Source organism: Oncorhynchus tshawytscha, linkage group LG11, assembly GCF_018296145.1.
Source record: "Oncorhynchus tshawytscha isolate Ot180627B linkage group LG11, Otsh_v2.0, whole genome shotgun sequence".
Classification (NCBI taxonomy): Eukaryota; Metazoa; Chordata; class Actinopteri; order Salmoniformes; family Salmonidae; genus Oncorhynchus; species Oncorhynchus tshawytscha.
The window spans coordinates 44,999,720-45,143,898 of NC_056439.1; the positions used below are offsets into that span (position 1 = coordinate 44,999,720).

General features: G+C 43.0%; 4 protein-coding genes and 1 pseudogene across 15 annotated transcripts; 2 read left to right on the top strand and 3 right to left on the bottom strand.

Moving 5' to 3' along the window:
• Positions 1-9,661: 9,661 nt before the first annotated feature.
• On the bottom strand, positions 9,662-21,194 carry tmem30b (transmembrane protein 30B). 3 transcript variants are annotated; one of them, XM_024437738.2, is made up of 9 exons: positions 20,563-20,721; positions 19,765-19,836; positions 13,081-13,273; positions 12,596-12,703; positions 12,380-12,487; positions 12,189-12,279; positions 11,929-12,066; positions 11,207-11,413; positions 9,662-10,544 (listed from the first exon to the last, which is right to left on the bottom strand). In XM_024437738.2, the coding sequence occupies exons 3-9, from the start codon at positions 13,267-13,269 to the stop codon at positions 10,366-10,368; spliced, it is 1,020 nt and encodes a 339-aa protein (XP_024293506.1). In that variant the 5' UTR covers positions 13,270-13,273; positions 19,765-19,836; positions 20,563-20,721; the 3' UTR covers positions 9,662-10,365. The 3 variants fall into 3 exon arrangements, with proteins under 3 accessions (XP_024293506.1, XP_024293508.1, XP_024293507.1); XM_024437740.2 differs by lacking the exons at positions 19,765-19,836; positions 20,563-20,721 and adding an exon at positions 21,171-21,194; XM_024437739.1 differs by lacking the exon at positions 19,765-19,836 and having other exon boundaries at positions 20,563-20,720.
• A 534-nt stretch (positions 21,195-21,728) lies between these two features.
• On the top strand, positions 21,729-45,933 carry LOC112262062 (lysine-specific histone demethylase 1A). Of its 5 annotated transcripts, XM_024437746.1 has the most exons (21): positions 21,729-21,816; positions 22,666-22,717; positions 23,283-23,582; positions 23,818-23,992; positions 24,108-24,241; positions 24,552-24,723; positions 27,447-27,553; positions 27,849-27,930; positions 29,159-29,253; positions 30,232-30,249; positions 30,631-30,773; positions 32,291-32,381; positions 32,515-32,649; positions 34,273-34,346; positions 35,968-36,079; positions 36,627-36,759; positions 36,842-37,029; positions 40,100-40,214; positions 42,159-42,286; positions 42,555-42,701; positions 44,830-45,933. In XM_024437746.1, the coding sequence occupies exons 2-21, from the start codon at positions 22,673-22,675 to the stop codon at positions 45,013-45,015; spliced, it is 2,580 nt and encodes an 859-aa protein (XP_024293514.1). In that variant the 5' UTR covers positions 21,729-21,816; positions 22,666-22,672; the 3' UTR covers positions 45,016-45,933. The 5 variants fall into 5 exon arrangements, with proteins under 5 accessions (XP_024293514.1, XP_024293511.1, XP_024293510.1 ...); XM_024437743.2 differs by lacking the exon at positions 22,666-22,717 and having other exon boundaries at positions 21,732-21,816; positions 23,821-23,992; XM_024437742.2 differs by lacking the exon at positions 22,666-22,717 and having other exon boundaries at positions 21,733-21,816.
• Positions 45,934-55,042: 9,109 nt separating this feature from the next.
• Positions 55,043-111,213, bottom strand: LOC112262063 (leucine zipper protein 1). 4 transcript variants are annotated; one of them, XM_024437747.2, is made up of 4 exons: positions 110,952-111,211; positions 65,216-68,430; positions 59,095-59,369; positions 55,043-55,074 (listed from the first exon to the last, which is right to left on the bottom strand). In XM_024437747.2, exons 2-3 carry the CDS (start codon positions 68,195-68,197, stop codon positions 59,136-59,138), a joined length of 3,216 nt encoding a protein of 1,071 aa, XP_024293515.2. In that variant the 5' UTR covers positions 68,198-68,430; positions 110,952-111,211; the 3' UTR covers positions 55,043-55,074; positions 59,095-59,135. The 4 variants fall into 4 exon arrangements, with proteins under 4 accessions (XP_024293515.2, XP_042186098.1, XP_042186100.1 ...); XM_042330164.1 differs by lacking the exon at positions 55,043-55,074 and adding an exon at positions 88,208-88,298 and having other exon boundaries at positions 58,822-59,369; XM_042330166.1 differs by lacking the exons at positions 55,043-55,074; positions 110,952-111,211 and adding an exon at positions 98,692-98,788 and having other exon boundaries at positions 58,822-59,369.
• A 16,924-nt stretch (positions 111,214-128,137) lies between these two features.
• Positions 128,138-137,502, top strand: LOC112262216 (annotated as a pseudogene).
• Positions 137,503-137,650: 148 nt separating this feature from the next.
• On the bottom strand, positions 137,651-141,148 carry LOC112262065. Of its 3 annotated transcripts, XM_042330167.1 has the most exons (6): positions 141,030-141,148; positions 140,397-140,668; positions 138,972-139,260; positions 138,384-138,530; positions 138,144-138,171; positions 137,651-138,020 (listed from the first exon to the last, which is right to left on the bottom strand). In XM_042330167.1, exons 1-6 carry the CDS (start codon positions 141,070-141,072, stop codon positions 137,891-137,893), a joined length of 909 nt encoding a protein of 302 aa, XP_042186101.1. In that variant the 5' UTR covers positions 141,073-141,148; the 3' UTR covers positions 137,651-137,890. The 3 variants fall into 3 exon arrangements, with proteins under 3 accessions (XP_042186101.1, XP_042186102.1, XP_024293519.1); XM_042330168.1 differs by lacking the exon at positions 138,972-139,260 and having other exon boundaries at positions 140,603-140,668; XM_024437751.2 differs by lacking the exon at positions 138,972-139,260 and having other exon boundaries at positions 140,393-140,668.
• Positions 141,149-144,179: the final 3,031 nt, after the last annotated feature.

The window sequence follows — 144,179 nt, forward strand, 5'->3', positions numbered from 1 at the left end:
GCTTAAACTGACACATCTTTAGAGGTGATTTTTATTACTATGCAAATTAGGTTTCCACAGGGCGAGGACATCAACTATAGGAGGTTTAAAAGGGAGAAAAAATTGAGGGATGTGTTGAGATTTCAAATCCAAGAACACCATGCCCTTGGTATCTTGTCTTCTCTCTCATGGTCATCAAACTGTACTGTTAGGCTTGACCCAGTTCTGTCTGGAAGATTTATGACTTCAATAACATAAGAAATATTGTCAGCTGTTGATAGTTTACATACTGTAGTTGGCCTAATAATAGCAACAGATCTATTTGTTAGTATGACGGTATGAAAAAGTCAAATCACAGATAGTATCAACATTAGGCTATCGCTTTTTCCAATACTTCCCATCTATTCAGTGGTTTTACAGGTCCACAGAATAGGTCACTGGTTTGACCAATATACTCAGTCATCCAACAACAACAAAAATCCCGCTGCTGAAAGCTTCATTAAGATATTATGATTCAGCTTTTTAAAAATTACTTTTCCCAATGACAAATGATATCCCAAGTATAAATACAGTACGCCAGGGGTGTTAAACATACGGTGGCCTCATTCAATCCAAAATATATTTAAATGGGGGGGGGGCGATCTTAATCAACATTGAAATGACTCAAACTAAATCTAAACTGTAAAGAAATTGCTCATTTGTGCTGGTGTAGAAGTAAAGGGGTGGGGGGAACGTACTCTGCGTCGCTGCGATCAAGAGTCGATGGCGCTGAGCCGACTCTATTTCTCACTCTATCAAGCTTCCACCTGACAAACAACTCAGCCTCACCCCGCTTCAATCGCTTCATTCCTGAAAAACATCTGGACCAACACAGCATCGCGTTCACTCTCCCTCTATTTTTCCCTTTCTTTCTCTATTCTGGTTCTCTGAACAGTAAACAAACTTTCTTCTGGGGCCCAGCTTGCCCGACAGCTCGCTAACGATAAAGCAGCTGTTGTTATGACAACTCCCACCACATCAATAATACTGTGATGTACAACAGTAGGGTTACCAGGTATTACTGTGTGAACTTGTCCAACATCAACACGAATCATAATTAAACCAGGAAAAATAACATGTTGCTTGATGAGAAGTCATGTGGGTACAGGCTACCACAAGATGAGCCAGTATTCATGAACGTATGGTGCAAAAGAGGAACTACTTTCACTCTAATAATGATGACCCTGCGTCTTTGTGGGGGTGTACGTTGGACAAATTGACATTACCAAATTGTTGATTGATATTTTTGCGGTGTGAGGCATACAGACTGGCCTCTGCATCATCGTCATGCTTCACCATCGATTGCTTTATTTCATTTATTTTGAAAAGATATGACATATTGCGCCCAGTGTGTGTGTGTGTGTGTGTGTGTGTGTGTGTGTGTGTGTGTGTGTGTGTGTGTGTGTGTGTGTGTGTGTGTGTGCGACACAGTGACAGTGCAATATGTCTTACAATCAGCTGTGACAGGAGACGGCTTCTGCTCCTTTACCCTTCCCTTTCAATAACGCTGCCGTTCTGCCTTCACACGGCTGGAGAAACAGGAAATGAAGGGAGCCGTATCGCAGAGTAATAACACCACACAGATGATGAGGCTCTGCACTATAGGCAGGGAAAATGGGCACACGCTGACACATAACACAATAATTCAGATAGCCACGCTAGCTTCACCCTAATGTGGGTGCTAGCAAGGTAGCAAGTAGGCTACGTAGTGCTAGGTATCAACAGCAAATCCAGTAGGGGAAGCTATAGGGAGCTTCGATTGGTCAATCGCTTCACAATATTGCTTAGTATTTGCATAAAGTTCAGCTTTCCCCAACTTTGGTGCTGCTCTGTTCATGCTCCCTCGCCCATGCTCGCGTCGCCCAATGATCCCCCCCACCCACTTCACTTCCCTCCACTGAAAATGAATTGGGCTCCATTGTTTCAAATCCCCCATTGTGTTATGTGGAAATGCACTGTAAGGCTACAGCCAATCAGTTGTGTTGTGACAAGGTAGGATTAGTTTACAGAAGATAGCCCTATTTGGGAAAAATAGGCTATTATTATGGCAAGAACAGCTCAAATAGGCAAAGACAAACGACAGTCCATCATTACTTTAAGACATGAAGGTCAGTCAATACGGAACATTTCAAGAACTTTGTAAGATTCTTCGAGTGCAGTCGCAAAAACCATCATGCGATATGATGAAACTGGCTCTATTCCTCGATATTAAAAAAGACACAAGCCGCTATTAATAACAACACAAGCTTATGGAAACATCTTGCTAGAATCATTCATTGCAGCTGCAGTGCTGGTTGTAGCGTGAGTGGAAGTAGGGAGAACTAGCATTTTATGGCTTATAAAAGTGTTGAACAAAGTGCTGAAAAACAACTTAAACATTAACTTACTTATAAAAACAGCAGCTCTTTGCTGTATTCATTGATCTCTCTAGTGATGGTTTTAAAAGTTTTGAAATCTCACATTATCAAATTTAAGCTCAGAATATCAGCTATCCAACTTTATCAGGAGTTATCCTGAGTTTATTTTCAATGATAATCAATTTGTTTACACAGCAGGAAATGCAGAAGTATTTTCTTTTTCGCTATGATCGGCTGATGGATACAAACTTGAAACCACTGATCATGACATTTTAGCCCATGGGTTAAACAGCAGTTGTACGTAGCCTGATTGTCCATTCCATATTGTTAATTTGACTTTGATCTGTCCTGTTTTTAGGATATGGTGTTCGTTAACATGTCAGCGCATTTTTTATTTGATTGGGCATCATTTAGTTAAGGCTATTTGATCTGAGAAATGTGCATGATGTTTAAAAAGGGTCCATCTCACTACAATGTCATACATTTTATCTCCAGCTTGTAAGGCTACAGAAAAGGCCATGACCTACTCTTTCTACCATAGACTGTATCTGCTACATGATTTATGTTAGATCTTTTTTTTTAACGTTGGAGTGCCGCAGCGATGTGTCTCTCCAACAGCACCCTGGAGAGGTGCGCTGGGAATGAAGAAGCAAAATATTTTGCGCCCCTGCCTTTGACAAAGTGGGCACTGTTTAGCTCAGAAAATGCCGCCCTCACTAATCTGCCACCCTAGGTGGCCGCCTAATCCTGTCTAATGAGGGGTCCGGCCCTGCTTCAAGATGATGGACTTTGATTAACGCACTCAGCATGGATTTATTATTTCCTCATCTTCTCCACACTTCTCCTTTTCGTCATGATCACATGCAGGCTGGATAGACATGACGTGAGCACAGGTAGGCCATGTGGGATTTCAGCCATTTTAATTGTTTTCCTCTCCCTCTCACCACTGGCATGTACTCATGGATACCAAGGGAAGCCCCCCCCCTCCCTCCAATATAAAAAAAAAAAAAAAATACAATTACAAAAATGTGGTATCTTTCGTCTCTGTGTTTCATAATTTTTCATTTTTTTTGCAAGAGCTTGAATTTATCTCACCGGAGAAAGATTCCGGCAAGCAAAACAGCACCCCTCTTTCTCTGTATGTGTAGCCTTTCTATCTGATGCTGTATGGTCAAAAAGAGTATGGTATTGTTGCCGCCCACAGCAATGAATGCAAGGGAAGCCAGCGAGCATTTGCACTCCCTTGATAATTAAAATAAAATAATAGCCAATCAGCGTTGAGCTCAAGTGAGCGTGCTATACTGAGCGTGCTCAACTGTAAATGGTCGTGGCGCACCAAAAAAAAAATGTCAAGGGAAACCAGTTAGGATTTGGCTTCACACCAATCACATCACATCAAAAGCAGAACGTAATTTACAGAAAAAACTTGAATTGTATCCCGTTGTGTCTTTGTCCTCTGGTGGCTAGCTAGCTAGATAAAATTGTAATTGGCTATTATTTTATTTAAAATACTTTGGGGGCTTCGCCTTAGGCCTATAGTTCATTATGCCTTGCCATATTGATATAACAGATTGTAGAGCAAATAACGCAATTATCACAACACACAGGTTGTAATTTGGCTTTTTTTCCCTGGCTTGGCTTCCCCAGTGATTTTACCCACGCATCGCTACTGCCTCTTACACTGTCATGTGAGAAAGTAAAGCAAATTCTAGTTAGGTATATAAATAGCATAATCTCATGTGGAGGAAATATGCAAATTAGCATTCAACAACATCATTTAAAGTGGTTTCCCAGATGAACAATTGACAAGCTACTCCATGGTGTGCTTGTCACTATCTCCTTCAAAGACGTTGAGTTAGGCTACACAGGCATACTGCCAGGGAATTAATTGGATAGGTTACTGGAAAATCATGGTTTATATTAAGTATGGATATCAATCCCCCTGTTGTATCAAATCAAAGGCAAGTCAACAAAATCTAGCTTATAATATACGGCATTGACATGGACCAACTGCTTTTTGACAAACTACAAGAAAAGCCTAAACTACATGCAACAAACTCAGGAGATTACAGTGCAATCTATAGAATATGGAGATGCACTGCAGTGCATCATTTCAATGTGGGGCAGATGTTTTGTTACTCACAAATTATGCAGCCACTTCCCAATTGATCCACAATAACCGTCCCTTATGAAGTCTATGCCTGCAAGTTCCTCGGCGTACACATCACCGACGTTCTGAAATGGTCCACCCACACAGAAAGTGTGGTGAAGAAGGCGCAACAGCGTCTCTTCAACCTCAGGAGGCTGAAGAAATTTGGCTCGGCCGATAAGACCCTCACAAACTTTTACAGATGCACAATTGAGAACATCCTGTCTGGCTGTATCACTGGCTGGTATGGCAACCGCACCGCCCGCCACCGCAGGGCTCTCCAGAGGGTGGTGCAGTCTGCCAAACCCATCACCGGAGGCACACTGCCTGCCCCCCAGGACACCTACAGAATCCGATGTTACAGGAAGGACAAAAAGATCATCAAGGACATCAATCACCTGATCCACGGCCTGTTCACTCCGCTACCATCCAGAAGACGAGGTCAGTACAGGTACATCAAGCTGGGACCGAGAGACTGAAAAACAGCTTCTATCTCAAGGCCATTAGACTGTTAAATAGCCATCACCAGCCGGCTACCACCCAGTTACTCAACCCTGCATCTTAGAGGCTGCTGTCCTATGTCCATAGACATGGAATCACTGGTCACTTTAATAATGGAACGCTAGTCACTTTAATAATTTTTTACATACTGCTTTACTAATTTCATATGTATATACTGTATTCTATTCTACTGTATTTTAGTCAATGCCACTGACATTGCTCGTCCTAATATTTATATATTTCTTAACTCCATTCTTTCACTTTAGATTTGTGTGTATTGTTGTGAATTGTTAGATATTACTGCACTGTTGGAGCTAGGAACATAAGCATTTCGCTACACCTGCAATAACATCTGCTAAAAATGTGTGACCAATAAAATTGGATTTGATGTTAGAGAGAAAGGTGTGCGACAGTGCCATCTACTGGACAAGTATAACAATTGCAGTCTTCAGAGCAAAATTTCAGCATAGGATGTAGCGCAGCCTACGTTCAGAAATGTATGTATGGCAGAGGCACACACGTCAAATCAAATCAAATGAAATGTATTTATATAGCCCTTCGTACATCAGCTGATATCTCAAAGTGCTGTACAGAAACCCAGCCTAAAACCCCAAACAGCAAGCAATGCAGGTGTTTTTCCAAGCACGTTGGCTAGGAAATTTAGGAAGAAACCTAGAGAGGAACCAGGCTATGAGGGGTGGCCAGTCCTCTTCTGGCTGTGCCGGGTGGAGATTATAACAGAACATGGCTAAGATGTTCAAATGTTCATAAATGACCAGCATGGTCAAATAATAGGTCTGGGACAGGTAGCACGTCCGGTGAACAGGTCAGGATTCCATAGCCGCAGGCAGAACAGTTGAAACTGGAGCAGCAGCACGGCCAGGTGGACTGGGGACAACAAGGAGTCATCATGCCAGGTAGTCCTGAGGCATGGTCCTAGGGCTCAGGTCCTCCGAGAGAGAGAAAGAAAGAGAGAATTAGAGAGAGCATACTTAAATTCACACAGGACACCGGATAGGGCAGGAGAAGTACTCCAGATATAACAAACTGACCCTAGCCCCTCGACACATAAACGACTGCAGCATAAATACTGGAGGCTGAGACAGGAGGGGTCAGGAGACACTGTGGCCCCATCCGATGATGGACAGGGCCAAACAGGAAGGATATAACCCCACCCACTTTGCCAAAGCACAGCCCCCACACCACTAGAGGGATATCTTCAACCACCAATTTACCATCCTGAGACAAGGCCGAGTATAGCCCACAAAGATCTCCGCCAAGGCCCACAAAGATCTCACCCAAGGGGTGGCGCAAACCCGGACAGGAAGATCACATCAGTGACTCAACCCACTCAAGTGACGCACCCCTCCTAGGGACGGCATGAAAGAGCCCCAGTAAGCCAGTGACTCAGCCCCTGTAATAGGGTTAGAGGCAGAGAATCCCAGTGGAAAGAGGGGAACCGGCCAGGCAGAGACAGCAAGGGCGGTTCGTTGCTCCAGAGCCTTTCCGTTCACCTTCAATGCAGTCAATGCAGTGTTTGCACGTTTAGATACAAATAACGAATTGATTGATTCGCTAATGTAAACGAGAGGCAAAAGACATGTACATTTTTTTTATTCCACTTTGAGAAAACCATGGTCAAAGATAGTAGAATGGGTGCTTCGATACAGGTGCTTTTCTTTAGTTTTTCTGACAGGTAGGCGGGCCTATGTATGGAGAATTGGTTCCCTTGCTATTACTTGACTCTTTCAAAAATGAGAATTATATTTAGAATAGTCCCAGATTACGGGAGGAAAAAAATATCTTAATCAACATGAACAGTGATGGAACAGAACCGCCATCATTTCGTGGGATCATTTTGACGTAAATAGTTTACCTGTCCTCCAATGTGGGAGCATCATTTCATCTCATCACAAATATGCCAAAGTATTCATTAAATTAAAATGTAGTCATATCTCGTATGGGAACATCACACGTATTAAATTATAATAAATTACAGCGATTGGTCAAATAAAGTACTTATTTACAATTTCCACCCGTTTTTTTCTAAATTATATGTCACTATTGATTTGGAACTCAAACTGTCAAATGCTGGATAATGTAGCCAAAGTCAAACAATTTCCAGTAATCCTCAAAATCATTAGGCCTTTTTGATGTGATTTATATATCTTGCTTTACCTAATTTCCCATTTCAATTTTTTAAATATATATATATATATATATATCAAGCATATATCCTTGGTTTACAATCATATTCTATGAACCTTAAATAAAAGGTAAACAATTCTGATGCAATTTCACACATTTTATTTTTAAATCATTTAAAAATGTTTTTAAAATGCTTATTTTACCAAATGCACTAAAACTGTCCATAAAACAGAATCCCAAAATCAGTAGACATAAAACAGTCTCCATAAACCGGGTCTTCAGGTGTGAAGCGGTTAATCAGGTATTAGTCGGAGCGGTCAGAGAAGCCCGGGACATCTCTGTACTTGTCAGCGGCCTCCTGTTTGCTATCGCCTCTGGATCTCCTCCTCCAAATGGATCTGAGGAAACCCTCCAGGGAAACCATACGCTGCTCCATGCCATCCATCTTGAGCAGGACCTGCTCCTGCAACTCAAATCCCTGGCGCAGTTTCTGCATGCTGCCTTTGCACTGGAGGAATCCTGCTTTGCCCTGACAGAAATGTTGGCAGACATACATTCAAAAAACAAAAATGTGTCCTTCAAAAAACAGTAACATAGAAATACATAGAGAGCAGTATGATTTCAGGACTTTTCACCAACCTATCCCAGCAGGCCTTTGTAAGCTATCTATGCAGCGTAGGCTAGTTATGTAGCTAAGTACACAGAGGTGCATATTTTCAATGTAGACCATATGTAAAACTAGGGCAGAGATTTTATTACCACCAAAAATGATGTAACTGGATTCACAAATTGACTAAGAGTAACTATTCACCAACCTGTCCAGGGCTCTTCTTCCTGCTGATCCACAGGTAAATCATGGAGACGACCAGAAAGGCCATGCAGAGAGCCAGGATCATGCAGCCAACATTGTGCAGGGCCATGTCCAAGAAGGAGGTGTTATACTCCTTGCTCTCCACTACCTTTCTCAGTTCATCGGGTGTGATCTCCATCCCAACCCTTGACCAGGTTGGGTGTTTGCAGTGCCCCACGCCAATACCAACACAGACCATCTTCAGATAATGAAGTAGTTCAAAAAAACAGCTCTGAGCTCTCAGCTCTTATCTTTGGAGGCCAGAGATGTGAATCCAATCGTGTCTGAGTAACAAATGAGGACCTGAGCCAGTGCACCCTCAGAATAGCTCAGCAGACCCATTATTACATCATCTGTGCCGTGATTGCATCATGACAGCCAAGTGACAACTATACCAACTTTGGAAATTAATCATTTGTGAAAATAGCACCCTGGTGTGCTCATCAAATCAAGTGTAACAAGCACAATGCATCTTAAATAATGAATTATACAATTTTCTAATTATTCTAACACTCTAATAGTTTTCTTAAAACAAACACAGTACAGAGGTGTATCAACACACAAGGCAACATTTTGTTCAGAACTTAGTTATATTTTAGGTTCAAGAACAGAACAGGCTCCAAGTCCTGTCTCGTTGTCAGTGCTCCGCGGTTCTGGTTGTCAAAGCTCCTGATTGGTTGCCCTCGTCTTCACTCTCTCCTGATGAGCAGCAACATGAGGAAGACTCCACAGCGTCACAGCGGGTTAGTTCTCGGCCCCTGTTATTTCGAGGTGCTTTCCCCCATCTCCTACGTTCCACCACCTGAAGCTTCTTCTCCAGGGCTAGCAGCCTCACCTCCACGCCCTTCAGCTGTTGGAGATGCTCTGACAGCATGGCAGATGTGTTAAGCATATCCGACTTCTGCAGGAAAAACACATTTCAGAGATGACCCCCCCCCCTCCTGGATTCTCTTTACTTTTTTTTAACCACCATTTTGATAAGTTAAATCCTTAGTATTCCTCAATGTTTTGGGGCAGAAATGTCTGTTTACCACCAGCTTTTTTGAGACTTAACCTGGACAAGCACCAATATAGAAGAAGCAGACTTACATATCTAGTGATGCTTCTCAAAAAATCTAAAATGTTGCCCTGATGTGAAAGTGGATGATGATAATGTTACTTACCAGTAATGTTTTGATCAGCTTCCTCTTGTATATTTTGTGAAGAACATTAAAGGTAAAAAATGGCAAGAAGATCACCAGCAGGTACGGGAGCACAGATTCTATTGCACTGAAAACTTGGCTAATCCCACTGGTACTGGGTCGGAAAAATGCAGCAAGTTCCTCTGGAGTTATATCTATCCCAACCGTTGCCCATGCCGGTAGGCTGGGGAAAATATAATTTTTGGGGGGTGGGGGACTGGAAAAGGGCCATATAGAAAAGACCATCTTCACCAGATTAAACCATACACAGTGAAGCTGAGACAGACATTAGACATGTATAATGTGTCAAACTGAGCATAGAATCTTCAGCAACATTCCACTCAGAGCTGTAATTGTGACAATTCCATGGAACTGTCAGAGGCTTCTTTGACAATCATTGATGATGCAACCTTAATTCCATATCAACTCAACAAAGGGATGGCAGAGCGCTATCAGGTCGTTCCTCAAGTTGTACATTTATTATTTCAGAGAAAACAAATTAAAATTCACCAAGGAATTTTCTAAATTCCATTACAAGAAACATACTGCAATAAAAACATTTTAAAAAGAGGATGTTCAGTTATGTGCAGTATATACAACCCTGAGATATATTCCCATTAGAAAAGGTTACAGCAAAACATTTCAGATACATAAATTCAGAATTTTTTATCCAATAACAAATGGCAATACAATTCTATGGCTTACATGTCCTGTCTAAAAATAACAATCACTCCATGTTTGTAAATGATCCTCTACTTTTCAGAAATCTATAACAAACAGTATGAACAGATTGGTCTTTTCTGACCCATGATAAAAGCTGCAGTTACCAATGTGACGTAACGCAACAAAAACACGTTTTTATGAATGGCTTTTTCATCCTAAGGTCTTAAACTATACAAGAAGATTCAAATGCAGCTTTCCCAGAGTATCAAATTACATAGCTTTTAAAACTTTAAAATGTCCAACTTGACCTCACTCACCTCTTAACTAAAACCCTTAATGAACTATGCAAAGAGCCCTCTATCAACTCTCCCAGTAAATCATAATTCTCTCAACGAGATTCAATATTGGACAGACATGGCAGTATAATCAAGTAATTTAAAGTTATTAAATTTACCCAGATAATGACTAACCTCTAAAAGGTCAAATGGAGCCGGAACATTAATCATCCTCAGGGAACTTGAACTTGGCATACACAATGAGCATAACCATTGACATGACAACACACAAAGATCCAACCACCAGGTAAGCGATGCCCAGGAACTGGTTCTTTCCGCCCATCCAGGACACGTTGCTGAAGACCACCTTCTTCCTCCCACCGAAGCTCAACACGGGATAGTCTGGAGGAGGAGTGTGTTAAGGTCGAACAGGACATAGAGTGCCATTTGAGAGTGACCATATAAATATTACCAACAGTGTCTAATTTGTATAGAAAGATTTACTCTTTCCCTAGCATATGCTTTCTCCAATGTCGAAAAACTACCACGTCATGTCTGCCATTCTCCTCTGTTTGAAAAGCAGAGTCCCACCCAACTGGTAAGACCAGTTGAGCTGAAATGCAGGTGTAAACCATTGAGCAACAAACTGTTGTAACACGAGACACTAGCCCCATGGGAGTGAAATACAACTCACTCCGAGCGGAGTACAAAAAAACCCCACATTATTATTATTACAGTTGCTTGCATTTAGCTGGAGTAATAGCATCAACATGCAGTTTATGTTCTCATTTCCACTCACTCTGGTGAATGAGTGAGTGGAAATGCCAATTGGATTAGAATTAAATAAGCGCTCATCAATTTACAGGAGTAGTCATTGAATTACGTAATATGACATTGTAATGCTTGAATCATCGGTCATTCCGTATGTAATTACAGAACTGCTCAGTTCTTCTGTCTTCAGGCAAAACAAATGCTTCATAAGGACTTAAGCCTGCGCCCTTTCACACATGCCCACTGACTTCTAGACATTTCCATATACCTATACATATTGTAGTGAAAGATACTGTAGGCGATTTCAAGGGAGTAGTTCCCTGCGGGTAGGCCCCTGGCGTAGTCACCCTCTGTGATTCGTCGATACAGCTTCCTGAAGTCTGGCAGGGCAGCCCTTCTCATCCACACCAGGAAGTCCTGGTTCACGAAGCCGTTATTGGATGGGTCAGAGGTGTCCAGCTCATAAGCCGGCTTGGACCAAAAGGATGGCTTCACAGTACCTACGTGAGGAAAGCAAATGAAAGTCGATGTAACGTCCAACTTCTAGGTCAGTGTAGAAAAAATGCAGGAAGGGAAGCGTTGCTAAGGTACACAATAGTAGGTTTTTGGTAGACAGAAGGTGCTAAGGTACACAATAGTAGGTTTTTGGTAGACAGAAGGTGCTAAGGTACACAATAGTAGGTTTTTGGTAGACAGAAGGTGCTAAGGTACACAATAGTAGGTTTTTGGTAGACAGAAGGTGCTAAGGTACACAATAGTACATTTTGGTAGATAGAAGGGGCTCTTTGGTTAAAGGGATAAATTGGTCATCAAAAAGAAAGGAGGACCAAGGCACTCTTTATATAATGAATTATAAATGCCTTTATTTATATAGCATGTTCAAAGGAAACAAAGTTTAAAAACTCCTAGGTCAGTGTGTTAAGACATGTGGATGTAGGGTATTATTGATTAGGCATCTCAAGTTAGGATGTCACTGTATACATTAATGTCATGGTCTCTGGATGGAGCTCATTACCATTGAATGCATTCTTTAGAGGCGTAACAGAGGGGTTCCTGTATTTGATGTTGTAGTCAGTCCACCATGCTATTCCTTTTCCATCAAAGGGAACAAGCTTCTTGGTACCGTTCACGATCTGATAGAGCTTAAAGGTGTCTTTAAAAAAACAATGCAGAAATTTAATTACTGGACAACGTTGAACAGAATATTTACTCCAAGTGCAGCGTGGTAATAAAACAGTCTACTAGAGTTCTGATTAATGAATGATGGGCTTGTACCATTGAACATGCTGTTTGCTAATGATCCACAGGGCACAATTGGATTTTGGTTGGCATCGTACTGATAGGGGGAGCATGCAGAAATAGGTGTCTGCAACACAAAGAGGGGAAAACAGTTGGTGATAGGTAATCAGTCACAACATTTGAGGCTGTTCATGGATCATTTGTCACACATTCACATCTCTTCCCACCTTAAAGTAGTCCAGATCCCCTGAGAGCTGGTATTCATCTTTTGAAGCCCCATATGAGCGTTGGCTCTGAAAGTAGTTGGACAGACCATAGTAGAAAAACACAGGACCCTGAAGAACAAAAAGTGAGTTAGAACCAGCTCTTTGCTACATGTAATGAGCAGAGCTCACATTACTGTGATAACTTAAATAAGCGAAGGGGTACGAATGTCACGTTACCTCAAACAGAGTGGAGAGGGAGAACTCCAGTTTGCACGTACAGTTCTTGTCGCTGGGGTTGGAGCACTTGTAGCAGTCTGAGGTGGTCTCTACTCCAGTGTAATCTTTCTGTGTTAACATGAAGCATTGCATTAAATATTGATCAGCACCTATCAACATAAAACCACAACTCACACCTCCATTATGTTGTGTGCCAGAAACCATCATCTTCATCCTGTGTGACCGAATGAGCTAGTAAACAAGCTTGAACAGATCGCAAGAGTAACATTCAAGGAAAAGATGCACACAAGTACCTAAAGAGTTACAGGCAATGTCTAATTTGAACTAGTAAAAATTGAGCTACTCTGATGAAGTTCATAACTAAATTGAGAACATACAACTGGACAATATGACATTTCATGCAAATGGACAATACATGGGTATCATAAATCCTGAAACTAGGAGTCACTTTTGACCAGTGATGCCCTTGTCAGTCATACTCTTACCTCCAACACTGTGATGTTCTGTGAGGTGATGAAGAGGGCAACACCTATGCCAATGAATGCCAGGCCAATGAGCACAAACCCAGGGATTACGATACCAGCCGACAGCATGGGCTGCCAAGCAGGGAGTCTCTGCTGTGTGAAGGCTGTGTTGTCTGGCCGGTTGGTCGTTTCTAGCTCTTCTTTCATCATGATTCTGTTAGTAAGAAACAATAGGGAGGGACTTAATTTTTTAAAATTCAGGGAGCTGTGGCCAGGCAGATCAGGGCTGGGGTCAATTCGAATTGAAGGCAATAAATTCAGGAAGTGATTTAAGTGTAATATTCAAAAACATTTGAAATAAATACTATAGCTTCTACTCAGTTTATTGAGAAGTAATTGAAAATAGATGCAGATCACATTTTGAATTGTTTTTGAAGTTTACTTCCTGAATTGACTTGAAACATATGTAGGCCTCAGAGTTTCTCCATGCAGGAATTCCTAAGGAAAAACTAAAATAATACTATGCAGTTGCACTGACATGATTAGGGCCCTGTGTTTCATGCAATCATGTGACAGATATTTAACTTTACTTAAAGGTTTTTTTAATCAAACTGTCCCAGCACCATTATAATCAAACTATGATAAACCTAACCTTTGGCAAAATAAGTAAAACAACTGTAAAGTTAAAAAGGTAGACTCAGCAAAATGACATTGCCAGGAGCAGCACAGCAGAGGTTGGGCACATTTGAGTGGTAAACTTAAAGTAGTCGACTGTAGACGGATGTCGAGGAGTAAAGTCAGGGGAGGCACATATTCAGTCAGCTAGTCGGTTACCTTCTGCCGTTTCTAGGAAACGCCACTATGGCAGACATTGTAGTTGCCTTTGTTATTGCCGATGAAGTGGATACAATCGGAATTCCACTTCTCCAACACGAAGCCGAACATGATCAACATGGTCCAAAGAATAAATATTCTGGTAAGGAAATTAGATACCAGCCCGAGCTCTAACATTCACAAGACTTGTTTTGTATTTTTGTGATGGTCTTCCCAAAATATAACCAGTTAGTGAGTGCATAGGCTACTAGAATGAGAACATAGGTGTTTTTTCAGCATATGCTCTGCTGTTGCCATTACGTCATGCCCTTGTACCTTATTACTTGTGAAACATGGAATTGTAACAGATTGTGATTAAACGGACTACAAAGATTCTTACTGTATGTTAACTGATTTCATGTCAGCTTCACTACAACCTCCAGTGTATTTCTTTAATTCTCAACCTTCATGTTGTTGTCAGTTTGCAGAATTTGATTCAATCACATGAAGGACAACACACTCACTGTACAGAAAAGGATCACATGTTTACCACACCGCTCATGTGCGTGCGCCATCGCAAGCACGTTGATTTTGTCCACCCACTCCAGACGTGATCAGGACACGCAGATTGAATTATCAAAATGAACTCTGAACCAATTATATTAATTTGAGGACCGGTTGAAAATCATTAAACATTTTTGGCAATTTAGCCAGCAAGCTTGCTGTTGCTAGCTAATTTGTCCTGGGATATAAACATTGGGTTGTTATTTTACTTGAAATGCACAAGGTCCTCTACTCAGACAATTAAATAGACAGATAAAAGGGTAAACTGAGTTTGTTTCTAGTAATCTCTCCTCCTTCAGGCTTTTTCTTCTTCTGTGGGTTTTATGGCGGACTACAACCCAAATAAACTGTGTACTGCTGCCACCAACTGGACGGGTTGAAAACCCAAAACAAGGTGAAAAGAAAATCCATATGTGATAGGGAAACTAACGTAGTCCACTCAAATAAGAATAGTACTTTGACAACAAAACAACTCCCACTTCTTCCTTCTTTCAAATTTCCATATTTCCCTTCTCAGACTCTAGGGCCTGAGGGTGGTATGGCTTGTGACAATATTCCATGTAACTCCTCCGCTGAGAAATCTTTCAGTCCCAGGAACCACTCCGCCGCAGCCACAATTTCTATCCTCCTGGACCTTTTCTCCACCTTGGCAGTGCCCTTTAATCCCATAGCTATGGAGGCCACCTTCTTAACCTTTAAAATGCCAGGGTCCTGCTGGTGAAAGGCAACCCCTGCAGCGAAGGCCTATCCACCACCATGGACTCTTCAGGAGCACCATTCAAAATCTTAACCCTTTTAACAGCTGCTGCATATGAAATGTTCTGGACAGCCCTGACTTTGGCCACCTCATTCTCTTTTATCCTTGTCAGGCAATCGAAAGATGTAGCTTCATGGTTCCCACCAGAATTTCAATGTCACATTTTCAACACATAATCTTTTCCACAACTTGGACATCTCGGCTTCTCCCTTCTGCAAACACTTGAAACATGACCAAAAGCTTTACAATGATCACACTGCATTGGTCTTGGGACAAATGCTCTGACTCTGTAGTTTATATACCAACTGCAACTAGGGAGACTCAAAAATAACACAGACTTCCCCTTTTCACCATACGATTCAACTGACGTGCATCAAGCACTCCAGGAATATTTTTAATCTCTTCAAAATTGACTTCCCACGAGACGCCAGATATAGCCCCCTTGAAGGGTGCCCTGTTCCAAAGACACACACACACACACACACCAAACGTATCAAAATAGTGTGAGATGCAACGCACATTCCTTCTGATCCGCAGAAGCACAAAAAAAAATTGAAACAAGCAAGCCTCTTATAATCATCACAGCCTTTGCTTTACCCAGCACTCTCTGCCCCATGTCTGGATAACTCAAATGGATTCTTCAAAATTGGTACTTTGCTCAGCTACTCCTCATTAACAAACCATAACCCTACTAGATATGAAGGGTCACTTTCATCACTGTACAATATTTTTTCTCAGTTTTCCGTTCTTTTGGACAATACTCCAATTCTCCTTGATTCTACCACCATTGGATTCAGAAACCACTTCATTGTCCGCTTCCGCAATATTTTCAGATTTGCAATCTCCCATTGCGGTCTCCTTCAGGCTTCTTCTTCAGACTTTATATGACAACAAACTTAAAAGGTGCATTACCACTACCAACTGGACTGGAGTGTGGACCTCAGTTCATCTTTCAATCACCCAAGTGGGTATATGCGACTCAAAACCAATGAGAAGATTGGAGAGGCGGGACTTGCAGCGCGTCAAGCATCACAAATAGAACAAAGTTTTATTTTAGCGCCTGGATACGCAGACACCCTTTGACGCGTGCGAGCAGTGTGGGTGCAAAGATTGAATAACATGTACGTGTAAATGTATTTTTGTGACATGGTCAGCATGTTAGACAATACATGTCAGTTCACATAAGTTAATGGGTAAACACTATGTCAAACAGTCAAATACACTTGATATTGACCCCAAGACTGGTGTTTGGGGTACTTGCTCATTAAGGTCAGCCATGGGGGGGGGGGTGCATCTTGTCCAAGAGCCATGTTTCAGATAAGGAGAGAATATTGCAGTTGAGGGTGCCGTTGGTAGCAAATCAGTGATCTCAATAGCAATGGATTGGCCAGTAGACTGGAGGGAAGAGGTGGCCCGGTATTGCCTTCGCCTTAATCTCACCAGGATCTCCACCATCCCTTGCCTCTAATGCCTGCATTTCCTCGAGTAGTCCGAAAATTGGGTCGGAATTACACAAGGAGCCCAGGGCAGATGGGTCGAGGTTAAAGATGGAATTAAGGCAAGTAACTGCTGACTTGATGTTCAAAAGGTTGTAAGAAATGGAAGAGGATACATTGTGAAAATAAAGTAAAAATAAACTACAAAATAATCACAAAAATAGTAAAGTTGGGTTGGCGCTTGCAAAACGGTGGCAATCCATGGCGCTTGCAAAACGGTGGCCATCCAGTATGGCGCCATCTCTGCTTTTTGCTTCCAAAAAACCCAGAAGTTCGTCTCCCACAATGCTTTGGCTACGACTTCGGTGAGGAGCAACTGCAGAAAACTCTAGTCGACTGCAGTTGAAAGTTCATGACCTTTGATCACATGGTTGTTGAGGTCATGCAGTTGCAAGTCGGATCCTTTTTATACCCATAATGCAAAACAAAGGTGGTGACCAACGTTGGTTAACGTCTTGACAAAAGTGCTCAGCTCGAACGCTCCCATTGAGATGAGCGAGATGCAAGACTTCGCTCTCACACAGTATCTTCGCAGGTGCATGGGTTCACCTCCCGCTGGTAGCCAGGGCACCAAAACGTTGGAGAAGTTGAGCCTTGTGCTTCAACACTGTAAATGTTCAGCTGGCACCTAGCCAAACTCCGCTAGGCGAACCCAATGAGTGAGCTCACATACTCCCTTAAAAGACCTTCGCTTGAAAAACAAGAAAAAAAAGTTGCAATAGTACTGCGTCCATCTTGAGATGTCGTAGCCACTTCATCAAAAGTCCAAATTAATCTAAGAATCAAGTTTTTGCAGAGATCTTAGTTGCATAATTTTAAATCTAACTAAGATGCTTGGTGCAGTATTTCTCAAGTGAAGATTTGCATGAAACGAGTCATCCTCGTTGAATGACAAACACTTCATTGAAGCATCCCTACTGTTGTCTAATGAAGGGGAGTAGACTTCAGCTACGAACTTCGGCTTGCCTCGAGAAAAAGTGGTGTGTGCACGAACAGCCCCCCCCAAAAACGACCAAAAAAACCTGTTCATTACTGTTTCGGATTGTGATCCAGCGGCAGCCCGCCCATTAGGGGCCGGTGCCCCACTTGTGATTGGTAAAAAAAAAAAAGTTCCATACATACACCGTTGAAGTCGAAAGTTTACATACAACTTAACCAAATACATTTTAACTCAGTTTTTCACAATTCCTGACATTTAATCCTAGTAAAAATTAACTGTCTTAGGTCAGTTAGGATCACCACTTTATTTTAAGAATGTGAAATGTCAGAATAATAGTAGAGTAAATGATTTATTTATTATTTCCTTCAACACATTCCCTGTAGGGCAGAAGTTTACATACAATCAATTAGTATTTGGTAGCATTGCTGTGAAATTGTTTAACTTCGGTCAAACATTTCAGGTAGCCTTCCACAAGCTTCCCACAATAAGTTGGGGGAATTTTGGCCCATTCCTCCTGACAGAGCTGGTGTAACTCAGGTTTGTAGGCCTCCTTGCTTGCACATGCTTTTTCAGTTCTGCACACACATATTCTATAGGGTTGAGGTCAGGGCTTTGTGACGGCCACTCCAATACCTTGACTTTGTTGTCCTTAAGTCTTGGCTGATTTATTTAGATTTTCCCATGATGTCAAGCAAAGAGGCACTGATTTTGATGGTAGGCCTTGAAATACATCCACAGGTACACATCCAATTGACTCAAATGTCAATTAGCCTATCAGAAACTTCTAAAGCCATGACATCAAAAAAAGCCAGGTAAATGTGTACATTTTCTTGTTAAAAAAAATGGTTCAAAACAAGATGTTCAGTTATCACTCTGCTCCTCAGTGACAGCCAGGCAGCGCCTCCTCAGAGGGCGCATAGGCCATGAGAACATTGCTTGCATTGCTTTGCCAGCTATTTGCTATGAAGGGGAACTGCACCAATGACATCGCAGAATTTCATAGCAGAAATTATAACAGCACAAAGTAAAATGGACCACCCTGGGGTGCTCAAATGTTCAGTCAGAACTTCTGGGTCTGCTTTTTTCTGGGTCTGTCTCTCGCACCAGACGGCTTACTTCCTCACGTGAGACTAGATCCGCTATATCAGGTACAGATGGCGTATAAAGCTAATTGTAATAAGCTTGTAAATAAATAATAAGTTATGAGAGCCTGGGACCTGATAAACTGGACAACTACACCCAAAAAGAGTCACAGGACAGAGGGATACACTACTAGCTAGAACCTTCTCGTCACAGATCTGGGGGAACAAAAAACAACATGGCCATTTGTCTCATCCTCCCATGTTTTTCATCATCAGGTTCTACTAACAGGGCGACATGTGTACACTAAACAGCATAAAACCGGGTGTATCAAAACGGGTGTATTCTTTCAGAATGAAAGTTAACTGGCTAGTGCAACATGCTTTGTGACATTATGTTAGCTTGCTATCCTCAGATCATGTGTTTTCACTTATTGCATCTGCATGCTGCTTGTTGCATTTGCCCTGGTGCACTCGTTCGTTTGTGAGCTGGCTGCTCATTCGAGTTTCTAAACCCAGAGGCCGGAACATCTCGAACTTCTGGGAATGCTTGCAAAACAGACCAGGGATTGAGAAGTCAATGAGAGAAGTGAACAATTCTTCTTTATTTAAATGTTCTCTAAAATCTAAAAAAGGCACAACCTAGATTTGAGCCAATGTCTTAAGTAGTTGAACATGTTATTACTTTAACTTCGTGAAAGTGACAAACTGACTGATTTGACAGCCTGCACATGCGCAGGTTTGGCGACCGTTAAGACCCATTGACAATGTTTCTGCTAATGAGCTTAGCTAACCAACGTTCTACTGGAGAAGCAGTTTATGCCCATCTTCCCACTGTACCATCTTTGGTATAATCTAATCTGTTCAAAACAGTTGCAGCATGTGCAGCAGTGGTGATTCGGTTTTTGACCTGCAAAAGTCAAACAGGTGTATTTATACCGGTTGTTTAAATACACAGATCACTTTATACATTTTCAAAGAAACTACAGGTAGTTAAGAAAATGTGCATCATAATTCGATCATGCTGCTTTAATGACAACTCCAACCACTTCTCACCCAGTGTATTCAGCCAATCAGTGGCCGCCACCGATGGGAAGCCTTTAGAAATTGATGGTGCTTACAAGACAACTGGGAAAAGAAGAAAAAAAAAAGAGGTCAAATCATGACGTCAGTGGATCTTCAAGTTGTTAAGTTAGAGCTTTAGAAAGAGGCCCAAGTTCTCAATATGGAATTCCGAGTTGGATGACCATAAAAATAAATCCCATTTGGAGCTCGTTTCTCACCCCCTTCTCATTCCAATTTGTCCTGAACACACTGAAGTTGGAAATGTAAGAGTTCCCAGTTGTTTTGAATGGGGCATGAACCACTATGCTGTTTACTTTCTCCATCACGTCATATCGCTGAGGCTACCTTTAAATACCAGTACATCTTCTTTGATATTGGGTTTTATATAATTCCAAGTATGATGATTTGCCTCAAACAGCTGATAAACATATCAATGCTCATTATTTCTATGTCAACTGTATTTTTGTTTTACTTCTAGTGTGGAGAAATGGTGTATGGACAACTGAATGATTGCACTTATGAATACTAGTTGTCTTTTCAAAAGGGACGATTGAGGTAAAATGAGAGCATTTCTTATTTTGTTAAATGAAATACAGGTTAGTATTCCGAGTGTGGTATCAGATTAGTGACTAGCATTTGGCCAACAAGGCATTCTCCACTGGCAGAATTTAAGAACATTTGTAATATTTCCGCGTGCCTGTCGCCTACGTTTGTTCAAGAGACAATGAACCACCCCATTCTTCACTCTGATAAGTTGGAAAGTAAATAACTGCAAACTAGCTTACTTACCCGTTTTAACGAAGAAGAAAATCTTTATCTTTATTTCCAGATTCGTTTGAGGAATATCCAAAATAGGCAGCGTAAAGTCAATAGACAATAAACAGGGCGCTGCCTACCGCTAACACCTTTACCTGACGGTTCCTTCCCTTTTCCTTTCTCTTCCTGCCTCAATGGTGTTCCTCACAGTGACGTCATTTCAAATCAAATGTTATTGGTCACATACACATGGTTAGCAGAAGTTAATGCGAGTGTAGCGAAATGCTTGTGCTTTTAGTTCCGACAGTGCAGTAATATCTAACAAGCAATCTAACAATTCCCCAACTGTCTAATAAACACAAATCGAAAGGGGTGAATGAGAATATGTACATATTCATATGGATGAGCGATGGCTGAGGTGCAATAGATGGTATAGAATACAGTATATACATGTGATATGGGTAATGTAAGATATGTAAACATTATTAAAGTGGCATTATTTAAAGTGCCCAGTGATTGGGTCTCAATGTAGGAAGCAGTCTCTGAGTTAGTGACTGCTGTTAAGCAGTCTGATGGCCTTGAGATAGAAGCTGTTTTTCAGTCTCTCGGTCCAAGCTTTGATGCACCTGTACTGACCTCACCTTCTGGATGGTAGTGGTGTGAACAGGCAGTGGCTCGGGTTGTTGTTGTCCTTGATGATCTTTTTGGTCTTGCTGTGACATCGGGTGCTGTAGGTGTCATGGAGGGCAGGTAGTTTACCCCCGGTGATACGTTGCGCAGACCGCACCGCCCTCTGGAGAGCCTTGCGGTTGAGGGCGGTGCAGTTGCCGTACCAGGCGGTGATACAGCCCGACAGGATGCCCTCGGTTACTCTAGCTTGAGTAATGATTTCATGGAATGCTTTTGCTTGAGCAGCATAGATCAAGTGATACTAAAAGGGATGCATTTGCTCCATTTTTTTTGTTGGTGACCTACCCTATGTGCACATAGTGTGGGTTTCTTTCTCTATGGAATTTACATGGACTTCAATTAATTCATTATTTTAATTAACTCTGAAAACAAATGCACTAGTAGCCTACAGAATATGGAATTCATGTTAGTTTTCGTCGTTATTGAAAAAAATCGTCTCTTCCTTGGTAATTGACAATGTCCCAAACCAATCATTGCGTTCACGAGCTTTTAGACGTTCTCCTCCTTAACCAATATGATGATAGTGAGGGGCGGGTCATATCATTCAACGGGAGAGGACGAGTTGTCTTTGTGTTGACAAATTGCGAAGATCTAGAGGTAAAATGATCATATCATGCATATAGCTAGTTCTGTTTTACTTTTCATCTCACGGCCCAGTATCGCATGAATAGTGAAATGCGATATTATTTTATAGCGTAGCTAGCGTTACTAACATGTCATTGGAGTGCAATGTTTTCACGGACACGGGTAACGTTAGCTAGTTGCTATATGAGCTAGTTGCTAACTAGCTCATACAGACCCAGTTCATCTGCTGAGACTCATTGTTAGCCTGCTAACGTTAGCTAACTAGTTAGTTATCTACATACATCGATTCGTTTGTGAATTTGATGAGGGTAGTACAACATACAACACCCGGAATATCGACCTTGTTAAGTCAGAGAAGCTAGCTAGGTAGTAATAATGTCAGACTGGGTTTTATAAGATGGCTAGCTTGCTAACCGTAGCCATACAAATGGCTTGCTAGCTCGACTGACTGGCTGCTGTACGTCGACATGTTTTTTTAGTTACGAAAAAGGCGAATGGTTAAACCAAGTCATGTTAGATAGCTAGCTGGCGTAACTACTAATACCAACGGTTGTTTTTCTCTGCATGTTTAAAATACAATTACAATACCTGAAGTAGTTAGCTACCTAAAAATAGCTAGCTAGATACATGGCTAGCTAGCTAAATTGCTAACTCCTAGCTAGCTAATACAACTGGAGATCTTAATTTATTAAGGCTAAGTTAATCGTTAGCTAGATAGAACCTTCTAAGGATGAACTTAGCCTTAAGATGCATTTGGGGAACCGGGCCCAGGACTGATTGGCTGGCTGGGTGGATTTAGCTAACTATTTCTCAGTTTCTGTTGTTCATGACCATATTTCTGATTCTGTCTTTATTTCTTAGTGTTTGAATGGATATTACCAGGTGCCCGGAGAAATGGGTAAAACAAGACAAGGTTATTGTGGCGTCCTCTTACATTTGTCATCATGCACATCTGTCAACGCATCTAGCTAGTAGTGCAGTTCTTAGGCACGCTAACGTTACAATTCCCGTGACTAGCAGGTGCATTTAAAGCCCCAACAATACAAATTATATAAATGTATTTAGCTAGCTGTTATGGAGTTGTTCAGAACACTTTTCCATATTTTTTTCATCATGATATGGATATTATCCATGTAGAAAGTGAGAATGTGAATGCATTTAATCAGACAAAGAAAGTTATGAAACCTGGAATAAAAATGTAACATTCAGTTAGACTGGGAAATGTTAGTTGAGCTGGTAAACTACAAAATTATCTAATTAAAACATTTGTGAACAGCAAGTCATACTCATTTTCATTTGCGAAATGCAGCTAATATGCAACTTCATAGCCGTTTATTATTTTTGATCACACCACAATGGATCAACGTTGTAAAAAAAAACTAAAACACTGGCCATCCTAGAGCATCACATCACCAACTGTAACTCTAGAGCACCGAATGGATTTGTCTCATGCCTATTTTTGTGGTTCCGCTTTCCAGGAGAGACCTCTGTCTTCCTCCATTATGCTGTCGAGTAAGAAGTCGGATGCAGGTACCTCTTCTTCCGCATCTTCCTCCTCCTCGGCGGCAGGGGGAGCTGAACGGGCCCCTGAAGCCCAGGCTACTGCCCAGGCTGGGGCCCCTGCTTCAGCACCAGGCCCCATGGAGATCAAGAAGAAAGAGCGGGCCTCCCCAAGCGGGGAGCCTGGCGGACCCCCGCTGCCCCACCCTCCCGGCCTCGGGGGTGTGGACCCGGACACGGCCGAGGGCCGCAGGACAAGCCGTCGCAAGCGATCAAAAGTAAAAAACCTATTACTCCTGTCCCCCCTATCTTAGAGAGAAATAGAATAAGTCACTACAAGCACATGCCTAGACCAGGAGCACAATGAATGACTATTGAGAATACAGCAATCTTTGTATGGCCATCTAATTAGTGGTGAACAACACCAGAGGATCACAGGGAGCTTGACCTTTGACCTCATCTCAGGTGAGCCGGAACATGGTTTTAATGGAGCGTTTATTGTGCCCATTGTTGCAGGTGGAGTACCGCGAGATGGACGAAAGCCTGGCCAATCTGTCTGAGGACGAATACTACTCGGAGGAGGAGCGCAACGCCAAGGCAGAAAAGGAGAGAAAGCAGGTGATCCCACCGCCGGCTCCGCCCGTGGAGGAGGAGCCGGACAGCGAGCCTGAGGAGCCTTCTGGTGAGTGTGAGTCGGACTGTGCGAAAGTGTGTGTCTGCGAGCGTGAATGTCACATTGGGCAGCGAAAGGTGTGTGTGTATGTGTAAGGGCAGGTAGTGAGTGTGTGTTTGTGGTTTTTCAGGTGTGGAGGGAGCTGCGTTCCAGAGCCGCCTCCCACATGACCGCATGACCTCCCAGGAGGCCGCCTGCTTCCCGGACATCATCAGCGGGCCCCAGCAGACGCAGAAAGTGTTCCTGTACATCCGCAACCGCACGGTGAGAATTTTATTTATTTACATTTTTATTTAACTAGGCAAGTCAGTTAAGAACAAATTCTTATTTTCAACGATGGTCTAGGAACAGTGGGTTAACTGCCTTGTTCAGGGGCAGAGCGACATATTTTCACCTTGTCAGCTCGGGGATTTGATCTTGCAACCTTTCGATTACTAGTCCAACGCTCTAACCACCTAGGCTACCTGCCGCCCCATATGCACACGCGCACTGCATTAACACGACTTGCTTCATTCTGGAGTATATTGTACATTTTGGGCTTTGGTCTGAAGTAGTGGCGAATTCTCCATTCTAGCTCCAACTTTGGCTCGATAACCCGAAAATCCAGCTGACCTTCGAAGCCACAGCACAGCAACTTGAAGCGCCATACAACAGTGATACAGTGCTGGTGCACAGGATACACAGTTACCTGGAGAGACACGGCCTCATCAACTTTGGCATCTACAAGAGAGTCAAGCCTTTACCAAGTGAGTATATTAGCTCTCCACTATCTGCGTGATACATAAACTTTTTGTACAATGCCTACACTCATTTAGATATGTGCATATTAAACACACCAGTAGTACTTATAGGTATTATGGCATGCATATACAATGTTTTCCACAAGCACATGGAGTAGCCCGACAAAAGAGAAAGTAGCCGCTCAGGGGGGATTAAGACATCAGGGGTTAAGAGATTTTTGCTGAACAAGCTTTATTTTGGTGTCCTCTGGTACATCCTAATGCTAGATTGTATTTTCAATCAGCAACTATCAAATGTTCATTTTCTCAGCTATCTGCAATACAGGGATGATTAAAGAATGAAGAAGGTGTTTAACATAAGCTTTATAATATTTTGGACTCAGAAAGCAGCAGTTGATTACTCCATTGTCAGCACTTTGATTTAAATCAGTAGACCCTGCATCAATATCTGAAAATTCCATATATGTATCATTAGGTTTTAAAACAATTCAATCTGTTTTCTTTTATAATATTTTGGACCAGAGTGAGGTTCTTTCTCCACTAGCCTACCTATTGTTTCTGCAGTGAGGAGGATTCACCATCTGCATCTAATGTTTTCATAATTTATCTGTAGATAATCGCCAAAAAGCCTACCGGTATGCAAATGAGGGGGCCAAATGAACAGCTCTCTTACCGATTCAATTCAGTAGGATACTGACTAGTCCCTCACTTTAACATCACTGTCTGGCAAGTCCTGATGGACTTTATATTGAAAATACAAACAAGATCTTTTGTTGTCCCAATGTGATACAGTGGATATATAACGGCATTGTAAGATTTATGAATGGGAAGGTTGTATGAGATCGACTTCATTCAGTCAGTTCAACACTTTTTTAATAAAACGAGTCAAGCTTGCTGTTTGTCAATCGAAGCACAGTATATAGCCTTTACGTCACCACTTCATGGCTACATATGAAACATGCCAGAATCCAATGTTAACTTTTTTTCCTCACTGGCCTGGTCGGTCCAGTTGGCCAAAAATCTGCTGGCCCAAACAGAATTTCTACAGGCCCGGACATAGTGTAGTTCTTAAATGCATTGGGATCATGCAGGGCCTATAGGTTGGCATGTTTTCTCTCTATATTCAGCTATTAATAGGCTACATTTGGTTATTATGAAATGTATTTAAAAGCTGTGTAATAATTTAGCAATGCAAGTCATTAGTCGATTCATTAGATTAGCTTTGTATTAATTACCTTGTTTTTGTTTGTGAAGTATGTCATTTTGAGAAGATTTGAAAATAGGACGCTGCCAGAAGGTCCAAAAGAGAGATTGACTTTGTTTTTTACTTCTTGTATATATTTTTTAATTTTATTACAGAAAAACCAACATATGCTACTGGGTACAACAAATTACAGATTATACAAAGACTTTAAAAGAAACACACATTGATTGTTTTAACAGCTTTCTTATTAGAAGATTGTAGAATGGTCTTAATGTACTGCTCAAATTCATTATAGAAAACACAAAATAGTTATTATTTTTTAAATTTACATTTATGAATATTTGTATTTTATTTCACCTTTATTTAACCAGGTAGGCTAGTTGAGAACAAGTTCTCATTTACAACTGCAAACTGGCCAAGATAAAGCAAAGCAGTGTAGCAGTGTCCATTATTGCAATTAGATTTGAGGTAAAATAGTTTTTCTTTATCCCTATTATAGTAAAGGAAACCGAGCAGCACGTTCTCCCATAACGAACAAAAGTCATCAAGAATATTAACAATTATAAAACTATGAATGTTTTTCCATATTCTTTTTAACACGTAGACAATGCCAAAATAAATGCAAAACTGTTTCTGGATGGGTAATATTATGGATCATTCTGAAAGAGACCTCTTTGACCTTGTTAACAAGCAGGTATTTGTGTGGTAATAAACATACTTTTTCCCAACAGATATTATTGACAAATGTATTCCAGTAAGTTGTGACGTAAGGAATGGATAAAATATCCCTTTGAAATAAAGCACGTATAGATCTGTTGTTCTGAGGGAGTAGGGAGAAACACATTTTCTCTATTGGAGAGTCAACTGGATTAAGCGAGGGCAGGTCAAGAAGGTGAGGTCTGGCTACACCTCTAAACAACATGAGAGTTCCAGATGGAATAGCATCAGACTATGGCAAACTCTCTAGGTGTAACAGGGATATTGTAACAAGATAAAAATGCCTCGTGAAATTAAGTTTTTTTTTTTTAGCAATGTGTGTGTCAAAATCACTTATGTGATAGGGCTGGAAATTGACAAGGACCGATACGATTTTATCACGATACATAGATGCTGATACAATATGTATTGCAATTCTCAGCATTCTATATGTGTTGCAATTCAATACTCATTTTATTGCGATTTAATTTTCAAAACGTATTGCTCACTATACATCTGTTGCAGAGAGACAAGATGGTATTATGAGTTTTGATCAGTCAGGGAAATAAAAATGCTGAAAACATGTGGACTCACTATTTAAAAAGAACATGGAGAACAAGCGATGGGATGAAAAATACCCGTTTTGGCTCAGGTACAAACGGCTAGCGCTAACTAACGCTACCTAGCAACAAAAAAAAAATTGATACTTGGAGCCAAAGCATCCATTTAATATCGGTCAAAAATAATATTGCGATATGCAACTATCGATTTCATCCCACATCACTATGATGTGATTGTCAACCACTCTGGTTCTCCTGTGTCCCTGCAGCGAAGAAGACTGGGAAGGTAATCATCATCGGAGGGGGTGTGTCTGGGCTGGCAGCCGCGCGGCAGCTGCAGAGCTTCGGCATGGACGTGACCGTACTGGAGGCCAGGGTGGGTCAACAGCACATTGCTTGTCAACAGAGCTCAATAACCGTAGAAAAACAAATAATTATTATTGGACAAGCTCAGAAAGTTTGTTTCACTCCACCTCTGATGGATTTCTTCTGTTTTGTGCTAATTGAACACAACCTACCACAACACAATCTACCCATTAGCTAATACACTGAACTGACCAGTAATATATTATTTTCAGCCTTGTGTCCTGTTTTGACCTGGTATAACAGCTAATGGTTAAGGTGTTCCTCTTCACTATGGTAGTTGTGTCATATGGTTATTGTCTCCTCAGGACCGCGTTGGGGGGAGAGTGGCCACCTTCCGGAAGGGCAACTATGTGGCTGATCTGGGGGCCATGGTGGTGACAGGACTGGGTAAGGATTACAGTTACAAAATTCTGCTAACTCTCCCAAAAAGACCATGTTTTCCAGAAATCCAGATGGGAAGATCCCCAGAATCAGTGGGGAATAAGCAGGAAATCCAGATGGGAAGATCCCCAGAATCAGTGGGGAATAAGCAGGAAATCCAGATTGGAAGATCCCCAGAATCAGTGGGGAATAAGCAGGAAATCCAGATTGGAAGATCCCCAGAATCAGTGGGGAATAAGCAGGAAGTCCAGATTGGAAGATCCCCAGAATCAGTGGGGAATAAGCAGGAAGTCCAGATGGGAAGATCCCCAGAATCAGTGGGGAATAAGCAGGAAATCCAGATGGGATGATCCCCAGAATCAGTGGGGAATAAGCAGGAAGTCCAGATTGGAAGATCCCCAGAATCAGTGGGGAATAAGCAGGAAATCCAGATGGGGGGATCCCCAGAATCAGTGGGGAATAAGCAGGAAGTCCAGATTGGAAGATCCCCAGAATCAGTGGGGAATAAGCAGGAAATCCAGATTGGAAGATCCCCAGAATCAGTGGGGAATAAGCAGGAAATCCAGATGGGATGATCCCCAGAATCAGTGGGGAATAAGCAGGAAATCCTCCAACTGGGATTTTTAGAAATTCTGGGAAATTAAGGGAGATTTGCAACCCTAGTAAGGATGAACCAGAGACATGCAAAAAAAATTGACACAAACAATTACATACATGTGCAGGTGAGGATGTAGATGATTGAAACTCACTTTAAACAGTCATTTCCAATTCGCCTCAAATTCCTCTCACCTATTATCAAGGAACAATTTACTCTGAAGTATCTATTGACTTCATGATACCTCTACTTTGAATTTGTCTGTTTTCCTGTTAGGACAGCTTCTCACCAGCAGAGGGTGGTGTTGACCATTTCAATGTTTAATCAAATGTAGTCTGAATAAATAGGACAGGAGAGGCAAAAACAAAACTTGTTCACCACTTTTCTCCAGTTTCTTAAAAAGGATACAAAAACGACTATTGAATATCAGGACGATGAGATTCCTAAGATGTGTTTTAATAGATAACACGTTTGTTCGTATTCAGTTTGTTGTGTGTTCATAATATGTACACAATAGTTATCAAGTGATCTGCCAGGCTAGTAAACAGCCTTGTAGTTGAAATTGATGAAATGGAGGCTATGTGATGGTTCTATGGTTGTGTAGGCCTATATCCTGATGTTCTATCTGGTGTGTTCTAGGAGGGAATCCCATGGCAGTGGTCAGTAAGCAGGTCAACATGGAGCTGGCCAAGATTAAACAGAAGTGCCCTCTGTACGAAGCAAACGGTCAAGCTGTGAGTGCTGCATCGCTAACTATTTAGTTAACTTACTTTGCATTATGAGGTTTAGGCCACGCTCCCCGTTGATGCCAATGAACTGCAGTTGGAGTGGAATGCCTGTGTGTAGATATGACAATTCATTTTGTTGTAATGTTCTATGAGGCCTACATTGGCGTGTTGGTGTCTCGTGCAAGCGTGCTCGGTTTCAGCAGTTTAAATGTCTGCTTACTCCAGATGCAACTTTCTAACATTGGAACCTATTACCATTGGAACCTATTACCATTGGAACCTACTGCTATTGTACACATCACTATTTGGGTACATCACTATTTGGTTCTCGTTCCCCTATGTTAACTTGCTCCATTTGTTATTTACCTCTTGTGCTGAAGATGTTTAGATTTTATTCAGAACACAGCTATGTGCTGTGTTAGCAGGGCCCTTCACTTTGTCTGCAGTGTGGATTCAGTTAGCCGCTTAACAGGGTGGATTCAGTTAGCGCTTAGCCTAGCATTGCCCAATAGCTCAGCCCTCTCCAGGTTGAGACCGGACTCTCCCAATGTAATACTGTTAGACTGGAAATAAACAGCAGTGTCCTTTCTGAACGATTATTTTCTCCCTCCTCTCTGTCATGCAGCGGTACGATGTTTGGGGTTATTTTCAGGCCAGGGTTGTATTCATTAGGGCAAAACCCCAAAGACAATTTAAATAAGCCTTTCTTATTAGACATGTTGAGGTAGTCCCTCCCTGTTTCAGTCCATTTTCTTGTGTACCTAATGAATATGACAAAGTTCACAGAGGTGGTAGACATGCGTAAGGTTGCTTCCTTTCCTGCAGGGGACGCTAATTGTCATTTTCAAGTGTATGTAAATCTGTTCAATGTTAAGTGTGTTTTTTGTTTATCTAATTTGTTATTTCTTTGACCCCTGGCCTCAATCCCTCCCTTGATCACCTCCTTGTTCACCTCCTGGTTCATCTCCTGGCTGACTGCTAAAGGGCGAACGATGCACAAGTGTATGTATTGTTTTACTACATGATAACGTTGTTCATCTATTGTTAATAATTAACGTCAAATCTGCTGTCAGTTCCCAATGAAGCAACTGTGTAGTAGACCGTAATAGAACTGGGTCTGTTCTTGAGTGTGTCTATGGTTCAATTGGCTGTAGTATGTTTGTAGTCGGCTATTTTTTTCCCTTCCAATCCGATACCTTAATGGTAAACAATACTTCCTTTAGGTCAATTTCTTTTTGCAGAGAAAATAAGGATTGCTTTCTAAATTGGATTGCCCTCCCTGCTGACTTCATGTTCATGATTGACATCAAATTGTTAGTATCAAATGTTCTAATCCTATGGTTGATTCTTAACATGTCATTGTATGAATGACTGCCCCCCCAGGTGCCCAAGGAGAAGGATGAGATGGTGGAGCAGGAGTTTAACCGTCTGCTGGAGGCCACCTCTTACCTCAGCCACCAGTTGGACTTCAACTTCCTCAACAACAAGCCTGTGTCTCTGGGACAGGCCCTGGAGGTGGTCATTCAGTAAGTGTTTGGCCCTTTGGCCAGGTCATCTCAATTAACCCAGAAATAACATCTTGGGCAATTTGGTGAGCTGCATGATTTAGTTCAGGGTCCATACGTGTTAGAAATTGGGAGTTTTCTTCACTAATTTCACCACACGTGCGAAGCAGTTCAAGTTTAAGCACCACTTTCACCCAATCCTGATATACCCAAATAATCGTCAAAAACCCAAACCCTACGCATTCCATCCCGTCGCGACATATTCTTCGGATTACGTGCTGAATCTGCCCACTAGAGATTAACGGCCGAGCAACTTGTTCAAATTCTGTGATAGTGGTTGTATTTTGTTTTTCATTTTAAAAAGTATCCCTCTTTCTCAATGGCACATTATTATCACTGATGTGTTTGTTTGTCTGGTAACGTCCAATAGGCTGAGGTGTTCGCTTGTCTGGTAACGTCCAATAGGCTGAGGTGTTCGTTTGTCTGTCTGGTGAACTGGTAACGTCAATAGGCTGAGGTGTTCGTTTGTCTGGTAACGTCCAATAGGCTGAGGTGTTTGTTTGTCTGGTAACGTTTGTGTTCTTTGTCTGGGCTGAACGTTTGTCTGGTAACAATAGGCTGAGGTGTTTGTTTGTCTGGTAACGTCCAATAGGCTGAGGTGTTCGTTTGTCTGGTAACGTCCAATTTGTTCGTCTGGTAACGTCCAATAGGCTGAGGTGTTTGTTTGTCTGGTAACGTCCAATAGGCTGAGGTGTTCGTTTGTCTGGTAACGTCCAATAGGCTGAGGTGTTCGTTTGTCTGGTAACGTCCAATAGGCTGAGGTGTTTGTTTGTCTGGTAACGTCCAATAGGCTGAGGTGTTTGTTTGTCTGGTAGGGCTGAGGTGTTTGTTTGTCTGGTAACGTCCAATAGGCTGCGGTGTTAGTTTGTCTGGTAACGTTAGGCTGTAACGTCCAATAGGCTGAGGTGTTCGTTTGTCTGGTAACGTCCAATAGGCTGAGGTGTTCGTTTGTCTGGTAACGTCCAATAGGCTGAGGTGTTCGTTTGTCTGGTAACGTCCAATAGGCTGAGGTGTTCGTTTGTCTGGTAACGTCCAATAGGCTGAGGTGTTTGTTTGTCTGGTAACGTCCAATAGGCTGAGGTGTTCGTTTGTCTGGTAACGTCCAATAGGCTGAGGTGTTTGTTTGTCTGGTAACGTCCAATAGGCTGAGGTGTTCGTTTGTCTGGTAACGTCCAATAGGCTGAGGTGTTCGCTTGTCTGGTAACGTCCAATAGGCTGAGATGTTCGTTTGTCTGGTAACGTCCAATAGGCTGAGGTGTTCGCTTGTCTGGTAACGTCCAATAGGCTGAGGTGTTCGTTTGTCTTTGCTTGTCTGGTAACGTCCAATAGGCTGAGGTGTTCGTTTGTCTTTGCTTGTCTGGTAACGTCCAATAGGCTGAGGTGTTTGTTTGTCTGGTAACGTCCAATAGGCTGGGGTGTTTGTTTGTCTGGTAACGTCCAATAGGCTGAGGTGTTCTTTGTCTGGTATCATCCAATAGGTTGCAGGAGAAACATGTGAAAGATGAGCAGATAGAACACTGGAAGAAGATAGTCAAGACCCAAGAGGATCTCAAGGAGCTGTTGAACAAGGTGACCATGAGAGCCACTATCTCAGGTCAAAATAACAAGAGTAGCTTGCTTGTAGATGTACTTTGTCCCTCCTTTTAATATTTTTTCTCCTCTTTTGTATATCTACCTTTCTCACTTTCCCTCATGTCCTCAGATGGTGGGTACCAAGGAGAGGGTCAAAGAGCTGCATCAGCAGCACAAGGAGGCCAGCGAGGTCAAGCCCCCAAGAGACATCACCGCTGAGTTCCTGGTCAAGAGCAAGCACCGCGACCTGACCGCACTCTGCAAGGTGAGACCACAAGTCAACCACTCACATTCTCAGTCACACCACCCTACAGTAGAGGTACAGAGGAAGGATAGATGAAAATGGATTAAGGGATGATTGATAATGGTGGTTTTTGAAGTGGATAGGAACAAAATGCGATTGAAATCTTCATCACCTCAATTGACTTGTTCCATACAAATGACTTCAAGCTGCAAGCAGTTAATGACACATTACTTTGATTACTGTCCTGTTTACTTATTTGTTTTTCCAAAACAAACTAATTCCATTCCTCTGTGGTGTGGTACTTTCTCGACTCACACACCATGTGGATAAGCTATAAATCTAACAGCTGGAGTTGTTAGCAGGAGCAATCATCTATTTCTAGGCTCCAGACACAATTTGATTCAATTAAAGGCGTTATGAACGTATGCGTTTTGAGTCGCACCTATTTTAAGCCACTTTCATGTGATTACCAGAGTATGTTTTCTGTGGACTGGAACTCCAAATAGCAGCTTGACTAGCAGAATGGCCTGCAGCTACAGTAAAGGCCTAGTCTCTCTACCACTCACTCTTGAATTACTTTCCATCAACTCATAAAGACTTTCCATTGTAATTTTTGTGGTTGTTATGTAGCAAGGATCTCCTCCATTCAAGTATTTTCTTCATTTGAGTAAACTGATTTGCAAGGAGAAATATAGAGACTAATGACTATAGACTGCTGCCTGTCACACTATGGCTGCGTTTACACCGGCAGCCTAATTCAGATCGTTTGCCCAATAGACCAATTAGTGGAAAAAGAATCTGAGTCGGACTGCCTGTTTAAACGCAGCCTAAGAGCTTTAACAGAAATAATGTTAATGTAACAAATGGAGAGATTGGATTTGGGCCATTAAGCCAAGGACAAAGAAGTGTACTAGATACCTAACTTTCACCTAAGTCCAACTTTCATTCAGCCTCCTATTGACATCAACACACTACTAAGTGAGAATTTGACTTAAATAGAATGTTAGGATAGTGACGAAAAAATGCTATAAGTTGTGACAATGGCATTAGCTCTGAGCAAAACAGACCGTTTCAGCAGCATGTGTTTGACTGGTCTAATGCCTTGTCTGGTGTGTCATTAAAGGCACGGATAAAGCTTCACCTCAGACGTGTACTTTCAGGAGGCAAGTTTAAACACAGCTGCTGTCTGAACTTGTCGACTGCCTCGGTCGACTGCCTTCTGAAAAAGCCACTTCTAAGGCGTGACTCAGGCTGGTCTGTCTGGTTGGAAATGGTCCACACACACACACTGAGAGCGTGTTTGATACACACGTAGAGGCTAGGTCATGGTCGGGGAAGCCTTGGGCAGAAGGTTGTGGGGTTTTCGTTTTAGTTGGGCATATTTTTTAGGCCGTGTCAGCCAGCTGGTGGCTGCAGGGGTAAGTGGTGAAATTTGGATAGGGTGAATCAGCCCATTTAACTGACTAAGCTGCTGTCCTTCCTACTTGACTTAGAACCTCTTTGGGGGTGTATGCAGCGCAGAACATACACCCCGCTGTTTCCCTTAATATCACTTAGCGTACAGTACACACACACACACACACACACACACACACACACACCTCTGTATGTCCCACAGTGTTTATACCTTGCTGTCTCCTGTAGGAGTATGATGAGCTGGTGGAGTCGCAAGTCAAACTGGAGGAGAAGCTCCAGGAGCTAGAGGCCAACCCACCCAGGTAAACCTTTAACCCCTGAACTCCAGTGTAAAGGCCTGTTGTGGCCCTATTTCTTAACCCCTGAACTCCAGCGTAAAGGCCTGTTGTGGCCCTATTTCTTAACCCCTGAACTCCAGTGTAAAGGCCTGTTGTGGCCCTATTTCTTAACCCCTGAACTCCAGCGTAAAGGCCTGTTGTGGCCCTATTTCTTAACCCCTGAACTCCAGTGTAAAGGCCTGTTGTGGCCCTATTTCTTAACCCCTGAACTCCAGTGTAAAGGCCTGTTGTGGCCCTATTTCTTAACCCCTGAACTCCAGCGTATTCTTAAAACCTCTGAAGGATCAGACCCGTTTTCATTTTTTTTTGGTCCATCATATTTGAAACGCAGAAGGCCATAATATAATATTGCAGTTTAGGCTCAATTTAGCAGTGTGTGCAAAGTTTCAGATTGATCCAGTGAAGTATTGCAAAACCTGACAATATTTTGTATCAAGTCTGCCCAAATGTGCCGAATTGGTCTATTGACACATTTTCAAGTACATAACTATAGAGATCATACAAAAATGATATGGTAATACAACATTTAAGTTTACACTTTCCCAGGAATGTCATACATGATGGATCATTAGCTTATACACAAACTATCACACATCTAGATGGCCGGGCGGCGTGGGTGTGGAGCCAGAGACAGCAGGGGTTCAAACTGGAGAACCCAGTTCCTACATTTGAATATAAAAATAGATTTTATCAAACAAAACTATGCTACATTTTTATCTCTGGGACCCTCAGGATGACAAATCAGAGCCAGATTACTGAATGTAAGTACATGATTTAACTTCAGAGGTGAATGTAATCAAACCAGTTGCCGTGATACGTGTTTTGTTGTTGTGCCTTCTCCTCAAACAATAGCCTGGTGTTTTTCAACGGTAATAGCTACTGTAAATTGGACAGTGCAGTTAGATTAACAAAAATGTATGCTTTCTGCCCATATAAGACATGTCTATGTCCTGGAAGGTTTGCTGTTACTTACAATGTCATGCTAATCACATTAGCGCATGTTAGCTCAACCATCCCGGTTTAGGGACACCGATTCCGTAGAGGTTTAAGCGTGGGTGTGCTCTAGCCTGGGTGCCAGGTTGTTTCTGCTCTATTGCCAGCTCTTTATTGAATTGTCATGCCAATGTTTGGCTTTACAATGACATTGGAGTAGGCAAGAAGTACAGACGGATCTGGGAGCGGGCTACAGACGGATCTGGGAGCGGGCTACAGACGGATCTGGGAGCGGGCTACAGACGGATCTGGGAGCGGGCTACAGACGGATCTGGGAGCGGGCTACAGACGGATCTGGGAGCGGGCTACAGACGGGTCTGGGAGCGGGCTACAGACGGGTCTGGGAGCGGGCTACAGGCGGGTCTGGGTGCGGGCCACAGGCGGGTCTGGGTGCGGGCCACAGGCGGGTCTGGGTGCGGGCCACAGGCGGGTCTGGGTGCGGGCCACAGGCGGGTCTGGGAGCGGGCCACAGGCGGGTCTGGGAGCGGGCCACAGGCGGGTCTGGGAGCGGGCCACAGGCGGGTCTGGGAGCGGGCTAGATGTGTTCGCATCCATCCTTTCTTTATCTAACCCTCTGATATTCTCTCCACAGTGACGTGTACCTGTCGTCCCGGGACAGACAGATCCTCGACTGGCACTTTGCCAACCTGGAGTTCGCCAACGCCACACCCCTCTCCACCCTCTCGCTCAAGCACTGGGACCAGGTACACTCCCACTCATACTCACTCATTAAAGGTTGACTTAGCGAGATGAGTTGCATACTAAAAGTAAACACAATATCGGGTGAATTTTGGCAACAGCTAAGAGTGTTGAAGCTCGAGGCTAAACTTGTCAGCTCTTTTGCTCCAGTAGCTACCAGGTTGTAGCAGCGTGAAGCGCAGATACTGTGTGACTGTGTGAGAGCAAAGGGTTGAATCACGCGCATCTCATTATCTACGGTGCTGCTCATTGCAACGTCATCTTGCTGAGTCTACCTTTAAGATTTCTTCTTGCCCTTCCACTAAACCAATCTGTCTTGTCTTGGCACTTCTCTCCTAGTAAGCACATCCACACTAGATCAGATGATGACATCAGTATGCACTTACTATAAACTGCTATTAGACACCAGGTCCAGTTGAATCTAGGCCATTCAAACCACCAGACTAGTCTCCATAAACCACACATAACTGACATTGAGCCTGTTTGAATGTTTTCTAGTCCCTGTAAACCATATATAACCCACATTTTGTTTTTTCTCCCTCTCCTGTCCAGGACGACGACTTTGAGTTCACAGGCAGCCACCTGACAGTGAGGAACGGCTACTCCTGTGTCCCTGTGGCTCTGGCCGAGGGCCTGGACATCAAACTGAACACTGCAGTACGGCAGGTCCGGTACACAGCCTCTGGTAAGTTTACAGGATGTGTGTGAGTAGCTGTCTCTTTTTGTTTGTGTGTGTTAAACTAGACTAACCATGTGTATATCTCCAGGCTGTGAGGTGATAGCAGTCAACACACGCTCCACCACCCAGACGTTCATATACAAGTGTGACGCGGTGCTGTGCACCCTACCCCTGGGTGTCATGAAACAACAGCCCCCCGCTGTGCAGTTTGTCCCCCCCCTGCCCGAGTGGAAGACCGCAGCTATCCAGAGGATGGGCTTTGGAAACCTCAACAAGGTACAGGACACCCCTCCAATTGGCGTTGTAACACTTTGCGTCTCTGTTATGTTTGGTGTTTGTACTGAGGTACAAGTCCTTTGGGAGTCTTGCTGCTAAAACAAGGTACTGAAAATCCCTCACTGGGGTGCTGTGACATCTTGTGTCTCTGTTGTCTTGGTGTGTGTGTCTGTTATTTTCGGTGTTTCTACCCATCTGGACTGAGATGGATGGAAGACTCATTTTGCAGTCTTGCTGCTGTGTCCTTGAAGAAGGAACTTGACCTTCAGTGAGAAGCCTGCTGCTGTAAAAATGGACGTGTGTACAGATGAAAAGCCTCTTGGCTCACTTGATACTAAACTACTAGGAAGTGAAGTAAAATTCTGATAATCTCTCCCGCTGTTAAGACATGTATTTCACTCATTCAGTCACCCTATCAATTTACATGAGCATCTTTATTACATTGTATCAAGCATTATTCAACCTGGGGGTTTTGGACATAGTGCAGAGAACAAGGTTTTTATTATTATGCCCCTGCACCACTCTCCCCTGGTTGGAGGACTTGTTGAAAAACGGAAATGAAATATATACGGTGCCTTGTATAAGTATTCACCCCACCTTGGTGTTTTTCCCTATTTTGTTGCATTACAACCTGTAATTTAAATTGATTTTTGAGAATTTACAATGACATTGTCGTGGAAATTCTACACAGGGACACTCAAAGTCAATGTTAAATGAATCATTCTTTATTAACAGCATGCTGGAGATGCATAAAGTACCTGTCTGAAGTGAGCTCCGCCGGGGCAGTCCCGTTAGCTGTCTGTGTAAGCAGTATATAAGACAAGTTATATTTGCATGATTTAACTTATTCATCATTAATGCATTCATCATGCATGTGACCGACCAATACCTCTCTCCAAGCTGAGACCTTGAAACTGAAATATCCCTTTCGTTCTCAAACAATGTTCTGGGCGTATTGCCAGATTGCAGATTCTGATAGTGAGGATTCCCTCCAAGGCACGATCAATCAGTCACTTTCAAGAACACAGTCGAATTGGTTATTAGAAAAGCACAAACATAAAATGTTTCATCACAGCATGCTCCCTCAACTTAAGACTTCTGTGGCGTTGTGTGACGAAACTGGACATTTTAATGCCCCCAGCACAAGGTGCACCTATATAATGATCATGCTGTTTAATCAGCCACACCTGTTAGGTGTAGGAATTTTTTGGGCAAAGGAGAAATTATCCCTAACAGGGATATAAACAAATTTGTGCACAAAATTTGATAGAAATAAGCCTTTTATGCGTATGGAAAATCTAAGATGTTTTTATTTCAGCTCATTAAACATGGGACCAATATTTTACATGTTGTGTTTATATTTTTGTTCGGTGTATCTAAAAAAAATAATCTTAACAAAATGTAATTTTGACATTATGGGGTATTCAGGCTGTAACACAACAAAATGTAGAACAAGTCAAGGGATGTGAATACTTTCTGAAGGCACTGTGGATATACAGTACCAGTCAAACGACACACCAACTCCAGGGTTTTTCTTTATTTTTACTATTTTCTACATCGTAGAATAATAGGGAAGAAAACACAACTATGAAATAATGTAATCACTAAAAAATTGTTAAACAGATCTCCTAACAGTACTGTTTATAGGTCCATGTGAACACAGACATTATGACTTAACAACCACTCCTTGACCTGATGCCAAAAGCAGTACCAAAAGAGATGATCTATTGATTCTGTTCCCTCATGGACGCATCGAGCCGTTCTTTTCAACAGTCTGCACAGAGCTGACTGTCCAAAGCTCCATATATTAAGCATTCCTTTTGTACAATAGTTTAAATTGAAAAGAACGGCTCGATGCGTCACTGGTAAATCAGTTCATAAACCCGTAGCCATGGTATTGGGACCTTTAGACTTGTTCCCAACTGTCATGGATTTTATGCAGTGTAGTTGTCAAACCTATCGACCTTAACTGATACATTTTATGATTTATACTAGTCATTTTAAGCCATGGATGGTTTTTCATTGGAGGCAGACAAAACCAATTCATTACTTTGAGCAATTGCCTCTTCCATTTTTGTGCCAGAGCTGCGATGAGTTGGTTATACACCTCCTTACACCTTGAATTGCTGGTGTAACACTTTCACAGTCCTTATTTACGAAGTCGTTCATAAACATGATACCTCCCTTATACATTTGTATTAGTATATTGGATTTTAGCCATATTATTTGGTCTTTTATTTGTTCTACATTTTCTGAAGGATGAAATTGGAATTGTAACCAACTCTTTATGGCTTCCATTTAAAATAAAATAAAAAGTACAAGGTTACCTCTCTCCCCATCACAGCTATTTATCCTGCTTTATAGCAATTCAGGGAGAGAGGAATGTGTGCGGGTGAGTGAGTGTTTTGGAAATCTGTTAGTAATCAGATAAGAGTCCTCCCCCACTCTCTCTCTCGCTCCTCTTCTTTTCTTCCTGAGCCCTGATGTGCATCATCTACTGCAGAGTTTCAATCTGCTAATTCGGCTGCAGCAGAAAATGCGGCATTATTATGCAAGGAGAACTGTTTGTGGCACCTCGTGGCCACCAGAGGGAGCTCCGTCTCTGGATCACTTGAATGGAGCAATCTGCTTCTAATGACAGCGTTTGCATATGAAAAGATTATTGTGCGTGAAATGGGTCTTAAACAACTTCTCACAAATATAGAACAGGCAGTTGGAACAATAGAGATTTATATAATTCAGTTGCGTTTGATACTGTGGGTCAGAACGATGTTGAAATGCAGTTGCTCAGACTTCACATTTGGTCCGGTTCCAACTTTCCCTTTGGTGTCTCCTTATAAAACAGTTCAATTCTGATTTCTGACACTTCTGGTTTCGTTCTGATCACTAGCTTCATCAGAAAGGCCTAGAGCTCAGAATTTCCCTCAATCTCTGGCTCCCTGCCCAATTTATTGACTCATTCCTCAACTCCAAACTGTGTCTGGGAAACTGTCCTGAATAGACTGACTAAACTGGTATCTGTGGGGTGTATTGAGTCACTTATGCTGATGTATGTTCCTCCCGTCACCAGGTGGTGCTGTGTTTTGACCGTGTGTTCTGGGACCCCAGTGTGAACCTGTTTGGCCATGTGGGCAGCACTACAGCCAGCAGGGGAGAACTCTTCCTCTTCTGGAACCTTTACAAAGGTGAGTAGGGCTGGGTGATATGGACAAAATATAATTTCATGGTCAAAAAATAGTTATGTTTTTAATAATAATAAGTTCACAATTTCCTGCACTCATTTGAGAATTTCCACACTGACACGTAGTGCTGCTAGATATAGGCAAACAATCTAGGCCTTATTTTTTTACCAAATGTTGCAATTGCATTGTGATTTAGAGCAAAACACTTGGGTGAACTGTTGGAATCATTTGAAATTGAATGATTTTTCAAATTCTACATTTAGAATATAATAGTGGGCACTTTGAATACAGTGTTTGACTTGACAACAAATGAAAATGCCAGGGAGGAGTTATTGTGACAGGGTAGGAACCGAAGTGTTGACAAGTGTTTCCTAGGGGACTCTAATCTTTGGCTACATTGAATGTTTTCTCTGAGCAACTTCATGTAGCTAACATTCTTGCTTCACATATTCGTCTTTGATTTAGAAGATACTGTTGCACAAAAAACATGCACTGTTATTATCAGGCTGTATCGCTAGTTATGATTGCTCTGACTCAGTACATTTATTAGCGGCTAACAAGGTTTAGGCCCAACTTACTAAGAAAAGACAAATTGATAGTGTAATTATATTAAGAAGCAAAGTGAAAACAGCATTGTTGTCATCAACATTGTTGCATGTGCTGCATTGACCATGCAGACGGAACGCAAGTGTCTCGTGCTCAAGGAAAAACAAATGCGCTCCTTGAGTGTCAGGGGGCGGGGCTAAATCTATGGAAAGCGGCATGGAGAGAGAGAGATGACTCCAGTAGCAAAGTCAACTATAAAAATGGACATTACACACGGCATATCACATTTAACAAACCAAACATTGAAATGCCATTGTAGAAGGTAAAGTAAAAAGTCAAACCAGTCCATGTGAAATACAGTATACCACCCAGCCCTAAAGGTGAGCACAGTGAACTAGTCAACTGTGATAGTGAACTAGTCAACTGTGACTTTGTTTTGATCTCCTTCATTGCACTGATCAGGTGAAAGCCAGCCTGATGATAAGCTTCTTCCACCATGTGGTTTTCAATTGTCAAGTCTTCTCCCGTGGCAGATAAAGGAGAGGATAGATTTATAAGCAACTGAGAGACGTTGATATTTGGATATAGTCACACATTGTCTTTTTGACAGAATTTCCTTCTCTAAATTAATATTACATTTTCAGTGGTGGAATAATTACTCAATTGTCATCTTTACTTTTACTCAAGTATATCTTAATAGAAAATGACTCAAGTAAAAGTGAAAGTCACGCATTAAAAGACAAAGTATCTGGTTTTAAATGTACTTAAGTACAGTGGTGGGAAAATTACTTAAATGTCATACTTGAATAAAAGTAAATGCCATCCATCAAATTCCTCATATTAAGCAAACCACATGGTACACTTGTCTTGGTGCTTGTTATTTACAGACAGCCAGGGGCACACTAACACTCAGACATAATTTACCAACGCAGTATTTGTGTTTAGTAAGTCTGTCATAGCGATATATTGATAGGTTCGTGAATTGGACCATATAGCTGTCCTGCATGAGCATTTGAAATGTAACAAGTACTTTTGGGTGTCAGGGAAAATGTATAAAGTACAGATTTTCTTTAGGAATGTAGGGGAGTAAAAGTTGTGGCAGCACGTCGCCTAATGGTTAGAGTGTTGGGACAGTAACTGAAAGGTTGCTAGATTGAATCCCCAAGCTGACAAGGTAAAAATCTGTCGTTCTGCCCCTGAACAAGGCAGTTAACCCACTGTTCCTAGGCCATCATTGTAAATAAGAATTTGTTCTTAACTGACTTGCCTAGTTAAATAAAATACAGTACAGATACCCCACAAAATGACTTAAGTAGTACTTTAAAGTATTTTTACGTAGTTACTTTACACAACTGCCTTTTTGACAGTGTTACTGCGAAATTGACCCATGTCCCCCCCCAGCCCCCATACTGCTGGCGCTGATGGCCGGAGAGGCGGCCGGCATCATGGAGAACATCAGCGACGACGTCATTGTCGGACGCTGCCTCGCCATCCTCAAAGGTATCTTCGGAAGCAGCGCTGTACCTCAGGTATGTATGAATTTGCTTGTTTTGTACATAAAAATAGAATAACACTCAATATGGCCGCCACCGGTCCTCCCACCATGTAACGTAACGTAAACTTGAATCATAATATCAATTTCTATAGTTTGAGTCCTTTCCAACCACCAGTCAAATACATCATGAAAAAATGGTTCATATGTAGTTATTCGTGTTGGAACTGTCTAGTGTTTCCCAACCATGTTTACTGGAATCTAATATCGGTATGGAAACTGTCTTTTCTTTGTTGTCACGGCAGCCCAAGGAAACGGTGGTGACGCGTTGGCGTGCCGACCCCTGGGCGCGGGGCTCCTACTCGTACGTGGCGGCCGGTTCCTCCGGTAACGACTATGACCTCATGGCCCAGCCCATCACCCCTGGTCCCGCCATCCCCGGAGCGTCACAGGTAACACATACGATACATTATGAGACAGTTTCCCAGATACAAATTAAGCCCAGTCCTGGGTCAATAAGTACACTCAGTGGAAAATCTCCATTCAAAGTGCTTTCAGGTCCAGGAATAGGCTACTTCTGTGCAGTACTCTGCTTTGTGATTAACCTGTCTGGGAACAGGGAACCCCTCGCCAACAGCCAATGAAATTGCAGGGCGCCAAAAACAAATCAACATAAATCAAATTTCCACCAAGTCACAGAAAAACCCAGCCAAAGAGAGGAGTCACAAAGAGATAAAATGAATCACTAACCTTTGATGATCTTCATCAGATGACACTCATAGGGCTTCATGTTAGACAATACATGTATGTTTTGTTCGATAAAGTGCATATTTATATCCAAAAATCTCATTTTACATTGGCGTGTTATGTTCAGTAATGTTTTGCAGAGCCACATCAATTTACAGAAATACTCATCATAAATGTTTATGAAAATACAAGTGTTATTTATGCATGGAACTTTAGATACACTTCTCCTTAATGCAACCGCTGTGTCAGATTTCAAAAAAACATACCATGCAATAATCTGAGTACGGAGCTCAGAGCCCAAACCAGCCAAAATAAACATCTGCCATGTTGCAGAAATAGCATTATAAATATTCATTTACCTTTGATGATCTTCATCAGAATGCACTCCCAGGAATCCCAGTTCCACAATCAATTTTATATTTGTTCGATAAAGTTCATAATTTATGTCCATATACCTCCTTTTGTTAGGGCGTTTGGTAAACAAATCGAAACGCGCGTGCAACTTCCAGCGGAAATATCGGACGAAAATTCCAAAAAGTTAGATTACTGGTCGTAGAAACATATCAAACGTTGTATAAAATCAATCTTTAGGATGTTTTTATCATAAATGTTCAATAAAGTTCCAATCGGAGAATTCCATTGTCTGTAGAAAAGCCATGGAACGAGAGCTAACTCTCTCGTGACCGTGCGTCACGAGCCTGTGACACTCTGCCAGACCACAGACTCAAAGAGCCCTCATTCCCCCCTCCTTTATAGTAGAAGCCTCAAATGACGGTTGACATCTAGTGGAAGCCTTAGGAAGTGCAATTTGACCCCATAGACACTGTATTCGATAGGCCAAGCTTTGAAAACTACAAACCTCAGATTTCCCACTTCCTGGTTGGATTTTTCTCAGGTTTTCGCCTGCTATATGAGTTATGTTATACTCACAGACCATTCAAACAGTTTTAGAAACTTCAGGAGTGTTTTCTATCCAAATCTACTAATAATATGCATATATTAGCATCTGGGACTGAGTAGGAGGTAGTTTACTCTGGGCACGCTTTTCATCCAAAAGTGAAAATGCTGCCCCCTATACCAAAGAAGCTGTGAACACTACATATATAAATATAGCTGCAAGCAGCAATGCCAGGGTTCAGTCATGTGCCCACTGTGCCACGATCAGGAAAAAATTCACTTTGCCCTAGGACGAGTTACTTATGTAATGTTTACCACGCTTGCCAAATATCAGAATTCAATTGTATGTATTTTTGATCTTTTTTAATGAGGTTGACTACTTTCAAAGTATTCTTATCGAGAAGCACTGGACCAATCGGCACCAACTTTGGTATATTACATCTATGGATGCACATCTTCAAACGCAAGAATCTGTTGCCAGAAGAGTAGTGTTTTTCTCAAAATGGCGGACCTGAGAAATAAGTATAATAATAATGAACCAGATCAAATATGATAAGGTGTCACCATCACTGCTGAACCCCTAATAACACACTCCACTACTTATTTCTGTACTGGCATCCCACTTTTGATTCGTATATAGTGAATGGAGTGGCAAAGGCCCGAACCCGACATTATTTTGCATACATGCATGTTGTCCTTATGAATAAAGAGTGTAAAGCCCAATCTATTACATCATCAGAACCTTCACCTTGTTCTAAGCCAATGAGAACACTGGATATTAGCGCAAGTTTATATTTAAAAAACATACCCGGAACCACCAGAGCATATTTGCAAAATCTCATCCTCCTTAGCAAACCCAAGTCATTCTGACATGGGAACACTCATATTTCTGTTTTGGTTGATATGTTTGTCATCCCCTCCCCCCTTCGTTCACAGCCCGTCCCACGTCTGTTCTTCGCCGGCGAGCACACGATCCGCAACTACCCGGCCACGGTGCACGGCGCTTTGCTCAGCGGCCTGCGAGAGGCAGGACGCATCGCCGACCAGTTCCTGGGCGCCATGTACACCCTCCCCCGACAAGCCACGCCGACTGCCGCCCCTCAGCCCTCCCCCAGTGTCTAGAACCCTGCCCCTTTTACCAGTGTCCTTCTATGTTCAAGTGATGTCGGTGACTCCCGCTAACTAAGGTGTAAAAAAAAAATTGCCTGTCATTTTGTGTTAATGTTTAACCACCATCGATGTTACTGGACAAACAAACTGCACATTCCCAAAGGACCGAGCCAGCACCAGTCATGTCTCGGGCACATCTCTTATCCTGCATTGTTCCCCCTCATCCCTCGACAGTCAATGCAGTTAAGTGGAACCTCCAATGGAACTCAGCTGGTTTCGTGTCCCTTCCAGCACCGCTAGTTATCCATAGTGCTGTTTGAACAGGCTCATGCTAGGATCTGGTTGTTGAAGGTAATGAAAGCCTCTTTGGGAGGACAGATTTGGTTCCCAGTCTTATTTCAGTAGGAAGACACTACACTAGGTGTAATGCTAACCCTGGTCCACTTTATCGTCGCCCAGCCCGGGACTTGAACCAGCGACCTTCCTGTTACTGGTCCACCTCCCTAACATTAAATGGATGGAGGGGCTGAAGAGAAGGATCAGCAGCCAATAAGCCACAAAGGACAGCCAATCACTCGCTGATCCATCCCTAGCTAGCATTAGCACTGTTCCACTCCTGATGTATTTTTCTATTAAACATATTCTAGCTGCTACGATGTTGTAGCCTACAGTGCATTGTATTGATTGTTTTAAGGATAATGTTAGTTGTATGCCTCCTACTGAATAGGACCTGTACCGTGTAGGGTATGATGCATAGAGGAGTAGTGGAGGAAAAGATAAATACTATGACTTATGTTGTGAATGTTTTTGTTACTTATTGTATTTAGCAGCTTGTCTTGGTGTATTTTATTGTCGCCGTTGCATACCTTTTTGATATGTTTTCAACATTTGGGTATACAAATCTAATAAATGCATGTGTGTCCCAAAAAATGTTTTGTTATTGAACAGGTTCAGATAGTACCTCCCTGTTTCACTTCTTCCATTTCATGCCTAGTGAACACAACCCAGGCAATTATGAGTGGAGGAGATGGTCAATGACTTGCTTCCTGTGTCCACACACAGAGGGTGCTTCCCAATCATCTCCTGAAGTGTACACACTTTCAAAGATGATCTATTAAATTGACAAACTAGTCGAGGTGACTGCTCTAACCATGGAAATAGATGTCAATGATTCAAGGAAGGCAAGAGCAGGTGGGACCATTCTAGCCAATGAGAGGGCAGATAGTTGTGCCTGTAGTTCACACATGTCAATTGTTTGTCTCAAAGTTGCCAGAATGCCACATGCATTCACTTGTAACAGCCTGGAAGCTTCTATTCGATCAAATAGACCTCCATACAAAAAAAGGGCTTATCTCAGACATATTTTGGGTGGAGTAAATCTCTCGCTTGGCTACTTCCAACAAATCCATTGGTTTAGTGGAGGCATGGGCTAGTGGGAGTTTCCACCATACATCTTAGTATCTTTCTTTGTGTTTCCTACCTCCAACAATGCTCACTGTTGCCCCTAGTGGCTGGTTTCCCAGACTAGATGTAACATAGTAAACATAAATCCAGGAATAAAATGTGTTTGACATGTTACATGGAATAGGTTACTGAAGGCAAAAACAAAAAGGAGGGTGGTTGGTTGGTTGTATAATGCAAACATCTGGCAACCCAAAGGTTGCGTGTTTGAATCTCATCACGGACAATTTTAGCTAACGTTTGCCACAATTTGGAATTGAACATATTTAACTTTTTGCAAATCCGTAACGTTCTGTACGTACAGTTGACGTCGGAAGTTTACATACACCTTAGCCAAATACATTTAAACTCAGTTTTTCACAATTCCGGACATTTAATAACAAGTGCTATAAATAATCGTTGGGAAAATGACTTGTGTCATGCACAGTAGATGTCCTAACCGACTTGCTAAAACTATAGTTTGTTAACAAATTTGTGGAGTGTTTGAAAATGAAGTTGACTCCAACCTAAGTGTTTGTAAACTTCTGACTTCAACTGGACATCCACAAATGAATACATACCGTACAAAATGTAACACACTAAATGGAGTATCTCGGATTTACATACAGAATAATACAAAATGCTCTGAGACCACGTTGGGTTTCCATGGGTGACCTGCCTGATTTTATAGCAGTCATTTCCTTTCAAATCAGTAAAGGGTAATGAACAAGTGCACACTGGGAAGAAAGAGATAATTGGGATATCGCCGCACATGTCTGATCTGGGTGGCCTCTATGTAGCACTGATTCTCCCAGTCCTCTGACCATTGGCCTGCTCCCTGGAGCATGTGTGTGGTGGCCGGGCAAGGCTTTGGCAACCAACGCCATTGTGGGGGTCTGATGGACCAAAGGAGAAATTGCACTAGGTGGTTTGGGAACATAGTTTAGTACCAGTACCCCTATATTATTAGTGAGATTTTCCCTGGGCATGAGGGCCCCTCGACCACAGTAGGGAGGTTTGACTTAACTATAGTAACTTTGGTTGGGAAATATATTGAAATAGCTCTCATCAAGGTTGGCACTGGGTTATTTCCATGTGTGGTTCACCATGGGGCCAGGGTAGAAGTTGGTGGCTAGTGGGCTTTACGTTATTATACACGCACAACAGTTTCCATTGGAGTTCTCAAACACCACTTTGCTCTCCTACTGGCAGGTGTATGTCTCCCTGCTGGTCGAGGTTAGTTACACAAGGCTGAGGCTTGTCTGAACGCATCTCCTCCAACAGCCTTGTGACTCACACTGCAGCCTGTACAGACGTCACAGGTGGGGTGAAAATGTGTACACACACACACACACACAAAAAGAACAAAGAAAAGCAGATGCCAGTCACAAGATGTGACAGCAGTTCCAAGAATCAACTTGTAGACGAGGTACTCGGACCAAAGTCAGGATGACAGAATTAATGGAAAATAATCTATGGGCACATTAAGTGTCAAAATGCAGGCCCTAACAGGTAGCGAGTCATGTAAGCTTGTGTTCCTTATTGTTCTAGAACCACTTTGAAACATAAATCACACCTGTCTGTATACAGGAAAGTACTGCACAGACATCCGCATCCTGGTTTTTTTGTCTTACATTTTAGTCAGTTAGCAGATGCTCTTATCCAGAGCAATTTACAGTAATGAGTGCATACATTTTCATATTTGTTTGCTGTGGGAATCAAACCCACAACCCTGGCGCTGCAAGTTCCATGCTCTACCAATTGAGTAAATATTCCTAGGTTTATATATTAAAAAGTTGGATGTTGAAACAGTTCTTTCACACCATACGTATTTGCACAGATTACAATTTTGCATAGAGGATGATTAATTTGTATTCTTGACACACACAACATTTAGGTCACCCACTTCAGATGGGACCTGTGTACCATGCTCAGTGGTTCACAGTGAAGTCCCTATCCAGCAGACGACCTGGTGATTATGATTTGATTCAACCTCCACAGTGGTTCCCTAAACCTTTTCTGCATTGTGACCTAAACTAAAGCCATGTAGCACATTTCCAGAATTCAATTAATGGGATAATTCACACTCAGTTTGTACAAATTATGTGCTGGGTGTCTTCACAACCGTTTTAAAATAATTTTTAGACAAACTCGTAAAAAATATGCATGCTATCAAATGCACTGTGAACTGGGCCAACCCTTCATTTGGGCAACTGCCGTTACTAATCCAAGTCTCCAGAACAACTCTATAACCCTTTTACTAGACCTGTTGGCCGTAAGACTGTCAGGGAACAAGCTTAGCCTTTTCACTACCTGGTGGAGCTGGTGGAGAGGTGTGTGCTGACTAGGCATTCCACAAGTTTCACCATCACCTGATGTATTTGCCTAATTTATCTGCTAGTTTGCTTATCTTGCACACAGTCAAACGCCTCTCTCTAGACAAGCCAATTGCAGGTGGTATAAAGCAATGGAAGTGTTGCTCACACACACAGACACACACAGACACACACACACACACACAGACACAGAGGGGTAAGGCACACACACAGACACACAGGGGTAAGGCACACACAGAGACACACACAGACAGACACACACAGACACACACAGAGGGGTAAGGCACACACACAGACACGCACACAGACACACAGGGGTAAGGCACACACACAGACACACACAGACACACACAGACACACACACAGACACAGAGGGGTAAGGCACACACACAGACACACACAGACACACAGGGGTAAGGCACACACACAGACAGACACACAGACACACACACACACACACACACACACACAGGGGTAAGGCACACACACAGACAGACACACAGGGGTAAGGCACACACACACACAGACACACACACACACACACACACAGACAGACACACACAGACACACACACAGACACACAGGGGTAAGGTGCTGTCAAATCATTAAACAAATGAGTTGGTTGGGTTTTCCACTTTCCCATAACACAAAGTATAGTCAAGATAGACACAAAAACATGGTTACAAACAGGTAGTTTATTTTATTTTATTGGAATACATAATCCACTGTACAGTTGGCAGCTTCGAGAGACCTACATGCAGAATGCGGTAAGGTTAAACATGCACAATAGTATATTACCCTAGGACAGAAAAAGCATCCCGCACAGTTTGCCGTGTATCTCTGAAACTCAGAGCAGCGACATCCACAATAACCCTTTTGATCTGATTTCATAAATGTTTCTCTCTTTGATATGACCATAGGTTCCCTCCAGCCGCTTAAGAGTCATTTCTAAACACACTGCAATATAAAATACATGATTTCCAACTTGATCGTACAGGACGAAATTCCTCTGTGTGTCTATGTGGGAGTGTGAGTAGGTGTGTGTGGAGAATATCCAGTTGTTCATGTTGGAGTGTGTGTAGGTGTGTGTCTCGAGGCCTGAACATCTCTTTCTTTGGCAGCACGTACATACAGCACACAAGATGAATAAACCCTGAATGCATGAGAGAGAAAACAGAGAACCTGTTAGAATGACTGATTCCTGAACCACTAATAACAGGACGCCACATGGAGAATGACTTCAGACTGCGTGGACAGAGCAGACACGCTCTTGATAAAACGTACATTACTCTCAAATCGACAGAGACTATGACAAGTCTCTGTTGGCTTGCCATCTCATGTCATAGCTCGAGATCATGACATCTCTCACATTAAAAAACAAACAAACAGGAAGTACTCTCCAGGAGTGCATTAATGAGAAAGATGCATATCTAGCAACAACAAAATCCTACATATATTTCAATAAGGCCCACTTTACAAAATTACAAGATTTTCTTAAATAAAATCTATCCGATACAGCTTCCAAAATAAGACATCTTTTGTTTTACAAAACTGAAACAAAAAAAATACATGAGTTGAAAACAAAAGAAACCCTCAAATGTAATATTTCCCCTTATTTCAGCACAGTTGAAGAGACAGGGTCTCCATCTTGGAAAACACTGACGCTGTCTCAGACTGTAAACTGGACATGCTATGGAATGATTATGGCACAGTTTTAGAAGGCAGAGACACATAAGTGCTCAGGAAATCAATTGTAAAAAAAAAAAAGGACTTTATAATAATCTGTACAATAAACGTGACAGTCCACAACTCCTCACATTATCAGACAAGTTGTTCCGCAATTGCTCCAAGCAACTTTTTCAATTTGGCCGGTGCAGAAACACACATTTAATATATATAATAATAATATATAATAATAATATATATAATAATATATATATATATATATATAAACATCTTTGATGACCATACATTCAGTGAAGAAAAGAAATCAAAGAGTGGTATACAATTCTCAGGGATAAACGCAAATGGAATGTTTGACAAAAGGGCGGCTAAAAGGGGGCTTACTTATGTAGGGTCTTATGTAGGGTCTTATGTAGGGTCTTATGTAGGGTCTTATGTAGGGTCTTATGTAGGGTCTTACTTATGTAGGGTCTTATGTAGGGTCTTACTTATGTAGGGCCTTATGTAGGGTCTTATGTAGGGTCTTATGTAGGGTCTTACTTATGTAGGGTCTTATGTAGGGTCTTACTTATGTAGGGTCTTATGTAGGGTCTTACTTATGTAGGAACTTATGTAGGGTCTTACTTATGTAGGGTCTTATGTAGGGTCTTAATTATGTAGGGCCTTATGTAGGGTCTTACTTATGTAGGGTCTTATGTAGGGTCTTACTTATGTAGGGCCTTATGTAGGGTCTTAATTATGTAGTCTTGATTTAAGTGCTGGTTAAGTGCAGATTACCGTTTCTGACGTCCAAAGACACCATGAACCCTCGCCTTACAAGAGGCCTTACAGGACGAATGGCAAGTCACTCCAAAGAGCCATTTCTGCTCTCTGGTCCCGCTCCCCTAACTACATTCTACGCTACCGTGTAAGAGAGGGGGAAAAAACAATGGCTCGTAAATAACAGATGTTTATACACCAGAAGTTACATAATGAGAAATGTTAAGAGTTTAGTTCTCATCTCAAAAATAGGTTTTTCCTGTCTAAACCTAGTCTCCCTCTGTCAGATTAGGTATGATCGGAGAAGGTCAATCTCCCTACAGCAGCGATCACTCTTGATTATCTGAGCAGACAGGGGTGCTGGCCTTGCATCATAGGATCAATGAAATATGATGATAGCCGACCCATGGTGATGTAGGTCTAATGGGAATGACAGCCTGTGATGTTCCTGGGCTCAACTTTGACACGGGCCTCTGAAATCAGCATCTCATTAAGATGGGCTGGAGTTCACTAGCCAACTGCAGACTATCAAACTGTCCCCTGTGAGTGAATCGAAACAATAGTCTGCACAGACACTTTTATATGAGCATCACACAAACCCTTTGGCTATGATGGACAACCAGCACGTGGATTTTGGTTTACACATCGGCGCAAGCCAGGTCTGACTGGCACTCATCAACTGCCTCCATTTCGGGTTAGTGCTGGCCGCTGCCAAATCATTTTGCTTTCCTCACCCCCAAAGTCCAAGGGAAAGACGCGATTAGCTCCAGCCTTGACCTTTGACCTTTCGGCTACCCGGGGGCTGTATATCAGTGTCTGCCGGCAAGCTTTGGCAGACTGTAAAACGGCTCTCAGACCTAGCAATACTTATCACGGTCGTTAAGAATCAAGGCATTCTTGGAGGGGAAGGAAGAGGGGGAAGGAGGGGGGAGGAAGGAGGGAAACTGGAACCACTGCAGGAAAGAAGGGATGAGGTCGGAAATACAGATTTGGAACGAGTGGCCTTCTGGCAGTTGTCATCCTGGTAACCGAGGACTGGTCAACAACAGAAGCCTTCTGAAGTGGATAAGTCATCACGTAGCCCTTGGCACATCAGCACCGGGCTTCTGAACAACATCAAGCGGTGTGTGTGTTTGCACTGAACACATGTTCACAGGATGGGCCAGTAGCCGTGTAAGGGGCCACATGGCAACACTAATGCTTTATGATGCCGAGCTGGAGCACTTCTGACCGGCAAATAGAAAGATCAGAACATTTTGGGCAGCGAACATTATTTTAATGGGTCCTTTGAAGATTTTTGGGGGGAAACAAAAAATGATTCAATTCAAAAGATTTGGGGGTCTTTTTCTCCTCAGTAGATTTTTCTTCAATTGAAACCACAATAAAATATTCTCTACAAATGTGAAAATCTTTGCAAATGTGTAATGACTGCATTCATTATACTTGTCCACACAATCTTAGACCAACCTTGACGGAAATACTAGGGAGTAATTCACACCGCCTAGGCTCAACAGCTTAGTAATGTGTAGCCAGCAGGAGGGGAATTGCACCTCACATTTCCACAAGGTTAGAGGAATACAACGTGGTGATTTCGGGGTTAGGGGTGATTATATTTGCATTCTTTGTGTGTAATTGACTTCTTCCATTTCCCATAATCAATACACTATGAAATCTAAAGGACTGTAAATGGTAGGTCCCCATCACCAAATTGCAACATTCACAATGACAAAAATAGTTATATGCATTTTGTGGTAAATAACAAATAAATATGAAAGCTAACAGTGAAACGGCTGGTCGGCTGCTACTACACAGGCAATGCTAAATGACAATGACTGACCAGTATCAAGGGGAAGCTTCCTACCAGAGTTTGTAGTTCAGAGTTTACAGAGTATTGTTTGTATGAGTACATCAGGTCTCACCACCTGCCAGACTACTTGTGTTTCTATGGCAACCCAGTGATCTCTGTTTCTGTCCAGAGTGACAGAGAAACCTCCCTAATCCAACAATGAAAAGTCCAGTTTAAATATTACAACAAAATACACTTCTACAGAAACAGGGAGAAGTTGAGACTAATCGCACCGCAAGCACAGTCACGTGTATCTGGACTGATTGTTCCTTTTGGTGATTGGAGAATTTTTATGTCTGATTGGCTGTTCACAGCAGCGCAGCACATTTTACTGCTAGATCCAGAGCATCAGTTACAGTTGGAGGAAAGTGCGCTGAAGCAGAGCACCATAGGAATAGTAGTCCTGTTCCAGATGACAAATGCATGTCCCCCAAGCTTAAATAAGTGCAATCCATCATTCATTGAGTGCAGACAAAAGGGGGTGGACCTTCCTTTCTGCTGTGTGTCACAATAGACACATTCTAAAGTCCAGTTGAGCCGGGGGAAGAGACGGTGGAGGGCAACAGGGAGCGAATTATCGAGGAACCAAATGAAGCACAATTGAAGGTTGTTGATCAAAGTACTTGGCTATTATCTTCCTTATTGCATAGGGACAGATGTTGAAGAGGATATTGAGTTTGCAGCCTATAAGAAAATAAAGAACGTGTCTATGACAGGGTCCTTGTCTTTGTTGTCCGTGAAGCAGACAACATGCTGGGAAACTGGAGGCACATGACTCCAAAATGCTCCTCTTATACATTATGTTGAAACATGCAAACTTCCCCAAAGCCCTACAGTCAACCCTCTTTTAGGCCCACATTATGCATTCTCTGGGACGATAGTCATGTTTGTAGGTTCAAAATAGATAAAGGTGTATGTCTACGATGTGCAAAATAAAACCCTGCAAAAACTGCTATGGTTGTCAATATGAAGCAAACACATGGACAAAAGCTCAACAAATGAAGCAAAAAAAAACATACACATTTCCGAGATCAGAGGACATAAAAAAAAAATGGAAGTAATTCGCTCCCTGTTTTTGGTCACATCTTGGTGCAGCTTGGGGGAGCGCCACTTAGAAGTTCCAAAGTGAGGTTTTGTAACGGCCCATTCTGAAAGACAACAAATCCTTCCTTCCTGTGTCACTCCCCTCTTCTCTCACCCCCCAACACACACACACACACACACACACACACCTCTAGACCCAGTCACCCGAGTGAGCGTCTCTCCCTTGTCAAGTCGAAGCAATACATTATAATACATCAGGTAAGAGAAGAAGCGGAAGAGGGTGGTGAGGACCACTCCATCGCGACACTGTATATGGGCATATTATAATACAACTGAAGTGGTCTGTGCAGATCAATGAAGTATATAAACCCTGGATTGCTGACACTCTGTATAAATCACTGAGAGGCTTTGAAACCACCGGTCGGCCATATTGGCACTCCCTAGAATGAGCAGCCCTCCATAGGAATGTATTCTAGAGTATTTCAATGCAATGTTTTAAGGTCAAAATGACATGTATTTAAGTATTTTGTTGTTGTAGTGGGGAGAGTAAACATTAGTACTCTACAAAAAAATACTTAAAGGGATATTTTTTCATCATGTTTTTTATTTTTCTGTTTAGCTCACATAATATATTTTAAAAGTATTGCCAAAGGTGTCTGTAATAGAATACGTCAAAAACGTATGTAGACATTAATAAATGCATTTCCATAGCTTCGAAAAATCAAGATGGCTGCGCGGTGGCTTCAATACAGCACCCATTTAGTCATCCAGGGTTTATACATGGACGTTGTGGTGGAAGGTTTTACAGGTGGCCATCTTGTTTTTAGACTCAGAAGCATGGGGTTGTTGCTGGACAGCGACTTGGCAGGAACTTGCCTGCCACTGCTGTTGCTGAGGGGGGATTAGAGGTGTGGGACGCAGTACATTCCTCCTTGTTGTGCAGTTTGGGGGGGATGGAGAGCTCTGGAAGAAAAGAGAGCACAAGTCATACACTCAGAGAGGGCTGGCATCATTAGAGTAGGAGTAATTAAACTAGCACATCCTTTGATTAAAGTAACGAGTGCAGTCAAGCAGTCCAGTGGCTCAGTCTGGAATCATATTTTTATCCTCTTGCCGAGTTCTAAAAAGATTCCCACCATAGAAATACAGTAGTAGTCATGGCGATTACAGAGCTTCAGTGAGATGAGAAGATGACCCTTCCTGTTATAATAGTCATGGCGATTAGAGCTTCAGTGAGATGAGAAGATGACCCTTCTTGTTGTAATAGTCATGGCGATTAGAGCTTCAGTGAGATGAGAAGATGACCCTTCCTGTTATAATAGTCATGGCGATTACAGAGCTTCAGTGAGATGAGAAGATGACCCTTCCTGTTGTAATAGTCATGGCGATTAGAGCTTCAGTGAGATGAGAAGATGACCCTTCCTGTTATAATAGTCATGGCGATTACAGAGCTTCAGTGAGATGAGATGATGACCCTTCCTGTTGTAATAGTCATGGCTATTACAGAGCTTCAGTGAGATGAGATGATCCTTCCTGTTGTCTAGTCAGTTTAAACACTATACAGCAATAACCACACACACGGCTCGGTACGTTTTGCGGTACGTTTTGTACTTATTGCGGATTTGGAGTTATGGTAGAGCAGGAAAATGAAATGCCAATAGTCACTGTAGTTAATTTGAGTTTATTTAAGAAAATCCAAAGTGTTGGTATTCCTAACTCCATATATGATCATGAGTTATATAATGCCAGATGAGAGCACCGACAGGAGTACCAACACTTGGTATTATTTTAAATGGAAAAACACTATTACTCACTAAAATAAAGTTCAATATGCATGTGAAATCAACATGTGAACATGGTTCAGACATTTTATGTCTATGCTATTATGTTTCCTTACAAAGAGAACAATATGTGCACTGACTCTCATAAAAGGGGGCATCTTTAGCAAGATACTTCTCATTTCGTGCTCCAGGGTAATGTGATGGGCTGTCTGTAACCCTGGAAGTCCATCCATCTGTAGTAAGCGCTACACAGGGTGCACTGGTGAATTCACTGACAACTTCAGCTGATTTAGCTTGCTTATATAGAGCGCGTACTACCTGTTTACTGAAATGGGTGCTGAGAGGGTGAAGTTCGTAACGTTTCCCGAGCACTTTCACTCGCTGCTGAAACACCCTATTCTCAACCACTGAGAATGGGCGCATATCCGCGACTATAAACATACCTATCGCTCTTGTCATTTATTTGCTCCGGTCAGAATCAGATGTAAGGGCTGCTTGAATGCAGAGGTTTTTTTGTGCGTTTATGTCTTGCTCCAGTCAACGTAAACGTGTCAACGTGTCTGAGGTGTTGGCAGCTGCATAGGCTATTCTGGTTGAGCAGTGGAGACATATACTCTCTGTCCATCACCGTTGTAATCTACTGGGAAGCCAAAATGTTCCCAAGCTGGAGATTTAAACGATGGAGAATCTTCCTGGTTTATCGACCCCACCATTTGCTATAGTACAGAACTAGTTCCCGACTGCGTCTCACAAAATGACAGTCTGAAATGCGCCAATTAAGGCTGTAGTTGTTTTAAAAACGGAAAAGCCTGAAAAACAAAATTCAGCTCAGATTTACTCAAGAGGCAGTGTTGGCATAGTCTACAGGCCTAGTGCTTCTATTCCACACACACAATCAGTCAAAAGAATGGACAAGGGTTTTTCATTATTTTTACTATTTTCTACATTGTAGAACACATATTGAATCATGCAGTAAGCAAAAAAAGTGTTAAACAAATCAAAATGTATTTTAGATTTTTCAAAGTAGCCACCCTTTGCCTTGATGACAGCTTTGCACACTTGGAATTCTCTCAACCAGCTTCATGGAGGTAGTCACCTGGAATGCATTTCAATTAACAGGTGTGCCTTTGTGAGACACAGTAGGTGACCGGATGATCTTCGCATGTGTGGTTCCTACCGTGAAGCATGGATGAGGTGGTGTGTTGGTGTGTGTGTGTGTGGTGTGTGGTGTGTGGTGGGGGGTGCTTTGCTGGTGACACTGTCAGTGATTTATTTATAATTCATGGCACACTTAACCAGCAGGCTACCACATCATTCTACAGCGATACGCCTTCCCATCAGATTTGCGCTCAGCGGGACTATAATTTGTTTTTCAACAGGACAATGACCCAACACACCTCCAGGCTGTGTAAGGGCTATTTGAACAAGGAGAGTAATGAGTGCTGCATCAGATGACCTGGACTCCACAATCACCCGACCTCAACCCAATTGAGATGGATTGGGATGAGTTGGACCGCAGAGTGAAGGAAAAGCAGCCAACAAGTGCTCAGCATATGTTGGAACTCCTTCAACTGTTGGAAAAACATTCCAGGTGAAGCTGGTTGAGGGAATGCCAAGAGTGTACAACGTTGTCATCAAAGCAAAGGGCGGCTACTTTGAAGAATCTCAAATACACACACTAAAAAGTTTGGGGTCACTTAGAAATGTCCTTGTATTTGAAAGATAAGCACATTTTGTGTCCGTTAAAATTACATCAGATTGATCAGAAATACAGTGTAGACATTGTTAACGTTGAAAATTACTATTGTAGCTGGAAAAGGCCGATTTTTTAAATGGAATATCTACATAGGGGTACAGAGGCCCATTATCAGCAACCATCACTCCTGTGTTCCAATGGCACGTTGTGTTAGCTAATCCAAGTTTTGGGTTCTTCGCTGGCTATGGCAGAACACTAACATTCCTGTCTTGCAGGGAATCACACACAGAATGATCAGTATGGCTGGTGGCATTGTCATGCTGGAGGATCATGTCAGGATGAGCCTACAGGAAGGGAACATGAGGGAGGAGGATGTCTTTCCTGTAACGCACAGCATTGAGATAGCTTGTTGTCATTACAGTCCGAGGATGCTGTGACAACGCCCCAGACCATGACGGACCCTCCACCTCGTTCCTGCTCCAGAATACAGGCCTCGGTGTAACGCTCATTCCGTCGACGATAAACGCGAATCCGACCCTCACCCCTGGTGAGACAAAACCGCGATTCGTAAGTGAAGAGCACTTTTTGCCAGTCCTGCGACGGTGGGTTTGTGCCCATAGGCGACGTTGTTGCTGGTGATGTCTGGTGAGGACCTGCCTTACAACAGGCCTACAAGCCCTCAGTCCAGCCTCTCTTAGCCCATTGCAGACAGTCTGAGCACTGATAGAGGGATTGTGCGTTCCTGGTGTACCTCGGGCAGTTGTTGTTGCCATGCTGAACATGTGCCGCAGGTGTGATGTTCGGATGTATCGATCCTGTGCAGGTATTGTTACACAGTCTGCCACTGCGAGAACGATCAGCTGTCCGTCCTGTCTCCCTGTAGCACCGTCTTAGGCGTCTCACAGTACGGACATTGCAATTTATTGCCCTGGCCACATCTGCAGTTCTCGTGCCTCCTTGCAACATGCCTAAGGCACATTCACACAGATGAGCAGGGACCCTGGGCATCTTTCTTTTGGTGTTTTTCAGAGTCAGTAAAAAGGCCTCTTTAGTGTCCTAACTTTTCATAACTGTGACCTTAATTGCCTACCGTCTGTAAGCTGTTAGTGTCTTAAACTGTTCCACAGGTGCATGTTCATTAATTGTTTATGGTTTATTCATTAGTATTTAAACCCTTTACAATGAAGATCTGTGAAGTTATTTGGATTTTTACAAATTATCTTTGAAAAACAGGTTCCTGAAAAAGGGATATTTATTTTTTTGCTGAGCGAGATAGATATATATATATATATCTATCTCATTCAGTCAGTCGGGTTCACAGTGTAGACCGAACCGAGCTCCCCATACAGAACGGTTTGGGACGAGTACATGTATCATTACACCCCTACTATATAAACTTTATCAGACAATATATATCAACCTCATCAGACATTAATCATACTCTTATCAATAAGCAATGCTAGGCCAGACAGCAGGTTCCTGGGACTTTGCTTTGACATATCCTACCTGGATATTATGAAGCAGAGAGACTAAGATGTTTGGCCGGTTTAGTCGTCGGTCTGACGATTGCTCCACTGTCGATTGCCGCGCCCAGTCCTTCCCTCCGCCAGGCCAGCATGACCCCTATTGGACAAGAGCGCTGGTCTGGAAGCTGTGGTCCTCATCCCTCTGCTGGACCCTACATCTGTCCTGGAGCTCCTCTCGCTCTCATAGGGATCTAGGTCACCGGGCGCCGGCCTCGTCCTCCACGACCCAGGGTTGGGGTCCGTGTCGTCAGCGGCCTAGTCACAGCGAAACAGAAACAACACTTAGAGAGATCATTAACTCAACAGCCTGTGAGAAGGGAAATCTTAGCAAGCCAAGGAGACTGTGGATATGGCCTCTAAACAGGGGGAGAAAAAACAAGTTACCCCAGTGATATCATTTACATGGGGCTCAACTAGCAAATGAGCCCCCTATAAAACCTACTTGCGTACTTTCACGCAACCTCAAATGACATTGTTCTAGGAAAGTGATAGATGACAGTAAACATCTGAAAGCGAAGGCCTATGATTTCCGTTTAAAAAGACTGCAGTACTGAAACTAGTAACAGTTGGCTGGAATCCCATCCTTCCTGCCACTGCAGAACATTGCCAATTACCCTTAATGGCCGCTCTGCATTTCCCAGGGACGACGGGCAGGCAGACAGGAAGCCCGCTACAACGCGAGGGGCTGCCAAACTGGCAGGGCAGGCCAAACATGGCAACTTCCTGTTCTATTCACCCCAAAGGGAGGAAATGACCAGAGTACATTCTGCATTGTTACAGCATTACCACCGAACAGTTGGGTCCCGCTGTACTTCGAGTGTAATCGTATGTAAATTAGGCTTCATAAACACCAAATGTATAATGGAACACCAAATGTAAACCAAACCACAGCATTATTTTCTGAGCCATCTTGACATTTTTCCTGTGGATGCGGATAGTTGACATGACTCCTTATTCTAACAAAAGTGTATGAAAAAGTTTCCGGGTTGGGTGGACCTACACTAAAGTCAAGTCTTCCAGTTCAGTGACCTAAACAAGCAATGTGTGCAAAAATACCAGAAGGAACATTCTCCAAGTTCATTCCCTCTGTGTGAGGTACTAGGGACATTACTAAATCTTAATTTCAGAAAATATTTCTGCTGGATGAATGTCACATTTTAAACGTTGTTAGGCAATTTGATCTGCCACATGAGCAGAGGAAATGTCCTAGGAACGCCAAGTGCTGAAGCCCTCACAAACCTGCTTTGTTCACGCTTCACTCAAATATCTTATGATTGGGGACTGGTATTTTTAGAAAGTAAAAAAAAAAACAATACATCAAATCCAGACCCACGTTTACCTTCGAGGACAACACAACTGGACTGTTACATGCCTTGCAGAACAACCACTGCTTCAACATGAATTATGTCTTGTCTTGGTTGTTTTTTAAGTCCATGACTTGTGTTCCCTGTTAAAAGCGAACTGAGCCAAAGCTCGGCTACAAGGAGACAATGCTCATTGCACCCAAGGTAATATGTTTCAGAGAAGCCTTAATTCAAAATGGTTATTAACATGAATGTTTTCGAGCGCCTTGTCCAGGAAAGAATTTAATAGCTCTAACATACCTTGTGGAAACCATTCCTCAAAACCTTTCTTACAGGCCATTGGCATCTCCTCCGTCTGACGTTTTAACCACCTACCAGCTCTTGTCCGTGGAATCTTCCAAGTTCAACTCCAGTACAGATTGTTTTTCCAGGCTTTTAGGTGAAAGTCGGGGTCGAAAACCAACCAGAATGACCACAAGGGCCCTGCGCTTCACTTTGTTGCCACTGGGTTTGACTGACTTGCACAAAGGATGTTTTTGTATCTCGATCAGCCAGATCGACCAATGGTCCACAGCCAACCATAAGTTCACAGCTCATTCACATACCCATCTGAGGTTTCGAAGTTTTACAATGGGCTGAAAAACAACACTGATGTTCTGTGCTGTACCTGAAGGTAAGAACGGAGGGTTAGTGAGGTTGTGTGCAGCCAGTCAACATTAAAACCACAGAGACCATTATAATCTGATGCTATACTGCGGTCATGACGGACATTTCAATGGATGAAGAGATGTCCCTCTACGATGAGGGGGTCAAACAAATGACAATCATATAAATTGTATATGACCTCCATACTCAACTGGCGGACAGCGGTCCAGATCTGGACCCAGAACTGGATCCAAACGGGCCGCAAGTCCCAACTACCAAAAATAAAAATGGTTGGAAACTCAGTCGGGCTACCACCCATGAAATCATAAACACACAAGACATGGAACATTTTGTAGATTTGCAGGGAAAGGACCGTTAAAACCCCATGCAAAATGTGTAGAATTGCAGGAAATTTGAATTATAACAGCAAAATGTTCTCTCTGCCAACAAGAGTATTGTGAACAGGTGGGAATGTATTACTACACTGATAAATGACAATATCCATCCGGACTTTTACCACCTAGGAAATGTGTGTGACCGGACCGCCATAAATAGTGCTGGAGTACTCCTGTTATATGGGATGAATAGCCAATCAATAAGCTATTTACTGATAGAAAGTCGTCCTAGGTACCCAAGGACATCAAGTGCTGTGTCTTCTCTGACGTGACTATTGATTGTGTGGGGCTAGCCTGGCTAACTTAATTAGGGTAACAACAGACAGAGGTTAAGGAGTCAAATTCAATTTCTATAATAATGTGGGTGCAAAAACTTTGGCTGATCAATGATGGGAGATAGAGGCTTCATGATAGACAGACCTGCCATACACTGTTGTTGTCAAACACTGATTGATATGGCAAACCAGCACTTTTATTCAAACGTTGATTAAATGTGCACTGTCCCTTTAAACATGAAAATAAACTCAGACAGCAGAGCTGTGTACAGACAAACAATGAGAAAGATGTCCATGGTGCTTATTAATGCCCATCTCACTAACAGTTGACCTTTGACACTGCAATCACTGTCCATGACTAATCATAACTGTGAAAGCACTACCATTTGACAATAATGTGGTATTGATGCCTCGAGCCCTTTACTAACGAATAGGAAATACACAACTGGAATAAGAGAGGACGACTGCCTGTAGTGAAGTTCACAGAGAAACATCTTGGAAATAAGCTCGGTTTACTTCTAATCCCATTGTCTGCAGGAGGGTGCCAGGGGCAAGGCAACAATGAGTGACTGAAACACACACAGAATGCAAAACAAATTAGGCCGTTCATCAGAAAGGTTAGGCGTCACGACGATATAATGAAGGATATTTCGGCAATAAGGAACTATGAGTAACCTGGAGAGGCGGAAACTTAATTGTGATATCTGAGGCTTTCTCTGCTAAACCTTGGACTGTCTATTTGAACCTTTTTCTGTCATTTATCACCATATGTCCTTTTTTTAAATGTATTTTTTTATTTAACCAATATTTAACTAGACAAGTCAGTTAGGAACAAATTCTTATTTACAATGACGGCCTACTCCGGCCAAACCAGGACGACGCTGGGGTAATTGTGCGCTGCCCTATGGGACTCTCACTCACGGCCGGTTGTGATACAGCCTGGATTCGAACCAGGGTGTCTGTAGTGACGCCTCTAGCACTGAGATGCATTGTCTTAGACCACTAAACCAGGGTGTCTGTAGTGATGCTCTGCGATGCGTCGTACCTCAGAACAGCCCTTAGCCGTGTTAAATTGGCCATATATCACAACACCCCCCCCCCCGAGGATCCTAATTGCCATTATAAACTGGTTACCAACGTAATTAGAGCAGTACAAAAAACATGTTTTGTCATACCCGGGGTATACTGGCTGACATACGACAGCTTTAGCCATTCAGGGCTCCAACCACACAGTTTATAATGATGGTTAGGAGGGGGAGGGGCTTTATAAGGCAGAATGACTGTAATTATAGATCTAAGTGCCATGTTGCCGTCATGTTATTTTTTTAATGGCTCGCTTGGCTGGAGATGAAAGGCTTGGTGGAGGGCTTGGGGCTGGAGCCCTCTTTGTTTGTTCTGACTGAGTGGAGCTGGGTGTGTTGCACAGTATCAAACCGAACCCCATCGGCCAACCAGATAACCCAGAGTGACAATGGCCCATCTGCAGATATGTTAAAACAGGGAATCTTGACCCCCTTGACCCCTGACCAGGCAGGTCACTTGCGACCCCTAATCCCCTCCTAATAAGCTGGACCCCAGAAAAGTACAGTTCAGTGGCTACGACAACAACAAGCATCACTGTTGTGTGATAACCCATCAGATCTACACAATCCTGCTTATTGCTTGTATTAGATGACTCCTAACTCAAGTTCAGCTTATGAAGCAGTTAAGAATGACACAAAACAGCCCAGAAAGACGATTTCAATGACAACTTCATCAATAAGCTTGCCCCCCCCTTCATAGGATATGCACCAAGGAAGATTAATATGAATGTGGCTGATGGATGATAGGGGTGAGGGGCATGGGGGGGGTGACTGGCAACATCAATCTTCATCTCTGGTTATGTCCAGTTTATCTGCAGGAAAACACTAGATTCCCAACCACTAGGCTAGTTTGTCAGCGTGACAAATTGAGATGTTATTGTAGCCAGTTCTCTAGGATTGCTAGTGTTAGCGTAGCCACTTGACAAACAGCACACATTTTTACCTCTTCTATTTGATGCCCTGTATAATCTTTAACACGTCTAGAGTTGTAAATCTCCCCACTAAGTGGCTGTGGATAAGAGAGGAATGATGAGGCCCTTTTGCCTCGAGAGTATTTCAGACAGTTCTAGACATGCATTTCAACTGTGTGTGAAACTAAAAGCTTATTATTCTATGTAGTGGGGGGAGTGTGAAGTGTGGACAGAGCTAACCATTGATGGGTAGACTCACGTATGCATGGTACTCAGCATGGTACATTCACATTGATATAAAAAAAAAAAGTCAGCAATGCGACTTTTCTGCATTCTCGAGAATGCATATTTTTCTTCACGTCAAATACATTCTTATCTCGCTGTCCCAGTACATGTCAGACTGACTCACTGTCTACCAGTTAGTTTGAACAAGCTCGTATCTCATCTGTGCTTTAATAAAAGAGGTGTCAGACAGATGAATGACCAAGCGTCTTTGTCAAAACAGCTGACACGAGGACTTCTCACACATAAATCGACCAGACTACAAGTCATGCTTAAAATATTAATCTGAAAATCTGACACCAGAGACTTAATTGAATTCCAATGAAGAAATCTTTGAAAAACAGTCGTCTGCAGTGCATTGTGGGAAATTGAGTCAAACGGAGGCGAGATACATGGAGGTGAGCCTGTGAACAATGGTCATCTTCAGTTATGTCAGGAATAGGACAGGGCACAGTTGGTAAGATCAGGCACAAAAAATACAAGCAAGCTATTTCCTTCCCTCGAGTTTTTTTTAGGTCTTTTCATTTTCATGCTCCCTCTCTTTTTTTGTCCTACCCTTTTCTCTTTGTGCTTACTTCGGCATGAGGAATCAGGTTCAGATAACTGCTGTGCTAAGCTTAATGTTTCAGGCCTGGCGTCAGTGAAAAAAATTGCATCTGAACACTCATTCAAAGTGGACACACCAGAAAGCTACAGTTGGTGTTTTCTGGAGTATATTTTCCAAATATTAGCTATGTAAGCACACATGTATATGCTGTATTGCCATTGGCAAAGTACAAGTAAAGAGAGTACTTTTAAATGTAGGTATGCACTCGGAGCCAATACTCAAGGACGTTTGGTGCCCAACATGTTCAGAGATTTAGTTCCAGTAAAAACAGAGGAAACATCCCCCTCTTACTCCTTAGAAATAACAACAAACTTGTTTGAGGCTTACAAATGATCTATCCTCATGTCAAAGTTCCAGATGTAATGTGTCAAGACCAAGCTTAGACATCCAACGTAAACCTTATGAAAATATATGTTGAGCATCACTGCAAAGACATTCTAATCATATAAATAGAGACAAATATCGCTGAACATTTCCTTGCCTAGACTCAATGACCAGATATGCAACAGGCTCAAGAGCTATTGTAAGCAAATGGTGGAAGTATAAGAACACTAGTTTTCTTAAAAACAGGTTTGTAAAGAGTACAGAAGTTGTCCTCACCATGGGTTGTGTCCGCCAGGGAACAAGCTTCTGAGAGCTGACAGGCTCGTGGGGGATACTCATCCGCAGACCTCCGTCAGTGGGCGACAGGGAGCTTTTGCTCCGGCACACTGGCTCTGCGATGTCCCTGGTGGTCACCACACTGTTGTTGATCCTGCGCATATACAGCTCTGCTGGGGAAGGCTTGGCTGTCCGTGATGTAGCAGCCCTTGTGGCGTTTACCGTCTCCTCCGTGTCCAGAATGGTGGTGGCGCGGTAAGCCCTCCACGTGGTGGCCGACTCTGCCTCGTCCTCAGAGCCCATCCCGTACATCCTGGCCCCCCGGCCAGGCTCGTCCACAGATGCCGCCCCCCTGTTCTTCCAGGTGCTTCGCACCGTCACGTTTCTCATCTCTGGGAGGCTGTCGTCCTGGGAGGTGTGGTGGCCATGGTGTTGGCTCCTCCAGCTGGTGACGGTGGTAGTGCTGCTACTGCTGCTCTCGAAACCCGACTCTGTGTCGTTGTTGAAGTCGGAGGTGGTCTCCGGTGACTGGAGGCTGAAGTTGCTTCGGGGGAGTAGGTGTGTCTCTGCACAGGCCATCCCTAGCACCCCTGATTCGTCAGGGCCATCCATGGACGGCCAGGGTGTGATCTCTCTCTTGGGGATGGAGATCTCATAGGGGATGGAGATACTTCCCCTGTGCTCACTGGGGCCGATGACGATGTTGCTGGTGGACGTGTGGCGTTCCTTGACTGGTGGCTCGCTGGATACACTGCTGCTGCGGCTGCTGGTCCTGGAAGAGTTGGGATCATTGGGGTAGATAGTGATGCTACTGGTCAGGACTGGTTTTGTGGAAATTTTGGGCTTGCCATTGGAGGAGGTCAAGGGCTCTGCCCCACCGGATATCATGACTTCCTTCCTATCAATTTCCACGATGGCTGGTTTGATGACTGCCTTTGACCTCAGGGCTTCCCGTGGGCTGCAGACCCTGCGGAGCTCTATACCTGATGGGGTGTGAGTGGGCTCCAGGGATTCTCCTTCTGCCACCAACAGCCTGTGCTGCTCCTCGTCAATCGAGCTCCTGGTGGAGGAGCCCTCTGACTGGGAGTCCTGTATGCGAGAGTATCTGGAGCACTTGGGAGTGGTGGAGGTTCTGCTACTCAGTGCAGTCACCTCAGGTACAGGTTCTGGTTCCGAGGGCCTGGACCCAGGTGATTCAGTCTCAGAGGCCGAGGAGTGGCCCTCAGAGCCATGATCACTGAACATTGGGGACACATGGGACTTGTAGGCAATGTACGACCCATTGGCTTTGGAGAGGTTTGACACTGGAAGAGCCTCTTGAACCTGGTCCACAGACTCCAGGTCTGACACAAATGCATCCTTTTCAAGTGGTGAGACACTGTTGCTCTTGCTTGAGCTTTCAGGCACCACATCAGAATTGCTCGACTCACTGTCACTACCGACATACAATCTAGAAAACGTATCAACTTGGCATTTTTTGCTTTCACTCTCACTTGGTTTCTGAGATATCTTCCATGGCTTCTGGTCATTAGCTGCTGGAGGGTAGCGACTAAGAACAGAGAGCTTCTTGCGGTCACTCAAAGATGTGCCGACAGGAGTATGGGCTGCTCCTCTTGTTGTTTTCTCCTCTACCCCTCTGCCTATTTCTTTCACTCCATTGTCAGAGGCAGTTGATGTTCCAGTCTTGGGTGTCCTCCTGCTCTTGTGTGCAGGACTGAGTGGCCTCCTGACAGACTTAGGAGAACTTTCCTCAGAGTTGCTCAGTTCTTTGCTCCTCAGCTTGGTCTCCATCTTGTGCTGCGGGGACAGCTCTCTGCTCTTGTACTTGGGGGTGGCTGGCTCTGCAGCAGGCCTATACTTGGGCTTGACCTGCCTGAACCCACCACGGACATTGATCTCCTCATTCTCTGCCTTGCCATTCTCAAGGACCTTTGCTGGACTGCCAGGTCCTTCATTGCCATGACTGCTGCCTCCACACAGCTGAATTCTAAGCTGCTCCACCTGATCGTTGAGTGCTCGGCTACGGGATCTCTCCTGTTGGAACTTCTCCTGCAGCTCTCCATTCTTGGACTCGGTGTTCTTAAGATCCTCCTCCACCAGCTCCAGCTGCTTCAGCCGGTTCTTCAGCCTCTCCACTTCCTGTGTGAGTTCCTTGACTTTGTTGTCTTCCTGGCCATCAAGTCTGTTCTTCTCATTCTCTGACTTGTTCCTTAGCCCAAACTCGTCTCCCAGTTTCAGGTAATCCAGGCCCTTCTTGCGCCCCAGCTTGCCGGTCAGGCCGGATGAGAGGTCGTCTTCAATTCGTCTGGGATCTACCGGGTCAATCCTGTTCTGACGCTCCAGCTTTTCTGTCAGTTTTAGTATAAGCTTCTCATCCTCCTTTTGCTTCTCCAGGAGTCTCTTCCTCTCATTCAAAAAAGTCTGAGTGAGGCCCTTGAGCTTCTCCAGCTCCCCTGACAGGAACATCTCTGCCCGGTCCAGCCTTACCTCTGACGTGTCCACTTCCTTCACACGGTCCTTGAGGGCCTCCATCTCTGAGGACAGCTTCCGGGTCAGATTCTTCTCCTCGTTGAGACTGAGGCACAGCTGGCTGCAGTCCGACTTGCTCTTGCTGAAGGCCTCTTCCAACTTCTCCAGCTCAGCCATTCTCCTCTGCAGGCACTCAATCTCAGACTTGAGGTCCTGGGTCAAGCTCTCCTCCTCCTCCAGTTTCTCCCGCACCATACGGCAGAGGTCCTCTGCCTTGCACACCTCCTCGTCCTTGCCTTCAATCTTTAGCAGGCGCTTGCGCAGTCCCTCAACATCGCCCAACATGGAGGAGTTGCTGCCCTCTGCCTGGATAATCTTGTCCTGCAGATCGAGCAGCTCATCTTCTGACTTCTGGAGCTTGTTGGTAGCCTCCTCAAGCTCGTCCAGCCGTCGTCCCAGGCTCTGCAGCTTGTGCTGCAAGTGGCGACTCGTTATGTCTTTGTTTTCAGACATCGCAGAGATTATTGTTGTTGTCCTCTTGATGCAAAGTTGAAATTATTTGAACACTTTTTGGGAGGTCCACATTTGTATGGCAGTCCTTCTCTGGTTAAAATGTCACAAGCTTGTAATGTTGGGTTGTGTCCAGTCCTTAATCCTTTCCCCACAATGTCTTCTCCCTTTTCCTTTGGTTGGGTCTTATTCCTTCAACTTCCCTCAGCTTGATGGTTAACATGGGTGTCGATCATCTGAAAGAGAAAAAAAGGACCAGAGTTATAACAGAATTCACCACAGTATCGAATTATTACTCACTGACCCCAATGTCATCGAAGTGATTCAGAGTATTAGCAAAACTGAATGTAACTTGAGAAACAACACGTAACAAGAAATTCCCTCATTTTCCCACATTCATTAGCAGGCATCACACACTAACATAATTAAGTCCAGTTTGCTGAGATGTAAAGAGGCCTGAGTATGGTGAAAGCGTGTAGCTCAGAGAGAGAGAGGCTAGAAAGAGCAATAGGGAGAGAGAGAAACAGGGAGTGCGAGAGAGACAGTGAGAGGGCTGGTTTGCCTGTAATTGATTTCACAGTTCCGCCTGATTACTGCAACACAAACCATGAGAAGAGCTGGGCCCAGGCAAATACACACCGTAACGCAAAGGGCCAGCAAGATGGGTGAGAAGAGCAGCAACGTAATTCTGCATGTTCACACATGCAGGTGCTCATATAGTCAAATGTACACAGTAACCTAGACTGAAGATTAACAAGAGCACAACAACCAAACTGACAGACCATGGAAGTTAAAAAATATGCTCCAACTGCAATTCAAAAGAACGCTACTCCCTCCTTGTTGCATCCTGCTGCCTCCAATGTCCCAGCATGGATTTCTCCCTGGCGTTTCTGCTGACAGCAACGGCCATAGGGCATTGCTACACACCACTCATGATTAGGACAACAAAGATAAAAACAGTCCATATTTCACAGTCAGACCAGGAATATCAGCAGGCATCCTTTTCTATTGGATGTTCAAACTATAAAATGGGGACATTAGTCCTCAACCTATTACCATTTACAACAGCACTGTTTATATGAAATAATCCCCACCTACACAAAGCTGCTGTCCACCTGCTAACCCCCTGGAGGACTGAACAGGCACCTGGTAATGGTAACCCTCTCTGATGTTAATGCGAGACATTAACACAAAGAACCAGCTTGTTAGGCAGCACGTCTTCTATAAATCTTATCGTTGATGCTTTCCTCCAATGCATGACTCAGGTGCTTGTCTAAAACCATCTCTCCCCTCCCCCACTGGGAATATCGAACCAGGAGCAGACGTCATCTGCGCACACAATCCCTTATCGACCCCACAGAACCCACATCCATACCTTTCCTTTGCGCCCCTCCCGATTCAATTAGCCTTTCTAAAAGCACAGCTGTTCCTAACAGTAAGGGAGCCAGGAGAAGGAAAGTGATACATCAAAATAAGAGGGCTGAACTTAGTAGTACAGGAAAATGAATACTAGAGGGATTGAGTTTGTGAATCCCACAAGGTCAATGACGAAGACCCGTGAATGCCATTTATCCAACAAACTAGTCCTCACACTACAACAACCCTTAGGAGTAACACTCTTAGGCCTAACTTGAATCCTTACATCTGTCTTTTGAATGTTGGCCTACTGTAAAACGTTTTTAACGGAGACCATTTTGTGTAATGCTCCACAACCACATTTCATTAAACAGCTTGTTCAACATTCCCATAGTGTAAATATGGCAATGATTATTCCATAACACATCACATTTTAAAATTAAAGCATTTCGCTACAGAGGTTTAATTCTCCTCTTTCATGAGGTCTGGTGGTTTTGTAATCTTTTAGGGATTGTTGGGAGTCTATAAAAAATATTTTAGCTTTCAAATGGAAAATAAGGCACAATGTATTAGCAAGGGTTCCGAGAACTGCCTGTCCTGTGCCAAAACACCTTAAGAAAACTATTTACTCTCTCATGTAACATTGCCTGTTAAGTCTGGTATTCACTTATGCCCTTCCCTCTTGAGCATCTCTCAAAGTCAAGTCTATTGGGTCAGGACAGATGAAAGTACTCCGATCTCAGTCCAGGCCTGGTCCAAATGGCCCCAAGGGCCCGACTCCCATCTTGGCACCCCAATCGCGGTGCCAGGTCGGTCCCTGCCTCCTCTCTTAGACACGCATGCCAACCATGCCAACGGAAGACTTCAGAACCAGCAGTGCGTGCAAAGCGACTCTGGCACGATGACCTCTGCCAAGGCAATCAACATACCTGCGCTTATCAAAGCCATGGCCTCATTAGCTGCATCATGCCAGTCCAGTGGAGAGGCAAAGGAATGAGTCTCTCAGGCACAACGTGAAACCACAAGACTGCACACCCCTGGGTACCCACAAGGAACGAGAGAAGCTGCACCCTTTCATATGTTGGCTTCTCTAGATGCCTGTACCAAATGCCAAGGATTCTGAATGGTTGCTTGAATGTGATCACAAAATGTGTCTTCATTATCATGACACAATGCCACAGGTGTGGAGTTGTTTGGGCAAGAACCGGTTTGGAAGGAGGTGGTGGTGAGACAAAGGATGCCATGCCATTTCATTTGTTTGTCGATTATGAAAAACCTGGAGGGGTCAGCAACAAATGCCCGTCTTCCTGAGCACATTTCTCACAAATTTGTCTGTCCAGAACCAATGAAAGCATTGCAGCAAGAGGGATGTGAGCCTGTGAGGGACAGACAGCATCCTTACTGTGCCGGGTGTTTGATTGACAGAGGTCCCACCACTTGAAGTCATTTCCGGTCAATGTGTCGACAAGTGCATCCATTCTCACAACCCTTCTAGAAAAACATGTCCAGACCTTGCGTTGCTTCTCTACTGTACTCTGCACCATGAACAACAGAGGAAAAAGTTGAAAATAGGTCACCTTAACTCAGCTCCCACTTAGGCTCCCTCCATTTCCTAAAATCTGGAGGGGAAGTACATTACTTATCATCTCACCTCCTTTTTAACTCTAATTACTGTCATTGAGATGAATAAGGCCGCGGCATGGGAGCTAGGGGGTAGGGGGCACCGAGCAACTGCCAAAAGGCCCTTCAGCAGGTGGTGAAGATGGCCCAGTACATCACTAGGGCCATATTCCAACCAAAACAAGATCATCAAGGAGCCTACACAACCAAGCCACGAGCATTTTGCTACACACGCAATAACCTCTGCTAAATATGTGTGACCAAATTTGTATTTTTATTTGTTCACTCCCTTACCGGTCGGGCAGATGGTATTGGAGCATGAGGTCTGACAGAAATGGTCTCCGAGCCTGTTGGTATCTACAAGACTGCTGAACACTTGAACTGGACTGACCATCTGCACTGACTCTCCACTACAAGCTCTCACAGTTTCACGTCAAAATTAGATGTTCATCCATGTTTCTCAGAACGTCAAATTTATTCCAAATTTCAAAGTGTTTAAGTTCAGACATTAACTTTGGATGTTTAAGGTTAAGTCTGGGCATTAATGCCTAACCTTAAAAATTCGGAGTTAACTCCAAAATGGTTAAGGGTTAAGGTTTGAGATAGTTGATTTTGTTGTTATGCCTATCTATTGCTGGATTTGAACATGCTACCTTTGGAATGAGAGGCGGACGCTTACGCCCATGCACCCCCCCCCCCTCCACAACGCCCTAGCAAAACCAAAGCCTACTTGGCGGTAACGGCGTTCACTGCTGTCCCTAGTAACCGGTTTCCGCGTTATCTTCCGACGTCCTCAGCACTGGGGCCCCACAAGTGTTCTGAGCCCTCTCCTGTACTCCCTGTTCACCCACGACTGCGTGGCCATGCACGCCTCAATCATCAAGTTTGTGGACGACACAAGTGGTAGGCTTGATTACCAACAACGACGAACGACGAGACGGCCTACAGTGAGGAGGTGAGGGCCCTCGGAGTGTGGTGTCAGGAAAAGAACCTCACACTCAACGTCAACAAAACAAAGGAGATGATTGTGGACTTCAGGAAACAGCAGACGGAGCACCCCCCTATCCACATCGACGGGACAGTAGTGGAGAGGGTAGTAAGTTAAGTTCCTCTGCGTACACATCACAGACAAACTGAACTGGTCCACCCACACAGACAGCGTTGTGAAGAAGGCGCAGCAGCGCCTCTTCAACCTCAGGAGGCTGAATAAATTCGGCTTGTCACCAAAAGCACTCACAATCTTCTACAGATGCACAATCGAGAGCATCCTGGCGGGCTGTATCACCGCCTGGTATGGCAACTGCACCGCCCTCAACCGTAAGGCTCTCCAGAGGGTAGTGAGGTCTGCACAACGCATCACCGGGGGCAAACTACCTGCCCTCCAGGACACCTACACCACCCGATGTCACAGGAAGGCCCATACAGATCATCAAGGACAACAACCACACGAGCCCACTGCCTGTTCACCCCGCTATCATCCAGAAGGCGAGGTCAGTACAGGTGCATCAAAGCTGGGACCGAGAGACTGAAAAACAGCTTATCTCAAGGCCATCAGACTGTTAAACAGCCACCACTAACATTGAGTGGCTGCTGCCACCATACTGACTCAACTCCAGCCACTTTAATCATGGAAATTGATGTAAAAAATGTATCACTAGCCACTTTAAACAATGCCACTTAATATGTTTACATACCCTACATTACTCATCTCAGGGGGCTCTGTAAGGGTCGGTAAAGGGTCCAGGTCAGAGGGATACAGGGTTGTCTACGGTGTGGTGGGTAGGAGGGGGCTCTGTAAGGGTCGGTAAAGGGTCCAGGTCAGAGGGATACAGGGTTGTCTACGGTGTGGTGGGTAGGAGGGGGCTCTGTAAGGGTCGGTAAAGGGTCCAGGTCAGAGGGATACAGGGTTGTCTACGGTGTGGTGGGTAGGAGGGGGCTCTGTAAGGGTCGGTAAAGGGTCCAGGTCAGAGGGATACAGGGTTGTCTACGGTGTGGTGGGTAGGAGGGGGCTCTGTAAGGGTCGGTAAAGGGTCCAGGTCAGAGGGATACAGGGTTGTCTACGGTGTGGTGGGTAGGAGGGGGCTCTGTAAGGATCGGTGCCTACAGAGTGGCAGAGGACAAGATTCACTGAAGATTTCACAAGGAGGCAGCAGAAAGGTGAAAAGAAGCCAGTGAGAGAACCGGACAAAGAGATTATAAAAGATATAAGTGGGGAGTAGAAAACACACAAGAAACAGAAAATGGAGGAGCAAGAGAGCGTCATAAAGTCCAGGAAAGGGACAGAAATAAAACGTGAGAGGAGTAGTGAGAGACGAGGGAGAGAGAGGGGCCAGATCGGGTACTGCCGCCAACGACGCCAAAGCATTTTGGAAGTGAAAGCACTCCCAGCCACCGGTGAACTAAAGTGGGCCGCTGTGCTGTACCAAGGTTACAATCATGCACCATATCATTAGGGCCTTAGCCACTCTTCCTGCCTGCAGCTCCCAGTACATTCTGTTCCCTCCATGAAAGAGGGAAGAAAAGAAAGAGAGAAAAAAAGGACAACTTTCTCCTGTACTTGATGTTACTTCGGAGGTAGGGTTGCAGAATTCTGGGAATTTTCAATAAATTCCTTGGTTTTCTAGAAATCCTGGTTGGAGGGTCCAGATTCCCTGCTTACTCCCTTCTGATTCCGGAAATCCTCCAACCAGGATTTCAGGCAAAGCAGGGAATTTATTGAAAGTTCCTTGAATTTTGCAACCTTATTTGGAAGTCTAGCCTCGGGTTCTTATTCCTCGTAAACATTTGTTAATAACCGTCGGCTCGGTGCCCCTAGCCAATGAGTGGCTTCGACCTCATCTTTAGATGGTCTGTGTGTGTCTGTGTCTGTAATATTATTAGCTTAGACACTGAGGACTCAAACTGCGGGACTCTTGGCTGTCCTCAGTTGTGCTGCTGGATACTGGCAGGCCAGTGGAAGCCACAAGATGGCGGCAACCTGATGCTTGTGCTGCATTTTTTTTGTTTTTCCAAGAAAGAAAACCATCGTATAATGTTCGGTTCTGTCGTTTCCTGTCATGTCACTTATCCTTGCTTTCTTTTTTTGTGGCAACATTTTTAAATAAATGAAAGGAAGTTTGACATTTCAATAGAGCCACGACTCAGGACTCTTAAACTGAAAGCCTGTAGTTGGAGTTCATAAAAGGGAACTGAAATTTGACAACAAAAACGAAATACATGTTCTTTGCTTTCCTTCTTGAGAAATGGGAGAAATGACTGCTTAGTATTGAAATGTGGTGGAATACAGTGTAAATAAAATGTCGCTCAATAATTTTTGATACTTAAGTAAATTTAGTCTGACCACATAGCAACTAAGCAGATGCCCCTTTCTGGGTTGACGTCAATACCAACTTAGGTGTTTAATTGCAATCTTTCTGCCAAGTCTTTGTGGCTTTCTCGTACCCTATTGGAAATCCAAAATGTTTCTGTGAATGAGCCAAACACTTCACTGTGTTTTTCTGTCCCTGGTTATATGCCAGGTTAACTAAAGGACGGACCAACAGACAGAATAAAACAAACTTGATGGACCTGAAAATCAATGACAAATCAACCATGTTTACTTCTTTCCTTCCTGGTAGCAAAGACTTGATAACAGCCTGTAGCGGGGACAAGAGTGGACACGTCCCTTAACAATATTGATTGCGCAATGTCAGCAATCGTTAAACTGCAATGTTGCAGTTAGGGCTGTAATGATTATGGAATTTTAGGTAATGATTCATTGTCATACAAATAGCCACGGTTATTAATTGTAAAAACATGTTTTGAGCTTGTATGATAATGCATATTTGAAAACTAGCTATGACATACCTAATGAATCCGACACACCTGTCTCAAAAATGAATGGTTTTAACCACTTGGAACTTTTGGAAATTAAGCTTCTCTTCCGGACCATGCAGGTTCTACCCATAAAATGATTACCAAATTTACCCACTTCATATAGAAGTGAAAAACTGCTAATGGGTAAACTATATCTACTTGAATATAAAGTTCAACCCCTCTTCCTCTAAAACAAATACATTAAGAGGATTGTTTAAGTTCCCGGTTATAGTCCATAATTATTGTTCATGCGATTACACAATTCTGCCAGCCCTAGTTACAGTATTCGCTTGGCCTTTTCAGGGGAAAAAAAGTACAATATAAGTTCTCCTTTCACATAGTCACAGGTCCGTCCGTCCGTGCTACAGGCCAATGCAGAATCAAAATAGCGACAATGTGTGCGCACGCGCATCACTGTGTGTGTGCATGCGTGTGCGCCAGTGTGTGAAGAATCATTTGTAAAAGCAAGAGAGCGGTGACAGAGAGAGACCGAACAAGAGAGATAAACAACTTGAAGAAAGTTCTGCGGTGGTCTTGTGTTGTTTGACTTGGGTCTTTCACAGTTCCACTCAGCAAACTCATCTGCACATCTATCACTCCAGTGTTAATTGCTAAATTGTAATTACTTCGCCACTATGGCCTATTTATTGCCTTACCTCCTTACTACATTTGCACACACTGTATATAGACATTCTCTATTGTGTTATTGACTGTACGTCTGTTTGTTACATGTGTAACTCTGTTGACTCTGTCTCACACTGCTTTGCTTTATCTTGGCCAGGTTGCAGTTGTAAATGAGAACTTCTCAACTGGCCTACCTGGCTAAATAAAGGTAAAATAAAATACACAAAAACAGCCTGGTGAAGTCCTTACATGGTTATGAAATGTATTTGCCCCAGGCTCATCACTCCCCCTCTAAAACAGAGCCTTTTCTGGGTCCCACATAAATCTGGGTATGCAGCCTCCTTGCTGTGTTCCATGTCTATGGCCAAGGCCCTGGCACAGATACACCCAGGCCCTGCCTCCATCTGCCAGCAGCATATCACTCACAGAGACAGACAGTGAGTAAAAGCAGGAGAGTGAGCGATAGAGGCAGGTAAGAAATGGCACAAGAGAGAAAGCAAGAAAGAGATGAAAACAGAGTATCTTCAGGGGAGCTTTGGAGAGGGGTTTAAGCTGGACTTATAACAAGAGCCACGTCAGCTTTCATGCTAGAGATTATTCTGTCCCTCTGAAATGTAAGACCTGATCAGGGACATGACTTTAAAACAGCACCGATATAACTCAGAGTCCCTAGCAGCACGGCTGGCAACTGAACAGAAACAATATTAGCCATCAAAAGACAGAACCAAAACATTATCCTGTTGCTAGCTAGCCCTCTGGCAGTGAAGACCATAGAGGAAGAAAGTGTTGTTCTCTCTAAGCGCCTTTTCCTAGGCTTGTTTTCATTTCAAAGTGTCAATACGCTAGTGAGAAGTCTGTGTAGCTTTCTCCCGCTAAGATATGCATCTTCTCGTGATCTATTGATAGGAAAGGCACCTGTCAGTCTAAAAACAAGCAAAGACAAGGAAACTGGTTTGTCAGTCGACCGCCTGTCCCGCCTCCAGGTACCTATGTTATTTGTGTGTGCTGTGGTTGGCTGCAGTAAGATGTATTTTCACGGCGGAGGGAGGGCATGATGATTCTTTGTCATGTAATGTAAGTGGTAACGATGAGTTGAAATCCATATAAATTTTTGTTGTCTGGCACATTCATTTATTTTCATTCACGTGTTTCATATAGCCAGTAAAGGAGTTGGGGCGCATAGTCAAAGCACAGTAAACAGCCTGACGATCAAACAGCAAGTGTTGACTAGTTCCTAAAAGGTGTCGAAATGACGGAATAAAGTCAATCTCCTATCTCTTTGTCATTCATAAATCTTACAACGTACTTATCTATCCATGGTATCGCATCGGAACAACCAAAATCTCGTTTGTATTTTCCTAAGCTCCTGTCACGACTTGCCAGTGATCGCTAAAGTGACTCGTCATGGGTTGAACGGATCTGTGAGGTCAATGTCGGCAACCGCATCCGCGAGAGAGCAGTTCATTTGGCTCCCTAATTTGCATACTGGTTGGCTACTGCTGGTTTTGTCTGCTGATCAATAGGTAGTGGAGCACCTCATTCCGCTCCAAAACGATAAAATAAAACAGATGGAAGTTTATTAAAGCTAATGAAAATGTTTGCATTTCTAAAACTATTTTTTTGCAATTCTATATATAGTTTCTCAACAGGGAATCAATGTTACCTTGACAGAACACAACCCTTTTTCTTAGGTTTGTGCAACAATAAACTAAATTGAAAGAGTAGACTATTTGGCTGGCTACTCCATGTCCTTAGGGAAAACACTGGGAAGAGATATGGGGATCTGATCTTGATCAAGTGGGGAGGGGGAGGATATGAATACCACTGACACGACCACCACTCCTCCTGTTCGCACGCCAGTCACAGCAGCCTGCGAGCATCTGCGGGCGACTGCGGTCCGTACGAGCGGTCATGGCTGTAGTCTCTAATGGGATGTGTTCACAGCTACCTCCAGTGACAACAATGGCCACCGTTTTCCAGGGCCTCGCAGCTGCAATTCAAAATATTTGTCCCCCCATACTTTAACCATGTCTGAAATGACAGCCAAGGTGCTCGAAAAACATAAACTGTCCGATGGAATTGGCTGAAAAACGAACAGCAACTGGAGTGAGTGACTTCAGCGTCGGGCCTTTAGTGTAATATTAACAAAGTAAACACTTAATTAGTATGTGGGATAGGACAAACTGTACGTACCAGCGCACTTTTTCTGGGGTGCAGTAAGGGTCCGTGCTTAAATCTGAATACACCCTAGACTTATTCACAGTGCTGTGCAGGGTGACATGGCGTTAGTGCCCAACTCTAACACTGTCTGGGGTTGAAGGGCCAGTGAAAGACAATTTAAACACCACACAATTACTAGGCCCTTGTCCTCAGGTTGGAGTTATGTACAGACGCATTGACCACGTTTACATGTGCACAGTATTCTGGATAGTAGCTCATATCCCGCTTAAGGTGTTATTTCGGGAAACGATGTTTACATGCATCTTTGATATCCTGCTCACGAGTTTCCCTGTATCCATGAAAACATAATATTCCTCATGGATGTTCATATGGGTTAAATGGAATAGTAACTGAAATTTGGCCAGACTGTAGGCCTATAACCTTTCACCTTGTAGCATCGTGTAATATGAACTCCTGCAGAATTATGTATTTCTCGCAGTAGAATTATACAAACGTTAATTTTGTCTTGTGAACAGGAGTGGAAAAATATGATTTATTTCTTTCAGCATCTCTTGAAAAAATACAAAACGCGTGTGTAATGTAGGCTTGGGTTCTATACTATATTACCGGGGTATTTGGAAATAGCCACGGGATGTTTGTTTTTTTAAATGTCAAAAAGGTTGAACAAATTTTCTTTGAAGTTTTTCAATACATTTTTATATTTGTATCTACTTTTTTTTAACCTTTATTTAACTAGGCAAGTCAGTTAAGAACAAATTCTTATTTTCAATGACTGCCTAGGAACAGTGGGTTAACTGCCTGTTCAGGGGCAGAACGACAGATTTGTACCTTGTCAGCTCGGGGGTTTGAACTTGCAACTTTCCGGTTATATGCAATACGTTAGGAGACAACGCAGATCGTCTTCCTCACTTCACATGTCACATTTTACATTATGAAGCTTACTGTAGTTCCCCAAATGGCTGAGCCAGTCTCATGTTTGTTTATAAATGGCGCAACGTGAGAAAGCAGGAGCAGGTGAGTCCAGTTGTGTATTGACTCCGGTTACATTTATATTGAATTTCAACAATTGTATTCAATAGAGTGATCAGGGACATGCAAATATAGTTTTCCTACACAGAAAATACATTAGTGCAGCACGTTCAGCTGAAAATAGAAGTGCAATGCTCTTTGGCTAGCAGCCACACAAGTAAATTAACTTGCAATGTAACTTGCTAGTTATCTAAGTAAGTGGCTGAATTAATAAGGTGACGGGGCATTATATTAACTTTCTGCCATGTTTGAGAAGTTAAAGCTCTTTGGATGAGTTATCTGTAGGCTAAAGCCCCCCCTTGAGCAAAGCAGGCAGGCATGTTGCCCATAGAGTCTTCAGACTCCAAACAGACACAGCGTGTACACGTGCTGCTCCAGAGTCAGTACTGTTCTTCCTTAAGAGAAGCATGCGTCAAAATGTTGTTCATTTGCACAATGTCTCATTTACATTTTGCTTGTAAATGTCCAAACTCACCTAAAATAGCATTAATAAGCTCCTACCTACTGTACAGTGCATTTGGAAAGTATTAAGAACCCCACACACACACACACTTTGTTACATTACAGCCTTATTCTAAAATGAATCAAACTATTTATGTACACATGACACCCCATAATGACAAAGCAAAAACTGGTATTTAGAATTTTTGCAACAAAACAATAATAATAATAAACAGAAATACCTTATTCACATAAGTATTCAGACCCTTTGCTATGAGACTTGAAATTTAGTTCAGGTGCATCCCGTTTCCATTTATCATCCTTGAGATGTTTCCACAACGTGGAATCCACGTGTGGAGGCACTAATCTGGGGAAGGGTACCAACAATGTCTGCAGCATTGAAGGTCCCCAAGGACACAGTGTTCTCCATCATTCTTCAATGGAAGAGGTTTAGAACCACCAAGACTCTTCCTAGAGCTGGCCGCCCAGCCAAACTGTGCAATCGGGGGGAGAAGGGCCTTGGTCAGGGAGGTGACCAAGAACCCGATGGTTACTCTGCCAGAGCTCCAGAGTTCCTCTGTGGAGATGAGAGAACCTTCCAGAAAGAAAACCATCTCTGAAGCACTCCACCAATCAGGCCTTTATGGTAGAGTGGTCAGACGGAAGCCATTACTCAGTAAAAAAGGCACAAGATAGCCCGCTTGGAGTTTGTCAAAAAGGCACCTAAACAAGATTCTCTGGTCTGACAAAACCAAGATTGAACTCGGGCCTGAATGCCAAGCATCACATCTGGAGGAAACCTGGCACCGCTCATCACTTGGCAAATACCATCCCAATGGTGAAGCATGGTGGTGGCAGCATGATGTTGTGGAAATGTTTTTCAGCGGCAGGAACTGGGAGACAAGTCAGGAGAGGGAAAGATGGACAGAGCAAAGTACAGAGTGATCCTTGATAAAAACCTGACCAGAGCACTCAGGACCTCAGACTGGGGTGAAGGTTCACCTTCCAACAGGACAACGACCCTAAGCACACAGCCAAGACAAAGCAGGAGTGGCTTCGGTATTCAATGTTCTTGAGTGGCCCAGTCAGAGCCCACTTTCTGAATGCACTGTATATACAGTCCCAGTTAAAGGTTTGGACACACCGACTCAAAGGTTTTTCTTTATTTTTACTATTTCCTACATTGATATTCTACAATGAAGACATCAACACATATGGAATCATGTAGTAACGAAAAAGTGCTAAACAAACCAAAATACATTTTAAATATGATATTCTTCAAAGTAGCCACCATTTATCTTGATGACAGCTTTGCACACTTGACATTCTCTCAACCAGCTTCACGAGGTAGTCACCTGGAATGCATTTCAATTAACAGGTGTGCCTTGTTAAAAGTTCATTTGTGAAATTTCCTTCTTAATGCGTTTAAGCCAAATCAGTTGTGTTGAGACAAGGTAGGGGTGGTATACAGAAGATTGTCTTTTACCAAATAGGGCTACGTCCATATTATGGCAAGAACAGCTCAAATAACCAAAGAGAAACGACAGCATTATTACTTTAAGACATGAAGGTCAGCCAATAAGGAACATTTCAATAACTTTGTAAGTTTCTTCAAGTGCAGTCGCAAAAACCATCAAGCACTGTGATGATATTGGCTCTCATGAGGACCACCACAGGAAAGGAAGACCCAGAGTTACCTCTACTGCAGAGGATACGTTCATTAGAGTTACCAGCCTCAGAAATTGCAACACAAATAAATGATTGTAAGGACTATTTGACCAAGAAGAGTGATGGAGTGCTGCATCAGATTACCTGGCCTCCACAATCACCCGACCTAAACCCAATTGTGATGGTTTGGGATGAGTTGGACCACAGATTGAAGGAAAAGCAGCCAACAAGTGCTCAGCATATGTGGGAACTGCATCAAGACTGTTAGAAAAGCATTACAGGTGAAGCTGGTTGAGAGAATATCAAGAGTCTGCACAGCTGTCATCAAGGCAAAAGGGTGGCTACTTTGAATAATCTAAAATATGAATTAGATTTTTATTTGTTTAACACTTTTTTGGTTACTACATGATTTCATGTGTGTCATTTCAAAGTGTTGATGGTCTTCACTATTATTCTACAATGTAGAAAATAGTAAAAATAAAGAAAAACCCTTGAATGAGTAGGTGTATCCAAACGTTTGAAAGGTACTGTATATGTATAACTTCATGAGCTGGATTACCTGTCTTTGCTATTTGTTTATTTTCATTTGTGTGTTTTAGCTAGCAGTTTCCATAAAAATGTGCTATTACTTGTGCTAATTTTGTTAGCATTCTGGTAAATCGACACACAAGGGGCCTTTTTTCTGTTTTTTTTTTTTTACACCCCTTGTGTACAAAACCGGTAACACAGTAAATCCCAAGATGAGAAAAACGGTATGATATGAAACTCTGAATACCACCCAATCCTAGTGTAATGTGTTATCTTTGACACTGACGCAAGATGCTGAGCGGTATTTCAACCACATAAAATATACACCCAAGACGAAGTCGTCTTTTCAGAAACGTTTCCCAATTCTCAGCTTTTAATTTCCTTAAAACTGGTCAAACTGTTTGACTTCTCTCCCCGGTCTCTAAATAACACAGACAACTTTAATAGTTGTAACTACATTGCTAATTCATTCTGTCAACATAAGACATTATTCTGGTGAGCACTACTTTATTTAGGCTTCTGGGACAACAAGGTATGACAGAAGAGAAGCTGCATGTATGTAACTATAGTTGACAAACAAATAGCCTACCAAATGTCAGAAATTATAAGCAGAAGGTTAACAGGTGAAAGTAGCCAGTAGGCTATATGTTCCAGTATGGAGCATCAAGAAAATGAATTATGGAACTAATGTGGATGGAACTGCGCAGGTAGCCTACTTTTTGAAGTGATTTGTTTGACATTCAGATGAAAACATCATACAACACCCATGATATGGGAAACTGAGCCTGAGCAGACCGTAGAAAACAACAGTAAACGGGAGAGGATGTTTACCTGCCACAGTATCCCGTCTAAGATCAGCATATCCCAGGCATCTTATCCGGATCTCTCATAACCGGGATACAAGCCTTTTCAGGTTATTGTAAACAGGACAGGATGTTCACGCCTCAACTCAAACAGAATACTTGAGTATCCTGAATAATAATGGAAAATGTGTGCACGTAAACGTGGTCATCGATTACGAGAAGGAAGAAGTGTGATGACGATTCATATTATAGCTGATGATTCATTAGAGAAGGGCTCCTTTGTGTGTGTAGCCTTTGTAACAAATGAGGATGATCAGAGTAATAAGGATACCTTTTATTACTCGCCCACAGGGCTCAGCGTCATCCGGGTTTGGCCGGGGTAGGCTGTCTTTATATATAAGAATTTGTTCTGAACTTACTTGCCTAGTTAAATAAAAGGTTAAATAAAAATAAATGGAAGTGTTGGGAATGTAGGTGCGTGAGTGTGTTGATCAGAGGGAAGTCCTGTTGTGAAAGACATGGGCCAGCCATTGTGAGTCCCGCCCCTCCCCTTCACTAAGTAATGATGTCATCAGAAACAGGCAGCCTTGGGCAGATAAAAGAGAAGAGCTTAGGCAACAGGCAGGTTCACTGAGTGGGAACAGATGGGCAGAGGGAGGGAGACAGAGCATGTTCCTGTCCTGCGTCACTCACATTTGGCTACTTGTCTGAGCACATTGTACAGATGCTAGGAACAGACTGTATGTAATGCACATTCTATTACATGCACATGATCGTTCGTGAACACACACACACACACACACACACACACACACACACAGTGTCCCACTCCAACTTGCAACCTACTGTTTACTTTGGTCAGCAGCAAGCAATCGGGAGCACTTCCCCTCTCTCTCCCCCTTCTCTAGAACTACTGTATAACTCAGTCTCTAGAGTCTGTGAGGGGTAGAACAGACTAGATACTAACTCACAGCTCAAAAATTACACGTCTCTTACAAGATGGACCATAAATCCACTATAATGAAATACACAAGCATTTTCACATAAAACATTAACTCCAAACCAATTGTAAATGTAAAAAAATAAAAATAATTAAGTGGGCTATAACAATACTAACTGGTACTTAGTATCCTGGACTTAATGCGAAGACAAATGCTGTTGATGAATGTCCACTGTCCCTGTCAAATAAATACATTCCTTAAACTGAGCCGGTCCATTGGTTTTCCATATCCAAGAATGATCTCTGCTCTCTCCTCTATTAACTACCATCCACTTTCAAGGTCAGAGAAAACCGGGAGGGTATGCACACTGGCACCAAGGCCCAACAGCACTCCACCAGTTCAAGGTTACGGCACAATACATGAGCCAGGGACAAAACAATAGAACAGTGAGAGGACCCTCGAACAGGGGTGGGAAACTCCAGTCCTCAGGGGCCTGATTGGTGGCACACTTCCTCCATACCTAGCAAAACACGACTGATTAAATCTAATTTCATTCTAAACTGAAGATCATGATTAGGTGATTATTGGAGTCAGGTGTGTTAGCTGGGGCAAAACTGTGACACCAATCAGACCCCCGGGGACTGGAATTTCCCACCCCTGCTAGTAGGAGCCCAGTGAGATGGCGATTGGGACCAATGTCCAGATTGAATTCTTATGGAACATTTGTGGGGCATGTCATATGAGTGTAGTACAGTGCACAACTGTTGAGAAGGTGTGTGTGTATCTCTCAAGTAGACGGTAAGTATGCATGTCTGTGAGTGTGCTCTCGTGTGTCAGCAACAGCCAGAACAGATGCCCTCGGGCATCCTCTCTCCCTCCCTCCCGTCAGTCCATCTGGATGCCAGCCCTCTCCGGTTGGCACAGCCTGGCAGCGAGAGTGTTGGCATTAGATACCCACAGCGGCTGCAAGACGGCACTGTGGGAGCTTCAGATTCACTGCGTCTCTTGTGTGAGAGGCTGAGAGAGGGATGAGTAACTAAGTAGGAGAGACGGGGTATGAGAGAGACGGGGTATGAGAAAGAGCTACAAAGTGATGGGGAGTGAGCCCACAGAATGATGAGTAGGGCTTTGCCAGACCGGAACAATGCAGCTGGAATGCAGCACTCTCCAGCACTTATCATCATCATCACAGGCTAGAGAGAAAGAGAGAAAGAGAGAGAAAGAGAGAGAGAAAGAGAGAGAGAGAGAGAGAGAGAGAGAAACAGAGAGAGAGAGAGAGAAACAGAGAGAGAGAGAGAGAGAGAGAAGAGAGAGAGAGAGAAACAGAGAGAGAGAGAGAAACAGAGAGAGAGAGAGAAGAGAGAGAAAGAGTGGGAGTAATGTAATGTTGTTTAGGATAAACAGAAGAGGTTGGGTGGTGGATGGAGGTACATCCATCCTGCAGTCAGGGGAATAGACATCACACTGCCCGGTGTAGCTTTGTCACAGAGCAGAGACTGGTGCCTCATTCCCCCTCCCCTCTCTCTTACCTTATAATGCAGCAGTATTTAAAAAAGACACAAAGGAATAAACCCATGGAGATAAACGGAGGACAGGGGTGGAACTATACAGAGAGTGAGAAGGTGGAGGATTCATCTTACAGTGTATGTGCCTGCTACTTGATTCTACAGAGACAGAAAGACCCATAAATATGTCTGGGTTGTTGACTGACTCATTACTGTCACAGAGTGACAGTAGCTGTATGTTTGGAATGGATACAGTAGCTCTAGGCACTACCACTGGGAGATATGATACAGCATAGCATATTCATATGGTCTCTTCTCAAAGTTCTGTATATGCAGTATTTACAACAATACAGTCTACCTTCTTTACCATTACAACAACCCACATTGACCATGTTCTAATTTACACTTGAAGAAAGAATACAACCGAATGAGAGGACCAATTAATCAAGCCTCTATGGGTTTAAACAGTCTCCTTTGGATACTTGATTTTATAAACCAGGTGGGTCGAGGCCTGAATGCTGACAGCAGTGGTATATCAGACCGTAAATCACGGGTATTTTTATCAGTATTATCCGTGCTATATTGGCCATATACCACACTCCCTCTTGCCAAATTGCTTAAAATGTACCACTCTCCATAGATAAGTGTTCATAGATACTATCCAAAGTTATTAGCATGCTATAGCAGACGGTGCCCGCAGCCTGAGTTGACTTGGACAGTCAGTGACACATTTTCTGTGGTTTTTCCCAGTACTGAGTAAGTTTTACAGAGAGAGCACATTACTGGGAGGGTGTTATTGAGGGCAACCGTGAGAGCTGGCACTCCGTGTGTGAGCGTCTGTGTGCCACTGCACCAGGGTTGCCATTTTCTACATTGTAGAATAACAGTGAAGACATCAAAACCATGAAATAACACATATGGAATAATGTAGTAACCAACAACAATAAAAAAGTTTAACAAATCTAAATATATTTTAGTTTGGAGATTCCTCAAAGTAGTCACCCTTTGCCTTGACAGTTTTGCAAACGATTGGCATTCTCTCAACCAGCTTCACCTGGAATGCTTTTCCAACAGTCTTGAAGGAGTTCCCACATATGCTGATCACTTGTTGGCTGCTTTTCCTTCACTGTGTGGTCCAACTCATCCCAAACCATTTCAATTGGGTTGAGGTTGGGTGATTGTGGAGGCCAGGTCATCTGATGCAGCAATCCATCACTCTCCTTCTTGGTCAAATAGCCCTTACACAGCCGGGAGGTGTGTTGGGTCATTGTCCTGTTGAAAAACAAATGACACTCCCACTAAGCACAAACCAGATGGGATGGCGTATCGCTGCAGAATGCTGTGGTAGCCATGCTGGTTAAGTGTACCTTGAATACTAAATTAATCAGACAGCAAAGCACCCCCACACCATCACACCTCCTCCTCCATGCTTCACGGTGGGAACCACACATGCAGAGATCATCTGTTCACCTACTCTGCATCTCACAAAGAAACAGCAGTTGGAACCTCTCAAATTTGGACTCAGACCAAAAGGACAGATTTCCACCTGTCTAATTTTCTTTGCTCGTGTTTCTTGGCCCAAGCAAGTCTTTTTCTTATTGGTGTCGTTTAGCATTGGTTTCTTTGCAGCAATTCGACCATGAAGGCCTGATTCACGCAGTCTCATCTGAACAGTTGATGTGTCTGTTACTTGAACTCTGTAAACATTTATTTGTGCTGCAATCTGAGGTGCAGTTAACTCTAATGAACTTATCAGAGGCAACTCTGGGTCTTCCTTTCCTGTGGCGGTCCTCATGAGAGCCAGTTACATCATAGCCCTTGATGGTTTTTGTAACTGCCCTTGAAGAAACTTACAACGGTCTTGAAATTTTCCATATTGACTGACCTTCATGTCTTAAAGTAAGGGACGGTCATTCCTTTTTGCTTATTTGAGCTGTTCTTGCCATAATATGGACTTGGTCTTTTACCAAATAGGGCTATTTTCTGTATACCAACCCTACCTTGTCACAACTGATTGGCTCAAAAGCATTAAAGAGGAAAGAAATTCCACAAATTAACTTTTAACAAGGAACACCTGTTAATTGAAATGCATTCCAGGTGACTACCTCATGAATCTGGTTGAGAGAATGCCAAGAGTGTGAAAAGCTGTAATCAAGGCAAATTGTGGCTATTTTGAAGAATCTCCCATTTAAAATATATTTTGATTTGTTTAACACTTTTTTGTTACTACATGATTCCATGTGTTATTTCCTAGCTTTGATGTCGTCACTATTATTCTAAAATGTAGAAAACAGTAAAACAAATGAAGAAAAAGCCTTGAAAAATGGTACTGTACATATAATTAATATATAATTCAGTGACTGAAATTACATCCATCCTCAGTAGCCTATTCCAGCAGGCTATTGGGAAACACAAGCACTTCTTACCTCGATAAATTAGTCTACCAATTTCAACTAAGCAGGCTGCCTAATCATTCAGCTTACCTACTACATCTTGCCTAGGCTACTGTAAGCTTTCTGAAATTAGACAGGCCACTATTTTTCAGAAAAAACATAGATCGCATTAGCAGTTGTATTTTTTAAATAAACAAATAAAATAATATACATAGGCTACCTGCATCTAGCTAAGCAAATCATGGCAACGTTTAATTACAATCATAAACCCAGATTTAGTAGTCTATTAAAAGTCAATCTCGCAAATAGGCCATTTATAGCAGTTTGTACTTTGTAGTCTTAACATCTGGCACATAACGGCAAAATTGCCACAAAATAGCCTCCTAACAGTAGTTTTTCTAAGTTCGTCTGTTTCTTGCACAGAGATTGAGAGCCTCTGTCCAACTTTCATCACAAACCCTCCTGTCGGATTTATCTAGAGTTATGTACAAGGGCAAAAGGGATTTATTTATTATAGCTCGCAATAAATTGATGGAAAACCACATTTTGCTTCTTAATTAGCTCGATAATGTTATGATTAAAGGTTTGGATAAATGTTGCAACAGTTTTCAGGCCTTGTGTATTTGACCTGGAAACCCTGCACTGTGTGTGTGTGCCACTCCTCGCTGACCTAAGGGTATAGGGAAGGAAGCACAACGCCGGCTTTAGTGCAACACTGTCCAGGCCCGCCAGGAAACAGGCTTACAAAGGGTTCAGAGGTAAGAACCGGCCTTGGAATCCGGAACCTTCCTACCAAATTCACACTGCGTTTCCTCTTCCAACTCTTCCAACTGAGCAGCTGGACGAAAAAACTAATTTGCCGCACACATATGGGCACAGGAGTGCCAATACACAAACATTTGGGCACAGTGCGCACACGCACACAAAAATACAATCTCTACAGATGTAGATCCGGTAAGGGTATGGAAAGACAGTCTTGACAAACACACACACACACACTGAACAAATACAGGAACTAGGATGTAGATACTGTAATCTTAAGTGTACAGTCTTGACACAGACAATTTACCTGCTGCTTATTTGGGTGCTAAGAAGCTGGTAAACAAGGCCTCTGTCTCCAGGTGGTTTCACCATGGAGCTCTATCCACAAGCCCTATAACCTGAGGGAGAACACACACAGGGTAATGTAATATGAGTTTCTCATATTCTACCATAGTAATGATTCATAGCATCATTTCACCATTGTTGTGCTTGGTAGTCAACTGACAATGGGATCACTGTAAAAATAACCACTCATACGAAGGCATCTTACCTGTGTTTACACAGGTAGCCCAATTGATCTGGGAAAAGTATCAGCATTATGCTGTTTGTGCAAATGCAGCCATTGACTAGAGGTGGTCTGAGGACTGAGAAGTCGGTCAGATATGTACCACATTTCGTTGCTCAGCAATTGTCTCATGCATGACCAGACAATCATTTTTGGCTGGCCTGGCCCAACAACAGTGCTCCATTCATTCCATTCTGGCCCTACGTCGAGCACTACTTCTCCTCTCAAACACGGGTTGCCACAGAAGACCAGGAGATATTTTGTTTCTTTCTTCTGACACATGAACCGGTTTTGTGCAGTAGCATTCCATGTGTTTCATTAAGCACAAAGAATCCACCGTTAAGACTATATATCTGGTATGGATTTTCAAGTGGGGAAGAGGGGGAAACATCCATTTAGTGGGGAAGAGGGGGAAACATCCCTTTAGTGACGTAGAAAAGGAAGATGTCAGTGAGAAGAGAGGAAAGATTGAAGGAACACAACTTATCACAGACAGATGAAAGAGAGCCTGAAATAACAGGAGGACCCCCCCCCTCCCCGCTACAGTACACTGGTAACTGCAGACATACTTATTTAAATGTATACCCCCACCGTGCCTACAGTAGGACTATTCCAGTACACCCTTAGCTACAAGGATGTTGCTAATTCAAGGATAAACCCTTAGTATTGGGCAGCTCATGGTACATTCATGAGCTCTCACACACTAGTCATTGAATAAACAAACAGATCTGCTGAATTATGGCATGCATACTGGACATTCTGTTTAACTGGAAGGTAATGCATCAGGTCAGTTTGTCGCAAGGAGCCCAGCACAGCAAACACACAAATGACCACACAGCGTTGTCTCAACGTTGACTCCAAGTTGTGGGGCTCAACGGACCTTGCTACCTTTACACTCATAGACATGGATCCTCTAGGTCAGTTGAATAGCAGGGACTATTATCATGCTGTTTACAATTTAAACTACGACCACTAGCGGAAAGACAGCATCAGAAAGTTCACCACATTTCTTTAAAAAATGTTCCCTTTCTATGATTACACAAGGGGGCAAAGTACAGCACGGTGTACAGAGCTAGCAGCACGGTGTACAGAGCTAGCAGCACGGTGTACAGAGCTAGCATCACGGTGTACAGAGCTAGCAGCACGGTGTACAGAGCTAGCAGCACGGTGTACAGAGCTAGCAGCACGGTGTACAGAGCTAGCAGCACGGTGTACAGAGCTAGCAGCACGGTGTACAGAGCTAGCAGCAGCAGAGCTAGCAGCACGGTGTACAGAGCTAGCAGCACGGTGTACAGAGCTAGCAGCACGGTGTACAGAGCTAGCAGCACGGTGTACAGAGCTAGAACCACCCCAGTTTGGGACCTTTAATAAACAACATTGAGCCGCCTTGAAGAACTTATCAACACAAGTCAAATCCCGGCTGATAAAGCCCTCTACCGGTGTGTATATTTCTAAGCACCTCGTCTTTCCCACACACACACACACACACATTTCCCCGTGCACATCAAACCAGCCAAACCCTCTGACCCACCTGGCGTGAGTCCTTTGGGTAGAGATTTGACCCAAATATTGTCACGGCTGGTACCAATAATTACCAAACGTGCAAACCCTGCTACCCCTACCTCCTTCAGAGCAAGCTGGCACAGCGAGCTGGTTTCTAATCTCGTCGTACTGTGTTCCCGAGTACAGAGCAGCAAATCACATATCAAAGAATTTACACGTAACAACGAATACACCTCATGTAGTTTGTGGGTGGCCATTATAAAATGACCTCTCCTAGTTCATCGGTCCTCTGACACTGTACAGTTTTAGCCAGGAGACATATTTGTTGATATCATGTGATCAAATCTTTCTGGATTAGTACCCTCTTTTTTCTTACTGGTAAAGGGCAGATCCCTGGAGTCCAAAGTAAATCAGCCCATGACAGATGTAACAGAAGTTGCGTTCTACATGCCAGTCAGGGAATGTTATGGATGGCCTCTGGCATGGAGTGATGGTAACAGTGATAGGATACAGGATATCAGAAAGCCAGAGGACTGAACCTGTGAAGCAGAGGTTTGAGCTATAATTATGAAAGAAATAGAAATAGATGAAGGAAAAGGCTAGATCAGTCAAAACAATATGGGGGGGGAAATGTATATAAAGAAAAGATTGAAAGCCAGACAGCTATGTAACGACAGAGAGAGCAAGGGAGAGAGAGCAAGGAGAGAGCAAGGGAGAGAGCAATTGGAGAGAGCAAGGGAGAGAGCAAGGGAGAGAGCAAGGGAGAGAGCAAGGGAGAGAGCAAGGGAGAGAGCAATTGGAGAGAGCAAGGGAGAGAGCAATTGGAGAGAGCAAGGGAGAGAGCAATTGGAGAGAGCAAGGGAGAGAGCAATTGGAGGAGCAATTGGAGAGAGCAAGGGAGAGAGCAAGGGAGAGAGCAAGAGAGAGCAAGGGAGAGAGCAAGGGAGAGAGCAAAGGAGGAGAGCAAGGGAGAGAGCAAGGGAGAGAGCAAGGGAGAGAGCAAGGGAGAGAGCAAGGGAGAGAGCAAGGGAGAGAGCAAGGGAGAGAGCAAGGGAGAGAGCAAGGGAGAGAGCAAGGGAGAGAGCAAGGGAGAGGAGCAAGGGGAGAGAGCAAGGGAGAGAGCAAGGGAGAGAGCAATTGGAGAGAGCAAGGAGAGAGCAAGGGAGAGAGCAAGGGAGAGAGCAAGGGAGAGAGCAAGGGAGAGAGCAAGGGAGAGAGCAAGGAGAGAGCAAGGAGAGAGCAAGGGAGAGAGCAAGGGAGAGAGCAAGGAGAGAGCAAGGGAGAGAGCAAGGGAGAGAGCAATTGGAGAGAGCAAGGGAGAGAGCAAGGGAGAGAGCAATTGGAGAGAGCAAGGGAGAGCAAGGGAGAGAGCAAGGGAGAGAGCAAGGGAGAGAGCAAGGGAGAGAGCAAGGGAGAGCAAGGGAGAGAGCAAGGGAGAGAGCAAGGGGAGAGAGCAAGGGAGAGAGCAAGGGAGAGAGCAATTGGAGAGAGCAATTGGAGAGAGCAATTGGAGAGCAAGGGAGAGAGCAAGGGAGAGAGCAAGGAGAGAGCAAGGGAGAGAGCAAGGGAGAGAGCAATTGGAGAGAAGGGAGAGAGCAAGGGAGAGAGCAAGGGAGAGAGCAAGGGAGAGAGCAAAGGGAGAGAGCAAGGGAGAGAGCAAGGGAGAGAGCAAGGGAGAGAGCAAGGGAGAGAGCAAGGGAGAGAGCAAGGGAGAGAGCAATTGGAGAGAGCAAGGGAGAGAGCAAGGGAGAGCAAGGGAGAGAGCAAGGAGAGAGCAAGGGGAGAGAGCAATTGGAGAGAGCAATTGGAGAGAGCAAGGGAGAGAGCAATTGGAGAGAGCAATTGGAGAGAGCAAGGGAGAGAGAAGGGAGAGAGCAAGGGAGAGAGCAAGGGAGAGAGCAAGGGAGAGAGCAAGGGAGAGAGCAAGGGAGAGAGCAAGGGAGAGAGCAAGGGAGAGAGCAAGGGAGAGAGCAATTGGAGAGAGCAAGGGAGAGAGCAAGGAGAGAGCAATTGGAGAGAGCAATTGGAGCAAGGGAGAGAGCAAGGGAGAGAGCAAGGGAGAGAGCAAGGGAGAGAGCAAGGGAGAGAGCAATTGGAGAGAGCAAGGGAGAGAGCAAGGGAGAGAGCAAGGGAGAGAGCAAGGGAGAGAGCAAGGGAGAGAGAAAGTGAGCGGGGGGAGAGCTCACGTTCAATATCCTTTCCGCAACATTTCAGGGCATTAAAATACATGCAGGGTTCTTTCTGCGCTGGAGCTAGTTTGCATGGGAGCCCATTTCCTGTGAGTGATTAGCAGGGAAGTGGATAAGGAGGGGGCTGTGGTTCGCTCTGAGAGTTCTTGGATTGTTTTGTCTGCAAGCAAAGGAAAGGAATGCCCAAATTAAACATGCTGAACAGGATGCCCAGAGAGGTACGAAACCGGGAAGGGTGGAGGGGCGAAGGGAGGGAAGCAGAAAACAACAAAGAAAAGAATAGAACACCAAATAGATTTTTCAATTTCAGACAACAAACCTTAAGTGCATACCACCCACTCGTATTCACATTCCATCAGATAGGGATGGTGCACAGGAATGTTGTACCGTGTTGATAGAGCAGCCATACGCCCCGCCAGAAGGAGCCCGCAAGATCCTTTATTTCGCTCAAAACCTGAACAACTTGTAGGGACTGTAGACAGAATACAAAGGGAAAGCCAGCCACTTCGTGGAAATTGACGCCTCACTTCCAGACAGACAATCTAAACACCTTCTGGCTGCCAGGCAAGACAGCATCCCAAGCAGTGTCCTCAGAGCATGCGCAGACCAGCTGGCTGGAGTGTTTGAGGACATATTAAAATCTCCCACTATCCCAGTCGGTTGTCCCCACTTGCATCAAGGTGTCTACCATCGTTCCTGTACCCAAGAAAGTGAAGGTTACTGAACTAAATGACTATCGCCCCATAGCATTCACTTTTGTAACCATGAAGTGCTTTGAGAGGCTAATTAAAGGACCATATTATCACCTTACCAGACACCCTAGACCCACTACAATTTTCATACAGCCCCAACAGATCCACGGACGACGCAATCACCATTGCACAATCCCACCTGGACAAGAGAAATACCTATGAAAGAATGATGTTCATTGACTACAGCTCAGCCTTCAACACCATAGTGCCCTCCAAGCTCATCACTAAGCTCAGGGCCTGAACATCTCGCTGTGCAACTGAGTCCAGGACTTCCTGATGGGATGACCCCATGAGGAAGGTAAGCAACACCTCCCCAACGCTGATCTCAACATGGGGGACCCACAAGGGTGCGTGCTCAGTCCCCTCCTATACTCCTTGTTCACCCATGACTGTGGTGCCACGCACATCTCCAACTTAAATCATCAAGTTTGCTGACAACAGTGGTAGGCCTAATTACCAACAACGAAGACAGTCTACAGGGAGGTGGTGAGTGCCTTGGAGGAGTGGTCCCAACAAAATAACCTCTCACTCAACGTCAACAAAATGAAAGAGCCGATCGTGGACTACAGGAGACAGCATGCCCACATCCACATCAATGGGGCCCCAGTGGAGAGGGTGAAAAGTTTCTCAGCGTGCACATCACTGATGACCTGAAACGGTCCCTTTACCCAGACAGTGTGGTGAAAAGGGGAGCATATTTGGAACCTACTTTGTTCAACTAATCTCACCTCATTTGCTCACATTGTATATAGACTCATTTTTCTACTGTATTATTGACTGTGTTTGTTTTACTCCATGTGTAACTCCGCGTTGTTGTACATGTCAAACTGCTTTGCTTTATCTTGGCCAGGTCGCAATTGTAAATGAGAACTTGTTCTCAACTTGCCTACCTGGTTAAATAAAGGTGAAATAAATCAAACTTGAATTTAGGGCCATGTTATTTAATTCCGTCGGTGAGTGTGTTGCATAGGGAGTTGTGTGTGCAAACGATTCCGTAATGGATTGTTGCATGGGCTTTGCTCATCATGACACTTGTTGGCCACATTTTTATTTGCCATGCATTCATCATCCTGTATTTACAGGTCTGTGTTTCAAATGGTAGAATAAGTTGCTTGTGTTACTGCAAGTGGTTGTTATAGTTTTTGTACACCGCCTCACTCTGCTCGATATCACTAAGTTTAAAACCAACATAAGCCCAAATAACAGACACGCCATCTTTCTTTGGCAGTAATTGTTCTTGCGTTTCTGGGACTTCATTTCCTTCAACTCAGTTCATTTCCCCCTCGCTAATGAACGAAGCTACTCGCAAACATCACTTGGGAGAACCGCCAACAACAGGTGTGGGAAGCATGGGATAGAACATGGCTCTCATTGACTGCTGTAGTCTTGGTTGGCTGAAACGGAATAGATGAAAACTAATGTATTTGTTGTGGCAAACCAGCCAGAGCCCAGACTTGAACCCGATTGAACATCTCTGGAGAGACCTGAAAATAGTTGTGCAGAGACGCTCCCCATCCAACTTGACAGAGCCTGAGAGGATCTGTAGAGAAGAACGGGAGAAACTCCCCAAATACAGGTGTGTCAAGCTTGTAGCATCATACCCAAGAAGACTCGAGGCTGTAATCACGGCCCAAAGGTGCTTCAACAAAGTACTGAGTAAAGACTTATGTAAATGTGATCAGTTTTTATTTTAAATACATGTCTTTAAAAAACTGTTTTTCCTTTCTCATTATGGGGTATTGCATGTAGATTGATGAGGTGTGTTATTGCAAGGTCTTACTGCACTGCTATAGCTAGAAAAACAAGCATTTCGCTGCACCCGCGATAACATCTGCAAATCTGTGTATGCGACCAATAAACTGATTTGATGTATTATAATATTTTATCCCAAGATGAAAAGCAACCTTAACGTGGCACTCCAGTCTCCTTTTCACCTCATTTAACACCCGCTTTACTTTTTTTTTATTTTTAAAGTCAGTCATGACAAAGCACAAGTGGGGAGGCTTTCCTCTTTTGTTCTTCATTGTTCCTCTATTCTTCCTGAAGCAAGGGGGGGGGGGATCACGGATTCCCATTAGACTCACTCCTTGAAGTTTGCAGTTCCTCAAAACATATGCTTTTTACCCTTTAGTGTATTTTATTATTTTTTTATACTTGGGATATTGCTTTTCAAAAGTAAAAGCTCAAAAATAGCAGGAGGACATCTTTAAGGGATACTTCAGGATTGTATCTACATCCCCAGAGTCAGATGAACTCGTGGGTACCATTTGTTATATCTACGTCCAGTATGGATCTCATTGCCAACATCCTGAAGTACACCTAGAAGTCTCCCCCCTTTTCAAACGGCTTTCGTTCTACACTGTACACCCCAGAATGGAAGGGAGTAAAAGCAGCAAAACGATGTACAGTTACTTGACAATTGTCATCGTTATCACAAAAAGCAGTACTACTAGCTTCCTACTATGGCTGCTCCTCGTCATTTTAAAATAGTTACAGAACATTCCCCAGGCCAACCCACACAATAAGGTGACTCACTTGGGTAAAAAAAAAGAAGGTATTTCTTGGACTTGAATTGATTCGTATTGCTTCCTTATAAGGTCTGCTGCCCATTCAGGTCTTTTGTGTTTGGCATGTCGGAGGGGCCAGATGCTTCTTAGACCTCCAACTCGGAGGGAGAGCAGATAAAACAGGACTTTAACTGCATTCTTCATGGCCGACGCTGGGCCCCACCTATCCACACCCATCCTCAGACCAGCATGAGGGAAGGAGAAAGGGAAAAGGGAGATTGTGAAAAAGGGAGAATTACAATGAGTTGGTCGGTCCAAGTGGGTGGGCGAAGGATTTTCTTGGCCCTTGGCACTACCACAGTCACTGTTGTGCCCTTGTTTGACCAGGGAGGGGAAAACTCACATCTGGCACTTAGAGCCATGTTTATCAAAGTCATCAAGAGCACCAACACAGTAAAATGGCTGATGTCTGTCAGTGGGGAGGGAAGGACCCGAGGATGCTGAGTGAAGCTGCATGCCAGTCAGAAAATGAGAAAGAGCAAACTGTGGCTCAATCAAGTAACTGAACCCAACATGTAGACCCATGACAGGGCATTGTTCAGTTCACAGCAGAGTGGAGGAGGGCCAGCTTAGCTAGACAAATAAATCCAGACACGAGAAGAAAATAATTAAGAAGGCCAGAATGTTGGATCCTAAAAAAAAATAAAAGAAATGCAGAGTATTCCAGAACACAAATGAGCTAGTCAGGTCTAGGAGTGTTAAGGATTCCTGTGGAGCGAGCTGCCGCAGTAGCCAGGTCTTCATGTAGCCTTATTACTCAGGACAAAGGAAGGCCCATGTCACCGAGGCAGGCAGGGAGGGAGTGAGGGGTAGGAACGCCAGACAAGGAAGTGCCTTACTTATCCTATTATGGCTGTATGCAGGTCCAATAAAAGGTTCCAAGTTTTATTAGTCGTATGGGACATGATATACATGTAACAAAATGCTTACATAACAGCAGAGTAAATCACTTTGTGACAGGTTGAAAGTTGCCTACTATACAGGGAAAACGGTGATTGGTAAGCATTTCAAACCTACTAGCAAGACGACTGAAGAAAACACACAATCGCTCTCGCAACTCGATGGGATTCTCCAGTTAAATGTCCTTTTTAGTCCAGGATAAATGCTTAATCTGTATCCGGGCAACCAGCCCTATAAACAGAGATTTCACACTTAACTCTGGGTTAAGTAGGACATTGGAAGCTTAACATGGAACCATAAAACAGCATATGTGCCGTGATGTGGGTGAGTGACCTACCGATGGGCATGGAAAAATAAGGGAAGGATGGGTATAAATGAGGCTGCATGAGGGCCTTCCAGATGGCAGGACGATGATGCCTCACACATGGGCGGTGTGTGTGTCTCCTCAGCAGACTCCTTCGCTAGACCAGGCCAAAGACAACACGGCACTCCAACCAGAGAGGTTAGAGAGAACGGATCAAACAGTGAGGACGGCCCTATTTCTATCCTCCCAGCGCCTGGATACAGCAGTCAGACGGGACCTAGCGACTTGAAACGAGGCTGCAAAATTCTTCAAACATTTCTATTTTTACAGCTATTTTGTGTCACGAGACTGCTACCACGAGGAGTTCCAAAAGCAACCGGCTGGCTGGGGGCGGGTAGCGAGTGAGAGACACCCAACCCACTCGCGCACTGCCCCTTTTCAAAGAGCTGATGGAGTTTGCGATGGATCGGGCAGAAAAATAACACTGACGAAAGCGTCCATCCAGACATGTTAGCACATATGATTATGGAAAGTAAAATAGTAGTCTCTTTTTTGGTTGCATCAGAAGAGAATAGAGTAGACTCTAGAGGGGGGAGGAAAGGGAAGCCTAGCGTCTAAACATTCGTCACCCAGAGAACATGTATATTTTCTGATCACAAGAAAAATAATCCAGAAGGAATTTTGTTTTGAAAGCCGCCTGTTAGATCCTAGGCTTAGGACGCAGGAGAGGAGAGAGAGACGGAAGAGATGGCAGAGGGGAGCAGTGATTCCACATGTATGCTCTACAGTACAGTGCAGAAGGATCGACAGAAATACAGGCCCATAGTAATTATCCACATAGAATTACAGAAGCACGGCCAGAGGCAACAGTAAACATAATTGACACAATCACTCAAAGCTAGTTTTAGACCATTCACATCCAGACTAGAATAAAAATGGGTGGTTTTGGAGTGGGAGTATTACGAATGACAGGAAGAAAGAGGGAAGATCCTATTCAATCTTTGAAGGTGCTGCGGGCAATTCCATGGTAATGGAGTGATACTGTACATGTTTAAAGTGAAAAATCAGTCTCAGCAACAGTCAAACGTTTGGACACCTACTCATTCAATTGTTTTTCTTTATTTTTACTATGTTCTACATTGTAGAATAACAGTGAAGACATCAAAATAATCAAAATACATTTAATATTTGTTATTCTTCAAAGTAGCCTACATTGCCTTGATGACAGCTTTGCACACTCGTTTTATTCTCTCATCCAGCTTCACCTGGAATGTTTTCCAACAGTTTAACAATTTTTTGGTTACTACATGATTCCATATGCATTATTTCATAGTTTTGATATCTTCACTATAATTCTACAATGAATAAAATAGTAAAAGTAAAGAAAAATCCTTGAATGAGTAGGTGTGTCCAAACCTCTGACTGGTACTGTATATATCAAACAAATACCGATGATTGCAAAGGTACATTTCCACCAAAGATTCTACAAAAACACATCTACTTGAAGAACAAGTGCAGATGTAAAGTTTGGTGCTGTTGGTGCCGTCATTCTGTTACCAAACATTGCATATGCTCTGTTCAAGTAAATGTGTTTTTGTACATTTTTTTAACCATAAACGCAATTGTTTAAAATCTGGATGTTTTTATTTATTTATGAGGCATGTCTTACAGTGTTTTGACCATAGGAATGTTAAGGGGATTATTTAAAACACACTTCCTTCCTTTTTCGGGGGAAATTGTTAAAAGTAGTCCTTGTACATAAAGTTGTATGCTTTGTTTAACTTCGCAATCATTGGTTTGTGTCTCAGCATCACTCTGTTACCATGGAATTGTGCTTTCTCAGTGTTGGTACTTACTGCCCCACACTCACTTCCAGGCAACCAGCACACAGACCACAGTACCTGCCTGCAGGGCCATAACTACACATGAGAACACCAAGGTCCAGACCTCGGGCATTTCAACAAAAAAAAAATGAATGTATTTTTAGGAACTCAGTCGGGACTCAACTTACAGTGGAGAGTTAGAATAGCAGAATACACAAGGTGTATTTTGAATCAGCAGAGATGTTGATACAGGTGTCCGTCATCCCGCTCTCTTTCTCACCCTCCTCCTCGTCCCCATTCTCCCTCCCTTTCCTCTTGTTCTCTCCCGCTATCTGTGGGGGAAGACCAGAGAGGAGGCGAGCTATCTGTCATTCAGAAAGGCTAAGCAGCCATCCAGGAGCGCGCCCTCTCTTTCACACGCATGCGTTATAGTCGACCGTCAGACACCGAGAGAGGGGGCCAGAGCGGGATGTTTAAAACATGCCTGGTGGTTGCCACAGCAATGTGAGCCAATGGGTCATTAAACTCCAACGACCCCACTCATGGATATCAAGGCTAGACAGAGGCCAAGACTGTTATCTCAGGGTTCGAGTGACATCACTCAGTGAGGACTCATTCACATGTAGTCCAGCAGGTCTCTCCCTCCCCCCTCTCTTCGGGCTGAAAACAGAGAGGACCAGAGGGAGAGTGGCTGTAAGATAGGGATGTGAAAAATGGACAATTTTCCGTGCTGTTTAAAAACCATTAAAAAAAATAAAAACAGTTTTCCTTTAAAAATCACAATGCAGAGTATGGTCCTACTGCGTATGACCACTAAGGGGAGAATTAAATTCTATCTTCCACAGTAATAGGCTGAATCTCATTGCTGAACAACTGGCTCCTAAAGTCCTTTATCGAGTGGCCACTTGTTGTGTTCGATAGGGATCACTCTAGTTTGCAAGTGTTTTGGCTAAAATTAGCATTGAGACGATGCACACTTGACATCCCAACTGCAGTTTATCAATATTCCAAAATTCTAAATCTATTCGCCAGCACGGTCTCCTGCGCCCCCGTCTCATACATGACTCGCTCTATGAAACCTGATCTCCCCCGTCTCATACATGACTCGCTCTATGAAACATGGTCTTCCTCGCCCCTGACCTGACTCGCTCTAGGAAACATGGTCTTCCTCGCCCCTGACTTGACTCGCTCTATGAAACATGGTCTTCCGCGCCCCCGACATGACTCGCTCTATGAAACATGGTCTTCCGCGCCCCCGTCTTGTACATGACTCGCTCTATGAAACATGGTTCAATCAATCCCTATACCAGTCTGCTGTTCCCACATGCTTCAAGAGGGCCACCATTGTTCCTGTTCCCAAGAAAGCGAAGGTAACTGAGCTAAACGACTACCGCCCCGTAGCACTCACATCCGTCATCATGAAGTGCTTTGAGAGACTAGTCAAGGACCATATCACCTCCACCCTACCTGACACCCTTGACCCACTCCAATTTGCTTACCGCCCAAATAGGTCCACAGACGATGCAATCTCAACCACACTGCACACTGCCCTAACCCATCTGGACAAGAGGAATACCTATGTGAGAATGCTGTTCATCGACTACAGCTCGGCATTCAACACCATAGTACCCTCCAAGCTCGTCATCAAGCTCGAGACCCTGGGTCTCGACCCCGCCCTGTGCAACTGGGTTCTGGACTTCCTGACGGGCCGCCCCCAGGTGGTGAGGGTAGGCAACAACATCTCCTCCCCGCTGATCCTCAACACTGGGGCCCCACAAGGGTGCGTTCTGAGCCCTCTCCTGTACTCCCTGTTCACCCACGACTGCGTGGCCATGCACGCCTCCAACTCAATCATCAAGTTTGCGGACGACACAACAGTGGTAGGCTTGATTACCAACAACGACGAGACGGCCTACAGGGAGGAGGTGAGGGCCCTCGGAGTGTGGTGTCAGGAAAATAACCTCACACTCAACGTCAACAAAACTAAGGAGATGATTGTGGACTTCAGGAAACAGCAGAGGGAACACCCCCCATCCACATCGATGGAACAGTAGTGGAGAGGGTAGCAAGTTTTAAGTTCCTCGGCATACACATCACAGACAAACTGAATTGGTCCACTCACACAGACAGCATCGTGAGGAAGGCGCAGCAGCGCCTCTTCAACCTCAGGAGGCTGAAGAAATTCGGCTTGTCACCAAAAGCACTCACAAACTTCTACAGATGCACAATCGAGAGCATCCTGGCGGGCTGTATCACCGCCTGGTATGGCAACTGCACCGCCCTCAACCGTAAGGCTCTCCAGAGGGTAGTGAGGTCTGCACAACGCATCACCGGGGGCAAACTACCTGCCCTCCAGGACACCTACACCACCCGATGCTACAGGAAGGCCATAAAGATCATCAAGGACATCAACCACCCGAGCCACTGCCTGTTCACCCCGCTGTCATCCAGAAGGCGAGGTCAGTACAGGTGCATCAAAGCTGGGACCGAGAGACTGAAAAACAGCTTCTATCTCAAGGCCATCAGACTGTTAAACAGCCACCACTAACATTGAGTGGCTACTGCCAACACACTGTCAATGACACTGACTCTACTCCAGCCACTTTAATAATGGGAATTGATGGGAAATGTAAATATATCACTAGCCACTTTAAACAATGCTACCCTATATAAATGTTACTTACCCTACATTATTCATCTCATATGCATACGTATATACTGTACTCTATATCATCGACTGCATCCTTATGTAATACATGTATTACTAGCCACTTTAACTATGCCACTTTGTTTACATACTCATCTCATATGTATATACTGTACTCGATACCATCTACTGTATCTTGCCTATGCTGCTCTGTACCATCACTCATTCATATATCCTTATGTACATATTCTTTATCCCCTTACACTGTGTATAAGACAGTAGTTTTTTTTTTTGGAATTGTTAGTTAGATTACTTGTTCGTTATTACTGCATTGTCGGAACTAGAAGCACAAGCATTTTGCTACACTCGCATTAACATCTGCTAACCATGTGTATGTGACAAATAAAATTTGATTTGATTTGGTCTTCCGCGTCCCCGTCTTGTACATGACACGCTCTATGAAACATGGTCTTCCGCGCCCCCGTCTTGTACATGACTCGCTCTATGAAACATGGTCTTCCGCGCCACCGTCTTGTACATGACTCGCTCTATGAAACATGGTCTTCCGCGCCCCGTCTTGTACATGACTCGCTCTATGAAACATGGTCTTCCGCGCCCTGACCAGACTCGCTCTATGAAACATGGTCTTCCGCGCCCCTGACTTGACTCGCTCTATGAAACATGGTCTTCCGCGCCCCGTCTTGTACATGACTCGCTCTATGAAACATGGTCTTCCGCGCCCCTGACATGACTTCTATGAAACATGGTCTTCCGCGCCCCTGACCAGACTCGCTCTATGAAACATGGTCTTCCGTGCCCCTGACTTGACCTGAAACATGGTCTTCCGCGCCCCGTCTTGTACATGACTCGCTCTAAAACATGGTCTTCCGCGCCCCCGTCTTGACATGACTCGCTCTATGAAACATGGTCTTCCGCGCCCCGTCTTGACATGACTCGCTCTATGAAACATGGTCTTCCTCGCCCCTGACCTGACTCGCTCTATGAAACATGGTCTTCCGCACCCCTGACCTGACTCGCTCTATGAAACATGGTCTTCCGCGCCCCTGACCTGCTCTATGAAACATGGTCTTCCGCACCCCTGACCTGCTCTATGAAACATGGTCTTCCACGCCCCTGACCTGACTCGCTCTATGAAACAAAGGCACTGGGGCAGAAATAGACTGAGAAATCTGTAAAAACATTTTTTTTTATTCTACATCTGCCAGGCCTCGAATTGCCATGGCAGTCGATGCCCCCTAGAGTGTGGATGTAATTCCCACAACAAAACAACATGCCCGAATATAATAATTATAATTCCCTAGTCCAGGCTGCCAAATGGCCCTCCTCCAAAGCACCTCTCACTCACATGGCTCTCTCAGATATCGCAATTCTTATTAGCCAGTGACTGTCACGTGATCGTGCCCTTTTCACAGGAATCGCAACTTCGAAGTAGGCAACTAGTGAAGACAGACATCGGGGATGCAACAGCGCACGTTGAATTCCAAGGTGCATATTGGAGATGGTAGAAGAACTGTCCACATTTACTTTGTCAGACAACAAGATGAGTAACAGCAAAAGCACTAGCCTGTGTCACTCTATATCTCCTCCTAACATTACAGCATTTTTGCGTTAGGTATTTGTTCAATTTACATTTTTCCCTTTATGATGACCAGTTCCTTCTAGTGGTAGTTTTGTGATAACTGCACTGTGATAAAAAAATATATAAAAACATTTGGTTAGGGATTTTTTTTAAGCTTTAACGTCCCAATTTCAGTCAAATATTTTACAGTTTAAAATGTTCACACTCCTAGTGTAAGATCAGGGCCTGTATTCACAAAGTCTCAGAGTAGGAGTGCTGATCAAGGATCAGTTTAACCTATTAGATTAATAAGATTATATGGACAGATCCAAGATAAGCACTCCTGCTGAGATGCTTTGTGGATACTGGCCCAGGACAGTTAAGTTACAGTAGTCTTATGCCTGGTGCTTATGTTGGCTTACTTAAAAAATAAATTACTAGATTATATTTCTTATGGCATAATTGGCTACAGCAGGCAGGGCTGTCACTCTCTGAACAAATGAGGTGGCTTTGGTTGCTAGGTGCTCCAGGTTGTTGCCTAGATGCCCTCTCACTGACACCAAATACGCTAATCACAGCTCCCGAGCCTTCTAGAGGTCATGTTTAACAAGCAGCCTGCGGTTCCTCCCCCATACCCTCTTTCGCACTCCAACACTCCCTCTTTCTCTCTGGTTAAGAAGTAAAACAAAAACATAGCAGCAAGGCTAGTTACGAGTTAAGAAAGAACTGCCAAGAACAGAAAATAACTATTTTTACCCATGTCTCTCCCTATTCATCATCATCCCCTCACACACTTTGAAGTGTGAGTACGAGAGACACCTCTGGCAAAGTCTGTCAACCACACATTTGCTGTCAACGTCTTCTCATCTCAGAGTTCCTAGAACAGCAGCAAGCTATCGCTCTGGGAGACCAAACGTCAACAAGAGCCCTTGGGATGAACTCCTGTAGCTTGTGGTATGCTGGCGAGGCCAGGCTGGACCAGCCGGCCATCTGCCAACCACAGGCCTAGAGAACTAAAAACAGAGGACCGTCTCGACCGAAAAAGCAACAGAAAATAAGAGGCCCATCTTAAATCCCGCGAGTGAAGAAAAAGATGCTTAGGAAAATGTGTCTAGCTCAACTACCATGGTACAGGAGTTGAAAGACCCATTACAATACTCAAAGTAGTACAACAGTCCGAGTAGAAATGGCTATAAAATGCATGTCAGCTCCATTTCAATTCAGGAAGTACAATGAAATTTCAACTCCAATTCTTTTTCATTGCTTTTCAATGGAGGAAAATGTGGAATTGGAATTTGGTTTACTTTTCTGAATTGACTGGATTTTAAATGGAATACTCAGGGGTAAAAGTTAAAGGATTTTGAGATACTTTTGACTTCAGAGATAGGCCTACTGTGCAAAGTACCAGTGTGTGTGGTACATGAAGTCATCTGAGACGACCGTTCAAAAACAGGTTATGTAATGTAGACAGGTACAGTCCTGTAATAAGAATTTGCTGTTGATAGATAAGATATCCTGCGAATTAGTGTCCAATGTTCACCTTCCTCACTAGTCATTTTCCCACATGAAGAATGCACCTTGAACCACACTGGAATGGATTCTGAAAAATGACAAATATTTCTCCCTTTTCCCGAACGTGTCCCCCCCCCACTCCCACTCTTTCCAGCCCACTAACGCACGACATTCCAGTGTTTTCAACACTGGTACCACACACAATGTTAAACACAACACACGTTTCCACCCTGACATCCCTTTTAAGGGTAAGCACTTCAGATATCTTTTCATTAACTTCCAAAAATAACCCTGGAACTGGGCTGGAGAGGACCCTATGGACCCCTGGAACTGGGCTGGAGAGGACCCTATGGACCCCTGGAACTGGGCTGGAGAGGACCCTGGGCTGGAGAGGACCCTATGGACCCCTGGAACTGGGCTGGAGAGGACCCTATGGACCCCTGGAACTGGGCTGGAGAGGACCCTACGGACCCCTGGAACTGGGCTGGAGAGGACCCTATGGACCCCTGGAACTGGGCTGGAGAGAACCCTATGAAATGGGCTGGAGAGGACCCTATGGACCCCTGGAACTGGGCTGGAGAGGACCCCATGGACCCCTGGAACTGGGCTGGAGAGGACCCTATGGACCCCTGGAACTGGGCTGGAGAGGACCCTATGGACCCCTGGAACTGGGCTGGAGAGGACCCTATGGACCCCTGGAACTGGGCTGGAGAGGACCCTATGGACCCCTGGAACTGGGCTGGAGAGGACCCTATGGACCCCTGGAACTGGGCCGGAGAGGGAGGACTCATGTGAGAACAGCCGAGGGACTCGTCGAGAAGCCGTAGATAAGAATCGTTGGGAGCCCCTGATGAGAAATATTGGCCTGTCCAGAAGATTCAAGGGACACACAAAAGAACTGTAGCTGAGGAATTAAGGAGAAATTTCTTAACTTTTTTCTCCCTGTTAACTTCCCCGTCCATCCCTCTGTCCCAGTTCAACCGCAGTGACTCTACATGATTTCTGAGCATTTACCTCCTTTTCTTTTATTCAAAGGATTGCATTTCGTGGGCCATTCTTGAGAAGCCTTTTTGTATAGGCACAGTGTAGCCTACTGTATCTGTACAGGACCTTTCTGGGTTCAAAGTCACAACAGGGCCTGGACGTCCATGATAACCATCCAAGTCAGTCCATTACCGTGGGAGAAAGTACTCAAAACATGGAGTGGCTGCTTCTTTGTGCCAACAAAATGTTGATCCAAAGTGGCGAGGGGCAACTGATTAAACATGAGAGAACTTATCGCCTTCAACACTTTGCCACCAACACAATTCTTGGCATGAGTACAATAATGATCATGTTGGCTTTCTCTAGTGGGTGACTAGGAGAAAGAGAAGTTAACAAAATACTTTCTTTCTATGGTCCAATTGCAGTTCAAAGAATCATTGCATACCAGGATGTTAACGCCTCTTCGTTCCGATTGCCAGATCCAATCGAAGCATCCAACAATGAGCTACCCATTTTGCACCCTTTTGACACTAAGGAGGCCAAAACGAGTCACTGGTAAAAAGGATCAACGCAAAGCCACCCAAGACCCAATCATGTTGGACACTTCAACTGTACCCGTCATCTTCCTGCCAACACACACTATCCGTCCGCTTGTGGCATACCCAACCCCAAACATGAACATGCACGGACAAACACCAAGTGGAACTTAAGTTACCCCCGGGCTTTACCATACAGTGGCCTGCTCTACTGGAGACGCCCACCCATGCTTACAGCATAACAACAGTGACAGTAGAGATGTATTAAGCCATAGCTTAATTGTGTCCCCTTCAAATGACTCCTGTGCACCTGGAGAAAGGGAACAAATACCTGAAGTCTTTTGCACGACACTATGGACGCTACAGATTTTGCAGATGTGGGCTAGGGTTTCAGTGCCCAAAGGCTAGTTCATTGTGTTGTAGTGGAAATGGAATTTAACATTAAAATAACACAAAACCAGGTTTGTTTGGTAAAAGAACGCATAGTAAGAAAAAATAATTCTAAATAAGTCTTGCCATTGCCAAATGCACCCTGCCCTACACAGGAATATAATGTTGCTCTGTACGGGATAAATATAGCCTGGTTTTGCCCTAGCTGACGTCTTTGGAGTGACAACAGATCTCCTCCAGTAGGTCAAAGGCCGTTCTTTAATGAGTGAGTGAACAGCACGAACAGTGTGAACTGGGAACGCTTTAGTGATATCAGATCAGTGGTGCTGCAAGAAAGTACAGACAGCAGACAATTGGTTTGAACTCCAGCTGAAAATCACAGAGACAAGACCGTCACCCACCACTGATAAAAGCGTGGCTGGGGGGAAAGGTTTGAGGACCACTACCACTTTGCAGGGTCTTAAAGGCAGGATTGGGGGAAAAAACACCAATAAACACACCTCAAAAAGGCAAAGCTAGTGTTAGCAGACTCCATAGAAGCATTTAGAACTCTCCTATAGTACGTACCCTTTGCCGGCGCTCAGGCAGCAGTATCCATCTGGCCTGCGTAGCATCAACACGAGACACTGTCCCGGATACTCAGACCATTATTTCATTATCACAATAAACGTGGGCTGTGTGCTTCACTAAACGCAATCATCTGCGCTATTTCAACAAGGTCCTTATTAAAGAAACCTGGAACATCATTCTCTACATGGTTGACTTTGCTATCCCGGAAGACTAAGTATTTTCAGACATATATAATCTAGGGCTATAGACCATTACAGTTCTATGAAATACACCAACACCGGAACACTTGACCTGTCCGGTACTTTAAAAAACAACATTTTCCATTCAATCTCCAGACTGGTCATTTAGCCACTCTGTAATCCTCAGGTCCAGCTAGTAACTCTGATATTTACACTTATTGGACACCCATAATGATTACACGTTGGCTTCAGCCAAAGGCAGCAGATGCCATTTCATTGCATGCTTCCTTCAAGTGGAAAATGAATCATGTGTAAACTCAGGTCGTAAAAAGAGGAGGGGGGGGGGGGATTATTACTTTGGCGGCTGAACAAACTCTGCGCCTTTGCTTGCTTTCACGCTTGATCTTCACATATCCACCTGTACCCAGATACCCGAGATCCGATTTGGGACCGAGCAGGTCGGATCTGATATGATTGTCACGGGTATGTGTAATTTTAACTGACTTGTCTGGAAGGACCTATATACTGTAGATCCAAACATGACTGCTGCGGGGGAGAGCGAGAGAGCCATTTTTACGAGGGGCACATGTAGCTTGTTGTCGGCCAATCATCAAAGCGGCAATAGGCTACAGTCACAGGGCCTCCGTGTGGGGCAAAAGTTAGGAGATATCTAATCAATGGAAGACGGAATTAAATGTTAAACGAGAAGGACAGGGTACAATGACCGAGAGCCAACAAGTAGACTGTTACAAACAACTCCATTCACATTATAATGTAACTGTGTAAGACCAGAAAGAGCATGCGACCTCAATTAGCCTAGCTAGCTAGCTTCTCCAGGTTTGATGCAGTCAAGACGGGTACTAGTACTCATATTGAATGATAAATAGCCTAGCTATGGCAGATTTTAGTTTACTATAGCACAAGTCGGCTTGGTTGGTTGTGGCCTCTCCCTCCCTGCTCGTGTCACTCGCTCACAGTAGCAGACACACAAAGCGCGGCCCCTGTTAGAGCGTCACTGCTCTTTACCTCCTCTTCCTCTCACTTCTTCAGCGCCGGTTAACTGCGGATGGGAAAGCACCACATCCATTTCTGAACGGGTCCAACTCTTTGGACCCGTGAAGGCTTCCAATTCCAATCCTCTGAAAATAGTCTTCAGACAACGTAATGTACACTATCAAGCAGTAAAGAGTGACATAACCCCAAAGGAAAAACACCAGAGACCTACCAAGTGGCCAGCCAAAGTTGAAGGTAAAGTTTGCTACAGTAGACTAGCACGAAGTGGCCAAATAGGAGGTGGAATAGGACAGCACTCTAGTTTTTGTACTCTCCACTGGGCCAACACATCCACTTGGCCAATGTTCGCACAGACAGAATATGAAGGGATTGCAATTCAAGTGTGGAGCTTGCTTTGTTTGGCATTGTGACCCCTCAATGGTTTGGCACGATGGCGTAAAATTGCCTTTTCCTTGGCTGGAAGCAGCTTGTGTCGACAATATTAATGACTATGTACTTCTGAATCCTACTAAGGCAGAAATGGATAGATTATTCCCTTGTATGCACAAATAGTGAATCTCCAATGCATGCATCTGTGCCTATCTCGCAGTGTAACTATCTTGTACTTGTGTTTCCACCATCAGAAGGGGTGGAAGCAGTAGCAGAGTTAGTAGCTGGCTCTGGGACTTTTGGAAAGCCAGCAGTGATTTGCCTTCATGTCTGAAACAGATCCCCTCTCTATCTTTCTCCCTAGCTCCATTTATATCCCACGGTCCAACCTGCCAGACTACTACTCCCCACTGCTGCTGCTGAAGGAGCATTGCTCCCGTTCACCCACACACACAAACACAGTCATGAAGAAGGCACGACAACGCCTCTTCAGGAGGTTGAAAAGATTAGTCATGGGCCCTCAGAACCCCCCCCAAAAGTCCTACAGCTGCACCATTGAGAGCATTTTGACTGGCTGGGTCACCGCTTGGTATTGCAACTGCTTTGCAACTGCTTGGCATCCGACAGCAAGGCGCTATAGAAGGTAGTGCCTATGGCTCAGTATGTCACTGGGGATGCGCTACCTGCCATCCCTCTATACCAGGCGGTTATCTTTCTATCTCTCTCTCTGTATTGTTGGGAAGGGCCTGTAAGTCAGCATTTCACTGTTAGTCTACACCTGTTGTTTACCAAGCATGTGACCAATAAAATGTGATGTTCAGACTCAGCATTACATCTCATTGCTTTGACACTCGTTATATGTGGGCTATGTATGTGGTCCATGTACACATACAGCAACAAACTTTCACAGGTACCCGAGTCACACACCCCTGCCATTACACACACACACACCCCCCTCTTATAGCCGAGATCCCTTTCATGCGTGAATTCGGATAGTAACACTTGCGTTGCCCTCATGTTAGTGCTAGCAAGCAAGTTAGGCAGTGCTAGGTATCAACAGCTAATCCAGTATGGGTTGGAAACTACAGTGAGCTTCGATTGGTCAATAGCAAGGCAATGTCACAGAGTATTTGCATAAAGTTCAGCTTTCCCCAATTTTGGTCCCACCCTGTTCACTTCTCTCACCCATGCTCACGCCCAATGGTTGTTTCGTCACCCCCAACGTGATTTGTGGATCTCAGCTGTTTCACCGGAAATCCACCTAGAACGTTGGGGCAATGAAACAACGGAGCCAACATCTGAAGCAAAGTGGGCAGGGGACCATTGGGCAACGCAAACATGGATGGGGGAGCGTGAATAGAGTGGGACCAAAATTGGGGAAAGCTGAACTTTATGCAAATACTCTGTGACATCACATTGCTATTGACCAAACAAAGCTCACTGTAATTTCCAGACCCTACTGGATTGGCTGTAGATACCTAGCACTACCTAGCCTGCTCGCGCCAACATGAGGGCAAATCAATGCTTGACTATCCAAATGTACTGTGTTAAAAGGATTCTCAGCCATTAGGTGTTCACTTTGATGAGACCTGCAGATTTCTGTATCACTGCCCAATTCCCAGATTGGTAAGGTGAAATTAAAAATAGCTATCTTTGGGGAAACTCCCTTCCAATGTCAAGTGGATCTTTGCAAAAATATTGCCAACAATCAAGACAATCTCCAATTGTATCAGGCTGATATTTCCCTGCGGTCTTCACAATTTCAGCATTGACCTAAATGCATTTGATGATTTATCCATAGACATCAAGTTGAAGAACATTACTTATAGCTGTGTCAACACAGACTACTTGGGAGCCAGCTAAAATAGTATCTGTCAAGTATCAATATAGAAAGGGTTTTTACTGCCATCTTGCTCAGAACATTGCAATCGTTATTTACCTTGACCTGTAAAAAAAAAAGCGGCCTACTTTAGGCTACTAAATATTTAAGGTGACAGTGGACTGTGTAGTTGACTAAGAAAAAAAGTGGACTCTTTCGATTGGTGTTATGGTGAGTGGTTAATAGTGTTGCGAATTCATTTCAAGAAATCGTTCGATCCGGATACATTGTTCTCGAGGAAAACATAAAAATGTCCTGTTCAGAAACCCCCAACATCACATCCTGATAGCGGTAAAGTTACGTCGCCACTGAACGCAAAAGTAGCCTAGCAACTCGTAATATTATGAAACGGTCAACTAACGAGCTACGAAAGAAGAAAACTTCAAACTGTTACACAATTTAACCACCTGGCCGCTCAGCAGGACACAACGTTGTAGAAAGTTCAGACAGTAATAGGCAAATACCTGGCTATGGAAATATGTACCACTGGACAAACATGTCTGACTTGATGAATATGGAATCACGTCAGTTCTATTCGTCGTTATATTTATTTCTGCAACATTCCACCCCGTTTTCCTACTGAACGTGGCCCAGGTTTTTAACCGCAGTCTGGTGTTTCGTGGAGGCTTCCTTTTGGCTGCGCCAGCAGAAGAGCAGAGGGAGGAGGGGTCAAAACTTGCCGCAGTTCGGAGTCTGCCCGTGTGGAACTCAGGAAGTTACAGCATCCTAGCACAGTTAAATGTTTCCATGTAGTAATATGTGTAGTTTTACAATAGCTAGGTCACCTACCTTGCGATGAAAGAATCTGCGATAGTCCCCAAATTCATTCGGTTAGTGCCGATTAGATGACTAGGTTTGAACCAAAGACAAGTTATTTCACAGATTTCTGGTACACCAGCGGCAGAAGGCTTTTTTCCCCTACTTAACTGCGTTCGTTGTTTCTTCCCTCTATTCCCCGCCTGAGCTGTAGGATCAAACCAACACATTCCACCTTGTCCCTAACAATGAAAAAGGTGGGTTTTCCTTTGCGCCGGAAGACCCACCCCTTGTGTGACGAGTCTTGGTCTGACCTCAGCAAGAACGCCCTTCCCCGCTGTACAGTCCCGCCTCTCCTCAAGTCTAGCCCATGGATATATAGAACGAAACACGTCGAATTCAGAGAGAAAATGACTTGAGCCTCTGAATATTAGAGCTTAGGTTTCCGCACATTGCAATGACCTAAAAAAGAATGTCAGAGCAGTAAAGGGAATGTAACCTAAGGAAGTCAGCCGTTTCAGAAAACTTTGCAGAAAAAACTTGACTGCATTTGGCCTGTCAATGGACAATATGGTATATCATATAATAAAACAATTTATTTTATGAAATAATACAAATATTTGTATCGGGCTTTTGGGTAGAGGAACAGGCTGTTTCCATCAATAGGGTCCCTTAAGTCCCTATGTATAAAGTCCCCCTGTACTGGCTAATATCTCACAGCAAGTTTTTGCAGTACAGGGCAGCATGTAGCCTAGAGGTTAGTCTGTCAGGCCAGTAACCGGAAGGTCACTGGTTTGAATACCTGTTGATGTGCCCTTGAGCAAGGCACTTACTCCTAATTTGCTCCAGGGGCACCGCAATAATATGGCTGACCCTGTAAAACAACACATTTCACTGCACATATTTGGTGTATGTAACAATAAAACACACACACACACACACACACACACACATATATATATATATATATATATATATATATATATATATATATATATATATATATATATACACGTAGTACCAGGCAAAAGTTTGGACACACCTACTCATTCAAGGGTTTTTTACTATTTTCTACATTGTACATGATTCTAAATACAAGATCTGGAGTGAATCTGACATATGGTTCATGAGTGTGTGGATTTTGGATTTTGCTCAACAATAACGTTTTTTTTTAAAATATATATACACACATACATACATATATATATTGTCGATATTGATATCAATATTGTTCGAATTTGATATATGGAATTGTTTTAAGATGGTTATACTATGGATAATTTAGCTTATGAAAGAAAGAAAGAAATATATTAGATAAAATATTGAATCTGGCCTTTACTACTATAGCCCATAGAAACGCATTGCTTATCAGCTTCATTAATGGCAAAAAAAGTGGCAATGGCAATAAACCATAAGGAATAAGGTTTAGAAGTGTCTGTCCTATATCTAGGAGATATAAGAAAGCTCAAGAAATATATATTTAAAAACAAATTCAACATGTTTAGGCACAAAACCACCTCCAGACGTTCATTCTATTTTTAAAACTGGTATTGGTTACCTTCAGAGGATGGTGTAACACTTGTGGGGGTTGTAGAGCAAAAACGTAGAATACCATTGTGGGGTGGCAGGTAGCCTAGTTGTTAGAGCATTGGGCCAGGAACTGAAAGGTTGCTAGGTTGAATTCCCGAGCTGACACGGTAAAGATCTGTCGTTCTGCCCCTGAACAAGGCAGTTAACCCACTGTTCCTAGGCCATCATTGTACATACGAATGTGTTGTTAACTGACTTGCCTAGTTAAATAATGGTACACATTTTTAAAAATGGTGTTTGTGAGAATCTTCTCTTTCTATAGATTGGACGATACAGATGTTTTCATGAGAAGACCGATTTTCGGGATGTCTCATGGTCTGACAAACGATGCTGTAGTTCGGTCATCTTCCCCCACAGATGCAGAAAGACCACCATAGGTGGATTGAGATGCAGCCCATGCAACAACAAAAAATATATATCTTTATCTTAAACTGACAGATTTTGATAGGATTTTTAAAACTATGTTACTTAGATTGACGCACATTATGTTAACATCTGACACCAGAGGGATCTATTCTTGCAATATGTAGTCTATGACATTTCATATGTAGATATGATAATTTATCACACAGTAGCTTGGATGTAGTGAACTACCTTTTCAAAGTAACTTTAGTTAAGTAAACTATATGCTTCTTAATGGTAGCTTCAGTGTAATGTTTTTGTTTTTTATCCTATGTTTGTTGGGATGTAAATTTATGTAAATTTATGTAAATTTATATATATATATATATATATATATATATCTTCTTCCTGTAAAGCACATTGCGTTGCATTCCATGTCTGAAATTTGCTGTATAAATAAAGCTTGATTTAATTAGATTTAACTTCTCCTAGTAGCTTAACTTCTCCCAGTGTGAGGTAGTTGGTAGCTTGGTGAACTATATTTTCAGAGTAACTTCCCCAACACTGTCATCTCCATTAGACTTATATAATCAACTGTCATCACACAGCAGAGGCCAAAGTACATCTCTGTCTCACTGTAATCATGTGACAATAGGGCCAATCACAATGTACCTAACCACAAAGTGCTATTTGACTCCTCCCGCTGCCCATAGTCTTGGCTCAAGTATTGACCACCACAAGCATTTGATTGGGTATTTATTAACCAAAAGCACCAGATGGCGACACCTTGTTCTAATTAAGGTCCAGTTGTTGTGACTGTAACTTAACCAGGAAATAAAGTGGATCAAGTATTTTATCTGTGGAAAGTGTTTCGCCTTCCGTCTGCATTTAATATTGACTTATTTCAGCAGTACATCCTACTTTTCAGCCAACAGGAATTATCAGTTAGATATGTAGACTAGACATGATGTATATCAAAAATTGTGTATCGAGAGTTTTTATTTCTTGAGTCATTTTCATATAAGGGCTTCAAACGTGGGTTTCAACATGAGTTTCAAACAGAGGTCAAAGAAGAGTAGGGAAGGGCACTATTTATTTTCTCCTTCTAATTGTTGTTCAACTGAACAGGAAAAAAACAAAGTCCTTCATTCTAGCTTAGTGTAATTAAAAACCAGTGGTTGGACATCATTATGATCTGTGAAACAGCGTGGGTGGAAAAAATGTCATATTCACAGTCCCCACGTATCCATGACCTTGTACGAGGCTGCGGTGACTATACGGTTGTGTAATAAAAACAAATATTGATAGAATCTCACAGATAATCCAAGCTGCATTCAACCCCGTATAAATGAGATGCTCTCAGTAGATTGTATAAATTGCTGTGAGTGATCATATTGTTTAACACAAGCGGAGGTGAATGCAACATTCATACTTTAGCTGACTAGCTGTGTATGCTGAAGACACCAAATAGGTTCAAAGGCCTTGAATGAAAAATGATCAAAGAGAAATTAAATCCCATTTTATGTCTTATAAACTGTTGGATGAGAAACACCAGGCATACCCAGGGAACCATTGCAGGAAAGAATCCTCATACATTTTTGTATGTGTGTGTGTGTCTATGTGAGTATGCTCGCTCATGAGTGTGTGTCTATGGTATATGAGTGTAAGACTGTGTGTGTGCATATGTGTGTTTATGTGCATGTGAGTGTAGAGGGAAAGAGAGGATGCACTTAGAAAATCATCAGATAGGGCATATATCCATCAAAATCCGTAGGGACTGGTGTCCTCCACAGTCAGAGAAGGCTAAAGGAAGGAGCATGACAGCCCAGTAGAAACGAGAGAAGAGGTGGAGAGAAAGAAAATTACTGAGAGAAAAGAGCGAGAGAGAGAGAGAGAGAGACTGAGGGGGAGTGAAAGTAAGACTGGAGAGAGATAGAAGACAAAAAAACCTTGGTAACAATACTGAAAGTCTGCTGGTATAATGCTTTATAACTTGTTATAACCCTGAATTAGCCTTTCTAATGTCTTATAATGAGGCTGTAAGATATGATATATATCTATGTATCAAAAGTCAACTGATGAAAAATTACTAATTAAAATGCAAGTTATACAGTGCATTCGGAAAGTATTGAGACCCCTTGACTTTATCCACATTCTGTTACTTTACAGCCTTATTCTAAAATGGATATCAAATCTACACACAATACAACATAATGACAGAGCAAAAACAGGTTTAAATACACGTGTGCAAATGTATATAAAAAAAATGAAATCACATTTGCATGAGTACTCATGAGTATCCTTTACTCAGTACTTTTTTGAAGCACCTTTGGCAGCGATTACATCCTCAAGTCTTCTTGGCTATGACACTACAAGCTTGGCACACCTGTATTTAGGGAGTTTCTCACATTCTTCTCAAGCTCTGTCAGGTTGGATGGGGAGCTTCGCTGCACAGCAATTTTCTGGTCTCTCCAGAGATGTTCGATCTGGTTCAAGTCCAGGCTCTGGCTGAGCTGCTCAAGGACATTCAGAGACATGTCCCGAAGTCACTCCTGCGTTGTCTTGGCTGTGTGTTTAGGGTCATTGTCCTGTTGGAAGGTGAACCTTTGCGCCTGAGGTCCTGAGCGCTCTGGAGCAGGTTTTCATCAAGGATTTCTCTGTACTTTGTTCCATTCATCTTTCCCTTGATCCTGACTAGTCTCTGCCACCCCCATGCATCACCGTAGGTGGTGCCAGGTTTGTTCCAGACATGACACTTGGCATTCAGGCCAAAGAGTTCAATCTTGGTTTCATCAGACCAGAGAATTCATCAGAACAGAGAATTTTCCTCATGGTCTGAGTCCTTTATGTGCATTTTGGCCACCATTTAAAGAGGAGTGGTTTCCATCTGGTCACTCTACCATAAAGGCCTGATTGTAGAGGTTCAGAGATGGTTGTCCTTCTGGAAGTTTCTCCCAACTCCCACAGAGTAACTCTGGAGCTCTGTCAGTGAGCATCGGGTTCTTGGTCACCTGCCTGACCAAGGCTATACTCCCCCAATTGCTCAGTTTGGTCGGGTGGCCAGCTCTAGGAAGAGTCTTGGTGGTTCCAAACATCTTCCATTTAAAAATGATGGAGGCCACTGTGTTATTGGGGACCTTCAACGCTGCAGACATTTTTTGGTACACTTCCCCAGATCTGTGCCTCGACACAATCCTGCCTCAGAGCTCTACGGACAATTCCTTCGACCTCATAGCTTGATTTTTACTCTGACTTGCACTGTCAACTGTGTGTGGGACCTTATATAGATAGACATGTGTGTGCCTTTCCAAATCATGTCCAATCAAATTAATTTACCATAGGTAGACTCCTGTCAAGTTATATTATAGAAACTTTTCAAGGATGATCAACGGAAACAGGTTGCACCTGAGCTCAATTTAGAGACCCATAGCATAGCGTCTGAATACTTATTTAAATAATATTTCTGTTTTTATTTGTAACATTTTTTGGGAAAAAAACGTTTTCGCTTCATCATTAGGGGGTATTGTGTGCAGATTCATGAGGGAAAATTTAATTTAATGCATTTTAGAATAAGGCTGTAATGTAACACAATGTGGAAAAAGGGAAGGGGTCTGAATACTTTCCCGAATTCACTGTATATACAGTACCATTCAAAAGTTTGGACACCTGCTCATTCAAGGGTTTTTCTTTATTTTTACAATTTTCTAGAAGGTAGAATAATAGTGAAGACATCAAAACTATGAAATAGCACAAATGGAATCATGTAGTAACCAAAAAAGTGTTAAACAAATCAAAATATTTTATATTTGAGATCCTTCAAAATAGCAACCTTGGTCACCTCCCAACCTTGGTCACCTTGATGACAGCTTTGCACACTCTGGCATTATCTCAACCAGCTTCATTAGGAATGTTTTTCCAACAGTCTTGAAGGAGTTCCCACATATGCTGAGCACTTGTTGGCTACTTTTCCTTCACTCTGCGGCCAACTCATCCAAAACCATTTCAATTGGGTTGAGCACGGGTGATTGTGGAGGCCAGGTCATCTGATGTAGCACCATCACTCTCCTTACACAGCCTGGAGGTGTTTTGGGTCATTGTCCTATTGATAAACAAATGATAGTCCTGCTAAGCGCAAACCAGATGGGATGGCGTATCGCTGCACTATGCTGTGGTAGCCATGCTGGTTAAGTGTGCTTTGAATTCTTTAATATATCACAGACAGTGTCACCAGCAAAGCACCCCTACACCATCACACCTCCTCCTCCATTCTTCATGATGGGAACCACACATGCGGAGATCATCCATTTACCTACTCTGTGTCTCACAAAGACAAGACGGTTGTAAAATCTCAAAGTTTCACTCATCAGACCTAAGGACAGATTTCCATTGCTTGTGTTTCTTGGTCCAAGCAAGTCTCTTTCAAAGTTCTTGAAATGTTCCGGATTGACTGACCTTCATGTCTTGAAATAATGATCGACTGTCATTTCTCTTTGCTTATTTGAGCTGTTCTTGCCATAATATGGACTTGGTCTTTTACCAAATCTTTTGTATACCACCCTACCTAGTCACAATACAGCTGATTAGCTCAAACGCATTAAGAAGGAAAGAAATTCCACAAATGAACTTTTAATAAGGCACACATATTAAATTAAATGCATTCCTTCTGACTACCTCATGAAGCTGATTAAGAGAATGCCAAGAGTGTGCAAAGCTGTCATTAAGACAAAAGGTGGCTATTTGAAGAATTTGTTTAACACTTTTTTGGTTACTACATGACTTGAGCCTCTGAATATTAGAGCTTAGGTTTCCGCACATTGCAATGACCTAAAAAAGAATGTCAGAGCAGTAAAGGGAATGTAACCTAAGGAAGTCAGCCGTTTCAGAAAACTTTGCAGAAAAAACTTGACTGCATTTGGCCTGTCAATGGACAATATGGTATATCATATAATAAAACAATTTATTTTATGAAATAATACAAATATTTGTAACAGGCTTTTGGGAAGAGGAACTGGCTGTTTCCATAAATAGGGTCCCTTAGGTCTCACAGCAAGTTTTTGCAGTACAGGGCAGCATGTAGCCTAGAGGTTAGTCTGTCAGGCCAGTAACCGGAAGGTCACTGGTTTGAATACCTGTTGATGTGCCCTTGAGCAAGGCACTTCCTCCTAATTTGCTCCAGGGGCACCGTAATAATATGGCTGACCCTGTAAAACAACACATTTCACTGCACATATTTGGTGTATGTGACAATAAAACACAGACACACACACACACACACACACACACACACACACACACACACACACACACACACACACACACACACACACACACACACACACACACACACACACACATATATATATATATACGTAGTACCAGGCAAAAGTTTGGACACACCTACTCATTCAAGGGTTTTTTACTATTTTCTACATTGTACATGATTCTAAATACAAGATCTGGAGTGAATCTGACATATGGTTCATGAGTGTGTGGATTGTGGATTTTGCTCAACAATAACGTTTAAAAAATATATATATATACACACACATACATACAGTGCCTTGCGAAAGTATTCGGACCCATTGAACTTTGCAACCTTTTGCCACATTTCAGGCTTCAAACATAAAGATATAAAACTGTATTTTTTTGTGAAGAATCAACAACAAGTGGGACACAATCATGAAGTGGAACGACATTTATTGGATATTTCAAACTTTTTTAACAAAACAAAAACTGAAAAATTGGGCGTGCAAAATGTGGCAAAAGGTCGCAAAGTTCAAGGGGGCCGAATACTTTCGCAAGGCACTGTACATATATATATTGTCGATATTGATATCAATATTGTTTGTTCCATATGTATTATTTCATAGTTTTGATGTCTTCACTATTATTCTACAATGTAGAAAACAGTAAAAATAAAGAAAAACCCTTGAATGAGTAGGTGTGCAAACTTTTGACGGGTACTGTACGTGGGTTGCACAAGTCATACTAATATACTATAACTGCATGATGATGCGTTATTCCTGCAGGCTAGGTTAAGTGATATCGTAGAAAGAGGACATGATTCTGTTACTCTGCTCTCTGTATGCCTGTCATCATAGAGGATTAAAAGGATTAAAATGTACTTTGCAGTCAAACACTGTTTAATATTCAGGATTTAAATGCGCTCATGTATTTACATTACATAGGCAAAACATGCATTTGTGTTAGGAAATCTCAACATTTTTCCAACAGGCACTGTAATACAGCAATGGAGTAAAATCATATCCTTACTTTAAAGCTTTGATAATTTCACATAGGCCACGAGTTGAATTGAATATTGAAGGCACGTTGATTTATCTTATTTAGTATAAAGGAGATTGGAATTCTGCTCTCCTTCTCGTATTTGGATGCTTTATGAACTCAAAAGTGGAGATTAGCAAGTGGGAGTAACCATAGAAATTGAATGAATAGAACGGGCTTGGAACCTCTAACCCTGGCAATTTGACTGATAACCTCATGGGTACACTCGCAATGGCTGGCTGGTAATGTTATGCAATAATTCCCATGGTAATGTAGAATGTTGATTCAAATTATGTTAATTAACTGTGTGGCTCATGCAATGGAATGTATTGTTTGTCATGTCAGTTGAGTTGAATTCTCCAATCACAGCACACATTGATTTGTACACACTTCCTGCTTTGCTCCTACGGGTACATTCGCAATGGCCCCCAGTCCACCCATTATGCCGTCATTGACTTGAATGGGGACGCCCGTTCTATTCATTCTGTTTCTACGGGAGAAACAGTGGGAAGGTTGGAAGACGGGGATGGAACTCTGACTCCGGGGTTGTACATGTGTAGGTATGTAGCTTGGCTACTCTTGAGGTATGTACAGTAAACCTCAGTGTCAGCCCCTATCTGGAGATGAAGGCACATCAGTCTTTAACAGTTTGCCCTCGCATGCCCTATCACTATTGAAGCACATTCCATTGTGGTAAATCTGTCTTGGCAACTACAGTATATAGCCTGCCAAAAACGTTTCATCCCAGGCCCAGCAGTGCTACTGCCAGGCAAAGCAAAGTACTATCCATTTATCTTCTTTTTTTTCTTCCTTCGTTTAAAGTGGGCCTGTGCTTATGTCGAGGGCCGTGGAGATACAATGTATTGCTAGACATTCATGTCTTTCAGTAAGGAAAGGCTGTGGATGAAACGGCAGTGACCGTAAAAGGTGTTCACCAGGTGCCTCCAATAGCCTCCCTCTGGAATGTAACCCCAAATGTCTCACGACCGTCTCCACGCTGGCCCATAAAACCTCTGGGCTCCTGCCAACATTCTCCCGGTGCGCTGCACACCTGGGCCCAGTTGGGGTGCCCTCGACTCGTCCAAAGGGTTTGGGAGGTTGGGAGATGATGGTGAATTCCATAGGTTGACCTATGTAACAATGTATACCATCATCAGACAGAGCTGACCTCAGAGCATTAGTGTTGGTAGATAATTCTGTTCCCACTTAAACACCAAAAACATTAAGCCCTCCAAGCCCCATCTTAACTCCCTTCAAAAATGTCGCTCCACACCCAATGTTCACTCTCAAGACGTAGTAAGCACTGCTCTTTCACTTGTATACAGTCTAGGCTTCTGAGTATGTCTGCCTGGATAACCACAAAGTCTCTTTATCATGTTCAGTGCAAACCTTAATAACAGCAATGTGGTTAGAGACAATCGGTAAAGGCCCAGTGCAGTCAAAAAGTTGATTTCCTGTGTTTTATATATATTTCCACACTATGAGGTTTGAATAATACTGTGAAATTGTTCAAACTGATGATAATTCCCTTTTAGTGTAAAAGTTGCTTGAAAAGACCACCTGAAATGTCTGCCTGTTTAGGTGGGATGGAGTTTTGGCCTGCCTGGTAACATCACCTGGCAGTATAAATTAAGCCAATAACAGATAGTTGTCTGGTTAAATATTCCTCCCATTAGGCTCGTCCAATTATGCCCCTCACTCAGACCACTCCCAGACTGTCCTAGCTAAATTATTGCTTGAGAAATTGCTCTTTGTTAAAAAGCTATTTTTGACCATTTTAATTGAAAACAGTCACAGTAAGGTTCTTAATTGTTACCCATAAATGATATTGAGATAAAAATGGCTGCATTGCACCTTTAACCTTAACGCAGGAATGATGTTGTTGGCAGTTGGGCACCACGATGCTGGGTATATTGGTACATATGGTGCCTGTGTGGACCCATGTAGTTAAACATAGACTTTGATATGAAAACAGGGAAAAGTGCAAAGAGACTGACATTAACCACAGAGAGAAATCCAGGCAGTTTTAAGGGTCATAAAACAGGACTTCACACAGCGGGACACACAGCGGGACACACAGCATTTCATCATTTCTGTTGTGACTCTGCACTACATTGTAGGCAGCCGCAGGCACCAGGGAAGGCAGTAACTGTAAATGGCTATCACTTAATCTTAGGTTATCTGGCCTGCTTTTATTGTGATCTGGATGGGGAAACAATAACCCCAGTCATAAGCCTGATTCAGACTTTAGGGCCAAACGAGCCATTCAAAGCAGAGATGTACTGGGCTGTCCTGGTTAAGCATACATCATCGTTGCTGGAACCATGCTAAAAGAGGACAAGGTGAAAAGACAGTATCTGAGCCAGCAGGCAATAGTGTAGCAGGAGAAAGTTCGAGCTGTAACAGGGACGCGAACCTAACTCCTATAACGCAGAGCCAAGCATCATACGGACTATACCACAAAAGCCCAAGCCTCTGGGTAGAAGTAGTATAACGCTCACACACACTGGTTACATTAGTACTCACAAACTCACTCTACCATACGCTCACTCAAATATAGTTTATTTGAGGAGAGAAAGTTAAAAAAAAGATGAAGTCACAGAGCTTGTATCGAAATCTTTTGAGCCACCCTGTGGTTATAATGTGGAATGGCAGTCATTACCACAATGGACTAATTTATTAAAACGTTTGTTCAGAGAAAGGCAGCTGCAAAGTGCATCTGTAGAGCCCTGAGGGACTCTTGGATTGTTACTAACATTACTGAGGTAATAAACAAATACTAAAAGGGCAATCTGCTCAGAGGAAAGTAGAACTAAGCTCATTATGCATTTATAAGTTATGTTCTCTAAGAATCCATGGCTAATTATCATCAATTTAAAAAGTAAACAAATGTATGTACCAATCCTGCATTGCCCGTTTAATGTACCTGATGCTGCGTTCATAACCAAGTGGGAAGATGGTAATTACCGGTTGTGAAGTTGTAAATACCAGTTGGATACATTCAATCTGAAAGTACAGCCATCATGCTTGTAAACAAATTATAATGTTTAAAAAATATATGAATAGATTTATTTGCAGAAATATTTTGTTGTTGCATTTAACTGATCAATGTATTTTGTTGTCTGCACTACAGACTGCTATATCAGTCTGGTAATACAGGATTAGTAAAGGCCCAGTGCACTACTTTTCTGGTAATTTGTACATTCTGATTTTTCAGGTGGTGCTGCAGTACCCCATCAGAACCCACAATACACACTTGTTTTCTATATGTCATGGACTGTTAGTCCTTGTATCTAGAGCTCTGTATATGAATTTGAGAAGGGTTACTTTTACCAAGGTTCCTGACTGTTGAGTTGGATGGGATGGTGCAGCTGTCAGTTGTCATGTTGAGTTGGATGGGATGGTGCAGCTGTCATGTTGTAATGGTTGTCAGTTGTAATGGGATGGGATGGGGCAGCTGTCAGCTGTCAGTTGTCATGTTGAGTTGGGGGATGGTGCAGCTGTCAGTTGTCATGTTGAGTTGGATGGGATGGGGCAGCTGTCAGCTGTCATGTTGAGTTGGATGGGATGGTGCAGCTGTCAGCTGTCATGTTGAGTTGGATGGGATGGTGCAGCTGTCAGTTGTCATGTTGAGTTGGATGGGATGGTGCAGCTGTCAGTTGTCATGTTGAGTTGGATGGGATGGTGCAGCTGTCAGTTGTCATGTTGAGTTGGATGGGATGGTGCAGCTGTCAGTTGTCATGTTGAGTTGGATGGGATGGTGCAGCTGTCAGTTGTCATGTGAGTTGACCCAATCGCACTAAATCCACCAGATTAGAGGCATTAGGGATGAAACACGTTTTATTGAGAGGTGCGTAAATTGGACCATATTTCTGTCCAATCTGAGCATTTAAAATGTAATGAGTACTTTTGGGTGTCGGAGAAAATGTATTGGAGAAAAATGTGAATACAGTACTTTCTTTAGGAATGTAGTGAAGTAACAGTTGTCAAAAATATAAATAGTAAAGTACAGTACCCCCCAAAACGATGTAAGTACTGCTTCAAATATGTATACTTAGTTACTTTACTTCACTGACAGTAGGTCTATGCTCATGGGCTTCCCAAGTTCAACCAGTGGTGCACAAGTTGACACAAATTCACACCTCTTTGAATGGGTAGGGCAGGATATCCTGTAAATCATTGCGTCTGTGTAGTACACGCAGCCGGAGTTGTCAGACACGCGCCTCCGTGCTTCATGGTGGATCACGTTATTGTAGTATGTACATTCGCGCACATGTATTAGGCTATAGAGATGTTTACGATGTAGCCTAACATATGCTAGTTTCAAGGTAACCTAATAGCGTGTATCTAGAACACACACACTCAGAAATACAGAACGCATCGAGGAAGGAGCCACGCGCTCAGGTAAGAGGACATTTCTTGTTGTTTTCTTAGAAAATGTATGTATTCATTTTTTTTACAGGAAAAGTAGCTAAATAGAGTATATGCTCTACACAGACTAGAATGCGCGTTAACATTCTGATTTAGATTTAAAATATATTTAGCTTTTCTTTATTAGCCTACCTTTGAACATTTTCGTTATTTACAAGTATTTCGTGTTTAAAATGTTTAAACAAATGTACAAGTCTAAAATCTTTCACTGCACCAATAATGAGTCTCTACTAGAGCCAGAGTTGACGCCAAGAAACCTAAATGACATTATACAGTATTAGAAAACATTGAACAAGCTGTTCTTAAAAGGGAAATCTGGGATTGGTACATCCATGCATGGACTTTCCTATGAATTACATATAGCCATTCATTCTTGAAGAATGTATAAATAACTCATGAGTTTAGTTCAACTTTCCAACCCCATCAGAACCCAAAATATCGCCTAAACATGTTTTATTCCGTTGTTTGTATACAATGGAATAAGACACTAGTGTATTTCTAACATTTACAAATGGTTGCAATATAATAGTGATCTCATGGATGGTCAGTCCATGCATCCATAGCTCCGTCAATGAATTTGAGAGTGGTTTCATTTTTACAGCAACATCCCTCAGCTGTTTACCAAAAAAAATGGTGGGGTAACTGCTTTGTTGCTGATAATACTAATAATGACAAATTCTCATTTACAATGACTGCCTACCCGGGAACAGTAGGTTAACTGCCTTGTTCAGGGCAGAACAACAGGTTTTTATCTTGTCAGCTCAGGGATTCAACCCAGAAATCATTTGGTTACTGGCTCAACGCCATAACTACCACCCCAGGTAGGCATAATTGGCAGAATCTTCCATACACCCCCCCCCAAAAAATGATGAGTGAAGGTGCTGGATGCTAAATGCTAAACTGGAAAAAAGGAACATATTGTTTTACTTTTCCTATTGAAAAACGAGAATCCAAGTATAACTACAGTAAAGTACACACACTGAAGGGTAAAAAAAAACATGTTTTGAGCAAAATAGTGTCTTTTAGACACAATCGTGAAATGCAAGTGTTTGCCAATTCAGTGCGTTGGTCTGATGGTGCACTCTGACGTAATTGTCATCCCGCCTTCCTTGTGGGAAAAATAGAGGACCAATTCAGGGCAAAAGCGGAGAAAGACCCCCACCCCCCACTTGTACTATGTCAGAGGAAATCAGGTGATTAAAGAGGTTCTATGGAAACTGGAGTGGGTCTTTAATGAAGGTAATCTGACCGACAGTTTAGCTTCTATTAAAGTACATTTGCATCTGACAGGAAGTGTGCAGATAGTTTGAATGAGTTTATGCGTTGCGCTCTTTCACCAAGTTGTAAAATGAACAGACACTGGCTACTCTTTGGCAAGAAACAGTATGTGAACCCTTTGGAATTACCTGGATTTCTGCATAAATTTGACATAACATTTGATCTGGTCTTCATCTAAGTCACAACAATAGACAAACACAGTGTGCTTACAATAATTTGTTTGTTATTCGTTAATTTGTCTTGTCTATATTGAATATATAATTTAAACATTCACAGTGTAGGTTGGAAAAAGTATGTGGACCCCTAGACTAATGACTTCCCCAAAAGCTCATTGGAGTCAGGAGTCATCTAACCTGGAGTCGAATCAATGAGACCAGATTGGAGATTTTGGTTAGAGCTGCCCTGCCCCATAAAAAACACACACAAAATTTGAGTTATTTGAGTTTGCTATTCACAAGAAGAATTGCCTGATGTGAACCATGCCTCAAACTAAATAGATGTCAGAAGACCTAAAATTAAGAATGGTTGCCTTGCATAAAGCTGGAAAGGGTTACAAAAGTATCTCTAAAAGTCAGTCCACGATAACACAAATTGTCTATAAATTGAGAAATCTCAGCATTGTTGCTACTCTCTCTAGGAGTGGCCATCCTGTAAAGATGACTGCAAGAGCACAGCGCAGAATGCTCAATGAGGAAGAAGAATCATAGAGTGTCAGCTAAAGACTTACAAAAATCTCTGGAAGATGCTAAAATCTCTGTTGACGAGTCTACAATACGTAAAACACTCAACAAGAACGGTTTTCATGAGATGACATCATGGAAGAAGCCACTGCTGTCCAAAAAAAACCATTGCTGCACATCTGAAGTTTGCAAAAGAGCACCTGGATGTTCCAGCACTACTGGCAAAATATTATGTGGACAGATTCAACTAAAGTTGTGTTGTTTGGAAGGAACACACAACACTATGTGTGGAGAAAAAAAGGCACAGTACACCAACATAAAAACCTCCCAACTGTAAATTATGGTGGAGGGAGCATTATGGTTTGGGGCTGGTTTGCTGCCTCAAGTCCTGGAGAGCTTGCTATCGTCCACAGAAACATTTATTCTTAAGTTTATCAAGACATTTTGCAGGAGAATGTAAGGCTATCTGTCCGCCAATTGAAGCTCAACAGACGTTAGGTGATGCAAAAGGACAACCATCCAAAAGACAGAAGTACTGTGGCTTGTGAAAGTATTCACCTCCTTTGGCATTTTTCCTATTTTGTTGCCTTACAACCTGGAATTAAAATAGATTTTTGGGGGGTTTGTATCATTTGATTTACACAACATGCCTACCACTTTGAAAATGCAAAATATTTTTCATTGTGAAACAAACAAGAAATAACACAAAAAAAACTGTTCTTGAGCGTGCATAACTATTCACCCCTCCCAAAGTCAATACTTTGTAGAGCCACCTTTTGCAGCAACTACAGCTGCAAGTCTCTTGGAGTATGTCATTATAAGCTTGGCACATCATGCCACTGGGATTTTTTGCCCATTCTTCAAGGCAAAACTGTCCAGGTCCTTCAAGTTGGATAGGTTCTGCTGGTGTACAGCAATATTTAAGTCATACCACAGATTCTCAATTGGATTGAGGTCTGGGCTTTGACTAGGCCATTCCAAGACATTTAAATGTTTCCCCTTAAACCACTCGAGTGTTGCTTTAGCAGTATGCTTAGGGCCATTGTCCTGCTGGAAGGTGAACCTCCGTCCCAGTCTAAAATCTCTGGAAGACTGAAACAAGTTTCCCTCAAGAATTTCCCTGTATTTAGCGCCATCCATCATTCCTTCAATTCTGACCAGTTTCCCAGTCCCTGCCGATGAAAAACATCCCCACAGAATGATGCTGCCACCACCATGCTTCACTGTGGGGGTGGTGTTCTCGGGGTGATGGGAGGTGTTGGGTTTGCACCAGACATAGAGTTTAAGATACGTTTTTGTCTAATCTGACCTTAGTACCTTTTTTCATATGTTTGGGGAGTCTCCCACATGCCTTTTGGTGAACACCAAACGTGTTTGCTTGTCATTTTCTTTAAGCAAAGGCTTTTTTCTGGCCACTTTTCTGGCCCAGCTCTGTGGAGTGTACGGCTTAAAGTGGTCTTATGGACAGATACTCCAATCTCTGCTGTGGAGCTTTGCAGCTCTTTGATGCCTCTCTGATTAATGCTCTCCTTGCCTGGTCCATGAGTTTTGGTAGGTGGCCCTCTCTTGGCAGGTTTGTTGTGTTGCCATATTCTTTCATTTTTTTAATAACAGATTTAATGTTGCTCCATGGGATGTTCAAAGTTTTGGATATATTTTTTTAACCCAACCCTGATCTGTACCTCTCCACCACGTTGTCCCTGATCTGTTTGGTGAGCTCCTTGGTCTTCATATTTCTGCTTGCTTGGTGGTGCCCCTTGCTTAGTGGTGTTGCAGACTCTTGGGCCTTTCAGAACAGGTGTATATATACTGAGATCATGTGACACTTATATTGCACACAGGTATCATTTATTTAATGAATTATGTGACTTCTGAAGGTAATTTGCACCAGATCTTATTTATGGGCTTCATAGCAAAGGGGGTGAATACATATGCACTTCTCCATTTTTTAGAATTTTTTGAATCAAGTTATTTTTTAGAGTTTCACTTCACCAAATTGGACTATTTTGTGTATGTCCATTTCATGAAATGAAAGTTTTTGCTAGTTGACGTACTGTTAGAGAGAGAGAGCTGGCCAAAAATTGGCTTACATTATCTATAATTTTTTCCTCAATCAAACTAGAACTGAATTAAACAATGAAACCATCGGCAAAATGCCCCATGCACCAGGCTTCCAGTGCGCCTCCCCAGCCCGGTACGCCCTGTGCCAGCTCCCCGCACTCGCCCTGAAGAGCGTGTCATCAGTCCGGTGCCACCAGTGCTGGCTCCACGCACCAGGCCTCCAGTGCACCTCCCCAGCCCGGTACATCCCGCACTCACCCTGAGGAGCGTGTCACCAGTCCGACGGTTCACAGTCCAGAGCTACCAGCGACGGTCTACAGCCCGGAACCTCCAGTGACGGTCAACGGTCCGGAGCTTCAAGTGACGGTCAACGGTCCGGAGCTTCAAGTGACGGTCAACGGTCCGGAGCCTTCAAGTGACGGTCAACGGTCCGGAGCCTTCAACTTACGGTCAACGGTCTGGAGCCTTCAAGTGACGGTCAACGGTCTGGAGCCTTCAGTGACGGTCAACGGCCCGGAGCCTCCAGTGACGGTCAACTGCCCGGAGCCTCCAGTGATGGTCAACGGCCCGGAGTTTGCTGCGCCGATGCGCAGTCAGGCACGGCGTCCAGTCCCGCTCCATGGCCGGAAGCCTTCCTCTGTGCCGGTGTTCAGTCCAGGCACGGCGTTCAGCCCGGCTTCAGGGCCAGATCCGCGGTCTGAGCGAGGGCTACGTCCCGCACCGGAGCTGCCACCGACGCTATTTGCCCACCCTAACCCTCCCCATCTAGGTTCAGGTTTTTGCGGTCGGAGTCCGCACCTTGGGGGGGGGGCAAATAGCGTCGGTGTCTCTAATTGGGGATCATACTTAATTTGCCCATTGTTCCCACCTGTGTTGTGGGATATTATTTTCAGTTAGTGTCTAAGTGCACTCTGTACTGGTGTCGCTGGAATTTCATAATTCCTATTAATTAAATCGCTCAGTCTATTTTATAAGAATTTGTAAGATTCCTATTTGCATAAAATAGACAGAGACCAGTCTTATCAAAATGAGATAATAGTATTTATTCTCGGAGCGCGCTGCCATGTAACCACGAACAACAGTTTATATACAAAATGTGACGTCATAGGGCATAAAATGTTCTTCCTCATATCAACCAGGACCCAACAAAAGTTGAAAAGTTTATTCCCACCCCTTCGCTCTCTCACACCAGACACACAGTTAAATCAAGATAAAACTTCAGAAGTTTTCATCCATCACCATTCAGCAGACAGTTCCAGCTAATGGAAAACCTAAGAAAACACACACTGCCTTATCTAAACATCCCAGAGCTAAGTTGAGTCGGTTCAACCATAGGTTATCGACCCTTTCTGCTTACTTAAAAACCCACAATTCCAGTCTTCTCCAACCTGTCTGGAATGGTATTTATTTAATTTAATTACCCCCTGTCTCATGCTCCACAACCCCTCCCTTATGAATTAATATTATTAATCAGATATAATAAAACAGATTATAATTTTCATTAGTTATAGTTCTATTTATAATGTAGATATTGTTTAGTCATTATTCATAAAATTCCTAACAACTGGATGTTAGTTTTTTCTTTGTTGTTTTTGTTAAGTTTCACTTTGAAATAAAGTATGTGGAACTATATGCACGCTGTGCCTTGGTCCGCTCCTTTCGACAATGTGACAATGATGCTCAGCTTAAGAAACAATGCCTTTTTTGCAACTTTTTCGAATCATAGTCGCACACCTCATGTAGCCTAGCCCATAGGCCATATGTTTTGATAAGGTTTGTATCACAACTAAAGTGGCCAAATAGCTTCTTAAAATGAAGCACATTAATCTGCTTTACAAGATGTGTAGAGGCTAACTGGCATGCATAAGCAGCGCATGAGTTTCACGTTTGGGGAAGATCATTTTCACCATAAAAACTCACCTTTATAATTAAAGCATTACATCCATAATCGCATTTGCGGTCACTTTTGAAAATAGTGTTTTCCCACTAATGGAACATTCATGCTTCTATCCTACTGTAGTGTGCACATTGCTGTGCTTATAATGTGAAGAAATAGCCATATAGTTTATCAACATTTTAAGCTAAACTATTTCGTCAGCCACATTGTGTAAAACAGTTAGTGTATTAATTTGAGATATATCGCATCCCACAACTGTCCTGGACTATATTTTGGAATATTTATTTCTCGCACAGAATAGAATAGGTCAACTTTTGTAATATGGGGATAGTAGATTGACATAGGCTAGTGCTTCTGCTGTTCGTTAGGCCTACTCATCTTGTTGGCTGACGAAAAGTAAATGTGGACAGTTCTTCCAGTATGCACCTCTGAATTGGATAAGGACGCGAGCAGTTGTGTGACCAATGTATCTTCACTTGTAGACTGTCTTCTTCATGTGAGTGAGAGGTGCATTGGAGCGCAGCGCTCAGGGAGAAAGCACAACGCTAGCCCTTGGCAACGCAGACGCTCGTGAGCAGTGTGGGTGCAATAATTGAATAATATAGATTTCTAAATGTATTTTGCAACGCTCGCGCAAGCGAAGCGAGCGGTGTGGTCAGCCTGTAACGTATGTGTTCACCATAGTAACCTAAGCTCATGTGGTCACATAGAAACCTAACGTATGTGTGCGTTGTGCATTTTCCTTTTCAATCATGATTACATGTTTTGATTGCACTTCGACTCACGTTAGTTGAGCGCCCTCCATTTATTTTCATTATCAATATTTATTTACAGACACTGTAACTGCCACATGATTTTTTGCCCATGTATTTCATTGGGACCACACATACTAGGCACACATGAAACCTCTCTCCCATCTAGGAGAGGTAGGCTATTGAAGTTGAAGCAGGGAATTCTGACTGTGTGAATAATGCGAGAAATATGTGCTTTTAATACAATAGGTAGGCTAACAGCATACAAATCAGAAAGAGGATTGTTTCTAAATAATTGACCACAGTGGAGTCAGTACACAACACTATGTTCATCATGTCTTAGCAGGATCAGATGGTGACAGGGGTCCTAGAAGGGTCAGACAGCCAGGGAAGACCAGTCTATGGAGCTCATGTGAATTTTGTAGTATATTCAGTGAATGACACAGTTCAATCTTGAATTGATGGGTTGACGATTGATGGCAACGAAGGAATGGCTTCGTAAGAAGCATTTCAAGGTCCTGGGGACAGGTCAAAATCTCCAGATCTCAACCCCATAGAAAATCTTTGGTGGGAGTTGAAAGTCCGTGTTGCCCAGCAACAGCCCCAAAACGTCACTGCTCTAGAGGAGATCTGCATGGAGGAATGGGCCAAAATAACAGCAACAGTGTGTGAAAATCTTGTGAAGACTTACAGAAAACATTTGATCTCTGTCATTGCCAACAAAGGGTATATAAAAAACTATTGAGAAACTTTTGTTATTGACCAAATACTTATTTTCCACCATAATTTGCAAATAAATTAATTTAAAAAATCCTACAATGTGATTTTCTGGATTTTTTTTCTAATTTTGTCTGTCATAGTTGAAGTGTACCTATGATGAAAATTACAGGCCTCATCTTTTTAAGTGGGAGAACTTGCACAATTGGTGGCTGACTAAATACTTTTTTGCCCCACTGTATGTGTATGTGACCAATAACATTCAATTTGATTTAATTAGATTTTATATATAAACTGAACAGTACCAGACCCAAAATCAAACCTTGTGGAATCCCATGTGATATGTATTTTCTCTGAGTTATATTCACCAAGGGTGACAAAAAAAACTCTCGACCAGTTAAATATGTCCTAAACCAATTTAGATCTGGACCAGAGAGGCCAACCTCCCCTGTCTGTCCAGATGGACATCATGGAAAACAGTGTCGAATGCAGCACTTAAATCCAATAGTACAAGGACAGAGAGCTGGTTGGCATCTGTGTTGGCTCTAAGATCATTTACCACTTTAAGTAAGGCTGTCTCTGTGCTCTGGTGGAGACGAAAACCAGATTGGAATTTTTCCAAAATACTGTTGGCACTTAAAAAATGATTTAGCTGTTTGAACACAGAGAGCAGTATTGCTACTTGGTAGCAGACCAGAAAATGCTGGTGACCCAAGTGTTGTAAGACACGTCATGTACAGTTGAAGTCGGAAGTTTACATACACCTTAGCCAAATATATTTAAACTCAGTTTTAATCCTAGTAAAAATTCCCTGTCTTAGGTCAGTTAGGATCACCACGTTATTTTAAGAATGTGAAATGTCAGAATAATATTTATTTCAGCTTTTATTTCTTTCGTCACATTCCCAGTGGGTCAGATGTTTACATACACTCAATTAGTATTTGGTAGCATTGCCTTAAAACTGTTTAACTTGGGTCAAACATTTTGGGTAGCCTTCCACAAGCTTCCCACAATAAGTTGGATGAATTTTGGCCCATTCCTCCTGACAGGGCTGGTGTAACTGAGTCAGGTTTGTAGGCCTCCTTGCTCGCACACGATTTTTCAGTTCTGCCCACACATTTTCTATAGGATTGAGGTCAGGGCTTTGTGATGGCCACTCCAATACCTTGACTTTGTTGTCCTTAAGCCATTTTGCTACAACTTTGGAAGTATGCTTGGGGTCATTGTCCATTTGGAACAAACATCTGCGACCAAGCTTTAACTTCCTGACTGATGTCTTAAGATGTTGCTTCAATATATCCAAATCATTTTCTTTCCTCATGATGCCATCTATTTTGTGAAGTGCACCAGTCCCTCCTGCAGCAAAGCACCACCACAACATGATGCTGCCACACCCGTGCTTCACAGTTGGGATGGTGTTCTTCGGCTTGCACGCCTCCCGCTTTTTCCTCCAAACATAACGATGGTCATTATGACCAAACAGTAGAGGTCGACCGATTATGATTTTTCAACGCCAATACCGATACCGATTATTGGAGGACCAAAAACCGCTGATACCGATTAATCGGCCAATTAAAAAAATATATATATTTGTAATAATGACAGTTACAACAATACTGAATTAACACATATTTTAACTTAATATAATACCAATAAATATCAATAATACCAATAAATATCAATACAAATCATGTTCAATTTGGTTTAAATAATGCAAAAACAAATTGTTGGAGAAGAAAAAAAAGCTAACGTTTGAGTTCCTTGCTCAGAACATGAGAACATATGAAAGTTGGTGGTTCCTTTTAACATGAGACTTCAATATTCCAAGGTAAGAGGTTTTAGGTTGTAGTTAATAGAGTATTTATAGGACTATTTCCCTCTATACCATTTGTATTTCATATACCTTTGACTATTGGATGTTCTTATAGGCACTATATTATTGCCAGTGTAACAGTATAGCTTCTGTCCCTCTCCTCGCCCCTACCTGGGCTCGAACCAGGAACACATCGACAACAGACACACTCGAAGCAGCCTTACCCATCGCTCCACAAAAGCCGCGGCCCTTGCAGAGCAAAGGGAATAACTACTCCAAGTCTCAGAGCGAGTGACGTTTGAAACGCTATTAGCGCGCACCCCGCTAACTAGCTAGCCATTTCACATCTGTTACACCAGTCATTAGTCTGATAGGCTTGAAGTCATAAACAGCGCTGTGCTTGCGAAGAGCTGCTGGCAAAACGTACGAAAGTGCTGTTTGAATGAATGCTTATGAGCCTGCTGCTGCCTACCATCGGCTCAGTCAGACAGCTCTATCAAATCATAGACTTAATTATAACATAACACACAGAAATACGAGCCTTTGGTCATTAATATGGTCGATTCCAGAAACTATCATTTCGAAAACAAAACGTTTATTTCAGTGAAATACGGAACCGTTTGGGTGGCATCCCTAAGTCTAAATATTCTTCTTACATTGCACAACCTTCAATGTTATGTCATAATTACGTACAATTCTGGCAAATTAGTTCGCAATGAGCCAGGCTGCCCAAACTGTTGCATATACCCTGACTCTGCGTGCAATGAACGCAAGAGAAGTGACACAATTTCACCTGGTTAATATTGTCTGTTAACCTGGATATATTTTAGCTAAATATGCAGGTTTAAAAATATATAATAATATATAAAATATATACTCTACACTTTTTTTGCAAATGCGCTTTTGATAAATCACCCCCCAGTGTTGCATCGATTATAGCAGGACATGCTAGATAAACTAGTAATATCATCAACCATGTGTAGTTATAACTAGTGATATGATTGATTGATTGTTTTTTATAAGATAAGTTTAATGCTAGCTAGCAACTTACCTTGGCTTCTACTGCATTCGCGTAACAGGCAGGCTCCTTGTGGAGTGCAACGAGAGGCAGGTGGTTATAGCGTTGGACTTGTTAACTGTATGGTTGCAAGATTGGATCCCCCGAGCTGACAAGGTGAAAATCTGTCATTCTGGCCCTGAACAAGGCAGTTAACCCACCGTTCCTAGGACGTCATTGAAAATAAGAATGTGTTCTTAACTGACTTGCCTAGTTAAATAAAGGTATAAAAAATAAGAAAATCGGCGCCCAAATATACCAGTTTCCGATTGTTATGAAAACTAGAAATTGGCCCTAATTAATCGGCCATTAATCGGTCGACCTCTACCAAACAGTTCTATTTTTGTTTCATCAGACCAGAGGACGAATATCCAAAAAGTACAATCTTTGTCCCCATGTGCAGTTGCAAACCGTAGTCTGGCTTTTTTATTGCAGTTTTGGAGCAGTGGCTTCTTCCTTGCTGAGCAGCCTTTCAAGTTATGTTGATATAGGACTCGTTTTACTGTGGATATAGATACTTTTGTACCTGTTTCCTCCAGCATCTTCACAAGGTCCTTTGCGGTTTTCTGGGATTGATTTTCACTTTACGCACAAAAGTAATTTCATCTCTAGGAGACAGAATGCGTCTCCTTCCTGAGCGGTATGACGGCTGCGTGGTCCCATGGTGTTTTTAATTGCGTGCTGTTGTTTGTACAGATGAAAATGGTACCTTTAGGAGTTTGGAAATTGCTCCCAAGGATGAACCAGACTTGTGGAGTTCTGAGGTCTTGGCTGATTTCTTTTTATTTTCCCATGATGTCAAGCAAAGAGGCATTGAGTTTGAAGGTAGGTGTAATGGTTTTCCTCCTCTTCGTCTGAAGAGGAGAGGCGAGAAGGATCGGAGGACCAATATGCGGCGTGGTAAGTGTCCATGGTTGTTTATTAAACACATAAACTGAACACTCTATACAAAACAATAAACGCACCGTGAATAACGAAAACCGAAAACAGTACCATGTGGTGTAAGACACGGAAACAATCACCCACAAAACAACAGTGAAACCCAGGCTACCTAAGAATGATTCTCAATCAGAGAGAACTAACGACACCTGCCTCTGATTGAGAACCATACTAGGCCGAACACAGAAAAACAACCTAGACACACAAAACATAGAATGCCCACCCAACTCACAGCCTGACCAACTAAAACAAACAATTAACACAATAAAAAAAACTAGGGTCAGAACGTGACAGTAGGCCTTGAAATACATCCACAGGTACACCTCCAATTGACTCAAATGATGTCAATTAGCCTATCAGAAGCTTCTAAAGCCATGACATAATTTTCTGGAATTTTCCAAGCTGTTTAAAGGCACAGGCAACTTAGTGTATGTAAACTTTTGACCCACTGGAATATTGATACATTGAGTTATAAGTGAAATAATCTGTCTGTAAACAATTGTTGGAAAAATGACTTGTGTCATGCACAAAGTAGATGTCCTAACTGACTTGCCAAAACTATAGTTTGTTAACAAGAAATTTGTGGAGTGGTTGAATAACGAGTTTTAATGACTCCGACCTAAGTGTATGTAAACTTCCGACCTCAACTGTATGTGTTATAGCTGACTGTATTTGATTTACATTTACAGTATTTTGTGAAACTCTCAAATATGCTGGTGTGTGATGCACTTCCTGTGATATCAGGAAGTGATTCAGTGAATCAACAACTGCACAGACTGGATAGGCCTATAGCTATTCTGGGTGGCAGGTGGTAGCCTAGCGGTTAGAGAGGCAACGGGAAGTGAGCTTGTAACTACATGGTTGCTTGTATAAAATCTTAGATGCCATTGTGCCCTTGCGCAAGGAACTTAACACCCCACAACAACATCTCCTCGGCACCCAGTGTGGCACCTCTCTTAACACCTGTATATGTATGTTTGTCTTTAAAAGCGGAAGTAAATCTTTGGTTGGACCTTGTATGCAATTGACCAATAAAGTGATTTTACTAGACATGTCCAAAGCCCTCGTGACTGCAGTAAGAGAAGTACTGAAGTGAAAATTAGTGAGTCTTGAAATATGAGTCATTTATATAGTATTCTCACAGAGGGAGTTCCTTGCTTTAGCAGAACCAACAGTGGAGTCGACCATGGGGATGCAAGAGGACTTAGCAGTGACCAGGACAGTGAACTTATCGACAGTCATCAAAAGAACCCTCCTGGACTCAGACTTCCGTTACACACTCTTCCCATTGTTTTACTGTGTTGTGTTCGTCCTTGGTCTGATAGCCAACAGTTACGTGCTGTTCGTGCTGCAGCGCATGCAAGACACCAAGGCCATGAATGAGATCCGCATCTACATGGCCAACCTGACTGTGACCCACCTCTTCTTCGTGTGCGCCCTCCCCTTCTGCATTGGCTACTACCACCACCGCGGTGACTGGCGCTTCCTGTGCCGCGTCACCGGTGTGTTCTTCTTCATCAACACCTACTGCTCCGTCCTCTTCCTCGCCGCCATCAGCGTCAACCGTTACTGGGCCATCACGCGCCCACTGGATGCCACCTCGTCTGACCATTGGCGCCGCGGGGTGGCCATCACAGCGGTCATCTGGGCGCTCACTCTGTCCATGTCCATGCCGCACTTCTTTGAAACTGGTATCCAGGTGGACACCGGCAACGTGTCGCGCTGCTTTGAGGGCTACCACGACAAGACTGACGACGAGAAGCGGACTGTGGCCACCACTCATCATCGTGGGGTGCCTAGTCTTGGTCTTCTTCCTCGTAGTAGTCTGTAACCTGCTCATTGCCCGGGCCCTGCTCGCCCCAGTCCCCTACCCAGCATCGGGGCTCCAGTTCATCCCAGCTCCGGGGGGTGAAGGACCAGGCCCTGCAGATGCTGTGAGCCGTGGTGGGGGTGTTCGTGGTGTGCTTCCTCCCCCACCGTGTGGTCCAGGGCCCCTGGACTTTGGCTGTACTGGAGATCAAGGAGGGCTGGGGCAGAATGGACTGGGGCCAGCGGACCATAGCGAACAGCAGCAGCTGAAGGTTGAACCTGTTTTAATTTTTTTTTAAATCCTTGTTCTTGAGCACCTAATATGGACATATATTCACACATAAAAATGAGGTTTTCAGGATGCTGGCTGTCCGTCAAGTTCATGCATGTTGTGATAAACTAAGCTTTGTATTGAACTGAAACTGTAATTGTGAAACTAAGAATTGCATTGATTTTAGCCTACATGGTCTTCACCACTTATGGAATTGCCAAATGTTCATGTGTGGTGACATGTGAAACTGTATTTGCTTTGCAATTTAATTTTGTAACATAGCAAAGACACATACTGGGAGCTTTTTTAAGTATGTGAAGCATCCCCCTGGGCACAGATGTCAGTTCAACGTCTAGTATTGATTTACATTTGGTTGAGTTGTCAACAAACGTGAATTCAATGTGAAATCAACAAATGTAAAAAAAAATAATAATAATAATAATTGTTGAAATTACGTGGAAACAACATTGATTCAACCAGTTTTTGCCCAGTGGGATTATTGTTATTGTAAATAATAATCTTCACAATCCTTTTATGACGCTGCCAGCTACTGAAGTATTAACAGAGACGTGAGGGTTATGAAGTTAATAGACCTCTGGTATAAATGTTGCAGTAACTGTAACTCTATGTTTTTGATGCATTTAAAACATATTGTTTAATACGCTGTACTGCATTCTCAATGTAAATATGAACTAACAGATATATTGTTATTGAAATGCCTCTTTTTTTGTTTCACACTCGTTTTTGTATTCAAAGCTTCCATTAAAAGATTCTGACAAATATCACTATGAATGCAGACAAATTAGAAAAATATAACTTTTCAAACCTCTTTACTTTTTAGAGATCAAGTCTAGCTTCTCTTTAAATATTTAACAAACTCTAACCCTCTTCAGGCCAGTTCCTCTGACACAGATTAAACATAGTCCTGGATGAAAAAGCATGGTCAATAGAGTATCTGTCGAAATAGTTTTTTAGTCCAGGACTATGTTTAATCTGTGTCTGGGAAACTGCCCCACAGTGTTTTACAATGAGCAAAGGAGGATTTAAGAGGAATCATCCCAAGGTGGCGTAGGTATCATCCCCTGTCATGTAGGTGGGGTACAGGTCGCTGTAGGCTTGGTTGGATTCACCACAGTTTATGTAGACTTCTCCCTCATTCCCAGCCTGGGCCTGACTCTTCCCCCTAGTGGTGACAGCAGACACATGATCAACATAGTGATCCGCATAGTGATCAGCTAATTATAATCTCATACACAGGAAGACAAATGTAAAACACACAAATATAATTTGTTCATCATGCTCTTACTTTGGTGCTTTTGCAGGTCCAGTATATCCTGGAAGTACATGGAAAATACATCACAGTACATCAAACCAACACTCACAATGTCTGAATGAACATTGTAGGCTTTTCAGAAACCTACTAGAGTCCTACACATTACTTCCTGTAACTACAGTAGCCAACATGTTATAATTATAACTCTGCAGTATAGCCGAAGACTTGGTAGAACTGTTGATACTGTGCAGTACACTTGGCAGTGTCACTCACCTTTGGCCGGTGCACTATTGGTGGCCAAGGTCTCTTGACCGGCCTTCTCTTTGGCCCGCTGCCTCCAGAGCCACAGCAGCAACAAGGTCAGTAAGACCCCGGCAATGAGAACCAGCACCAACCCTGCCACTCCTGCATACACACTGCCTAAGGGGAGAGGAGGAACAGTCAAATGAACGGCATTGACATTGATGTGCCACAGGCTTCCACTAAAATCTTAAGCTTTACAAACCTATGCTATAAAGTACTACTGTGCATCAAATATTGATACATACATTGAACAGCAGGGTTCGACAACATAAAACTATTGATAAATGCAATCCAAAGTTATAAAAACAGAATAATGACATGGCAATGTGAGAGGCACCATCTCAGTACGTTACCTTTTCTTTTGGTACATTGTCACTATCACACCACCATTACCACACATCATCGTTATCAGCTCAGTTCTCTACTAATGGAACAAATCTCATTATCGTTCATCATTTCCTCAAACTGAGCTGTTCTCCATCTTGGGCTGAGAGGAAGCTAAATGTGTTGGACTCATATGAGAAATAAGGTGGATGTTGTGATTAACGAGTAGATTACCAGTCATGGGGAAGTAGACGATATAGACTGTGTGGGAGGGGCTTTGTTGCTGCTGCGTCAGGGAAGAGATGTTGCTGTAAGCCTGGCAAAAGTACTGCCCACTCTCACTTGCCATGCTCAGGGTCAGCTCTCGCCCCATGTCCACCTCCTGCCACCCACCCTGCTCATCCAACCAGCTCCAGATGACAGAGGGGGTGGGAGGTGGCCTGACAATACAGGGTGACACTCTGCCCCTCCATGGTGACCAAGTCCTTGGGTGTGGATGACACCCACACATTGGGGAGTCTCTCTAGAGAGAGGAGGGGACATGATAAACTACTTTGTGTTACTCAAATAAACACAGATTACAGATCCAGACTAAATTCTTAGAAAAAGGTTTCGAAAGGGTTCTTTGCCTGTCCCCATAGGAGAACCCATTTTGGTTCCAGGTAGAACCCTTTTTGATTCCAGGTAGGATTGTAGAAGGATAGAATAGAGTGGGAGAGGGGGGTGTAGATTGTAGAAGGATAGAATAGAGTGGGAGAGGGGGGTGTAGATTGAAGAAGGATAGAATAGAGTGGGAGAGGGGGAGTAGATTGTAGAAGGATAGAATAGAGTGGGAGAGGGGGTGTAGATTGTAGAAGGGTAGAATAGAGTGGGAGAGGGGGAGTAGATTGTAGAAGGATAGAATAGAGTGGGAGAGGGGGTGTAGATTGAAGAAGGATAGAATAGAGTGGGAGAGGGGGTGTAGATTGTAGAAGGGTAGAATAGAGTGGGAGAGGGGGAGTAGATTGTAGAAGGATAGAATAGAGTGGGAGAGGGGGAGTAGATTGTAGAAGGATAGAATAGAGTAGGATAGGGGTGTAGTTTGTAGAAGGATAGAATAGTGTGAGAGGGGCGTGTAGATTGTAGAAGGATAGAATAGAGTGGGAGAGGGGGTGTAGATTGTTGAAAGATGGAATAGAGAGAGGGGGATGTTGAAGGGTGGAAGCAGACAGACTACAATGCTGCTGGGTCATTATCCTAGCTGGGGGGGGCGGTTACTATAAACACTGACATAACTGTGCTGGGTTCTGCTCCGGTGAAAAACAAGTCAAAATAATTCAGCCTGGCTGAACTACTTAACTCTCCCTGCATGCTATGCTTCTGTCGTCTTATTGATTTTCCAACAGGTAGCATTAACTGCAGTCCCTGACATATCTTTGTGTCTCTACATGAGTAGGGTTTTCTCGCATAAGTCCAGGAAGCTATTTGGCGTTGCCTTGGTGTTGGCTGTGTTTGTTCCCCTGGGACGGGAATATAATTAGTGGGTGAAAAAAGTTGAAAAACACAATCCCCTATTCTAGCATCCACAAACATGCCATGACAATTAACCATTTGTTTCGTGATAACTATGAAGTTAATGGGAGTTTTATGATTTAAAATAACTTCCAGTCACGTACCTACCACAGTCAGGTTTACTGCATTGCTGTCGTACCTTGTTCCATTGTAATAACCTGAACACTTGTATTCTCCAGAGTCCTTAGTGGTGACAATTAGAGTCAGAGATTTGTTGTTAATATTCATAGCTGTCCATGTGGTCTTGTTCAGACGGTACCAGGTGTATTTGTTCACAACAAATGATACCATACAAAACATTTTGACGGTCTGACCAGCAGGCATGACCGGTGCTCCAATCTGGAAGATCAATTTGGCCCATTGGCTCTCCTGGAGAAAAGCTGTCAAAAGAGACAGAGACAATGGTCAGAGAAGGCAATTAAAAAGCCCTGCTTGTAAATGGAACACTTACTATACGAAATAGACACTTTTAGCCTTAACTACACTGTACTCACCAACTGGTGACGCAATGTATATTTTAATGGGTAGTGTTGGCAGATTCATTTGTTGTGATGACTGTAATCATTAAAGGTCCAAATCCTAATTTGAGATCCATGCACTTCGACTTTTGCGTAAATTATGTAAATGGATGGTAAATGCAAAAAACATTGAGTTACGGGTGCAGATCTCCAGTTAGGATTCAGCCCTAATACAGTACATAATATTAACCAATATACAGTAGAACATAATGAGAGGTCTTACCTGGTTTAACAAACAAACAGAGCAGAAGAAAAAGAAGTTGCATGTTTAGTAGCTGTAGTTTTTTGATATACGTTGACGACTGATACGATGACACTCTGGACCTGTATGTTTAAGGTGTTGTGCTTTACTCTGTCTTAAAGTCCTGATGGGGGAAGTTTAACATGGGAAACAAAAGAGACAGGAACTTTGAGCTTCCTCCTGACTGTTAATCTGTTAACAGAGTTTCATCCTCGGGTTGAACTGGAACAATATTGTTGCATGTCTACGGTTTAGATAACCTTTCTGTTTTATATCTGTCCAAGCAGCTTTGTTTCTCCACATCTCTACTATCTGTTCTCAATGATTTAGTAATAACTCACTACAACTCAACTCACTCTAATCTCTTGAGGCCTCTGTGAGTTGCCATTTCATTAACCTCACAAAGCTTGGCCAACTTCAATCTCACCCTGAACTTTATTAGCTAGGTTCCATGTTATCTACTGTGACAACAGAAATACTGAGCGCTAATGACATGTTCCCCTTCAGAAAGAGTATACTCTATCTTGGGCAGGGGTAGAGATTACATATAGGCTCCATCCCAAATTGCACCCAATTCCCTATAGAAATTATTCATAGCCCTTTGCTTATTCCACATTTTGTTGTGTTACAGCCTGAATTCAAAATGGATTAAATATATGTTTTTCCTCACCCATTTACACACAACACCCCATAATGACAAAGTGAAAACACGTTTTAATCCTTTTTGCACATTTATTGAAAATGTAATACAGAAATATCTAATTTACATAAGTATTCCCACCGTTGGGGTAATACTTTGTAGAATAACCTTTGTCTTTTTGGGTAAGTCTCTAAGAGCTTTCCAAACATTGATTGTGCAACATTTGCCAATTATTCTTTTCAACATTCCTCAAGCTCTGTCAAATTGGTTGTTGATCATTGCTAGACAACCATTTTCAGGTCTTCCCATAGATTGTCAAGTAGATTTAAGTCCAAACTGTAACTCGGCCACATTGACTGTCTTCTTCGTAAGCAACTCCAGTGTAGATTTAGCCTTGTGTTATAGGTTATTGTCCTGCTGAAAGGTGAATTCATCTCCCAGTGTCAGATGGAAAGCAGACTGAAATAGGTTTTCCTTTATGATTCTGCCTGTGCTTACCTCCGTTATGTTTCTTTTTTTTTACATGAAAAACTTCCCAATCCTTAATAATTACAAGCATACCCATAACATGATGCGGTCACCACTATGCTTTAAAATATGGAGAGTGGTAGTCAGTAATGTGTTGTATTGGATTTGCCCCGAACATAACACTTTGTATTCAGGCCAAACAGTTATTGCTTTGCCATATTTTTTGTAGTATTACTTTAGTGCCTTGGAAGCATGTCTTAGAATATTTGTTTCTGTATCTTTGTACTGACTGTGTGTATTGATACACCATCTAAAGTGTAATTAATAACTTCACCGTGCTCAAACGGATATTCAATGTCAGCTTTTTTATTTTTACCCATCTACCAATAGGTGCCCTTCTTTGTAAGTCATTGGAAAACCTCCCTGGTCTTTGTGGTTGAATCAGTGTTTGAAATTCGCTGCTCGACTGAGGGACCCTTCAGGTAATTGTACGTGTGGGGTACAGAGATGAGGTAGTCATTGAAAAATCATGTTAAACAATATTATTGCACACAGAGTGAGTCCATGCAACTTAGGTGACTTGTTAAGCACATGTTTACTCCTGAACTTATTAAGGCTTGCCGTAACTAAGGGAGGCCGTAACTAAGTGATTGAATACTTAGTGACTCAACACATTTCAGATTTTCCTTTTTTATACATTTTTACAAACATGATTCCACTTCAACGTCATGGTGTATTGTGTGTAGGCCAGTGACAAAATCTATTTTAAATTCAGGCTTTAACACAACAACATGTGGAAAAAGCCAAGGGGTGTGAAAGTAATCCACTAGATAGGGAAAAGGGTGCCATTTGAAACACAGACCTAGGATATGACAGGTGACTGGGGCTCTGGGGGATGTTTAATGCATCCTCTCTCCGTTGACGTTGGGTTCACTGTCTGTACTCTGCAGGAATTATGACTTTAACTATTTTCTGGATTAGTCTTGGCTTTAGAGAATTCCTGACATTGTGTTATAAGGAAAAGTTTATTTCATTTTTCAGGTAAACCTCACAGTATGAGAGCAGGCTGTCCTCTGTAGGGCACCTTGTTCTCTATACAGTTCTCTATCTTTTTGACCAGGTCCTGGTCTCTGGTCCAAACTAGTGCACTATATAGAGAATATGGGTGGCATTTGGGAGGCAGACCTAGTGCCTTGCAAAAGTATTCATCCCCCTTGGCGTTTTTCTTATTTTGTTGCATGACTACCTGTAATTTAAATGGATTATTATTTGGATTTCATGTAATGGACATACACAAAAATAGTCCAAATTGGTGAAGTGAAATGGAAAAAATTACTTGTTTAAAAAAATTCAATTAAAAAATTAAAACGGTAAAGTGGTGCGTGCATATGTATTCACCCCCTTTGCTATGAAGCCCCTAAATAAGATCTGGTGCAACCAATTACCTTCAGAAGTCACATAATTTGTTAGATTGCACCCAGGTGGACTTTATTTAAGTGTCACATGATCTCAATATATATACACCTGTTCTGAAAGGCCCCAGAATCTGCAACACCACTAAGCAAGGGGCACCACCAAGCAAGCGGCACCATGAAGACCAAGGAGCTCGCCAAACAGGTCAGGGACAAAGTTGTGGAGAAGTACAGATCAGGGTTGGGTTATAAAAAAAATATCTGAAACTTTGAACATCCCACAGAGAACCATTAAATCCATTATTAAAAAATGGAAAGAATATGGCACCACAACCAACCTGCCAAGAGAGGGCCACCCACCAAAACTCAGAGACCAGGCAAGGAGGGCATTAATCAGAGAGGCAACAAAGAGACCAAAGAAAACCCTGAAGGACTGCAAAGCTCCACAGAGATGGAGTATCTGTATGTAGGACCACTTTAAGCTGTACACTCCACAGAGCTGGGCTTTACTGAAGAGTGGCCAGAAAAAAGCCTTTGCTTAAAGAAAACAATAAGTAAACATGTTTGGTGTTCGCCAAAAGGCATGTGGGAGACTCCCCAAAAATATGGAAT

What these genes read in the sequence shown, in the direction of transcription:
- LOC112262065 (XM_042330167.1), bottom strand. Translation starts at nt 141,072, where the DNA reads ATGCAACTTCTTTTTCTTCTGCTCTGTTTGTTTGTTAAACCAG. An exon ending in ATGCAGTAAACCTGACTGTG is followed by an intron (nt 139,261 to 140,396) that starts GTAGGTACGTGA and finishes TCCTCTCTCTAG; the next exon opens with AGAGACTCCCCAATGTGTGG. An exon ending in GGACCTGCAAAAGCACCAAA is followed by an intron (nt 138,021 to 138,143) that starts GTAAGAGCATGA and finishes TGTCACCACTAG; the next exon opens with GGGGAAGAGTCAGGCCCAGG.
- LOC112262063 (XM_024437747.2), bottom strand. Translation starts at nt 68,197, where the DNA reads ATGTCTGAAAACAAAGACATAACGAGTCGCCACTTGCAGCACAAGCTG. An exon ending in CCTGGCGGACACAACCCATG is followed by an intron (nt 59,370 to 65,215) that starts GTGAGGACAACT and finishes CGCTGTGACTAG; the next exon opens with GCCGCTGACGACACGGACCC.
- tmem30b (XM_024437740.2), bottom strand. Translation starts at nt 13,269, where the DNA reads ATGATGAAAGAAGAGCTAGAAACGACCAACCGGCCAGACAACACAGCC. An exon ending in AGAACATCACAGTGTTGGAG is followed by an intron (nt 12,704 to 13,080) that starts GTAAGAGTATGA and finishes ATGTTAACACAG; the next exon opens with AAAGATTACACTGGAGTAGA. An exon ending in CTCCCTTGAAATCGCCTACA is followed by an intron (nt 10,545 to 11,206) that starts GTATCTTTCACT and finishes CTCCTCCTCCAG; the next exon opens with ACTATCCCGTGTTGAGCTTC.
- LOC112262062 (XM_024437746.1), top strand. Translation starts at nt 22,673, where the DNA reads ATGGATATTACCAGGTGCCCGGAGAAATGGGTAAAACAAGACAAG. An exon ending in TGTACATCCGCAACCGCACG is followed by an intron (nt 24,242 to 24,551) that starts GTGAGAATTTTA and finishes TCTCCATTCTAG; the next exon opens with CTCCAACTTTGGCTCGATAA. An exon ending in GGTCCGGTACACAGCCTCTG is followed by an intron (nt 36,760 to 36,841) that starts GTAAGTTTACAG and finishes GTATATCTCCAG; the next exon opens with GCTGTGAGGTGATAGCAGTC.